Below are 138,267 nucleotides of genomic sequence, written 5' to 3'. Positions count from 1 at the left end.
AAGACTTTTCACTATTTTGCAAAAGTTTACCGGCAATTCTCATACTTAAAGACTTAGTCATTACTTTCTCCATAAAATAGCCCACAAAAACCACAAATCTCCTTTAAACTAGAGCATAAGAAGAAACCACAGGGAATAGATGGAGCAGATGAAGAATCGTTCAGCGCAGGTGAAAAAATTCGAAGAAATACACTTTACGATTGAAATCAAAATTTGCACAACCACAAATACCAAAACAAAAGACAAAGAGGTAAACAAAAACGCAAATTAAGTAGCCAATACATAGATCTGTTGAAATCCATTAGTAGAAACCTGAGTATTAAACCTCGAACTTTTTTACAATTCGATCTGAAATCCGAACACAAAACAATAAAACAATGAGGATTGAGAAAATCAGATCTACAAAAACACTCAATTCGTACATAATAAACACAAACAAATCCACGCGAACACAGATGGGAACAAAAGAAAAGGCATTCAAAATCCACCTTTTTCGAGCTTGTTTCTTTCTTCGGAACAAATTGACGTGAAGAAACCCTTGAACTTGAAGTAGTAATAAGTTTGAGCAATTTTCGGTAGTAGTAGTTGAAATCAAACGACAACGTATTGGACCTGGGCTTGTAATTGGGCCCATTGTTTAGGCGATTGAGATATATGGGCCTAATATTTCATCCGTCCCATAAAAATAAAAATATTTGAGACTATATGAATTTAAGTGTATATAATTGATAAAGTAAGAAAGAGATAGAAAGAAAAATTAATTAAAGCATTGTTAATATAAAATGGGATGCTATCTATGTTATTAGAGAAAAAGAAGTTACCAAAAACATAAATTGTGTTATTTTTATGGGATGGACTAAAATAAGAATAGTCTCTGCTTTTATTAAAGGAGGATGATGTATAGTAGTATTTGACAGTTTTTAAATTAAAGTTGAATAAATCTCTTTTGATAACATTAAGGGTATTTAAAAAACATTGCATAAGTTCTAACTAACTGTTCTATATAAGTATTTACTTTTTCGTCTTCACTGATAAATATTCCATTAAAAATTTCAGTTATATTTTGTATGTACTTGTTGGTTGGAACTAGAACAGCATATTTCATCAGATGACAAAGGGAGAAATACAATCACCACAAAATGGAACCTTTCGAAATTTAACTCAGGCGTTTGTTATAAGAAAAGGACCCGTCAATTTCATTACATATAAACATTTGATTTAATGAAGAATTCAAATTTTTGTGTGGTTATATGCATGTTTAGATATAATATTAATAACGTTGTTGTACACTTGCAACTAATTTCATGGCCTGCTCTTGATTTTCTTTATTATTGACACAAATCCAAACACCACATTCTTGCAATTATGAGATCACTAAATACTTCTATTTATGTATTCATGTTGTGAAATTAACTAAATTTGAGAATTTAGAACTTAAACTCGTGGCTTATTCCTCTTTTTTTGTTATTTCTCTTTGAGACTTCGTTAGATTAGTTTTAATATCAAGATGTTATAATAGAAATAGGACACTTTGGCATTGTTTTTAAAAATTTATGATAAATTTTAGATGAATTTGTGTTTTTATATTAAGAAAACCTTATCTTGAAAAGTCTGAAATGTTCTTAACGTGAAATGTCTGGCTTCGTCACTAGATTCAGTATAATTAGTACAACTTACTTTTTATGTTCAACGATGTAAACACAAGTATTAATTCCCTCTCCTTGCCACTCCTTATAAATTATTAACCCAATGTGTAATAGCAACAAAACTACCAAGTTGATGATAAAGATTAAAGAATGATTATGAACTAGTAAAGCAAGTGGATTGTGTTCTTGCATTAGCACTACTGTTTTGACTGGTTTAACCCTTGACCCATGTGAAGGCCAAAACTACATCTTCTTTCCATTATTCTTAATGTACATGTTTTTTTTCTTCTTTTGATTCAATCTTCACCACCATTCATTGGTTGCCGGAGATTCCGTAAACGTCGACGGCACTAAAACAGAGGACGAAACCTTGAATCTTTTGCTTCTAGAACCTTCTCCGGCGCCACTCATGATTTCGGAGCCAAATCCATCCGAGTCGAGCTGGGCACTTGGCACGATGACGCTCGGCTGCACGGCCTTCTCGATCTTCTTGATGTCGACGTGGCTGTATTGGTGGTGGTGGTGGAAGATGCTGGCGAAGGTGAAGTGGTCGCTCACTCTGCTCTTTGATGATGAGGAGGATTTGTTGTCTGTGTTTCGGGCCATGATGTTTTGGAGATTCTTGCTCAGCTTCGCCTTTAATGAGGAGAAGCTGAGGCCGTTGGATTGATCTGATGAGATGGGCGTGGGGCCCGTTGGGGCGAAGTTGGTGCGGGCATTCTCCCCGCGGAGGGCGCGTGCGGCCTCGTCGTAGGCGCGTGCGGCCTCCTCGGGGGTGTCGTAGGTGCCGAGCCAGAGGCGGACGCGTTGGGACGAGTCCTTGATCTCGGCCACCCATCTCCCGGACGGCCGCTGCCTCACGCCCACGAATCTCCGCGCCGGTGCTGGCTTTGACGTGGCTTGAGCTTTGGTGGGTTGTGTTGTGTTGAATCCAGCCATGAGTTGGTTAGTTTTGTTTGAATTGGAGAACTTAATTTTTTTTGGTTTTGGAATAATGTTTGGTGGTCTATTTATATTGGGGCTCAGGCCTAAGTGTAATTCTTGAGGAATTCTACTCAATTATTTGGGATTTTGTCCGCATCTAATTGAGTAATCATGCATATTTATTTTATGATTTATATTCAAATTGTGAGCTTGATTAGTTTGGCTTGATATGTAGCAAGCGTAGCTACGGAGAACTCTTGGATTAAAAAAATGGGGATGGCATCATTTCATGTACAAAAGTAACTAGTAAGTTGGCTGAATAAATAAATACTATAATAGGTTACATGGCTAAACTAAGAGATATATATGATCTAGCTGTTTAATCTCAATCTTTGACATCGAAATACTGTTGGATTACAAATCCATCCCACGTCGAATGAATAAGGGAAGTTGGAAGGTGTATATAATACTTGTTCAATCCCAATTAATTTGAAGTCTTTTGGGAGTGACCCAAAAACAAATTCGTGTTGGCTTGGCCCAAAGCGAACAATATCAAACTAATGTGCAGTCGACGTTCCTAACAAGTGGTATCAGAGCCCAGGTGGCTATGGGTCGGTGCCTGGATGAGCCCCGATAAAGGTTGGGCCCTGGATGACCTAGGGGCCAGGGCTGGAATGACCCATATAATTACTGTCCAACCCCAATTTTGAGCCCTTTTGGGAATGACCCAAAAACCCATATAATTACTGTCCAACCCCAATTTTGAGTCCTTTTGGGAATGACCCAAAAACAGATTCGTGCAGGCATAATCCAAAGCGGACAATATCAAACTAATGTGCAGTCAACGGTCCTAACAAATACCACGTTTGAAAGTTGTGAAAACTTGGATGGATGCTAAGAGTTGATGGCTAAAAAGCAAAGCTCGGCATTTGTGACGACCGAGCATAATTTATAACATGATCACAATATCGATTTTTCAGAAAACGAACTACTCCATGACACGGGCAAGAGCCACGATTTGCCTTCTTCACCTACAACCACAACTCAAACAACTAAATTTGTACTACTATTCACGTGTCTCAACATTTTTTTCATTATTTTTTATTTCATATAATTAATAGTAATTGTGTACATTTGTATGTCATCATATGCAAACGATAAAATAAAATATAAATTTAATTTAAATTTTTAAAGAATTACTCGTAAAACTGTCGTTAACAAACGTTAAAAAAACAGAAACATGTATACAAAAAATCAAAACTCGATTTTCTAAACTAATTTTTTGAGCTTCATTACATTAAATCTAAACTATTATAATTTTTTTGGCAGTTAATATTGATCGATTCCAAGAAAGAGGCGACCCCATGAAACCAGTCAAACTACACTAGGTGATCAAAATCGTGCTTACGAGCTAACAGCAAACAGTGTTCAACGCATTAAATTAAGGATTAGAGTGAAGACAAACATAAAACGGGCCTTATTAATTATGTGACTAAACCCGTTTTGGAACGTTAATTTTTGGATTAGTTTGAAACTCAAGATTAATAGTAGTATTAAATTTTTTGGTATTGTATTGTAGATGGAATGATTTGGGGGTTTTCAATAGCAACGTGCCGTGTCCTTTGTGACGTTGGTTTCCCTTTGATTTAATCATTGTTAATTTAATCATAATTAATTATTTGAAAGAGGGATTTTGTCTGTTTCCTACAACTAGATTATGATCATGCATGCAACTTTGGATTCCTTTATTAGCGCTAAACTGTACTTACAAATCACTTTTAAATGCGTTATTTTTGTCTGATATTTAGCACTAATTAAGTTTGCTGTTAAAAGTAGAAAAATATACTCCGTATTAACTATTGAATTTATTTCACCATTGTTTTATGCAGCACAGTTTTTTTAATGCAAAAAGAGAATTTAATTTAATATAATTTGTCCCTTTTCATTTGCATGGCGATGAACCCACTAATTTAAATACTCTTTTGTTGTAAATTGGTGTGTTTTTGCATGCGTGACCTTTCTCAATGTCGATGATTTCATTGTTTGTTCGAATGACCAAGTCTATGTGAGCACTCCCAATGCTCTCCCTAAAAACTCCCTTATTTCTCCCTAACTCCTGCTACATCAGCGCCACATCAGCACCAAAATTTATCCCCAGTTTTTAGCCAACTTTTAGCCAACTGCTCCAATGGTTTCTCCCTTATTTCTCGCTAACTCAACATTTCATTTTTACATCATTACTAATTTAATTGTTTTATTTTTGTATATAATAAAGCTAGCTAATTTATAAGACAAGACAAATAATAGTAATAAAGTTCGTTGTATTAAACACGAGTAAAAAATTACAACGACGAAAATTAAAAAAAAAATAGGGGGGAAATTATTTTAAATTAATTATTAAATTTTAAATTTATAGGGGGGGAAATTAAAAAAAAAAAAAACTATTTGTATCGCCGGATTATCGCCCACAGTGGTCGGCGATAATCCGGCGAATTTCGGGATTCGGCGTTAGAATTAACGCCGGATTATCGCCGATTCCTCCCCATTGCCGGCGAATTTTCGGCGATAATCGGCGATAAAACGCCGGATTTAACGCCGAGTGCATTGGGAGTGCTCTAAAGGGTTATAATTTTTATCAAAAAATTTATGAATTCCGTTCTATATAAATCTAAAGTGTAGTCGACTGAATTTAATAACTTCTAGATTTTTAGTTTAAAAATCAATTCATTACGACGCATAATGTTTCCAAGCACCGTGCGAACGTTTTCGGCGTTGTCGACATCTACTGCTGGAACTACATCAACTCGTGTGTCGGAAAAATGAATTTTTAAACCGTGGACGAATAGAGTATTTAGAAACAAATAAATTTATCCTGACACAGAATGTTTTCATCACGTTTTCAGTCGACAACGTCTTCTTTTGGAACAACATCAACTCGTGTCTACTGTCTAGTCTAAATAAATTTGTGAAAACGTTTCAAGTCGACAATGTCTTCTTCTGGAACAACATCAACTCGTGTATGCTGTCTAGTCTAAATAAATTTGTTCGCATGGTAGACGTGGGGACGAACCCAAGTTTTCGTCATATATAAGATAATTTCTTTGTATTAGTATGTATCATAATTTTCAAAATACTATAGAGTTAGTACAAAATCCTAGTGTGATAAGTTGAAGCTGCTTATTGGTACTGTGCAGCCTGCATTGATGACATGTGATTGGATTTTCTACCATACATAATAAACAAGATTTAATAATGGATTACAATAACCATAGTAAAATTTATGTGAGTGTAACAAAAAAGGACAAAGCTTATATTTTAAAATGAAGACCATAGTAAAATTGGCAAAAGAAAAAGGTTGTTATTTAAATACGAGGAGATCTCTGTAATATCTATAGACGGTAAACATGAGTAGTGTATTAGAGTTGAGATACCTTAGTCAAGTTGTTTGCTGTACTTATCTGATTAAAGGGTACATAAATCTGTAGATTAATTAGTAAGTTAATATGATATGATATTGATGGGCACTGCTCTAAATAATTAGGTGCATTTGGAATAGTTTCTTGTCATTGAGGAAAATAACAAAATTCTCAAATTCTCTTCTTTTTAACACCATTTCTTGTATTTATTGATATGTTGAGATTAGACCACCACAAAAAAGTTAAGGAGTATTTTGCCTTTCATAATATAAATATTTATTTAGACTAATTCCAGCATTTGTAAAATAGAAATTTGAATAGTTTGGAGGCAAAACTGAAAAATGAGGAATTCAATATTTGATACAACCTTAAAAATAATGATATTCCATTGTTTGAATTAATAACCCAAGTCATGGGCCTCTTATTTCGGTGCGGATCTCCTACTCTAACTTTCCTAATCCATTCCTACTCCACACTCACAACTTAATAAAATAATCTCACCTCACTTAACCATCACTTACCAGTAGGGATCACTTGCATGTTTTACTCTTATTTTATTAAGTTGTGAAAGGTGGAGTATGAATGGATTAAGAAAGTTGGAGTAGGAGATCCACTCCGCTCTTATTGAGCCAGTAAAAGTATAAAGAAAAATGAAGCCTCCTCCTCAACTGACGGATGAAAATAGATCTGTGATTCTGTTATGAATCTTTAAATCTCAATTTTTTTATGATTAATCCAGCCAAAAATCCAAACAAAACATAAAATTCAAAATAAAAAATTATCATTAGATTAGGTATAATTGAATAAAATATATTTTGTAAATCTAATTATTGATAAAAATTTAGGTTTAAAAATTTAAACCTAATGAAACCGAACAGATTGAAGCAAAGAAATTATATCCGATGTGGAAAATCTAGAAAATCGGTTAATATATCAATCTAGAAATTTCAATTTTTGGATTGCTAGCCTTACTAAATTACTATTCCTAAAATATGATAAATATTAAAATCCATCTTCACCTTTGTTTATTTTTTAACGCACAGTTTATGACAGAAAAATGATTACTTACTAGTACTAAAATTATGATTAGAAATTTAGAAACAGAATTTTGAGATCAGTCTTTTTATTTTATCTTCTCCTTGTTATATCGATACAAATTGTGAAGCTGTAACACACCTACAAAGAGATGGCGGCAGCAGCAGCGGGGCTTCTGTCTCTCTCCACCGCCATTCCCTCTCTCTCTCCGCCTCTTCCTCGTCTCCGCTTCCCCGGTAAGTACCACTGTTGCTCTTCACCACAAAACAAAGGCTTTCTTCAATTGAATTTCACTGATTCCTTTCAATCATTGATTGCCCTCTTTCAAAATTGTGGTTGCTGATGAATTGGAGAATTGAGATTGGGGGTTTGTGCTAATTGCTCTACGATCGAATGCTTAGTAGTAACAAAAATGGAAAATGAACAGTGGCAACAATGACAATGAGTGAGGATCCAATTCGTGAATGGATTTTATCCGAAGGGAAAGCAACCGCTATAACCGGCACTCGTTCCGTTGGTGGCGGCTGCATCAACCGTGCTTACCGTTATGACACAGATGCCGGCCCCTTCTTTATCAAAACAAACAGGTAGTCTGTATAAGTATAACACAACACAAATGCTCTTTTCTCTGCTCAAGTGATTGACTGTGTTATCTGATATAGGAGCATTGGGCCAGAGATGTTCGAGGGGGAGGTATTGGGCCTCAGTGCCATGTACGAGACGGGGACTATACGCGTGCCTCAGCCGTTTAAGGTAGAAATGAGGGGATGTAATGTTATCTGATGTCTTCTTGCTTTTGCTGATACAGATATGTTGTTCTTTAACCTGCATTTAGTATGGAGCTCTACCTTCTGGCGGCTCGTACATCATCATGGAATTCATCGAATTTGGTGCATCGAGGAGAGATCAAGTGAGGGCTTCATCATCTTTCTTGGTTTCTACTTGTTTCTACATTTGCTTCTATTTGACATTTTCCCAGTCATTAGGCTGCACTAGGAAGGAAGCTTGCTGAGATGCATAGAGCAGGAAAGTCTACAAAAGGCTTTGGTTTCGACGTTGAGAACACAATCGGAAGGTCTCCTTCACATATTCACATCAACTCCCTTTCCATATGCAACATATCTCAATAGTGTGTATGATCTGTGCAGCACACCACAGATAAACACGTGGACGTCAGACTGGATTGAGTTCTATGGAGTTCATCGGCTGGGCTACCAATTGAAGCTCGCACGACAGCAGTTTGGGGACTCCTTAATCTACGAGAAAGGTTCTTCCTTTTTTGCCAAAGTTAAGTATACAGACAAGAAATGTTTTACTGATTCATTTTTCATGCTTTGTGAAGGGCAAAGACTCATCAAGAACATGGCACCTCTTTTCAATGGCGCCGTGCTTGAGCCTTGCCTTCTACATGGAGATTTGTGGAGTGGGAATATAAGCTACGACAAAAATGGCGAGCCGCTCATACTCGACCCTGCCTGCTACTGTAAGTCTACATGAACCGAACAACATTAAAAATTCATAGGAATCTTACTTTCGGAACGTCAAACATTCTCAAGTTAGGTTGTACTACCCTAATCTTTGCTGTTGCTGCTGCCTTTGTGTGTTCTTATAGATGGACACAATGAGGCGGAGTTTGGGATGTCGTGGTGTGCTGGTTTCGTTGGATCGTTCTATGATGCCTACTTTGAGGTAGCCATCACTCATGTTTTCTTGCAAGATGTGTTGTTGCCATGTTAGATAGGCTTGATTTCGTGTGTGTCTGTGTCGTCTCAGGTGATGCCAAAACAGACGGGATGGGAGGAGAGGAGGGATCTGTACATGCTCTATCACTACCTGAACCACTATAACTTGTTTGGCTCTGGCTACCGGCCATCTGCTATGGGCATCATCGATGACTATCTCAGGATGTTGGGAGCTTAGCTTGGTCAGTCTGACATTGTGCTTTCGATGTTGTATCTTCTGTAAATGCAGTAAGAGATGTTGCACAGTCTTGTAATAGAGGATTTGGTTTGATATTTCTGTTTTTGCATTTTACTATGTAAATCGTGTTGTGAAAGCAAAAAAACTCACTGTAAATATTTGGAGGTGAAATTATGGTTTTATTTACATTGAAGTATGGACACACTTGTGTTTCTAAATATATGCAGACCACTCCCTAAGGCCTAAACAATATTAGTAGTCTTGTAATTTCGTCTGGTATTTCATCTTCTATTATCATATCATCTATGATTCCACGATCAAGTTGTGCAGTTTCACAAAATCGTCTAATGTGAGCTCTTCGGGTCTCGACTGCAAATGCGAATAGCAGTAATTAGGTTTATAAAAAGGAAAATGAGAGCTTTTAGTGATGGATGAAAATGGGGGGAGCTTACAGTGGGAGGAAGATTAAGGGCAGAGAGAGCAGCTTCAATATCAGGTGAAGGGCAAATGTGGTGAAGAGATTTTCTCAGCATTTTACGCTTTCCATTGAATGCAGAGTTCACCTAACAATAACCATTAATGCAAGCAAATGAACTCTTGCATCATCTGAAAATGCAGGTAAAAGAGTCCTTACCATTGAGAAGAAGCTCTTGAGGGAGGAAACGTGGGGATAATCTGCGGGCTGTTTCAGTTTAAATGCAACGACAGCAGCATCGACCTAACAGCAGTATATTGCAGCATCAGAGCGACGTTCGTTTTTGAAGCATCGATTCACAGTGGGAACATACCTTAGGCTGGGGAAAGAAATTTGACCTTGGCACCTTGAGCTTGTATTCAGGATCTGGCAAGTAAATTTCCAATGAGAGAGGAGTTATAAATTTCAAGACAAATATGGAACTGTGTCAGTGTGTATTACCCGAATAGAAGTTCACAAAAACATTAATGGGCCGATGTTCGGATGACTTCAGCGAAGGATCAACAAAGCGCTGTGCTGCTTCGTCCTGAAAAAGATTACGGGGATGATAGAACGCAGAATGATAACCAGTTGAAATATTCTGTTTGATTACTAGATACGGACAGGGAAACCTCACTGTCTCGTGTTCAAAGAGGGGCAATTTAGTAATTTGTGGTGCATACCTGAAGTAAAAGAACAACCTCAGAGAAGATGTCTCCCATTGGAAGAAGTTGTTTCACCACATCAGTGCTTATGTTGAAAGGTATGTTCGCCACCACCTAGACACGAGAGGTGAAACATTATGAATCAAGGATGCTAATGCCAATGCTAGAATCTTCTTAGAAAGAGCTTTCAAAGATGTAGAAGATGATAAACTATGCTTGCTAGAGTGTGAAATGCAGAGGGGGGAAACGATCAAATGATGTCCCTTGAAACTGGTCTCCGAACAATTTCAGGTGAAAAAGCTTCACAGTACACTTACAAGTAAAGCTATATAGAACCTAAAGTATACAACGAAGTTAGAAAAGAACCTCCAAACCTTTGCAGTAGATGAATTTCCTTCTGGTGGACCTTTAGCTGACAAAAACGAGGACATATGAGATCGAATATGAGACCGTGTAAAATCCTCTTCGATAACCTACATGATGAAATAGAGAAAACAAGCCCTTTTTAGCAGTGTCTCAAGACCAGTATATATGTGAACAGATTCCAGAAAAAGAAAACAAGTTGCTTCAATCAGATTTGTGGTTTTCTGTCATTAACAATGAGATGCTGGTACCAATGCACGGTAAATCCCCTCGTAGCTTCTCATAACACGAGATGGATCAATATACAAGTATGCTCTCACGAGTGATAACTAGATTTTGCAATGAAATAGGCTTGCGAGAATCTAACAGAGGGCGTAGTACCTTCACACGTTGTAGTCCATTGAAGCGTTCCCTCACCAGTGATGCCATATAAGGATCCTGAGAAATGAAACCATAATATCAAGAATCCTAAACCGAGAATAGAGGACATTGCAGTTGAACATCATAGTCTTAGTTAGATACTAGTTGTGCATTTCAATTTCCAATTCAAGATCCAGAAGCAGGTCTAACAATATCAATCTCACATGATTTTGAGATGACAGCAGCAATCTGCATATAAGGAAAGTGGTCTTTAACACACCTTAGGCTTTTCATCTTAGCTCTGTTTCTTATTTCCAATTTAGACATCAGTAACACAGTACTATCATAGGACTCCAGCACTAGCTCAGAATCTTATAATTTACAAATAAATTCAAAAGTTATTTTCTAATAGTACTCCATGAAGTAGGCCTAACATAAAAATACTACGTAGTGTTAAGATTTGAGTCATCTTCTTCAACTACATCCTACAGAGTGTAGGGATCCCAAACTACATCAGGTAATCCAAATCTCTCCAATTTAAGCACTAGTCATTTTTGTACAACAACAGTCTCATCTCCTCTCTTAAGTCAGTATGACCACCTAAAGCATACATCAGAGTAATGGCTTTTGGATGAAAAATTAACAGAACCCAATCCAAGAAACACATAAAGTTTAAATCTTGGCAAGAAAAAAGTCCTTCACCGAGCTCAGGTTGTAGCCTTGGATAATAACCCAGTGACAAAATGAAAACCTAACAACAAAACAACCCAAATAATACAAAAAAAATCAACCTTTTCGATAGCAAGAACAGTTGCACCAGCTTCGAGTAGCGCATTAGTCAAGGAACCAGTTCCTGGCCCAATTTCTAACACAAAGTCACCTTCTTTCACATTGGCAGCCGCCACAAGCTCCTCATTGACCGACCCATTTACCATATAATGCTGAAATGAAAGACAAAAGAGATAAACCAATGATTTATAAAGTAAAAAAGTGATCTTTATTGTTTTCAATTTTGAGGATAATTTACCTGGCCGAGAGATTTTCTTGGAAAACGGCCTTTGGAGTTGAGGGCTTTAAGGGTGGAGTGGTAGTCGTCTTGTTGCCTTTTCCTTTGGGAGGTTGTGCTGTTGGCTTTTAGACGTGGCGGTGTTTCGTCGAGGTTGCCGGCGGCTAAGCTATCGTGTGCCGGTGGCAGAGCTGAAGTTCTGGTTTGGTGGAAGGAAAGGATTGGTCGGAGCGGCTGCAGGAGAATAGTCATTGCTACAAGGAAGAAGGAACAAACAAACCTTTATTTCAGATTTTGTTTCAAACGTTTGCTATCAAGTTTGTAGTTGAAATTTATCTAATTTTTTTTATGTTATAATTTAAATTTGTTTTATTTTAAAATTAAAGTATTAATTATAAAATTTAAATTTTCTCAATTATCTCATTTATAAATAAAATATCATCTTTTAATAATGTTGAAATGAAGTACTGTATATATTTTTTCTTTTAATATTTTATTGAAATATTATCATTTTTAAAATCAACTAAAAATATCAATATGTGTATGAGTGATATAATTGAAAATTTAAAAATTTCTGATCTATTATTCCAATTTTGAAGTTTATAGGATAAATCAAAATTTGATTAAAATTTATAATTTAAATAACTATAATGGAGTATACCCTCTTTATCCCATAAAAAAAAAATTATCTTAGGAAGATTCTGATTTTGGTACGCAATTGAATAAAATGATAGAGAGAGATGAAAAAAAAAGTTATTAGAGTATAATTGTTGAAAAATTAGTCTATTTCATTTTTAAAAAGTTATCAAAAATAAAAAAATACTAATTTTTATTATATAATTCAAATGACAAAAGTAGTAGTACTAGTGGAGTACATTTTTATAAAATCAAGACTAGAATATATTATTCAACGGTTCGAATAAAATAATGGAGTAGTAATTTCAGTAGTATAATCGAATATGAAGACCGGAAGAAAAATGGTAATATTACGCACTATAATAATGTACTAAAATAACAAATTTATCAATTTAGTAGTATCTTTGTCTATCAATAAAAATTTTATTTTGTCATTTTCATCCTTTCACTAATAAATTTCTCATTTTAATTTTTTTTCTATTTCTTTTGGTAAGAGCATCTCCAAGGGGGAAAGGTATATTGAGAAGATATATTTCTCATTTACCTTCTCAAAAAGGTTATTATACCTTCTTAAAAAAATGGACTCCAAGGAAAGAAGATAAATTCAAAAAGCAAATACAATAACTAACTTTATACCTTTTCTATCAAGAAGAGGTAAAGATACCTCCTCAAAATAAAAGAAGGTATAATACCTCCTCAAATACCCTTTCCCTTGGAGCATGAAATTTTATGAAGAAGAGGTTAAAATGGTAGTTATTTCTCTTTACCTCTCCATTTACCATCTCCCTTGGAGTTGCTCTAATAGACACATCTTCCATTAACCTTTTGCAATCCACTTTCCACTGCATTTCTTAAAACATGCGCCGATCAAATGCGCCCTTGTATTGGTGGATGAAGGGAGTGTCATACTTACGTAGATCACTTTATAAACATACTCCCTCCGTCCCTGAAAGTTTGTCTCATTTGTCTATTTTCGTTCGTTCCACAAAATTTGTCTCATTTAACTTTTTACCATTTTTTTTGTCGACCCCATATTTCACAGTTCACTAACTCATTCTTACATACATTTTATTATAAAACTAATATATAAAAACAGGACCCACATGCCATATTCACTAACTTTTTCAACTCATTTTTTATTAGATTTCTTAAAACTCATATCGGGTCAAAAAGAGATAATATTTGGGGGATGGAGGGAGTATATAAAAGTCCATACAATCTTGATAAAGTTTAATCCAATGACAAAATAAAAGAGACCGCACAATTAAAGCATTAAAAGTAATTCAAGGGATTGAATCGTTCTGAAATTTGCAACTCTTTTGCTATATGCAACACAATAACGAAGCTTTTACAATATGTAAGCCATTTAATTCCGCAAACTTAAGAAATTGCAAACGTGTTTGCTTAGAAATGAATTGAACTAGAAAAGTGGACCTAATCTTATCATCGAACAAACAGTTGTATGAGTGCCTTGCCTAAAGTCGCAAATCAACATCTCTGGTTAATAAGATCTCCTCGCAATCTTCATCCACATATTTTAAGATCTCCTCGCAATCTTCATCCACATATTTCAACTTGAAACTGCCCTTCTCTAGATTTAGACTCAAAGCCACTTCTTCAGTAATCTTTGTCAATCCTACTAATGACAGAGGCAATTCAAATCTTATTTTATCCTCATTATACTGAAAGGTAATGGGCTAGAATTAGATTAATATAGATTAAGTAATTATAGTTGGGCTATAATTATAATAGTCCATAAGCCCAACAATCATGAAACCCTAGTGACTCTTCATCTATATAATGGTTATTTATTCTCCATTGTGGGGAGGAGAGATAACGTAACATTAGAGAGAAAATACGCAAAATTACTCTTAGAGAGGACCTTAGATTCAGTCTCTCAGGTGGACGACGAGTCCTTCTAGGCCTATTGAGTTGGTTTTGCTCTGGTTCAAGCTGTTCATTCTGTATGTGAGAAGGTTCAGGAACATCCCCATGATCTTCTTGAGGTGGAGGTGATGCAACTATTGCATCATCTTGTCTTTGATGCATCTCATTGTCTTGAGGTGGTCCTTCGAGAGTCTCTCTAAGGTCCTCTCTAAGAGTAATTTCCCCTCCCAATAGATCATCAAAAACTCCCACTGAGTTATTGATGGGGCTTGAATTCCCTAACAGTGGTATCAGAGCCCGGGGCTTGATTCATAATTGATTTTGTCCTCTAATTAGTTCGTGGAATAATTTTGGAAATTAAAATCATATATAATTGGGTATACTTTGGAATCTGATTCCAAATCTTTACGAGAAAGGTTAATGCCTTCGAAAATTGATTTTGAACAGCTCTCTCTGCCTCTCTGGAATTTGTGGAAATTGGATTACACATATGTTTTGATAAATTCTCAATTACATCACTTGATTTGATCAATAAATTATTAATCACACAAATTCTTTCAATAAATGGGACGTGTTTTAGCAATTGTTGTGTTATTGGATGCATTGGTCCATACTGATCACTATGTCATTATTTCGGAACTAATAATAGTGATAAATCCCAATATAATGATTAGATTCATTATTTATTGAAATAATAATAGCATATCTTTCTATTAATTCGAGAATAGATATGTTACTATATTAACAATGTCTGATATATATTTTTGAAAATAATATATAATATTGATTTGGAATTAATATTGCATATTGAATATTTAATATATTAATTTAGAATTAATATGAATTGTTAGTCCACGTCTAATTTGTAATGAAATATTAATTGGATTAATAAATTTATTTGTTGAGCATTATTTGATATCCTATGTGATAAGCATGCTATTTGATTTATGCTTATTTATTTTAACTATAGTAGTTAGTGACCGTTTTATTGTCTGGGTAGGCGGCGCCCAGTATGTGTAGTCCGTGTTATACTATGTCTGGGTAGGCGGCGCCCAGTATTTGTAGTCCGTGTTATACTATGTCTGGGTAGGCGGCGCCCAGTAATTGTTTGAAATTTAATATTGGATATTATACTCACATAACTAGTATCACACTTTTTCCCCATAAAATATAAGTCTTGTTTTTGAAACAAACGCATCGTCCATCATAATTGTTTGATGTTCCTAGCCTTTTCGACCACGAGTTTTACGCCAAAGCGTTTACTCTAAATCCACAAGGCCTAGGCTCATTCATAGATGCATGGTTGGCATCGTGTGATGGGGTTGACTTGCTTAAATTGTTTAGTAAAGCCAAAGCGACCTAAATAGTTTATGGATGCATATTAATTGGATTAATAAACCAAGAATTGCAAAATAGTTGTTGCAATTGGCTTAGAGGCCTACCTTGTAATATTATTGTAGTGATCAGCCAAAGCAGGGGCTGCGATGATATGGACTTGGATCTTGGACCACTAAAATTTATATTTGATATAAATTCGTATTTTATGTTTGGGGGACATAATATATGTTAAAATTAGTGGGAGCTAATCAATACAATAAACTCTTGTTTGATTAGAGATACGAATGTGATCTTTGTATGCTTTTCTAATTTACTTTTCATTGTATTTTTCTGTTCAGATAAAATGTCAAACTTGACTTACAAGTGTTTGATGGAAACACATAAGTTGACTGGGTCAAATTTCACGGATTGGCTCCGTTGTTTGCGCTTGGTGCTAAGGCATGACAAAATTGATTATGTCTTGGACAAACCAATTGGTGTCGTTCCCAGTAAGGAATCTTCTGAGTTTGCTACGTTTGACGCAGCTGCTCATGAGAAACATGTTGAAAATGCAAATGATGCTCAGTGCATCATGTTGTCATCCATGAGTTTGGAACTTCAAAGACAACATGAGCACATGCTTCCATATGAGATGGTTAAACACTTGGAGAGTTTGTATGCTTCACAAGCTCAAACTATGGAGTATGAGATACTTCGCGATCTCTTCAAGTGCAAGCTTCAAGATGGAGGCAAGGTTTCTGAGCATGTGCTGAAAATGATTGGTTTGATTGAGAGGTTAGCATCGATTGGAACGGTGCTTCCCGCAAATGTCTCAACAAATCTAATTCTTCAGTCTCTTCCTAGTAGTTTTGAGAATTTCATTGTGAATTTCAACATGAACAACACGAAGGTTGGGCTGCCAGAGTTGCACAACATGCTTAAGACTTATGAGTCTTCCACTGCTAAGGTCAAATCTGTGCTCATGGTGAGCTCTTCTGCAAAGTCTTCCAAATGGAAGAATAAGCAGCAACAGAAGAAGAAAGCATCTAAGGATGTTGTTCTAAAGCCTAAGAGTGGAGGGGCTAAGAAGAAGTCGAAGTTATCAAATGATGAGTGTCTTTTCTGTCATGAGAAGGGACACTGGAAGAGAGACTGCCCAAAATTCAAGGCACAAGGTGCAGAAAGTGGGAGCTCAGGTATGTTTGTCATTGAGATAAATATGTCTATGAATAATTCACAATCTTGGGTATTAGATACAGCTTGTGGCTCACACATTTGTAATAATGTGCAGGGTCTAAGTGACTGCAGGAAAGTGAGGCCTGGGGAAGTTGATTTGCGTGTTGGAAATGGAGCAAGAGTTGCTGCCGAATGCGTGGGCACTTACAGATTGGATCTTCCCTCAGGACATAGACTAGAATTGTTCAATTGTTATTTCGTTCCAGTTATTTCTAAGAATATTATTTCCATTCCGATGTTAGACATTGAAGGTTTTTCCTTCCATTTTGCAAACAGCAGATGCTCGTTTTCTTTTAATGGATTGTTTTATGGAAATGCCACTCTTGAAAATGGATTATATATGCTTGAATACAAACGGAATATTCTCAATGTGCAAAACAAAAGACCTAAGCTATGTAATACGAATAATGCAACTTATCTATGGCATTGCAGACTTGGTCATATTAATGAGAAAAGAATAGCAAGATTGAGAAAGTTAGACTATCTCACTTCATTTGATTTAGAATCATACGGAGCTTGTGAATTCTGTCTCAAAGGAAAAATGACAAGTAAACCATTTTCTGGGAAAGGGGTGCGTGCTAAGGATTTGCTAGAGTTAATTCACACAGATGTGTGTGGACCGTTTCCAACTCAAGCAAGAGGTGGTTATTCGTACTTCATAACTTTTACTGATGATTTGTCAAGGTATGGATATGTGTATCTTATGAAACATAAATCTGAGGCCTTCGAGAAATTTAAAGAGTTTAAGTGTGAAGTTGAGAAACAACTTGGGAAAAGTATCAAGACTCTTCGATCAGATCGAGGAGGGGAATACTTAAGCCGAGAATTTCTTGATTACTTGAAGTCACATGGAATCCAGTCAGACTGGACACCTCCTGGTACACCTCAAATGAATGGAGTATCTGAAAGGAGAAATCGAACATTATTAGATATGGTTCGATCCATGATGAGCTTCGCCAGTCTCCCTTTATTCCTATGGGGTCATGCCTTACTAACGGCTATTTACATTCTGAATAGGGTTCCCTCTAAATCAGTCGAGAAAACACCATATGAGTTATGGTGTGGCAAGAAAGCAAGTCTTAACCATATCCGGACCTGGGGTTGTCCAGCTTTTGTTAAGAAAATGATGACTGATAAATTGGAAACTAAAAGTGAGAAATGTTATTTTGTGGGATATCCTAAAGAAACTAAAGGATATGAATTCTACTACCCTGGAGATCACAAGGTGATAATCTCTAGGAATGTGACGTTTCTTGAAGACAATTATGTCTTAAAGGAACAAGGTCACAACATTGTAGATCTTGAAGAAATTCAAGAACCACAAGATAACACTGAGGATGAGGTATTGTCAAATGGTTTGAACAATAACTCAGTGGGAGTTTTTGATGATCTATTGGGAGGGGAAATTACTCTTAGAGAGGACCTTAGAGAGACTCTCGAAGGACCACCTCAAGACAATGAGATGCATCAAAGACAAGATGATGCAATAGTTGCATCACCTCCACCTCAAGAAGATCATGGGGATGTTCCTGAACCTTCTCACATACAGAATGAACAGCTTGAACCAGAGCAAAACCAACTCAATAGGCCTAGAAGGACTCGTCGTGCACCTGAGAGACTGAATCTAATGGTTGAGAACCAAGATGATGAAGTTGATTTAGATGACGATGAGCCTAAGACCTATACCGAGGCGGTGTCAGACACCGATCGAGAGAAGTGGCTTGAAGCCTTGATATCTGAAATGGACTCGATGTACTTCAACTTAGTCTGGGAACTAATTGACTTGCCAGATGGGGTTTACCCTATAGGCTGCAAATGGATCTTCAAAAAGAAGAGAGATGCAGATGGCAAAGTACAAACCTACAAGGCTAGGTTAGTGGCAAAGGGTTATAGTCAGCGCGAAGGCATTGACTATGATGAAACCTTTTCGCCAGTTGCTAAGATCAAGTCCATTAGGATATTACTTGCAATTGCTGCATACTACAATTTTGATATTTGGCAAATGGATGTCAAAACCGCATTTCTCAATGGAGAATTAGAAGGCGATGTCTATATGACACAACCTGAAGGTTTTGTATCGAAAGAAAGGCCGAATGCAGTGTGCAAGCTAAAGAAGTCCATTTATGGACTTAAGCAAGCTTCTAGGAGTTGGAATATTTGTTTTGACAGAACAATCAAATCGTTTGGTTTTGTCAGAAGCAAAGAGGATCCATGTGTTTATAGTAAACGCGAAAATGGAAACGTCGTATACCTTATCATATATGTTGATGACATCTTGATTATGGGAAGCGATCGTTCCATGATGCAATCCGTGAAAGAGTGGTTGTCTAGATCCTTTATGATGAAGGATCTGGGTGATGCTTCCTATATCCTTGGAATTAAGATCTATCGAGATAGACCAAATAGGATGTTAGGATTATCACAATCCACTTACATAGACAAGTTGCTAAGGCGCTTCTCAATGGAGAATTCTAAGAAAGGTTTTCTTCCTATGGGATATGGCATTGTGTTGTCAAAGAAGGAATGTCCTCTAATGACAAAGAAAGGGACAACATGAAAAGGATCTCATATGCTTCGGCTATAGGATCTATTATGTATGCCATGATATCTACTAGGCCAGATGTGGCCTATGCGCTTAGCATGACAGGCAGATTTCAGCAAAATCCCGGTGAGGAACATTGGAAAACTGTTAAGACTATTCTTAAGTACCTTAGAAGGACTAAAGAATATTTCTTAGTCTATGGTGGACAACCAGAGTTATCAGTTACTGGGTATACTGATGCTAGTTTTCAAACAGACCATGACGATTATAAGTCTCAGTCTGGATATGTTTTTATCCTCAATGGTGGAGCAGTGAGTTGGAATAGTTCCAAACAAGGTACAACTGCCGATTCCACCACCGAAGCCGAGTATATTGCTGCATCTGAAGCTGCCAAAGAAGCTGTTGCTTTGTTAGAGTTCGTTAAGGAACTGGGTGTCGTCCCGAGTGCCAGTAGTGCAATACCTTTGTACTGTGACAACACTGGTGCTGTTGCGCAAGCAAAAGAACCCAGAGCTACGAACAGGAACAAGCATGTTCCTAGAAGATATCATCTGATCAGAGAAATAATTGAAAGAGGAGACATAAAATTAGAAAGAGTACCTACTGATGATAATTTAGCTGATCCTTTCACTAAACCGTTATGTATAGCAAAACACAACAAGCACTTTGAGAGCTTAGGTGTTAAGCATGTTGGTAGATGGCTTTGAATCAGTGGGAGTTAAAGTTTTATATGTCTTAGAAACATTTGTGTTGAGACAATAATACTTGATCACATTCTATGAAAATATAATTTTCTATGGGTTTTGTGCACTTATTGGAATAATTGTTTCAAATGTTTATCTTTATTCTAAATATTTGTTCCCTTGAATTATGACTGTCGTTAATGGTGTGAGACATTAATGATATAGTATAATTCTAAAATAGCCCTAACCAATGATCATCAAGAATGAGATATTGATGATATGTTACAGGTTAGCATGGGGTTTGCATCACATTCTTTGAGAATGTAGTTGTTCTCACAACTATGAGATATCAGATACTCGTGATGGACACATGGTATACTTTGGAGAGTATTGGTATACCCTACTATTAAACTGTTTTGTTAAGTGTCTACAGTTTATTAGTGCATGAAGTATGTAATAGTCCTTGGATCTGAGGTCATTACACATTTTGTTTGTTGAGTGGTGTGCTTTGATCTTGTCCAATGTTTTGCCTCCCAAAGGAGGATTGAGACACGGACCTGTGTTGGGTATATCATAAGATAAATGAAAATGGTAGTTGAGCCAAGAATGAGATTCATTCCTCGATTAGAATTTCGAGAGAACACTCAAATTCTCTATATTACTTGACCATTAAGTCATTGGCCAATGCAGAGATATATTCAATTAAAGTAATTGAATATGATCGAACGGGTCATTTAATAAAGATGAGATAAAGCGATTGAGCTATTTGGATGACACATGACAAATCTTAGGCTCAGTCGGGTGGTTCGTGAATGAAAGGATATTACTATAAACTTTATGTAAAGGCTTGTTTACAGAATTCACGTAAACGTCCTTCATATATCGAGCTACGCTGCCAACGCAGTCTAGGAGTTTTGTGCAGACTTCGTTTAGATCGTCGTCGATAATGAGGGCCTAAAGGGTCACACTACAAGTGTATTTTGATCCGCTCAAGGGTACAAAGTTGGAACTGCGTATTATATCTAATGCTAGTCCAAGTGGGAGATTGAAAGGTAATGGGCTAGAATTAGATTAATATGGATTAAGTAATTATAGTTGGGCTATAATTATAATAGTCCATAAGCCCAACAATCATGAAACCCTAGTGACTCTTCATCTATATAATGGTTATTTATTCTCCATTGTGGGGAGGAGAGATAACGTAACATTAGAGAGAAAATACGCAAAGCTTTGTAGAGAATTCCTAGCATTCTTCTACGGAGCAATTGTACCGGGATAGTTCCTGCATCGGATTGGATTGCACGTGGACCTCGATAGTAGTGGATTCAACTTGCAGGATTCAATTGAAGAAGAAAACAACACAACAAGTAAGATTTAATTCCGTTGTGTTTTACATGCTCAACTTGCAATATGATTATGAATCTAGATCTGTATTCTTGTATGCAAATTCCGCTGCGCTCATTAGATGAATACAAGAATTCCTAACATATACTTCACTTTTACAATCACCTTATCTGCACTTCCTGTGTTTATCTGTGTCACATTCTCCAATGGATAAACATTGCTGGTTGATGTCAACATGTTTTGCACTAATTCTGCATCACATTTTTCTTCAAATAAGGGATAGATTTTTCTTGTGTTCTTTTCTGTTTGGCCACCTACAAATGCCATGTTCCCTGCATGCACGCTTTACTGTTGATCTTCCAACTGTGTAAGAACAAGTTAACTCCCATTCATGTCAGAACAGAATATACATATAGTTTCAGAGATAACTGGACTCACCGCCGAGCTCTTTTGCAGCATCGTTGAGATTCTTCCCAAAAAGTGATTTGAGAACCTCAACACTAAGATCGAGGGAGTTTTTTCTCTTCTCTCTTTCTCGTGTATTGGAATGTGAAGCAGGAACGGTGCAGTCTTCTGCATGTTCTTCTTCAATGTGATAGTACTCATTTTGTTGACGTTCTTCAGTGTGATGGTACTCCTTTTGATTGTACTGCACACTTTTAAATATGACTGGATACACAGATGCAGCCTTTAATTCAGAGGAATCAAGTTTGTTTGCATCAGAAAACTCAATAACCTCAACCACCAATTCCTCTCCTAGTTCCTTGCCACATGCCATCTTAAATGAACTTAATTTATGCTTTAGTATTGGCAATAAAAGGCTCAAGAAGGACCCAACATACTTATATGTTCCAGGTATTTGGTAGAGAAAGAACTCCACAATATAAAGGAGGTTACCAGTGTGTGAACTTTGTAAACAAATTGCAAAACAAGCATCATGTCGATCACTCATGTCATAGTGTGACAGTGGCTGGTCGACTATGCTAAGTTCACATACATTTGAACAAAAACATGATTTGTTTTCAGATGCCAATACCATCCCAACAATCCCTTTCCTGGGTTGGACATGAATCCAGTGAACGTTTGTAGGCATAAATTCCAAGAAATCATTAGTAGAGATTGCCAGCTCCATGCAGATCCTATTACTATTGGTAGTACTAACACATTTTGTAATGGGGACCCAAACATTTATCATGTGGAGTTGGGAAAGCTCTTCATTGATTATGAAATAGACATCGCGGATTTCTTCCAAAGCTTCTTCCATGCAATCGACAATCTGATACAAATAGCACAAATTAATTTGAATAAAGACATACAAACATGTTGGTGACAGAATTAATTACCAATCTAAAATTATATTAAAACCTACATCTACAGGTTCATTTCCAAACAATCTTGAGTTGAAGTCTATGTGAGTCAAACACATGTATTCTTCCTGCATGAAAGTGGACATTATTTTCACAACAATTTCATATGATAAAAAAAACTAAAACTGGCAAAAGATAGTACCTCCATTAGATTTTTGATGATTTGAAGGTCTGAATAATCAAATCCTAGGAACTCTAGAACACCCAGAAGCTTGTGATTGCCTTTGTCTTCATCATCAAATACGGGTAAAGCCAAATATCCACGATTACAACAAAACATTGCAAAGTTTCTTAGTGGAAATTCTTCTCTAGTGTAGTAGATGAGGTCAGGGCTGATTTCAGGGTGTTCAAATCTAAAGACACGTCCAGGGGGTCCAAGTTCATCTTGTTTGGCTTGGTCGTCCACATAATAGCAATGTTTCGAACATTGTTTCCTAAATGAAGCTATACCCTTTGCAAGATAACCAACAGCATATGGCTGATCTGAAGTTTTAAGACAACACCTATTCTTCTCCATTTTGGGTGCCCAAAACTGAACTATCCATTTATTGCGTTCCCAAGATTTCATTGCTATTTTCTTCATTAAACAATCCATCTTATCCTTGATTTTGCTTTTAACAAGTTCTTCCCATACGCTTTGTTCTAGCAAGCGAAAAACCCATCCTTTGTTCGCACCCACAGATATAGGTTTTAGGCAACATGAGTCGACCGTCTTCAAGTATGTTGGCATGTCCAACTTCAAAAAATTTTGCTTGTAAGGCTTCGTCAAACTGAAACTATCAATTGACTCACATTCTATTGCATCATGCCTTGCATATTCCTCTACAAGTTGTTTCCCATATACAAACCTTACACTTACACTCTTGAGATTGATCTCCAGTATCTTTAAGAGCAAGTCATGTACAGAATGATTATCTTGTATATACTTTGGTCGAAGAAAAAATTGAATAACGTACAAATGGTTGTTATTGCTTTGATGAGAAACTGCAATGCAATGGGACATCCTAGCCCTCTGGGCATAATGGGCCAATGGATTTTTAGATATAGTGAGACCACATAAATTTAAATGGCAATTGTGAAGATCCACTTTAAGCTTGTGAAATTCACAAGCTTTAAGATAGGCTTTCGTATTATTATCAATATCACGCCACGAATTGAATATCTTACTTTGAGAATGTATGAAAGATACCATCTCCATGCAGCATAAGTTGGTGGCGATGTTAAGACATTGGTTGTTACAAGGGATCCAAACTTGTGTCAGATATAGTTGCGGGATTGTCGCCATAGCCAATTCAAGTACTTCTATTATTTCACTTCCAGGTTGTTGCTGTTTATATTGAGGGAATGAAATAAGAAACTGAAAAGAGATAAATTTTACCATGAGTAAGAATGCTAAGGTTACCATTTCTTTTGTGGCGCCGGTAATTGCAATGGAATTGTGATTGGATCTCAACCCTACTACAATCTGCAATGATATAGTATCATTATTAATACATGATTGATAACAAAATCTAACCTAGTAAAGTACCCCCTCCGTTCCAAAGAAATAGGTCATTTAGTTTTGGTACGAGTTTTAATGCATAATTGGTAAATTAAGAGAGGAGAAAAAATAGTTGAAAATGTGTAGTGGATAGTGGGGTCCAAAAATAAAAAAGTAAAATGCAAGGAGAAAAAAATTACCATAAATGGATATGGACTATTTGTATGGGACGGACGAGAAAGGAAATACAGCATATTTCTATGGGACGAAGGGGGTATTTGATTTACATTATTCGATTCATTGTGATGAGTATAAAAAAAGGATCCTATTTACATTATCCTTCAGTTTATATTATAAACCACAACAATTTAATTCAAACAAAAAATTAAAGAATTTGAAAGGTTCGATTATACTATTTCATGCACCAAACCAAATGTGATGAGTATGAATTAAAATGTTGTTGTAGCATGAGACGAATAACCTGTAGTGCTCGATCTAGCAGAGATAGGAACTCATCGCTTGCATAATGAACATAATCTCTTCCAACGATCTCCAACACACCGTAGCATTGATAGGTATGGGAATCAAATAGAGGCAGTGCGGTGTAAGCTCTGAAACCACAGCGAGCAGCTTCATCCCGCATCGGAAATTCATGGGTTTCGTAGAGCCTCAGATCAGGTGTGGATTCTGGTAGCATGTTCTGGTACACCCGGCCCACGCCTCCAAGTTGCTGCTTGTCTTCTCCGACATCAACAACATACTCATGATCTCTGCATAGCTTTCTGTACCAACATAACCCCTTGCCGAGACGGTTAAATAAAAAGGGTGGTGTGAGGAAGAGAGGTAGTGATGGCTCCCCTCCACTTTCACCACTCCCCAAAATTGTATCATAGAATGAAAGTGCATCCAACTGTGCGATGCAATGTGTCTTAGAAGATCTGTGATATTGTGTTGGCCTAATAATTCCTCATACAAAACCCATCCACCTTTAAGATTCTCATGTGCCAAAGCTTCTTCACCCAAATCCTGCTTCAAATCTGTTATTGAAGAATACGATTCCATCGATTCATCTCCTCCACTTTCCTCATCCTCCCGATCCATCACACAATGAATGATTGAGAAAGTGTTTTGCTGTGCCTCCCGATCGATTTCCGACCAAAGAAGATGACTCTAAGGATTGTGCAATATCAATAATGCAGACTATAAAATTATAGAATGAATACTTAGTCGTCTGCATGTTCCATGCCATTATCGCAACACTTAGTATAAAATATAATACTCCCCCGTTTCTGATGTAGTCGAGGCGTTTTTTTGGGCACACGAGTTAAGAAAAATTGTGTTAAGTGAGTTAAGTAAGGAAGAATAAATTAGGAAATGAAATAGGCCGAGAGATGAAAGAAAAAATAAAGTAAGAGAAAATAAAAAAAGTAAGAAGAAATACTATGTTTACTTTAAAAAAAAAATGACTCCACTATTATGGAACATATGGTATAGTTTCTCTGGGTGTTTTTAAAAGACTCATGCCAACCTATCTAGCTAATGACAACTTGCTTGTACGTCCCAATATTAGCATTACTCCATGTTCCACAATAAAAATCACATTTTGTCATTTTGATTTGTCTTACAATAAGAGTTACATTTCACTTTTATCATAAATAGTAAGTAGGTCTTATATTCCACTAGCTCACTTAATTTACATTCCGTTATAAAATTAATATAAAAAAGTTGATCTCATATTCCACCAATTTTTTCAACCCGTTATTCATTATATTTCTTAAAATTCGTATCGAAACTAAATGTGACTCATATTGTGGAATGAAGAGAGTAATATACTATTAAATCATCACAAGCCAAGAGATTTGACAATTCATCAATACTTTGTAAATAAAGAGGTTTGAAAAAAGTCTAAACAGCTGCTCCCTCCCATTTATTTGATTCGTTCCAAAAAAAAAGTCCATTAATACTATTTTAATTTAATCCACATACCTCAAAACTAGTCTATTTTCATTTTTGTTCTAACAAGGGAAGCTTCATTCTCAGTTAAGTAGTAGGATGAACCTGGTCCGTGGCCTCATGTGGGTCCTCTATCCTTCTTTTTAAAGTCTTACTTGTATATCCTTGTTAGTATTCCCTCCAAATCTCCAACTATTCAGTAATTTATTCTCTTTGTTCTCCTCTTTCAATTTCTCTACCTTCTCTAATTGATAACTTTTCTATATTCTTTCTCTATCAATTTCTCTAATTGACATTTTTTTGGCACCACGCTGCTCATCAGTTTCAGAGAAATTAGCAAGCACTAATGAAATTCAGATCTTAAGTGATGGTGAGCAATGGTGGTGGATATACAGAATATCATAACTTTAGATTGACAAAAAAGTGTAACAAAATAAGATTAAAACAGATGACTACAAATAAGCTTGGCGAGCATTCATATAAAAAATAAAGATATATGAGTGAATTACATATTTAGGACCTATACTTATCACGACGCACGTTTGCGGTCCCTATACTTGCAAAATATCATTTGCGGTTCCTATACTTGTATTTATGCACGTTTTAAGGTTCTTTTCTTTTTTTGACATTTTTTTGGACAAAAATACCCCCAAATAAATGAATGAAAAATTTATATACTACTATTTTCTCTCCTTTTTCTTTCTTCTTCATTTTTTTCTCTTTCTTTTTCTGTAAATGACTTGTATAATTACAAGAAAATTTGAAATGAGACATATTTGAAGAAGGAAATAAGACAAATCAAATGTTCAGCTAAGAAGTTTATTTTACATTATTTTGTTAGAATTGCGAAGAGAAATTTCTGATGTGAGAACCCACATAAAGTCGCGGGCGCCGCCACTTGCTAAATACATACAACCAAAATTACCATAATTTCATCCATTCCATTTATCTCTTATTATTCCTCATTTTACGAATGATTAGATTCAGATATTCACTTGTTGAAATTCGTCATTTAAATTTTTAATCTTTTATTTACGGGATCATTAATATAATACTCCACATTTGAAGCATAATCACAAATACTCTAGTGTGATGTAGGAAAATGACGTGAAAATGTAAAATTTATCAGTATATGATTAAATTTCTCAAAAAATTTAACAGAACACAAGGAAATAAGATTAACAAACCCATAATTTTAGTTCGAATTTTATTATAGACAAAGGAAAAAGAAAGGAGGAGGAAAGAGAGAACATAGTGTACAAATTTTCCCTTTAGCCCTTTGGGGGTATTTTCGTCTAAAAAAAGATCAAAAGGTGAAAAAAATCTTAAAATGTGCATAAGTACAAGTATAGAGACCGCAAATGATATTTTGCAAGTATAGAGACCGCAAACGTTTGTCGTGATAAGTATACGTCCTAAATATGTAATTCACTCGAGATATATAAATAACATGACCTGGCCATGTTTTCTATCGTCTTAATCTTCTGTCTTCAGATCAAATCTTATTAATCTGACCAAGAGAGAAGACAGGAATATAGAGAGATTTAGAAAAAGGGGAAAAAATGATGTCTGTGAAGAATAAAGGACACGACTAGAGCAATACAAGAACGTGAGAAAATAATGAAATGGAATTACACGGCAGATCAAATCTTATTAGTATAATTTAACTAAAAAAAGTACTGTAGTAAACAGTTTTATATACCGTATAGAGGTAAGAAGATAGGGTCTCATTAGAATGACAAGCTCCCTCTATTTTAATTAAATTGAGTCATATTTCATTTTGAGATATTATAATAAAGTTGAATCATTTTCTTTTTTTAAAAAAAAATAAATACCTAATCACTATTACTTTATTATCACCGGCTTTACTCTCTTATCTCGTATACTTTTTTAGGGACGGACGAAAAAGGAAATAAATGACAAATTTTCAGGGATGAAGGGAGTAGAATATTTTGTTCGCGTGATATTTTTTATTTGCCAAATGCATACATAATTTTTTCCAAATCATAGACTATGAGTTAGTTGAGAAAAAATATCAAAGTTATGATATAATTAGTCATTTTTTAATGTTATGGGATAGATTAGAATTTGACTAAACTTGTTTTTTTTTTTCATTTACCCCTTAAAAGAATTATGTCTAAAGAGAGTAAATTATGAACTACTCCGTATTACATAAAATAAGATTAAATATTTTATTATTTTGTCATAAGAAAATTACTCAAGTAATAGGATGAGTCAGTTAAAAATGGAATATATGATTTTAAGTAATCTCACATAGAATGGAGAAAGTATAAATTATACATGCATACAATTTAATGTTTGATTACATGGTGTATATAAAGGAAAAGTTCCTAATAATTTACAACTTTGATGTATATGTGTGTGTATATAGATGATGGCTAATCATCTTGACTAAAAAGGGTGTCATCAAATTCTTGTATATCAAATCCTATTCCGTTAAACAGATAATCATAATTTCCACCTTGCTCAAAAATATCTTCTACCACTAGTGGTGGTGATGCTGGTGGAGCAGGAGTAGGAGCAGCAGCAGGAGCAGGATCAGGATCAGGAGAACAATGCTGCTGCAGTATATCATCAAGGTATCCCCCCGAAGTTTGTTCGGAGAAACCATCTCCCGGTGCCTCCACTGGCAGCAACGCAATATCTTGATTGGAAGGAAGCACTGTCGAGGGATCGTGGAAGGGAGCAGCGTTCGCAGAGGTATCCCACGGCTGCTGCTGGTCCAGCAAAGAGTTGCTGCATTCTCCTGTTTGTTGAGTTGGAGGGCCTTGGAGCTGGCTCTTGATTTTTGGGGCGTACGAGGAGAGCAATTCCGCTTCTTGGCCATGAATTCTTGATGAACAACTCCCTAACATAGAAGATTGCTGCAGAATGTAGCTAGCTGATTGAACAGTGTTCGGATCCATAAAGCGGTGTTGTTGAACATAGCTCGTGGATTGATCTTGTGATCTCCCTGCAGCAGAAAAATCTGGAAATTTGTTGATCTTGTTGGTGGAGCCATAATCTATGTTGTCACCAATGAATCTGTATCCCACAAAATTGCTGTTGTTGGAGTTGCCATAAGATGAGCCACGTTTTGCTCTGAGTTGCATCATGTTTCTCAGATCACTGAGATGTGAGCGTCTGATTCTGGTGTCAAAGACGAGATCATTACTCTGAGACGATGTTAGAACACCTAACTCTCTGAGGTCTGCCCTTGCACTTGTGCAAGGAAGTGAGCCCGAGGTACTTTCCTGTTTCGTGTTGTACCGATATTTCTGCAACCGGTGAAGAATCAAATGATGAGAGTATGAATTTCATGAGTCACATGCTCATTATTTTGATGAGATGATTCTTCATTAATGGTTTCAAAACACACATTTCCAGCATTAAATACGAAGATCTCGTTGCATGTGAATAGAGTGATTCGATTTCTTTGCAAACGCATGCTGATTTCAGTTGTGAAACCGAACCTGTAAATGGCTGGCAACGTTCTCCCTGGTAAGCGAGGGAACGCCCATAACTTCGACTATTTTCTTGGGAACAGCCTCTGCGAAAACAAGACGAAAGTGTTGCTAAAACAACATTATCAGATTGTCAAGAAATGAGTTGTGATCTTACTGTCATGTCCCAATCTAGCAATGGCATCCACAAACTTCTGATGCATTTCCTTTGTCCAAGTAACCCTTGGCTTCTTCCCTCTATTGCGATCGTCGTTGCTGTTTTCACTTCTCTCTTCGTATAACTCCACAGCCTTCCGTTTCTGGTTCAAGCGCGTTGCATCCTTACTCGAGGAAGAAGCCTTGTTTGTTTCAACATTTTCTTGCTGATTAGCTGCTGCCCCAATTTTTTCTTCCTCGACTCCTTTCGGATTCACCAAAAGATTACTCAAATCATTGAAGCTCAAGCCAGTCAAACAATAAGCAGAGAAACTAAGCGGCTCGTCTTTGGGCTCGACCCTCTCATCCTTACATATCATCACTGCAAGTAACAACGAGCCGATGCTGATCAAGTTCACATAGAATAGTACTAGTAACACACAAGCATACCATGAGAAGCTTTTACTTACAAAAAGCCTTCAATTTCAGCCTTTTCTCGATATTTAGGATGATTGCTTTGCCTTCTGATTCCAACTTCTGCACATTTGTAATAACAAGATCAAGCCTGTCCTTGTTCTCCCATATCGAATGTAAAGCATCGTAAACAGTTCCAGTATGCAAAACTGAGGAGAAAAACAAGAGACGTCGACTCAATAAATAACTCTGCAACAAAACTCAATCCAACGAAGCTAAATAAAAAGTCGAAGCTCATTCCATTCGTACGTTCACTAGTGCAGTGTCGAAGCACCTCAGCCACTTTTCCTCCGCATTCTATGCCATCATTGACCACAAGAATCCCCATACAGATAGCTTGGTTGGCATTCATCTCAGGAAGCTGTAAAAACAACACCATCATCTCCAAGACTAGCAGGGCGAAAGACGACGTCTAGGTTGGTAAAAAAGGAAAGGAAGTAAGAGGGATTGTTAGATGACTTACCAGGCTTCTGTCTTGTATGAATTCATGTAGATACATTGAAGATAACTATCTAACAGAAAAACTTCATAGTAATGATAAAAAACAAAAACACTTGAATGTCTTAAATGTGAGAAACTAATCAACTAACAAAACGGTAATGACAATGCTTTATTTGCATATAAAAAGCAAGCAAATGAAAGAAGAAATAGGAAATGGAGAAAATGGGCATGAAATTTAGATACATAGTAAAAAAAAAAGGTGTAAGATATGAGAGGCATTTAAATACAAGGATTCTGCATTAAATGTAGAATTACCACATTGCATATGAAGAGTAATTACATGAATTCACGCCATTTTGATTGCTTTGTGTAGTATTAATTAAAATCACACCACGACATAGATACACCAATTATATTCCTTCCTTCCAAAGGAAATAGTGAGCGTGAGAGAGATGAAGAGCTATTTACAGTTGAAAGGAGTAGTGTTTTAATTAATAAAAATGAACAAGACCAAAACAGATGCAGCTTAATTTACAGAAGCAAAGTGAGTAGATCTCTCACGATAATACTCTTTAATGCTTAGCTGCTGATGATTCTGTTTTTGAGGTGTTACTTCAGTGCCCGATCGAGTTGCAAGTTCATTTCTTTCAATTCCTGTCACATATACAACATGGTCATTGTCAGTAAAATTTATTCAAAAAATAGACTCCATTATTTTCAGAGAGTCCTTCAAAAATTAGGTGGCTTCCTTTGGAAAAGTCTTTAGCACAAGCTGCATATCTTCATTAGTCACATTTAATTTGGTTTTCTCCTTTGGCTTTCAAAATAGGAATTCACAGTTCATTCTAATCTGAGGCGTCAAATTTCGTAAACAGAACAAAATGTAATGTGAATGTGGATTCTCTATACATTCAAAGATTAACTACTTCCAAATTTACAAACTACGAACTACTAACTAAGTACTTCAGTATGAAGAGAAAACGAAAACTCTATTCTCTTGAGATAAAACTCACTTGAAGCAAACATATCTCCAGAGAAGATCAACAAAAGAGCATGCATAAGATTGTTGTAGCTACGAACAAGAACGAGCTTAATAAATTATAATCCCTACTAATCTCTCCTTACATTCCTTCACCTTTATAATCTCACTCGATCAAACATTAAATAATCGAAAATTACACATCAATTATGTAACTTCACTATCACGTCCATATTCCAATTTTTTTTAAAAAAATTGCAATACATTTTATTCAAAAAAAATAAACGTTGACAATCAAATGTGCTAATTATTTAAAGGGTGTGATATTTTTTAATAAACACCTCAAATGATGTCACAAAAAAATCATTATATTGTATAAATTGATTAGTTGTATGTTTTAAAGAGGTAACTACAGTTTCTGGCTTGGATTTTGAAAAAACCGCAAATCTTAGTCTTGTTTTGCATTTGATCTGTTTGCCAAGCTTCATCAATTTTTCACTGAAACATATGTTTTCCACTGCAAGATATTTTTTCTGTGGATGGATATAGTAATATATCAACTTAATATAGTAAAATATAAATTGAATAAGTTGGTGGAATGTGTGGAGTTTGTTTATTATTCATATTAATTAAAATGAAATGCCACTTCTACAACGGACAAACCGAAATAGCAAAAAAGACTTATATTGCCGAAAGGAGGAAGTATTAATTTGTACCAACCAAATTATATAATATCATTATTTAAAGCTCAATCACATTTAAATTTATAATTTTGAAATTCTGATCATTCAAAAGTTTGAAATACAACATCTAACTTTATAATTGCTCATTACGAATGTCTTCAACTATAAAAATTATTTATTTAAACATCAACTTTTTATTTTTGTATCATAAATGTCTGTTGTCCATTTTTTAGTCCTTTATTTTTTTTTTATTACTACTCTTGACTAAATGTAAAAAAATAAGCATACAATTTATTCACTTTTTATGTTAGATCTGAAACTGAAAGTAGTTGTATTCGTGTGTATTAAGCAGAGTAACAACATAAAAAAATGGAGTAACAAGTTGATATATATGTATACTATATATGGCTAGTCATCTTTACTAAAACGATGTCATAAAATTCTTGTAATATATTAAACTGGTGGTATGTCTTTTGTATTCCATTAATCATGATTTCCACCTTCGCTGGTGTTGGAGTTGTCAGAAGATGAACAATATTGTTTCGCTCTCAGTTGCATCATGTTTATCGCTCTGAGTTGCATCATGTTTCTCGCATTATCACTGGCACGTGAGCGCGGGAAATATTCCGCTTGTTTCATGAAACGATATTTCTGCAACGAGATCAACTAGCTTTCTTGAATGAAGAATCAAATGAAGAGTGAATTTCATGAGACATGCTCTTTATTTTGATGATATGATTCTTCATTAATGATTTCAAAACGCATAAGATTTCATCGCATGTGAATACTAGGATTCGATTTCTTTGCAAACGCATGCTGATTTCAGTTGTGTCTCAAATGTGGTCTAAAAACGAACCTGCAAATGGCTAGCAACGTTCTCCCTGCTAAGCCTGGGAACGCCCATAACTTCAACTATTTTCTTGGGAACCGCATCTGCCAAAACAAGACGAAACTGTTGCTAAAACAATGGGAAAAAGAACTACATAATCAAATTGTCAAGAACTGCAAAAAATGACTTTTAATCTTACTGCCATTTCCCAATATTTCAATGGCATCCAAGAACTTCTGATGCATTTCTTTTGTCCAAGTAAGCCTTGGCTTCAACCCTTTCCGGTGATTGTCGTTGCTATCTTCACTTCTCTCCTGCCGTAACTCCTCAGTCTTCTGTTTCTGGTTCAAGCACTCTGCATCCTCAATCGAGGAAGAAGCCTTGTTCGTTTCAACAATGGCAGCATCAGAAACAGGTGATATCTGCATGTCAGATAGTACTAATTAACTAACAAAACAGTAATGGCAAACAATTTATTCACACAAAACCAACTAAATGCAAGAAGAGATAGCAACTGGAGAAAATGGGCATGAAATTTATATACATAGCCAAACAAGGCCTCAGGTATCAGAGGCATGTAAAATACAAATATTCTGCATTAAAATCAAATCGCGCCATTTTGATTGCTTTCTGTAGCATTAAAATCAAATCACATCAATTATATTCCTTCCAGAGAGAGAGAGACATTGCCACCATGAAGAGCTATTTACACTTGAAAAGAGTAATATCAACAAGGCCAAAACAGGAAAACCAAAACCTTATGTTAGACTAATGCAGGTTAATTTACAGAAGCAAAGTGTCACGAGAGGGTGGCGGAATCAATCAAATAGAAGGCGCCGTCTGGCGGACTTGGAAAATCTTGGACTTGGATCTCTCCTTTTGTCGTTGGAGGAACCAGATCCCTTCTCGGAATCCTCCTCAGGCTTGCTTGAGTTACGCAGTTTGGAGGAACGATAAAACTCTTTAATGCTTAGCTGCACTCCGCTGGATGTGGATGATTCTGTTTTTTCAGGTGTTGCTTCAGTGCCCGAGTTTGATTTCTTTCTTTTCAACACCATTTCTTTCAACTCCTGTCACGTACAACATGGTTATTGTCAGCATGCAGGAAAGTTTATTCAAAAAAAGAAACTATTACTTTCAAATAGAGAGTCAAATATCTCACCTTTTCCTTCAAAAATTGGTTGGCTTCCTCTGGAAAAGCCTTCTGTACAAGCTCCATATCTTCATCAGTCGACAAAAAACAACCTCCATTTTCAATATGAATATAAGGAGCATCCGTATCTTCAGTCAAATCAAAAGGTTCATCGAGGTCTACTACCAACGGTAAATCAGATTCTTGAGGAATTGGGTTGGCAGCATCCCTCAAACTGGCAGCAGCCTTCTTCCATTTAACAACATAGGATTGATGTCCGTATCTTGTCTTAACACGCTGAATGCTATGAAACTTGTACGATCCATATAGTAAGTCACTGGTTGGGGCTGAGGCCATATCTCGTAAATATAATGTTGATAACATTGGTAGTATTCTTTGCCTAATATAAGATGGTTCCCAGTGTTGCTGATAAGCAAGGTAATCAACCAGCATTTCCGTGTTGGGACTTGCCCATCGTAAATGTGGCCTATCGTCTGTCACAAAGCCAAACAAAAAATATTAAAGAATCGTTAACATGAAACTGCCAGAGAACAGAAAGTTAGAAACAGTAGCAACAGATGAGCTCTTCATCTAATTCCTAAAACATCAACATCCATCCTTCTACCATTTCCTCGATAAGCATGTTTTTGTGTATTCATGCAAAAAGTATTGACATATGATAAGTTCTAGCCAATGTACCAATTCCATTATGGTTGCTCAGGTACATCTGTACAATTTCATCATTTGGAAAATTTTCCTGTGATGCAATCTTTCGGCAAACTGTAAGTTTCCAGGAGGCGTCTTTCTGCTTAGCTTTTTCTTCTCTGTCCTGAAATCAGATAGCACACTAAGATTAAGACGCTGCAAACAGGAAACTACTATTCAAATTCAGAAGAAGAAATACGAATGAGTGAAGGACTAATTCTGTACCAAGTCACATGAAGTGCACAAACATTTGAATCCGGCTGGTTTGTGAGAACAACTCTGGCCAGCAGTTGAGTTGCAATGTTCACAAGAAAACTTGAGATGGGCTTTTTTATTTCCTGGATGGCCACAGTGAGAACAGTGAGGTATTCTTAGCTTCAAGGATTTATCATTCGAACAGCTTGCAGATTCATCTTCAGCAGTATTGTGTCCCTGGATCACCAGTGGTTCTCCTTTGGCTACGTCATGCAGCCTGAGTAACATGCAATAATAATCAATTAAAGAGTGATGTTTTGAATGATTTGTAGATAAATAAGAAAGGACAAGCATGAGAAACACACACCTGTTCAATATTTCATCTTCACTAAAAATTTTGACAAAGCGAACTGCAGTTTCAAGCCCAATTCCATTTATACCATTTAAATCATGATCGCTTCCAACCATCAAAGAAATAGCTATCAAGTGATTTCTCCTTAGACCAAGACCTGTCTCAATATCAGATATATGGTAGCACTCAAACGGCTCCTGTCCAAGATATGAAAGCTACATTAACTGTAGATCATATAAAGACTGAAATACCAATAATGACAGCAAGATAAAATATTAGTTTAACAGAACAGTGTCAAGAAAACCTCGGCCATAAAATGAATAAGTAGTGCTTAATGGGAGTCATTTTGGAGGACCATTCAAACATTATAAATTATTATCTTAGTCAGCTGAAATATATATTATAACATCGCAGCTGGCAGGGGATTTCATTCCAAGAACATCATAAGGTTGAGGGATATTTGGAGCTTAGGCTGGCTAGAACTGAAAAGAACATTTTATTCGCGAAAGAAAGATACTAACGATAGGACATATACAAGACCATCTTGTGGTTCTTTAAGCACCATATGCGGTGGCTCTCAAATTTAGTAGTAGAAAAGAAAGTTCAGTACAAATGATCAACACTCTCCACTAGATGTACATAATATATTTCATGTAATCATGTGTAAATCACTTTATCAACAAAAAGAGTAGGTAATAATAGTTCATCTTAGATATAAACCACAAATAACTGAGTAAGAGGAACTTACTTTCGAGTTTGGCTGGATTCGCTTTACCACACACTGGGCACCATATAGAAATGCATCACTGTCAGCAGTGATACAAGCATCGACATGTCCTTCCCTATTTAACTGAGCACAGAGAGCTTCAGCTTCTCCTTTGGCTTTCAATATAGGCATTCCAAGGAGTTCGAGCAATTCCTACCAAAACACAAAGGAACTATCAGATAGCTCCAGAATTACCCTAAGGACATCAAAGTTATGAGCTATTAAGCACGTCTAAATTCATTTCAAGTGTCAAGTCTCCCAAACAGAAAGAAACTGTTCCAAAAAAACACGTACAAGGCTCTGAGCAATGCCAAAAATGTAATGTGCATGTAGATTATCTAACCAGACACATTTAGTAAGCCAAAACATGATTGTTCAATTTCAATGAAGACAGTGACATAGTATCATATAAAATATTTCTGTTATTGTATCATTTTGACCACATTGAGTGCATTCAGACAGCTGGGAAATGATACTAAATAAATCTGAACATATTGAGTTAGAATCAATTATCAATGACATGCATCTATTCGAGAAAACCATAACCAGCAAAGACGGTCACAAAAAAGATCCATGTGAATTCATCACAACAGTTTGAGTACCCAACTCACCACACATTCTTCAATACATTTCTTAAAGGCTCGATTCCTTTCAACTGATACACCTTTCTCTGCTTCTGGCAAACTTGACATGTCCATACCAGATGATCGGAAGTACCGCATTATCCTTGCCTGAGATTTTAACGGGGACGGAGTCCCATCGAGTACAAAGACCGGGTAGGCTCCAAACTGTAACAATCAACCAATGTTATGACATTACAACCATTTCAATATCAGAAATACACATACAAAAATCATATCCAGTTAAATATTAATAAAGCAAAATCCCCATCACCTAGATTAAGAACTTCCAAATTTACAAACTACAATCTACTTTAATAAAGGAGATTAAAAAATGAGCAAGAACAAGACTTGTACCTTGGAGAAAAGATTGACCGTTCGGAAAAAGGTTGTGCGAATATGGGAGTTTCTAATGTACCCTTTAATGGCGGTCTCCTGCTGCACAATCCAATACGACAAATCCACTGCAACGCGTTTGTTTCTGAGGAAATCAAAGCCTTGGAATCGGGCGTAGGGTTTGAGCAAATCCCAGAAGTGGCCTCCAACCCCCATTGCAATTCGAGTGAAGAAATTGGTGAATCAGTGAAAATTCATAGCTTGGGGTTTTTGCAATTGGGGCGGCTGAAAAAGAAAAAGGGTAACGCTTTTAATTCAATTTCTTGGTTGATTTAGGGGTTCAATCAATTCCTTTAGCGAATGCCATACCAATATGGAAACTGAAAATTGAAAATTAACCGTTGTGGGTGTCGTTCCAAATATTTGGTGCAGAGCTCAGAATTTTATTCGAATCTTTAAGGTCAATCTTTTAGAATTTTATTCGAATTTCGTGTGACTAGATTCGATGGGATATCTAAAATAGTTTTTATTATAAATTAATTAACTGCTTGTTTAATAGCCCAAGATATATAAGTTATATGAATTATTTGGCTGTTTGGTAGATAGAATAAGGTCATGATAGGCCATCAAAGCCCATCTAGACTCGCTGAGGCTCAGAGTGAATTAGTTCAAAATGGTGAATTATTTAATACACCCTTCGTCCCTAAAGAATATGCACTTTGAAAAAGTAAATAAAGTAGTTAGTAAAAAATGAGTCTCACCTCATTAGAGATAAGAGTTTCCAAAATTAGAAAGTTCATATTCTTGTAAGACGGACTAAAAGTGAAAGAGTACATATTCTTGTGGAAAAGCGTGAAATAGCATATTCTTATCTTAAAACTTATCTTAATTAATTATCTTGTGCTCATTTAACATGTCTACCAAACATGCACTAAGGGTATAGTTTAGAGCATCTCCAATGGTCGGCTAGCGACCAGCTAGCCGATTTTTCGCGCTGGCCGATCGGCTAGCCGAACCATTGGAGGCGGCCAGCGCGAAATCGGCGAGGGGACCGGCGTGGGCTGGCCGATCACTCGGCGCTCCGATCGGCTAGCCGCCATTGTGGCGGCCCGATCGCCAGCGGCGATTTTTGTTTTTTAAAAAAAAAAAAAGAACCTATATAAACGCGATTTTCGTTTCATTTTCATTTGCACCACTTGTTTTAACGAGTTTTCTCTCTCTCTAACTTTCTGTACAAGAGCATCATCGAGCGATGAGTAACGCGGGTGGTAGCGGTGGTGGTAGTGGTGGGGATGCTGAGGAGTACGAACGGAGGATGAACGAGGCTATGAATGCCTACATGAACCGCGAGATGGAGCGGTACATGCGTATGGTGGAACAGCAGGCGATACCTCGCCCTCCACGGGTTATCCACCGCCGAGCAGTGATTGATCGGGATCACGCCGTTGCACATCAGCGGCTGTACAACGACTACTTTTCAGAGAACCCGCGATTTCCCGCCAACATGTTCCGGCGGCGTTTTAGAATGCGCAGGGAGTTGTTTATGAGCATCGTTGGCGCATTAGAGCGTCGATATCTGTGTTTCCGCTTTAGGCACGATGCGGCTGGCAGACCCGGCCACACCCCTATTCAAAAGTGCACGGCGGCAATCAGGCAGTTGGCCTACGGAGGCGCGGCAGACATGTGGGATGAGTACCTCCACATCGGTGAGTCGACGGCCCTGGAATGTCTGAAGGATTTCTGTGGGGGCGTGATAAACGTTTTCGGTGAGCAGTACCTTCGAAGCCCTACTCCCGAAGATTGTCAGAATTTGATGCAGATGCATGGGGAGAAGCATGGGTTCCCTGGGATGTTAGGCAGCATAGATTGTATGCATTGGGAATGGAAGAACTGTCCGACTGGCTGGAAGGGGGCCTACATGACCGGCTACAAGTCAAAGAATCCCACGATAATCCTCGAGGCCGTAGCTGATTACCAGCTGTGGATCTTGTTGGGACTACCGTAGCGGAAGACACGGAAACCAAACAGGTCCTAGAACGGATCTATTTAGGTGATTATGCATTCGACTCAAATTTCATGCAATATTCATAAATCTATAGATATAACATCAAATAAACACATAATCATGCAATTTGATGTAGATTCGATTGTTACCTCTTCTTGATCCATCATAGGATCGAAGTTGCTAGCTGCACCACCCGGAGATCCTTGGTTTATCGACCGTGAATCTTCCAACCTATTCCCTAGTCCTTGATTCTCCATCCGTGTGGGCGGATCTTAGATAATCAAAATAGTCTTGATGAGATCTAGGAGGAACACTACACCAAACTATCTATCTCGATTCAATTCTATGGATTAGAATGAACAAAACAAGATCAAACCAAAACCCTAACTCCCTATTACTTGGAGGCTCAAAAATCAAGACAAAATGAGGGAGAGAGAAGCCACGCTAGTGGCGGCTAGGGTTAGGGTTGAGAGAGGTGACTTGTGGTGTGCTAGGGTTTCCACATCTCATCACTATTTATAATGGACTTGTTGGGCTAGGTTGGGGATCCATGGAATGACTTAAGTGTTGGGCTCACCCATTAGATAAATTACTAATTAAATCAAATGACCCATGATTTAATATATTATCAATGGAATATTATTTTATTCCACTAAAGAATAATATTGCACTCCCACTTAAATCACCAAATTACAAATAACTTGGGTCCATTTTATTTTATAATATTTCCCGCGTTTAAGATTATCTTGATCCATCAATTTAATTCTTTTGTCTGCTATGTGACTAGAATTAAATTAATTCTCCAAAGAGTTTTTTCTAGTTTGAAACTTTATTTATTATTCGTGGAATAAATTCCAACTGCGCAGTTTTCTGAATAATAAATTCCTCTTTCAAACACCTCTTGGGGATCACCCCTTAGGGATTTAATCATACCACACTGGGCACGCGAATTCTATGAAATAATATTCCAATACCTTCATGTTATTCAATTACTACCACCCAAGATATCATGAACTTGAGTTACGTACAAACTCTCACATATTGATAAGTCAAAGTGGCGTTTGATTGAATAAACAATATTGATATTAATATCATAGACTAGAAAATACTAAACTTTCTTGAAATATATTCTTTCAGTAGATAGCAATAAAGAATACATTTCGGATTAGATCCTTTCAGTGCTTTACCACACCGGTGTTACTAATCTCATCTTAGGTAAGAGAGAATTATCACAAACACCGCAACCGTTCCAATAGGTAGCCAAAGCCTATCTAGGTTGTGAATACGTTTTTCTTCTTACTAGATCTGGCCAAGTCCCCTACTGGAAAACTCATGAGGAGATTCATCGAATTTCCCTACTTGACCTTCTTAGTAAAAAGCCTTAGACTTGTTTATCATATTTCAATAATAAACCATTTATATTATATTATTTATTCTCATAAATAGGTAAACAAGTGGACGTGGCGTTTCTCGTATACATGCACAAGCTGACTGTACAAAGGCATGTACGCTCGAAGCATCTTTTAGTATACAAACCCCAACAGATCTGGCATGCGTATTTTGGGGTAGCCGGGTCGAACAACGACCTCAACGTCCTGAACTCGTCTCCCCTCTTCAACGAGAAGTGTCAGGGCGTCAGTCCAGCCGTCTCATTTGTGGCCAACGGCAACCGGCATGATATGGGCTACTACTTGGCGGATGAGATATACCCTCGGTGGCCGGTCTTTGTGAAGACGATCAGGCAAACAAGTGATGAAAGGAAGGCCTACTTTGCGGAACGACAGGAGTCGGCGCGCAAGGACGTGGAGCGCGCATTTGGTGTGCTCCAGTCTCGATGGGCGGCAATTAAGGGTCCAACGCGTTTGTGGGATGTCGGATGCGTTTCCCAGATAATGTACACCTGCATTATCCTGCACAACATGATCGTCGAAGACGAAGGCGTACAACTGACTAGTTGGGCCAATGATGATGAAGCCGGTCCAAGCCACGGAACGGCCACCCCTAGTGTACGACGTGGGGTACCTCTCGATGAAGCCGGCCGCCTCAAGGAATTTGCCAACATGCGCCAAGTGGATGCTCAGATTCAACTCCAAAAGGATATAATTGAAGAGTTGTGGGCACGGAGGATTGCACGACAATAGTTTTTTTTCTTTATTATGTACCTTTTTAAATGTAATTTTTTTTTCTATGTACCTTTTTTAAATGCAATTAATGAATTTTCCCGTATATGTCTCGTAAATTTAATTCCGTAATTTAATCGTAATTTTAATTCCGTAAATGTAGTATTTTTTGAATTATTTTTATTGCGGCTGGCCTATGGCTGGCCTAAATCTGATGTGGCAGGTGGATTTTTAGTGCTGCTGATGTGGCAAGGGGAGAAACTGCTGGCCGATTTCTGGCCGAAGTACCATTGGAGATGCTCTTATACTAATGGTATAACATAGTAGAGTAGTAATCTTGATTTTGGAGTATTAATCAATTTCACCAATTAAGTATTTTCTGAATCCGACCCGATCAAATATACACAATAAGAAAAAAATGTTTACTAGATCTGACGGTACAAATTGCGTTTTCTAGATCCGTATATACACACAAGCACATAAAATGGTATTAGTGTTATAATAGGAGTAAGATATATAATTAATTTGGTAATACAAATATGACTATAGATAGAAACCACAAATAGCTAATATGAAAATGAAATTTATACTATAATGTTACACGTATGAATGTAATATGTGATGTAGTCATTGATTATGGAAATATAAGACATCAAATAATACACATTATTAATTGTTTCAAACAAACAATTTCTACACTATTTTAATTATGAGTACGTATTATACTCCTACTACATAGGCATATTAGGAGTATAATTGATGGTTCTGTTTTTCATTAAATTCAAACAAGTGTAGTAAACTAGAATAGCCTCTAAGAAATACAGGTATATATAATTAAACATCTAATCAGTGCGATAAATATGTCAGCCTAAATAAGTGATAAATAAAACTAACCAAGTCAAACTTGTTTACATAAATGATAAATCAAATAAAAATCGAACATAACAAAGAACAAAATGTTGATTATGAAATTACCATGGAATGACGCAACATGTTAAAATTTTAATATCTTGTCCCACATCGGCTTGGTGATGATCCTAGCTTCTCTATATAAGTGTGGATAACCCTCCCCCTTATGAGGCCTTTTAAGGGGTGAGTGGCCCATTTCTAATATGGTATCAGAGAAGGGCCCAAGTCGATGATGGTTTATCTCTTTATCTCTTCTCTTGCCTACCCACGTGATGGAAGTCCGATGTGTCATTCCGGCCCACACGTGTGGAGGCGTGTTAAAATTCTAATATCTTGTCTCACATCGGCTTGGTGATGATCCTATCTCTTCTATATAAGGATGGATAACCCTCCCCCTTATGAGACCTTTTAAGGGGTGAATGGCCCATTTCTAATACAACAATTTAGTGATTCGGACATTTATATGACGTTATAAGGATGGATAACCCTCCCCTTATGAGGCCTTTTAAGGGGTGAGTGACCCATTTCTAATACAACAATTTAGTGATTCGGACATTCATATGACGTTTGACGTATGTCTAATATACGGATAAGTATTAGGAGTACATAATTTATGTTCTCACATTAATTTCCATTTACAATTTTGTATTATTAGAGTGACTGATCAATTATTCTTCCGTCTCATAAAATGAGGTTCATCACATTAGGGAAAAATAAGTTGTTAAAAGTAGAAGTGGATATTTTTAGTAACGGACGAAAATGAAAGTAGTCTCTACTTTTATGACGTATGAGAACAAAAGAATATAAAAAATTAATGATAAAACATAGTAATATATTACAAGAAGAAAAAAAGAAGAAAAAAAAATGTATGTAAATGCTAGGGCCGACAGTGGAATATATACTTACAAAAATTGGATCGCCTAATTAATAGATTTATGGATTGAGTTGATATTTCGTGGGTGAGGGTGAAGCCCAAAGCCCAAATCTCTCTGAATTGCAGCTTGATTTATTAGTTAATGCACTTTTAAATTAATAAATCTCATTTTTTAAGCTTGACTAGTATCACACCCCGTGCTATGCACGGAATAAGGTATTTTCAGACATTGATTCGAGATTATAAATTAATTAACATGGTAAAATTAATTTAAGATATTGTTTATCAAAAGCTATAATTTAAGATTGCACCGGTGAGACACTTTCTAGTCGACCTTCATTTCATTGCAATATAGTGATCCTATACACTAAAAACCCAAACCCTGAAACCTAAATTCTAAACCCTTAACTTTAAAATATACTCATCATGACCAACAAATGAGGCTAATATCAATAAAATTCTCCCTCCGTCCCAGTGTAATTTTACTTTGTTGATCACTTATTCTATTTTGGGGGGCTTTAGATTTGTATTCAATATCTTATACTGGCTACTTGATAATCCTTACTGATAATATAGGCTTTTTTACCACAAGCTTAGCTGTAAATCTGAAGCTAAACAATTGTCTTAATAAGAGTAAAATATATACATTCGAATTCATTTTTTTGAAATTTTTAATAAGTAGAGCATTCATCCATATATAATGCTAGTACATGTGCCAATAAACCAATAATATATGTTGAGTGTCTATACAAATAAATTAAGAACAACTAAAATCCATAATAAAAAAACAAAAAAAGAAATAAAAAAAATAATAGCACCCACCACCACAACAAATGCATGAATGCAATCCCCATCTTCTCCATCATCTCACTCCCTTCCTTTCTATTGAAAAGAAAAGATATAACACAAATAAACAACTACAAATATAGTTTCGGCGTGGCCACTTTTGCTAGTCTCCAAAGGCTCCATCTTCTCGGATCACATATCCATCCTCCCCAATCTCAAGTTCTCCATCATCGATCACCGCATGCTCTCCTGTTTGTACATTACAAAAGGTTGTCTATTGACTCGTCTGTCGTGTTAAAATAAAGCACAACCCAATATATTTATAAGGCAAAAAAAGTAATTAGGATCATTTTTCAAAACATTTCACTGCTCATTTAAAAATAGAGAAGCCTTTACGACCTGGCTATGCACATTTACACTACACACAAATGAAAGAAAACAAATCGATCTTAATCATCTTTGGAGTGATGCCGACGGTCGAGTGATGGGCGAACATGGTTGTTTCCAGTTGCCGCTGCTCAGTTTAGAATTCGCCATTAATGTTTTTTCTTTATCTACCTGCGCTTGTCTCTTCATTTTAATGGTGCCAGTCATATTCACAATGGATTTCCAATTTCTTTCTTCAGGCCCTGCAATATGGAAATTTAAACCACTACAAATAAAAAGGCTACACTGTTCTAACTCTAGCTTTCTACCAAGATCTAAAAACATACGGTGTTTGTGTGTGTAGTGTGCATTTTATAGGGTGAAACTTAATGGCTTGAACGTGCTGGAATATGAAAGGATGTTACAACATTTATATTATAATCATAAATTTCTCTATTTAATATACAATATGTTGACGTCCATTGAAGTTTTTTGCTCTCTGATTTCAAAAAGTCACTTTTATAAGACCATGTTATAGTATGTGACTTTCAAATTGCACCGACGTAAATATTTGGAATTTGTTATATATGCATATAAATGAACAGTAATCATTTGAATTTAATATGCAACCATATAGTAGAAAAATTGTCGACCAATTGTTTTTGTATTTAAAACACATTATTGGGACTTGTCAATGCAAAGAGTTGTAACAGTTGATTTAATTACTAAAATGCCGGATGAATTTTTAAAATTGGATCTATAATCATTTTTTAAATGAAAAAAATTTGTAATGACATTTCCGAAAATACCTCCACAACTCTCCCTTTATATAAGTATAGATATAGATTTGAACCACTAATCTCTAACATAAATACTTAACTTAACACGTGTAATCTATTCTTCTCATATAAGTGGCGGAGTCAGGAAAAAAAATTAATAAGAACTTCAGTACTACTATATTTATTTATTTTTGTAGACATACCTATACTTAAAAAAAAAAATTGACAACGTTTTTTGGTAGCCATTTTTTCTGAAATTCCATTTCCTCGTCCTCCAACTTTCATTTTCTATACTTCACATTACTACATACGCAATTAGATAAGGGAAGAAAATAATTTTCAAAATCTTTTTGCAAGTTCGGCCTTAGCACTTATAGCAAATTAAGAAACAATTTTGTTAAGGTTTAAGCTCCTCTCCATTCTCTCCCCTAATTTATTGCATCCACTCGTGCACATATGCAGTGGTGGATCCATGATTCGGAAATGGAATGGACAGACATGACTTTTTGTCTTCGGAGGCATTTAGAGGGGGCGGAAATGAAAATTTTAGGTCTGGACAAGATAAAATTAGTCGTACGGGTGACGATTGCCCTCTCCCGCCCCGTAGATCCTGCACTGTGCACATGACATGATTATAATAGCATATTAATCACTGGAAATGATTCAAAGAAAAATTATTTGTTTAATCTGTAAAAACTATATAATAGTCTTTTCGTATCTTAAAAATATACTTTAAAATTTAGTGAAATTTAATGTGTAGTTGATAAATTACAATAGAAAAAATAAAAAATAAAAAGTTGAAATTGTGTTAGCGATATGTCATAAGTATATCTTTACTCTTATTATTATTAGTATAATGTATGATGAAAAAACTTCTCAAAAATAAGAGACTAATTTTGGAAGATGGAGTATTTCAACAATCTTCATAGATCTTAAAGTGAGTAGAAGCAATAGAAAAACAGCTACAGGACAATGGAGAAAGCATGGGAAGGGTGGTTATGAAAAAAATTATGATGGTATGCAAATTAGGACAAAAACATTGGATTCCATTCTAATCACAACAAATAAACCTAGGCAACTGCACATGTAGATGTCCAATAGGCCTCTGCCACGTAAGCCATCGCAGACACTTGTAGGATATCAACTAGACAAGAAAATAAAGATTTGATATTCTTCCACGTTTCGAATCAAAACTTTGAAATTGCATCACTTCCTCCCCATCCCTTCTACGTTTTCCTATACTTCAATTGACCACTTGATCTATTTAAATTAAAAGATATACACGGGATTGGATAAATAAACTTTGTTATTATGAAATACTAGTATAACTAGATGCATGTTGAAATAAATTATACTACTACATAAAATAAAATTGTTGTTTCATCTACGATTTGAATTTGTGTGTGCATAGTGCATACATCTACCAAATACCAAAAGAGATATAATTGCTGTAAATATTCATATTTTACAGGAAGAATTATTTTTATTTAAAATAGTTATTTTAATGTAATGCATGCGTGTAATTTGTCGTATTGGATTGATAATGTTGAAATGATGGGTACACCAACACAACATGAATTGATGACACAGTTGACTACTCTCTTGTATTTTGTCGGCCCCTCCTTTCATAACAAACAATAAATAATCCATTAATTATGCTCTAACTTAAGCTTTGATTGTAACTTCGTGGGAGATTGAGGCGCCGCAATTTCATCATCTCCCCTTAAATTTATATTTAGGAGATAAAAAACTGAAAGCATGATTAAAGGCCGCAAGTTTCACTTTCCCTTAATTGGTATCTGTGTGGCTTCCAGGAAATGTTACTCTAGCTATTTTTAATTGGTAGCAAATCAATTTAAAAAATGAAAGTTCTAATCTCATGCCAAAAATGTGAAATATAGCCATAACAATATACTATTATTATCATTATTATTATAAAAAAGTTCAAACTATTATAGTTTCACATCATATAGATATCATATGTGATATGTCTAATGTTATTATGCACTTTTCATTTTAGATTATAAATTTAGAACTAACTTTTTAATATAAAAAAACTAATATTTGAAGTGTAATAGTAAATTAAGTATTTAATAAGAAAGTACTTAATTAACTATAATATAGTAGTATTAATTAAACACTTTAATTTTTTTTTAAATAAAAAATAGTGCAAGTAGTTTGAGACACAATGACAGAAATAGTGCGAGTAACATGCGAAAGAGAGAGTATAAAAATAGTTATATGAAACTTTAGGGGTAAATAATGAAATAATTTTGTATTGGATTTTTCATAAATTAGAATGTACATAATAAATTGTTAAATTTGTATCAAATAAATATATGTAGCATTATTTATTAGTCATTATATTTCATCTTACACGCATATAAGTTATAACTAAATCAATGTGTGGTGGAATGTAACAAATACAGAAATACTGATAAACTCTAAAACACTTTTCTATACTTTGGCATCGGTATGGTATATGATTTCAAGCTTTATAATTACGTCAAAACATAGTACTATCAATTAGTACAATTTCAATAAGAAAGTAAATATAATAAGCTAGATTTTATATATGTAATGCTACACAATAGTAATAAACTAACACTGCTCGATTTGATTTCAGAGTCAATTATTCTGCCTTCTATTACTAGTAAGTTCAATAAATCCAATAGTTAACGAAACACAGTAATTAACTAATTAATTACCTGTTAAACAACAGTAGCAACACGACAAGAAACAGTCTGATGTGTACCTCCATCAATAATGCAGCAATTACATCACCAAAACCATGACTTTCATACTTTAACAATAATAATTAATTTAAGTAACTACTTATCCATCATCTAATTCGAGCTCCCCTATTATTTTTATATTTTATTCAAGCAAACCATAATTGCACTCAAGATTTTAAATCGACAATTTTGTGACCGAATACATCTCCCAAATATAAATTCTACTATAATGCAGGTAAATATATATGAATAGGACGCCCACCGACAGTTTTCACCAACTGCAAATTATTCAATTTATTCATAATTCACCACTCTCCGACATCCTTCAACAAAAACAAACTATACCATATAATAAAATAATATCGCTCCATGCATATTTATTTTTACATATTTTCCACCATTTTAAAATCACCGGTTAGAAGCATCCTTGCTTCTACGTGTTGTTTGTCATTTTCTCCAAATACATTGCTCCTTCATCTCTTTAAATCTACCTTCTCACCATATCCAACTTATTAGATCCCACAAAATTTAATCACATCAATTTCATTTCTCTTCCAATCACCAAAATTTAATCACATCAATTTCGTTTCAAGAGAATGTCTATCCAGCAAAGTTTTGCTCCATTAGAGCATCGCCCCATGTTGCTCAAAGATTTCCTCAAAGACGACACGACATCATCGTCGGTGTCGAAAAGGTCAACGGCGGTTTCATCAAGGTCAAACAAGCCCCACATCGTACTGCTCCGGAGCTGGTCGAGGAGGGCCGCCGCCACGAAGATCTCGGCCGTCCATAAAGTGATCAAGCTGCTCCAGTTTGCCTCCTCGAAATCGCCGGCGTCGGTTCTGCCGAGGACCATTTCGAGGAAGTTGACCGGAAAGAGGGTCAAAGCTGATGATAGCGACATCGTAGTAAGCGTGCCGGAAGTCAAAGTCAAAGTCAAAGACATCCTGCGGTGGAAATCGTTCAGGGACCTGGCGGAGGATGAACCTAGGCCGTTGGATTTCATGCCATCACCTCACCGGCGCGCCACCTCCTCCGCCGCTACAACCACCACCACCACCACGACTTCATGCAGCAAGAGATCGAGCTGGTGCGACAGTGATTTTACCGCGGAGGAGTTACCGCCATGGGGCGGTGAAAATGAAGACTTCTCCACCTTCAAGAATCCCAAGGTATTAATCAAACTAATTAAAACAATGTTATTTTATTAAAAACATTATCAATATATTACACGTAGGGTATCATACATATATTTGCATTAGGATAATTGAGAACAAATCCAAACAGTATACACTCTTTCCTGCTGATTTTTTTAAATTGCGAGACAAATCAGAATTTAACAAAAAAAAATCATGGTTTTTTCCGAAAATCTATCCATAATTTGATGCCCTTAGACTTATATTTAAAACCTTAGTACAATTTGTTCAAGTCACTTAAAGATAATCATACAAATTTAATTTGACACACCATGCATTATAAAATATGTTACATATCCTAATCTTGTTATTAATTGCAGGGAGATTGGTCATCATTTGAAGAATATGAGCAGCAAAGCCCTGTTTCAGTTCTTGATTCACCATTTCTACAAGTTCATCAGAAGTTCACTCATTTTCATCCAATTCTCGAAAATGTTCAAAGCGTAGACTCAAAATGCTCTCTCACACAAAGAGCTCAAGAGAGAACTACTCTCAAGGGAGAAATCGCTATTTACGAAGAGAAAGCAAGGCAGCTGTTGAGCCAAGTCGAAGAAGACGAAGATCTCCATGCCGACGAGGTTGAAGTGTTGTTGGATTTCTTTGTCGACGAACTTTCTAGAAATGGGAGGTTGAATTATGATGAGTTTGATTCTGAGCTTTTGAGGATTGCAAAGTCATGGATGTGTGGGGAGTTGGAGGAGTCCTATGAATGGGAGGTGGAGGAGGCAAGAGGTTCATTTGTAAAGGAGATGGAGAGAGGATATTGTTGGAAGAAATTTGAGGAAGAGAGGGAAGAGTTGTGTGAGGAATTGGAAGTTGGGGTGCTGAATTGTTTGTTAGATGATCTTGTTGCTGATTTTCTTTGCTAGATGAAATGAAAGAAGACATACTTAGATAATATAATAGATAAAAATGTGATATGGTATCTATTGATTGAGTCATAGAATTATCTGAGGTGTATCCAGAATCATAATTGAATTCGGACCCTATAATACCGTAATCTTATCGATGCACAACTAATTATTAGAAATAAACCTCAACATATGTTATTAATGTTTTTTTAGTACAATTGTATCTTTGTTCCTATGTGGTTATGTATATAATTTAAATATTAGTAAGAATTTTTGGTTCATGATTATTATAAGTAATTAATTTTTGTCATGTAAATACAAACAAAAATCCGGATTGACAATACACATGTAAAAATACGTCAAATAAGGAAACTATATGGGCTCCGATAAAATAAGTTGATTGTATGGGCTCACGTTTGGATCATTCAGCCATGTAAAGACTGAAAAATAAATGGGTTAATGTATGTACTGTGTACATACTACTAATTTTTAGAGCATCCGCAATGGTGCTTAGGCCAGCCATAGGCCAGCCATTCTCTCCTCTGCCACGTCGGCAACACTAAAAAAACCACCTGCCACGTCAGATTTAGTCCAGCCATAGGCCAGCCGCAATAAAAATAATTCAAAATATACTACATTTACGGAATTAAAATTGTGATATACAGAATTAAATTTACGACACATATACGGGAAAAATAATCCATTCCATTAAAAAAAAAGTACAAAGATTTTTAAAAAAAAACTACATGATTTTTTTTTTAAAAAAAAGGGCTTCAACACCTGAGCCCCGCCACTCTCTACTCCTCATCGCCGTCGCCGTCGTCCTCCTCGTCGCCGCCGCCGTCTCCGCCGCCGCTGAGCCCACCCGTGCGGGCAGTGGTTCTTATAGCCAGCCCTGATCTTCGCCCACATGTTGACGACCCGCTGGTTGTTCGCAACCAGTGGATCGTCGCACACCTCCAACCACCCCTTGGCCACCGCGGCGTACTCATCCTCCGTCCACTTCCTCCGGCCAGTGGCAGTGGGCTGCGATGACTCGCCGACCGCCTTGCCCTTCCCCTTCCCCTTCCCCCTCGTCTTCTTCCTCGGCGCGGCCGGCGTCGCTTGACTCAACTTTATTTTACCCAATTAATACCCGCAAGTGTACGGGGCTATCGTAGCAAACAGCAAGCAAGAGTATATCGTATCCCACAGAGACAATTAAGTGTAAACCTAAGTACCACGAACCAATTTCAACTACTATCCAGACGATCGAGAAGTTTGGTTTTAAACTAACAACTACTAAAAACATATAAAAACAGAGATTAAAATAAAACACTTAAACAAGAGAACAAAGAAACAAGTTGCAGATAAAGTTGAAGAAATATGCAGAATTCAAGGATCCGATGCACAACTCATAGCCTAACCCAATTGAAATCGATTTACCATTTAAAGTCTCCAGAATTGTTGAATCAATCACAAATATAGATTAAACCCCCTCCCGAGGTGAGAAATCCGTAGATTAGGTGTAATAATTGAAGTCCCCTTCTAATTCTTAGACCTAACTCCTAATAGTTCGATTAGATTAAAGATCCCACTCAAAACCTCAACTCTCCCGAGTTTTATTGAATTAAGGTGTGAATAATTCTTCTTTCAAGGTTAAATATTTCATCTCCCGATTAGTCTAAGAAACCCTACACTCCCAATTGGTGATCAAGCAATTGTTAGGAAAAAGCACAAGAATAATTCAAACAATTGCAAGAGCAAGATAAAAACGAAGTCAATTGGATTAAAACTATAAATCAATGCATCTTCACCAAGAATTCTACATAAAAGATGTTTAGCTACTCATGTTCATGGTAGAAAACAAATAGAAACAAGGAAAAACAGTGGAAATCATGATCCGAATTGCAATTGGTGGAAGAATTGAAGCTTGAATCTTCAATCTTCTTCCAAGAGTTCTTCACAAAGAGAGAGAGATGTGTTTTGTCGCTTGTCGAGAATGAATAGAATTGACCTAATTCTTCCTTCTTATTCCCCTCTTCAAAAATAGCGTTTCTGCTTTGAAAAACGTCAGATTGACGGACCCGGCCGGGTGGAATTAATCCACTGGAAATTCACCCGGCCGGGTGGGACTTCTTTGGTACTCTCTGGAATCTCGCAGGCATAATTACGCCACCCGGCCGGGTGGAATTATAGGGTAATAATTCACCCGGCCGGGTGAGATTTTCTGGACAGCGCAGTGTTCGTATAACGGCCATAACTTCTTCTACCGAACTCCGATTGAGGCGTGCGAGATACCCACGCGAAGCTCTTTCGAAGACGAAGAGATTGGTATGCATTAGGGGCTGATTGGACTTCAAAATCTCCCGTAAATATTGTCTCAAACCAAGGCTGCTGCACATCCGCATATTTTGTACCTTTTTCTACACATTCTTAACAAAATGGTCAACATACCAACATAATAGAGAAGTAGATATATACACGCCTAATAATAGACGAAATATGCTCAAATTCATACAAAACTACCCTCTAAAACCATGTAAAATCCAAGTATGTCAACTCCCCCAAACTTAAATAATTGCTAGTCCTCGAGCAATGCAGAAAAAGAACTAAAAGAAGACTTGGATTTAAAGGGGTTTAGACATCATCATTGTTTCAAAGAGTATGGAATACAAGAGCATATCAAAATACAAATTCTATCAAGTCAAGCCGTCGAGTGCACTTTTACTACTAACTCGTATATCACCTTGGATTCATGCTTCTCTCAAGATATGTGTATATGTATCTCACTCTCAAAAGTGTACGTATAGAAATAATACTCTCAAATCAAAATACAAGTAGTGTTTACCATAGGCTTGTTCCAAATCAAACATCTCCTCTACTATAATATGAAAGTGAATCTAAAATCAGAAAGGACTTTATTAAGGTTGTAATGTGGCTTTTTAGACGGTAGGGAACATTTTGGCTAAAGTGGCTGAGAAGTAAGAGAAGCCCAAGTACTCTCATATTACAAATCCCAACAAAAGACCATTTCTCATAACAAATCTTAGATAAGTAAGACTTTGTCGAACTTCTTCCTCCCATCCGGTCCCCACTTATTTAGAAACCCAACCAATAACTCTTCTAGACTTCGTCTAGCTTATACCTCCACAAATTTATTATTTTTTTTCCCTTATTCCTCTAGACTTCGTCTAGCTTATACCTCCGTTACATTTTTTTTTTTTTTTTTACAACGCCCCATATGTGCTTCCAAGTTTGTAGGCTTATCACTCTTGACGGTGACTTAACAAATATTTGACATTGTGACACTTTTTAGGCTAGGAGGGCTAACTAGGGATTAAGACAAAAATATATACACTTGTGAAGGGGAGAACAAAGAATGCCTAACGTCATCTCCTAAATTCACATTCACTATGTAGATTTAATATGATTAGGAGCAAGTTCTAGAAACAACAACAAGCATATGATAAAAAATCACACAAAAAAAAGTTTTGGCTCAAATCTCACTCAGGTAATAGCATGAATCAAGGCAAACAAGCAATTCGTTACTTATGCACCTATTACTCAAACTCTTAAGTCAAAGACCATGATAGCTTAAAAGATGGATGATGTTTTTATCATTAACAACTAGTCTTTACCCCAAGAAACCAAATTTTTTTTCACTTCAAGCCTCTAAATTTTCAATCAATCACAACCAAGCAAAACAATTCTATCCTAAAACAAAATAAAAAGCAACAAAAGACAACTAATCAATCTAAAGCAATAAGATAAGTACCTCGTTAGTATCCCTATCCACCATATCATCCCCCCAAACTTATTCAAAGCTATGCAAAGAATAAGTTTGAAAAATTGGTGGAGAAGGGAGACTTACATGGTATGAAAGCAACACAAAACACACCAAAAATAAACTAAAACGATAAAATTAAAAGTTACCTACTAGGGGTTACCTCCCCTACAGTGCCTTTGGTTATCGTCGTTGGCTCGACGTCCTCCATGAGCTGCATCATGTCACGCCATAAATGGTGGTGTTGGATTTTCTGCTAATCTTGGAAGCATAGGATCTCGCCAATCTCTTCTTCCACCAAGTATTCTTCAGAGCTCCATCAGAAATTTTGGTTTCCACTTCGGGTGAATTTTCAGCTTTTGTTTTCTTCTCTTTCACTTTGGCATTTGATGCAGTCTTTTCTTTAGAAATTGATCCACCACATGAACCAAACATCCACTGCGGCAAAGAGAAATCCCCAAATGTGGACTCAATTTCTTGTGCCTTTTGGACTTCTACAACATGCACAGCTTTGCACTCCTTCTTCGTAACCAGTTCCTCTTCCTCACGACTCTTCATAGCATTGTAGATAGATAAGATGTGGCGTTTGTTGCCCATATGAAGAGTGAGCTCTCCCCTCGCTATATCTATCAATGCTTTTCCCGTTGCAAGGAATGGACGCCCCAGGATAAGTGGTACATTCACGTCTTCTTCCATATCCAACACTACAAAATCGACGGGAAATATGAAGTCGTGTACCTTCACAAGAACGTCCTCAACAATTCCTTTAGGATAGGTGACGGTTCTATCTGCCATCTGCAGTGTGATTGTAGTCGGCTTGAGAGTGCCGATCTTCATCTTTCTGAAAAATGATAATGGCATCAAATTTATGCTCGCCCCCAGATCACAAAGTGCCTTTGTCTGTCTGTCATTTCCAATGAAGCATGAGATGTTGAAACTCCCAGGATCTTTAAGCTTGGCCGGTAGCTTTTTCTGAATTATGGCACTACAGTTTTCAGATATGTTCACCGTCTCATAGTCAGTCCACTTCTTCTTCTTGGAGAGCACATCTTTTAGGAACTTTGCATATGTAGGCATTTCTTGAAGTGCCTCCACCAATGGGATATTCAAGTTCACCTTCCTGAAGATGTCTAAGAACCTCGAGAACTGAGCATCTATCTTCTTCTTCTGAACACGTTGAGGATAAGGGATCCTCACTTCAGCTGGAGTATGAGCTGTATGTGGTGTGGGTGAAGGTATAGTCGTGTTCTCCTTAGGTGGAGTAGAAATTTGCACTGTCTCACCTTCTTCGACCAATTCATCCTCTTCAGCTCTCTTTTCTGCTACTCTACCCTCATTCTCGGATGGCATTGAAGGTCCCTCATAGTTTGTTCCACTCCTCAGATGTATAGCTTTGCAGTCCTTGGGATTGACACTGGTGGTAGCAGGGAATTTTCCCGATTGAGTAAGAGTACTCACAGTCTGGGAAATCTGGCTGATCTGAATATCAATGTTCTTCAAATGAGTGGCCATTCCTTGTACATCTGTCTCGACCTTCTCCATCCTCTGATTATTCTGCTCCATGACCTTATTAGATTGTAGCATGAAGGACTTGAGTATGTCCTCCGTGGTCATCTTCTTGGGGTCGTTCACCATCCCATCAGAGACTGTGAATCCCGGAGGAGGCTGCAGAGCATTATTTGGATTCCCGTAAGAGAGATTTGGATGCCCCTTGTTCCCATACTGGTTGTATCCTCCACCATTAAAGTTCGGGCATGAGTTATTGTAATACATGTTGCCCCCCTGCTGCACGTAATTCACATCCTCCATACTTCCTTGGGGCTCTTGTGACGGTTGCCTCATCGCCATGCAGTCAAATTTCATGGTTAAGGCATCCAGCTTGTCGGATAAGGTGCTCATTGTATCATGATCCGTGGTAGAAGCCACCCTATGCACCTTACTCCTTTCGTTGCTCCATCCTTCATCACTGGATGCAAGCTCTTCAATCACCTCCATCGCCTCTTCCTCTCCTTTCTTGAGAAGATTACCTCCCGCGCTGAGATTTAACTCCCGTTGTGCTTCAGGTATACATCCCTTGAAGAGTGTAATGACTTGCACTGTTGGGGATAAGCCATGATTGGGACACCTCTTCAGCAGGGCCTTGAATCTCCCCCATGCATCTTTAATAGTCTCCGCAGGAATCATCTGGAAGGAAATGATCTCGTGTTGCCTCTTAATAGCCTCACTAGGGGGATAGAACTTCTCCAGGAATTTGTGGACCATCTGGTCCCATGTTCTAATGGACCCCGGTGTCAAACTCTCGAGCCAATCCTTTGCCGCGTCTTCCAAAGAAAAAGGAAACAGTCTCAATCGGATCTGATCATCTGTCACTCCATTCATTTTCGTCGTGTTGCAGATCTGAATGAACTTGGTAATATGCTTGTTAGGGTCATCTGAGGATTTGCCCCTAAAAGCATTATTTTCCGCCATCTGGATCAGTCCTGGTTTCAGCTCAAAGTTGTTGGCGTCAATATTGTTAAATACAGTTGGGTTTGCCACTCCGTGGTATACATATTGATTCTGCACCGGCACAGCTGGTTCACGATTAACCTGTCGACGCAATTCCTCCAGCTGTCGTAGGAGCTCAGCATTAGTGGGAGGAGGGGGTGGTGGGCCATTGTTGCCTCCGTTGTTGTTCCCTTCTTCGTTCTCCATCAGAAAAGGAGAATCGGGATCAAGCTGAAGATGATCCTGAACTGGTGATCGAATAGGTGAGAGGTCCCTCCGATCTGAAGATGCTCCTACGCGGTTTGGCGAAGAAGCTTGAATCTTCTTTGTGAGTCTCCTATATGCGTTCCTCTTCCGGTTCGATGCTTCGATCTCAGAGTCGAAAGGTTCTAGAGGCAAGCCTTTAGAACGTGTGTGCATACACCTGAATAAGAAACACAATTGTGAGAACTCGAAAAATTAAAAGAAACGAAAAAAAATAAAAATAAAGCAGTAATGTCTGAAGTAGTAGTCTTGATTATTATCACGATATCAAGCTATATAACACAAAAATCATCCCCGGCAACGGCGCCAAAAACTTGACTCAACTTTATTTTACCCAATTAATACCCGCAAGTGTACGGGGCTATCGTAGCAAACAGCAAGCAAGAGTATATCGTATCCCACAGAGACAATTAAGTGTAAACCTAAGTACCACGAACCAATTTCAACTACTATCCAGACGATCGAGAAGTTTGGTTTTAAACTAACAACTACTAAAAACATATAAAAACAGAGATTAAAATAAAACACTTAAACAAGAGAACAAAGAAACAAGTTGCAGATAAAGTTGAAGAAATATGCAGAATTCAAGGATCCGATGCACAACTCATAGCCTAACCCAATTGAAATCGATTTACCATTTAAAGTCTCCAGAATTGTTGAATCAATCACAAATATAGATTAAACCCCCTCCCGAGGTGAGAAATCCGTAGATTAGGTGTAATAATTGAAGTCCCCTTCTAATTCTTAGACCTAACTCCTAATAGTTCGATTAGATTAAAGATCCCACTCAAAACCTCAACTCTCCCGAGTTTTATTGAATTAAGGTGTGAATAATTCTTCTTTCAAGGTTAAATATTTCATCTCCCGATTAGTCTAAGAAACCCTACACTCCCAATTGGTGATCAAGCAATTGTTAGGAAAAAGCACAAGAATAATTCAAACAATTGCAAGAGCAAGATAAAAACGAAGTCAATTGGATTAAAACTATAAATCAATGCATCTTCACCAAGAATTCTACATAAAAGATGTTTAGCTACTCATGTTCATGGTAGAAAACAAATAGAAACAAGGAAAAACAGTGGAAATCATGATCCGAATTGCAATTGGTGGAAGAATTGAAGCTTGAATCTTCAATCTTCTTCCAAGAGTTCTTCACAAAGAGAGAGAGATGTGTTTTGTCGCTTGTCGAGAATGAATAGAATTGACCTAATTCTTCCTTCTTATTCCCCTCTTCAAAAATAGCGTTTCTGCTTTGAAAAACGTCAGATTGACGGACCCGGCCGGGTGGAATTAATCCACTGGAAATTCACCCGGCCGGGTGGGACTTCTTTGGTACTCTCTGGAATCTCGCAGGCATAATTACGCCACCCGGCCGGGTGGAATTATAGGGTAATAATTCACCCGGCCGGGTGAGATTTTCTGGACAGCGCAGTGTTCGTATAACGGCCATAACTTCTTCTACCGAACTCCGATTGAGGCGTGCGAGATACCCACGCGAAGCTCTTTCGAAGACGAAGAGATTGGTATGCATTAGGGGCTGATTGGACTTCAAAATCTCCCGTAAATATTGTCTCAAACCAAGGCTGCTGCACATCCGCATATTTTGTACCTTTTTCTACACATTCTTAACAAAATGGTCAACATACCAACATAATAGAGAAGTAGATATATACACGCCTAATAATAGACGAAATATGCTCAAATTCATACAAAACTACCCTCTAAAACCATGTAAAATCCAAGTATGTCAACTCCCCCAAACTTAAATAATTGCTAGTCCTCGAGCAATGCAGAAAAAGAACTAAAAGAAGACTTGGATTTAAAGGGGTTTAGACATCATCATTGTTTCAAAGAGTATGGAATACAAGAGCATATCAAAATACAAATTCTATCAAGTCAAGCCGTCGAGTGCACTTTTACTACTAACTCGTATATCACCTTGGATTCATGCTTCTCTCAAGATATGTGTATATGTATCTCACTCTCAAAAGTGTACGTATAGAAATAATACTCTCAAATCAAAATACAAGTAGTGTTTACCATAGGCTTGTTCCAAATCAAACATCTCCTCTACTATAATATGAAAGTGAATCTAAAATCAGAAAGGACTTTATTAAGGTTGTAATGTGGCTTTTTAGACGGTAGGGAACATTTTGGCTAAAGTGGCTGAGAAGTAAGAGAAGCCCAAGTACTCTCATATTACAAATCCCAACAAAAGACCATTTCTCATAACAAATCTTAGATAAGTAAGACTTTGTCGAACTTCTTCCTCCCATCCGGTCCCCACTTATTTAGAAACCCAACCAATAACTCTTCTAGACTTCGTCTAGCTTATACCTCCACAAATTTATTATTTTTTTTCCCTTATTCCTCTAGACTTCGTCTAGCTTATACCTCCGTTACATTTTTTTTTTTTTTTTTACAACGCCCCATATGTGCTTCCAAGTTTGTAGGCTTATCACTCTTGACGGTGACTTAACAAATATTTGACATTGTGACACTTTTTAGGCTAGGAGGGCTAACTAGGGATTAAGACAAAAATATATACACTTGTGAAGGGGAGAACAAAGAATGCCTAACGTCATCTCCTAAATTCACATTCACTATGTAGATTTAATATGATTAGGAGCAAGTTCTAGAAACAACAACAAGCATATGATAAAAAATCACACAAAAAAAAGTTTTGGCTCAAATCTCACTCAGGTAATAGCATGAATCAAGGCAAACAAGCAATTCGTTACTTATGCACCTATTACTCAAACTCTTAAGTCAAAGACCATGATAGCTTAAAAGATGGATGATGTTTTTATCATTAACAACTAGTCTTTACCCCAAGAAACCAAATTTTTTTTCACTTCAAGCCTCTAAATTTTCAATCAATCACAACCAAGCAAAACAATTCTATCCTAAAACAAAATAAAAAGCAACAAAAGACAACTAATCAATCTAAAGCAATAAGATAAGTACCTCGTTAGTATCCCTATCCACCATATCATCCCCCCAAACTTATTCAAAGCTATGCAAAGAATAAGTTTGAAAAATTGGTGGAGAAGGGAGACTTACATGGTATGAAAGCAACACAAAACACACCAAAAATAAACTAAAACGATAAAATTAAAAGTTACCTACTAGGGGTTACCTCCCCTACAGTGCCTTTGGTTATCGTCGTTGGCTCGACGTCCTCCATGAGCTGCATCATGTCACGCCATAAATGGTGGTGTTGGATTTTCTGCTAATCTTGGAAGCATAGGATCTCGCCAATCTCTTCTTCCACCAAGTATTCTTCAGAGCTCCATCAGAAATTTTGGTTTCCACTTCGGGTGAATTTTCAGCTTTTGTTTTCTTCTCTTTCACTTTGGCATTTGATGCAGTCTTTTCTTTAGAAATTGATCCACCACATGAACCAAACATCCACTGCGGCAAAGAGAAATCCCCAAATGTGGACTCAATTTCTTGTGCCTTTTGGACTTCTACAACATGCACAGCTTTGCACTCCTTCTTCGTAACCAGTTCCTCTTCCTCACGACTCTTCATAGCATTGTAGATAGATAAGATGTGGCGTTTGTTGCCCATATGAAGAGTGAGCTCTCCCCTCGCTATATCTATCAATGCTTTTCCCGTTGCAAGGAATGGACGCCCCAGGATAAGTGGTACATTCACGTCTTCTTCCATATCCAACACTACAAAATCGACGGGAAATATGAAGTCGTGTACCTTCACAAGAACGTCCTCAACAATTCCTTTAGGATAGGTGACGGTTCTATCTGCCATCTGCAGTGTGATTGTAGTCGGCTTGAGAGTGCCGATCTTCATCTTTCTGAAAAATGATAATGGCATCAAATTTATGCTCGCCCCCAGATCACAAAGTGCCTTTGTCTGTCTGTCATTTCCAATGAAGCATGAGATGTTGAAACTCCCAGGATCTTTAAGCTTGGCCGGTAGCTTTTTCTGAATTATGGCACTACAGTTTTCAGATATGTTCACCGTCTCATAGTCAGTCCACTTCTTCTTCTTGGAGAGCACATCTTTTAGGAACTTTGCATATGTAGGCATTTCTTGAAGTGCCTCCACCAATGGGATATTCAAGTTCACCTTCCTGAAGATGTCTAAGAACCTCGAGAACTGAGCATCTATCTTCTTCTTCTGAACACGTTGAGGATAAGGGATCCTCACTTCAGCTGGAGTATGAGCTGTATGTGGTGTGGGTGAAGGTATAGTCGTGTTCTCCTTAGGTGGAGTAGAAATTTGCACTGTCTCACCTTCTTCGACCAATTCATCCTCTTCAGCTCTCTTTTCTGCTACTCTACCCTCATTCTCGGATGGCATTGAAGGTCCCTCATAGTTTGTTCCACTCCTCAGATGTATAGCTTTGCAGTCCTTGGGATTGACACTGGTGGTAGCAGGGAATTTTCCCGATTGAGTAAGAGTACTCACAGTCTGGGAAATCTGGCTGATCTGAATATCAATGTTCTTCAAATGAGTGGCCATTCCTTGTACATCTGTCTCGACCTTCTCCATCCTCTGATTATTCTGCTCCATGACCTTATTAGATTGTAGCATGAAGGACTTGAGTATGTCCTCCGTGGTCATCTTCTTGGGGTCGTTCACCATCCCATCAGAGACTGTGAATCCCGGAGGAGGCTGCAGAGCATTATTTGGATTCCCGTAAGAGAGATTTGGATGCCCCTTGTTCCCATACTGGTTGTATCCTCCACCATTAAAGTTCGGGCATGAGTTATTGTAATACATGTTGCCCCCCTGCTGCACGTAATTCACATCCTCCATACTTCCTTGGGGCTCTTGTGACGGTTGCCTCATCGCCATGCAGTCAAATTTCATGGTTAAGGCATCCAGCTTGTCGGATAAGGTGCTCATTGTATCATGATCCGTGGTAGAAGCCACCCTATGCACCTTACTCCTTTCGTTGCTCCATCCTTCATCACTGGATGCAAGCTCTTCAATCACCTCCATCGCCTCTTCCTCTCCTTTCTTGAGAAGATTACCTCCCGCGCTGAGATTTAACTCCCGTTGTGCTTCAGGTATACATCCCTTGAAGAGTGTAATGACTTGCACTGTTGGGGATAAGCCATGATTGGGACACCTCTTCAGCAGGGCCTTGAATCTCCCCCATGCATCTTTAATAGTCTCCGCAGGAATCATCTGGAAGGAAATGATCTCGTGTTGCCTCTTAATAGCCTCACTAGGGGGATAGAACTTCTCCAGGAATTTGTGGACCATCTGGTCCCATGTTCTAATGGACCCCGGTGTCAAACTCTCGAGCCAATCCTTTGCCGCGTCTTCCAAAGAAAAAGGAAACAGTCTCAATCGGATCTGATCATCTGTCACTCCATTCATTTTCGTCGTGTTGCAGATCTGAATGAACTTGGTAATATGCTTGTTAGGGTCATCTGAGGATTTGCCCCTAAAAGCATTATTTTCCGCCATCTGGATCAGTCCTGGTTTCAGCTCAAAGTTGTTGGCGTCAATATTGTTAAATACAGTTGGGTTTGCCACTCCGTGGTATACATATTGATTCTGCACCGGCACAGCTGGTTCACGATTAACCTGTCGACGCAATTCCTCCAGCTGTCGTAGGAGCTCAGCATTAGTGGGAGGAGGGGGTGGTGGGCCATTGTTGCCTCCGTTGTTGTTCCCTTCTTCGTTCTCCATCAGAAAAGGAGAATCGGGATCAAGCTGAAGATGATCCTGAACTGGTGATCGAATAGGTGAGAGGTCCCTCCGATCTGAAGATGCTCCTACGCGGTTTGGCGAAGAAGCTTGAATCTTCTTTGTGAGTCTCCTATATGCGTTCCTCTTCCGGTTCGATGCTTCGATCTCAGAGTCGAAAGGTTCTAGAGGCAAGCCTTTAGAACGTGTGTGCATACACCTGAATAAGAAACACAATTGTGAGAACTCGAAAAATTAAAAGAAACGAAAAAAAATAAAAATAAAGCAGTAATGTCTGAAGTAGTAGTCTTGATTATTATCACGATATCAAGCTATATAACACAAAAATCATCCCCGGCAACGGCGCCAAAAACTTGACTCAACTTTATTTTACCCAATTAATACCCGCAAGTGTACGGGGCTATCGTAGCAAACAGCAAGCAAGAGTATATCGTATCCCACAGAGACAATTAAGTGTAAACCTAAGTACCACGAACCAATTTCAACTACTATCCAGACGATCGAGAAGTTTGGTTTTAAACTAACAACTACTAAAAACATATAAAAACAGAGATTAAAATAAAACACTTAAACAAGAGAACAAAGAAACAAGTTGCAGATAAAGTTGAAGAAATATGCAGAATTCAAGGATCCGATGCACAACTCATAGCCTAACCCAATTGAAATCGATTTACCATTTAAAGTCTCCAGAATTGTTGAATCAATCACAAATATAGATTAAACCCCCTCCCGAGGTGAGAAATCCGTAGATTAGGTGTAATAATTGAAGTCCCCTTCTAATTCTTAGACCTAACTCCTAATAGTTCGATTAGATTAAAGATCCCACTCAAAACCTCAACTCTCCCGAGTTTTATTGAATTAAGGTGTGAATAATTCTTCTTTCAAGGTTAAATATTTCATCTCCCGATTAGTCTAAGAAACCCTACACTCCCAATTGGTGATCAAGCAATTGTTAGGAAAAAGCACAAGAATAATTCAAACAATTGCAAGAGCAAGATAAAAACGAAGTCAATTGGATTAAAACTATAAATCAATGCATCTTCACCAAGAATTCTACATAAAAGATGTTTAGCTACTCATGTTCATGGTAGAAAACAAATAGAAACAAGGAAAAACAGTGGAAATCATGATCCGAATTGCAATTGGTGGAAGAATTGAAGCTTGAATCTTCAATCTTCTTCCAAGAGTTCTTCACAAAGAGAGAGAGATGTGTTTTGTCGCTTGTCGAGAATGAATAGAATTGACCTAATTCTTCCTTCTTATTCCCCTCTTCAAAAATAGCGTTTCTGCTTTGAAAAACGTCAGATTGACGGACCCGGCCGGGTGGAATTAATCCACTGGAAATTCACCCGGCCGGGTGGGACTTCTTTGGTACTCTCTGGAATCTCGCAGGCATAATTACGCCACCCGGCCGGGTGGAATTATAGGGTAATAATTCACCCGGCCGGGTGAGATTTTCTGGACAGCGCAGTGTTCGTATAACGGCCATAACTTCTTCTACCGAACTCCGATTGAGGCGTGCGAGATACCCACGCGAAGCTCTTTCGAAGACGAAGAGATTGGTATGCATTAGGGGCTGATTGGACTTCAAAATCTCCCGTAAATATTGTCCCAAACCAAGGCTGCTGCACATCCGCATATTTTGTACCTTTTTCTACACATTCTTAACAAAATGGTCAACATACCAACATAATAGAGAAGTAGATATATACACGCCTAATAATAGACGAAATATGCTCAAATTCATACAAAACTACCCTCTAAAACCATGTAAAATCCAAGTATGTCATCGCTCGAACGGGAGTATCATCGTCCCTGAGATCGATCCCCATATCATGCAATGACAGAAGGTCATCGCCAGAGAACTGCGTCTCCACCGGGGTCGACGTGTGAGACGAAGCCGTCAAAAAATCAAGCGAGGGCCGATATACCGCGTCCCCTCCCGGTGACCCCTGCACCACCACCCCCCCCCCCCGGCATCCCGGGATGCATACCGTGCGGCATCCCCCCCGGCATCCCCCCCGCCACATCATCCCCATCATCTGCTGCTGCATCTGGGGCATACCCCCCCCCCCCGGGGGGGGCTGACTGCCCGCCGCCCGGCATCCCCCACGGCATACCCCCTGGCATACCCCCCTGGTTCCCCCCCATCAACCCCCCCCCCCCCCGGCGCACCAGCCATCATCCCCATCATCTGATTCCAAGGGATGTTAAATCCCGGGCCCATCTGCCCCCATCCAGATCCCACGGGTACTGTGGGAGTCTGAGAGCCGCTCGTCGCCGGACTGGACTCGTTGTTGTGATCCATCACTCGATGATGCTCTTGAACAGAAAGTTAGAGAGAGAGAAAACTCGTTAAAACAAGTGGTGCAAATGAAAATGAAACGAAAATCGCGTTTATATATGATTTTAAAAAAAAAAAAAAAAAAAATCGAAAATCGGCGCTGGCCGATCGGGCCTCCACAATGGCGGCTAGCCGATCGGCTAGCGTTTCGGCCAGCGACGATCGATCGGCGAGCCCACGCCGATCCGCTCGCCGATTTTACACTGGCCGACTGCAATGGTTCGGCTAACCGATCGGCCAGCGCGACGAATCGGCTAGCCGGTCGCTAGCCGACCATTGCGGATGCTCTTAGGAAATTTTAGAAAATATCACAAACATTTATAAATTCATTTATCCCATTTTAGGGTTTTTTGGGAAACTGTCCCAACTTTAAGTGTTTCCTATATATTTTTCTGCAAAATAACATTTTATATTTTCAGTAAATTAGCCATTTTTCGTCATTGAATTTTTCAGTTATAACATTTTATGAAAAACGTGGAAATTCATGGGTTTTTGATGCAAGATAAAACTGAGAATTTTTTGGGAATAAAATTGAGAGTGAACATATAAGAGTACTATTTTTTTTTTTACTAAAAGTATTCCACTACAGATTATGGTAAGAAGAATAATCCTTTCTTCATCGAGTTTTTATATAATGTAGCATTTTATCAAAACCCCTTCAAAGTTAAATTTGAGATATTTTCTTGTATAATAGACTAAAACTTATAGACATACAAAAAATTATTATATTAATCTTACGAATAAAGGAACCATTAATACAAAGATCAAACTCAACTAACTATTTTCCCTCAATTAAAAAAGAAAACTTTCCGAGGGATTTGGGAATAATCAAAAAGTAATAAGATATGATATCTGTCTCCTAATAATAAACACGATTTACACCATTACTTATAAAATCAATATTCATTAGGGATCCAAAAACAAATCGGGTTGATCTCGAGTAGCCTATTAAAATATTGTGAATTCTTTATTCAATTTAATTGTCCAAATTGCTACTGTAACAGAATTGCAGAAACACACAGTTTTCTTCACTTTCTTGTATGTGTCACCAATAGAGAGATTATTAACTTATTGATTAATACTCAACGTTAGAACTTTTTTTTTTCGTCTATAGTTATTAGATGTGGATAGTTATTTAAGATTTATTCTAATTGCCGTAGAGGATACGTTGAATTAATATCTTCCCATTAAGTACTACTAATTGAGCCAAAAAGTCAATTAGCAGGGAAAATGCAATCGTGGTTCACAAAATACAATCTTACTACTACTTTTGGTGCACTAAGTATTGATTTAACAAAAAGTCCTATAAAAGTACTACTACTTTTATTTTTCATTCAAAGTTTATTTCAAGCTAGGATAAATTAATATTAAATCAACTCGCCAGAGCTAATTTGTTACTATAACAAGAACGTTTTTAAAATAAAAACTAGGGAAATAGTCAAAATCTTAAATTTCGAAAATTTTATTCCATCTAATTTTATGTGCCTAATGTTAAACCGGAAAAAGTTCAACGCTGGACTGCCAACTAATCCGAGTCATTCAACATATCATAAATAACGGATTAAATCAAATCTTTTGACTCAAATTTATATTGGATCGGATATTTGGAGTAAAATTGTGTAAATGTGTAATTGATGTTAAGATGACGTGTACAATTAATAATTCTACTACTACTATTACTACTATTTTTGAATTTCAAAAGGAAAAAGCAATCTATATTGAATTTGGAATATATTCCCTTGTATAATTTGGCTCCAAACGACTCGATATGACAAAATGACAAAATTATATAGCTATCCGTTAATATATGATTAGAGAGGAGTGAGAGAATTGTTTCTAATAAAAACAACACATGCTATGTATAGGATTAATAGTTAGGTGCTTCACAAAAGAATAAGATTCGAAAAAATAAGTATTTACGAATTATAGTTTCACACTTGGACTCTTCTATACCTTTTCAAATTTGAATAACTTAAGAAATTTAATAATTCTGAATTACTAGAAATCATATAACCAAATTTTTAAAAAATATATTTTTAATTTCTCTTGCTTAAAACAACGTCATTAGTCATCAACGTCGATACAATCTACGTTATCAATGAACCAGAATTTGATTTAAAAAAAGTTATTGTAAGACAATCATAAAAATTTAAAATTTCATAATGTCTTATTTAAATTTGATATGAACGAACCAGTATTTGATTGAAGTTTATAATTTGATAGTAGAAAATTAATCCATATTCTATGCGTGGAAAAAATAGGGAATTTTGAATTTAGTATTGTATCCGAAAATGGAAAATAACGGCACGTGCACGTCACGATGTATGAATTAATGAAGAGGAAGATCCGCGGTGGGGCTACGCAAGAGAACACTGTTGATGCGGTGGTGACGCGTACACCTAATTGAATTCCCCTGCATAAAATACTCAACCCTTTGCGCTTTTCTCTCTCTTGATTGAAACGCTCATGACATTTCCCCGTCGATGAACTGATACGTTAGCCTTAAATTCTGTGTTTCCGATCCTCACTCACATAGTCAACATGCTAATACGTTGAATTCACTCAATCCCACTTCAAATTCTCAAGCACATGCGCCCACCCATTTCCAGGGCTTTTAGTTTTGAGTAGTAAAAAACCTTTCTTGAGAGAGAGAAGATGAAGAATGAAGAGCAGGCGCGCTCCCTCTTTGGAATTTCGCTGACGGAGAGGCCCAGATGGCATCAGTTCCTCATTTGCTCAACTGGGTTTTTCTTTGGTTACCTTGTTAATGGGATCTGTGAGGTAAATTCCCAATTTTTGTGACGTGTTTGTTTCTCTGTTTTTTATTAGTACTCCATTTGTTGTTAAAAGGGTTTTGTAGTGAATGATTGCTGCGATTTTGATCCTTTTTCGGAGGAAGGTGGTTTTGATTTGCGTAATTGTGATGATTACTCATATGATTTCTTTTGATAAAGCTCTCTGCTTTTGGGTTGTTTGTTTCCTCCACCGCTTACGCTTTTCTGGTGTTCATATTGTCTTGTTCGCCAACTGTTGTTACTGTTTGTTCTTATTCAAATGAATTTACCATTTACTACACATGGATTCAATTTTTGACTCATTAGTCCCTCTGTGTGTGTGTGTGTTGTTAAGCACTGACAAATTTATGATGAAAATTTCAGGAATATGTGTATAACAGACTTCAGTTCAGGTAACACTTGACTTAATCCACCCCTTAATTATACAAGAAATTTGGAATAATGTTGGTGTGATTTCCTTACAGTTATGGATGGTACTTCACCTTTGTGCAAGGATGGGTGTACATTTTGCTGATATATCTCCAAGGATTCACCACCAAGCAAATGGTGAATCCATGGAAGAGTTATGTCAAGCTCTCTGCTGTGCTCATGGGTTCTAATGGCCTCACCAAGGGCTCCTTGGCCTTCCTCAACTATCCCGCGCAGATCATGTTCAAATCCACCAAGGTCTCCCGCGTTTTCTCATCCATATCTTGCTTTTTGCCTTATGGTTTGAACTAGCTATCTTGATACTGTGTTGTTTGGATATCATCAGGTTCTCCCGGTGATGGTGATGGGGGCGTTTATTCCTGGCCTGAGACGGAAATACCCTCCTCACGAGTATATATCTGCTGTGCTCTTGGTTGTCGGGTTGATTCTGTTCACCCTGGCAGATGCCCAAACGTCTCCCAATTTCAGCGTGATAGGCGTGATGATGGTGTCCGGGGCGCTGATTATGGATGCTTTCTTGGGGAATCTGCAGGAAGCTATCTTCACCATGAATCCTGAGACGACACAGGTGTGAAATGAGAAAGAGTTAGTACATGTGATTATATAGTTGTGTGTTTATATGAAAATGGCTGTGTGTTTCCACAGACGGAGATGCTCTTCTGCTCCACGCTCGTGGGGATGCCCTTCTTGATCCCACCAATGTTGCTCACAGGAGAACTTTTCACGGCTTGGGATTCTTGCTCAAAGGTATGTATACATATATGAAGAAAACTCTGCTAATTTGTTGATTTATGACATGACTGATCATCATTGTTTCTGTGCAGCATCCCTATGTTTACGGAGTTCTGATCTTTGAAGCCATGGCCACCTTCATCGGGCAGGTCTCGGTCCTCTCCCTCATTGCCCTGTTCGGGGCAGCCACCACAGCGATGGTATGTAATGTGATAAAAAAATGTGTTAAGAGAGATAAAACATCCCTGATAAATCTTGAATCTGTCTGGCCTTCGTCGACAGGTGACGACTGCGAGGAAAGCGGTGACGTTGTTGCTGTCGTACATGATATTCACAAAGCCTTTGACAGAGCAACATGGGAGTGGACTGCTGCTGATAACAATGGGGATTGTGTTGAAGATGCTGCCGGAGAACAAGCCGCCTTTGAAGAGGGCCTCGAATCCAAAGGCGAAGAAGGTTGAAATGGAGTCCCGACACGGGGAAGAAGAAGACAAGAGCAGCAGCAGGGTTCAGATAGGAATCGAGGAAGATGAGGAAAAGAGACCTTTGGTTTAAAATGAAGTTTAGTGATATATAGTTTTCGATGGCTTTTACCATGTAATGTAGTCTTAAAACTTTTCATTTCATTGAATGTGCAATGAGTTGTGATATTTTGACATATGGAGCCATCGATTGTCACGTTGAGATATCGATCAAAGAACAATGATGTATTTAAGAGATAGTATATAGTACTCCCTTAGGAGGCCCGGGTTGACCATTTTCATCCGTCCGGTATTAGGAGTCCCGGTTAGACATTTTCATAAAAAGTGAGATAAAAATATTATAAAATAAAACACTAAAAGGCACAAGTAAAAATATATCCAAAGAATAGAGCAAATAATAATGCAAATGGATCCCACATTTCATTATCACACACTTTATAATATTATTACACACTCAAACATTTTTTAAAATCCACACCCAACTCAACCGGGACTCCTAATGTCGGACTGAGTGAGTATTAGATATAAAGTAATCAAGATCTATGTTTTAAAACATAAATCTTGATGGGGGTGCTGAAGCCCCCTCTAGTGTATATGAGACAAAGATTAGGTGCATAGTTTTCATAAAGGGACTTAAATACGAGGCTGATATAGGGCTGGGTAAATATACCGAAAAAACAGTATATCGATCGTATCGTATTGAAAAATATCGAATTTTCGGTATACCAAAACTTTCGGTACGATACAATACCGTATCGAAAGTTTTTGGTATGATAACGATATGAATTTTCTTATACCGCGATATACCGTTTTATATCGAATATACGATATATTCGATATTATCGGTATACCGAAATATATCGAAAATAAATACGTATCGAATTATCGATACAAATCGTTTATACCGTTTATACCGATAATAATAATAATAATAATAATAATAATAATAATAATAATAATAATAATAATAATAATAATAATAATAATAATAATAATAATAATAATATAATTTATTTTTTTAAGATTAAAGTTTAAATCATAAATCTATCCATATAACTTAATTATATACGTAGTATAGTTTGATTATGAAGATGTGGACAATGTTTATTTTATTATGTTGAAATTATATTAATTTTGATTTTATTTTTTAGTTTTGAAATTATATTTTTTGGTATACAAGTATTCGAAATGGTATAGAATTTCGGTATATCGTACGAAATATCGATATACCGTTCAAAACAGTATACCGAAGTTCGGTACGATATACCAAAATTTTGAAACGGTAACGATATAGTTTTTTTCCATACCGAAACTTTCGAAACAATAACGATATGAAATTCTTTTATATCGATATTTCCGATATGATAACGAAACAAAATTTTTGATACGGTATATCGTATCAACCCAGCCCTAGGCTGACATAGCCCATGGCCAGGCCCCAAGTCCTCTCTACCGTATCACATTCTCCTTTATTTTTTGCGTCAGGCCACAACTCCACAATTATGTACCCCAGGTCAAGCCTTCCCAGGCCATAGACATTAAATTTCATTGTTAACAAGTAGTACTAGTATTAAAACTATTTTTTATCGTAAAATTGACACATTGAACAATTATAACACGGAAATTTTATTATTCATTTGGGAAATTAAAAATTACAAACTTACAAATTAAAATTTTTTAAAAAATTACGATTTCTGAAAAATTAAAAAAACACAAAAAAAATACACATGTTCCTCCTTAAAATGTTGTGGAATGATATTTATAGAGCAAAAATCAAATTAAAAATATGTATACATAGAGAGAGTTTCTGCTCGGCTCATGCCCACAAGGAAAATTACCATAATTAAAAGAGTTCAATTTAATTGTCGGTGTTACCTTGTCTATATATTCATCTCGGTACGACTCTAAAATCATTCAACGAAATCAGGTTTTGCAATATCAAAAAGAAAGAAAACAGGTTTGCTTTTTACCCGATCTCTCTGCATATCGTTCTGAGTAATTTTCCGGCGCTTTTCCGTTGGCGACTGATTCGTTTCGATCATGGCTTTTCAAGACTCTTCAATCGTTGGATCGGCTTTGCCTGATTTATTGTTTGAGCGATTTAGGGTTTCGGAATTTAGGGGTTTCTTATTGCGCGCTCTGTTTGTTCGGATTAGTTAGTATTATGGATTCTTGTTTTCTTGTTTCAATTGATTCTTCGATGCCGGTTAATTCTGTCTGGATTTATCGGACATTGGATATCGATTCAAGGGACGCGAATCGCGGAATTTAGGCTTCTTTAGGGGCGTATTTTATTTTTCTCTTGAAGAAGAACGAGCGATCTACGGAATTCTAGGGTTTTAGATTGTTATTATGCTGATGGTGCTGAAGATGAGTTTTTGGATTGGTATTTATTATTGTCTACGGATAAGTTAGTTTTAGTTCCGTTCCTTTTAATTCTGGATTTAAGTAAATTATCTTCAAGGAGGTGGATGGAATCAAGAACAACGATCATGGGATTCGGTCTCAGCCACTGAACGCCGATTTCTGTGATTTTGTTCAAGACTAGAACTTCTCGAGTGCTCAATTAATCAATTCTGTGCACGAGTTCTCAGTATGAAATCTGCTCATCTCCCATGTGTTGAAGATTGTATCTCGGATTAGTGGACTTGATCTTCTGTTAGAGGGTTCCTGTTTATAATCTTTGTTTTTTTGCATATGGATTATGGGTAACTTCAGTCTTTATAGTGGAAGCAGCAGGCAGTTTGGTTAGACTGCACCAAGTTGGCTCAGTTTCTGATTGTTATGCGATTCTTTGTTCGTTTAGTATTCTGCAATGGCGATCGCAACTGCAAGGAAAGAATCTGTCTTTGTCCGAGTCGGTGGAAAGCCTTTGAAGAACCAAGTTTGCATCTACTGGCTTGAAGGGAGATGCAACAGAGACCCATGTAGGTACCTGCACAAAGAATCTCCGCCTTCAAAAACTCAGAGACAGCCACAGTTGGCACCACCTAACGCCGTTCCTTCCAAGCAACCCAAAAGTCGGACTTGGAAAAATCCTAACTTTGATGGCCCCCGGAGTAATAAAGCATGTGTATCTAACACTACAAGGAATTCTGGAAAGATTGATCACGGAGATCAGGGATTGACCACTGCTATGGTTGGGAGTGATCGTGTTGCACAGTACCAACAGAAGGTTGTGACTGTTGTAAGAGACATACCAGAGAAAAGCATTGTTCAAAAAGCCCAGCCAAAGCAATGCAAGTACTGGGTTACTGGAAATTGTGTCCATGGGGAAAAGTGCAAGGATTTGCACTCATGGTTCTGCGGTTCTGGATTTACAAAGTTGGCAGTGTTAGAAGGGCATAAAAAGGTACGTCTTAGATACATATTGATATATATTGTTCCGAATTGTTGTTGATTGTAAGTTAAGTTACTGTTCTTTTTCATCCAAATACCAGTTGGACCTCTGTCTAGTGTCAAGTGTAGGTTTACTATGTACAATTAACCTTTATAATTTTTCTCAGGCCATAACTGGAATTTCACTCCCCTCTGTTGGTGACAAGCTCTATTCGAGCAGTAAGGATGGGTCTGTTCGTGCATGGGACTGCAACAATGGTCAGGTTGTTGGTTCTGTGATGATCGGTGGTGATGTTGGGTGTTTAGTTGCTGAAGGCCCATGGCTGTTTGCTGGGTCGCAGAATGTTGTGAAGGTATGATTTGTTGGCATGGCCAGACTCACCATAGCCTGATAAACTGTGTCATTTTAAACAGTTGTCTCTTCTTGTTTACATAACTAAGGTGGGTTATTTCTGACTCTTTTGTTTACATTTTAGGCATGGAACCTCCAAAATCAGACTGAGCTTTCTCTCAGTGAGGCAGTTGGATCAGTTTGCAGTATGATCATAGATGAGGATAAGTTGTTTGCTGGAATGGAGGTAATGCTCCCAATGTCCTTCACATGGTGTTATCTCCATTCTCCGAAACATGCACCCATTTTCGCCCGTTAAATTAAGATTTTGACATCTTGTTAACCTGTCAAGTTTTAAAGAGGATTTTCATTTTATTTACAATACACGAATGCAGGATGGTACCATTTTGGTGTGGAAGTGGAATCCAGCTACCAATATTCCAGAACCAGCTGCCATGTTGAAGGGGCACGAAGGCGCTGTATGTTCTCTTGTTGTTGGGGCTGGTAGGCTGTATTCGGGTTCGAGAGACTGTACTATCAAGGTAACATATTTCCTTTCTGGGACATTTTGGAACATACTGTCGTTATTTTAGGCTCAACGCGACATCCCAAATTCTATGAATGTTTAAATGTTACAACTTCTTAATGTTGAAATTATTTCTAGGCATGGGACCTGCAAAACTTGCAGTGCTTGCAGACTCTGTGTGGGCATACAAGAGACGTAACATCCGTCATCTGCTGGGATAACTATTTGTTATCGGCTTCTCTTGACAAAACATTAAAAGTTTGGGCTGCTACTGAAAGTGGGACGATAGAGGTTGTTCATGAGACTCAAGAAGATCATGTAAGTGCCCTTGTGTCGTCAATTATGTTAAATATTCTCCAACTGCACTTGGTTGATCCTTGTATGTACTTTGTAGACCAATTTCTTTAACACATCATATAAACTGTTTCAGGAGCTCATGACTCTCTGTGGCATACACGATGCAGAAGTAAAACCTATTCTTCTCTGCTCATTTAGTGACAGCACAGTCCGCCTCTACGACCTGCCTTCGTGAGTATCAGAAACCAAAGTTCATAAAAGAAAAAGCTCTTATCTCATCCTTTTGCAGCCATCTAATTTTTTCTGTGTTTTGTGCTTCAAGATTCACGGAGAGGGGAAGGATATTTTCAAAACGGCCAGTTGAAGTGATTCGGATTGGCGTTGATGGACTATTTTTCACTGGTGATGGGACTGGAGAGGTGTCCATCTGGAGATTGCTTGGGACGCCCTCTGAAACAGCATCATGAGCCGACTCTCCTTCAGATCGGAGCGAGTCAGAGGCTGTGATTTTCTCTTCATAAATCTGCAGTCGTTGGATGCTTGTTATTGTATTAGTCCAGCTATTGTTTGGAAGTTTAGTTGAGCAAAGGCCGTTACTTTGTATCAACAATTATTTTGAATGAATGTCAATATAATATTATTCATTTCTGCTCTTTTTTATCATTGCTTTGAATCGTTTAGATCGTTTTTCCAGCATTGGAGTTGCATGAACTTTTGTTTCTGAAATACTAGTCCTCTAAATTTCATTTCCTTCTCCATGACCTTAAATTTATTTAATTAAATTAATAAAATTACATTTTTACAATTTGATTTAACTGAAAACTCTTGTGAACTTTTAACTTAGTAGTCTAATCAAACGTCCATAAACTCAAATAATATTTCTATTTACAACTAATTAATACAAATAAAATATTTTATTTCCTTTTTTATGTCTAAATGAGATTTCGTTTTAACAAAACTTAATATCTTTTTATAAAATCAAATAAGATTTTCTTACAATTAATAATAATAAGACTTTTAATTGCATAAAAACAAATAAGCTTTTTCTAAAGTACTAAAACAAGACATTTTAATACAACCAACTAAGACTTTATTCAGCGAGAATTATTATGCGTAATTAGAAGTCTTATTTTTGTAAAGAATAAAGGGAAATTGGTCTCTAAAACCATGAACTTTGCTTAAAATTTGGTATTTCCCATGAACTTTGAAATTGGTATATAATATCACGAACTTTGCATTTTGTTTGGTATTTCCCACGGCATGTTTATTACTATATTTCACTAACTTACGAGGCTTTTTTTTTATCATACTTGGCACAATTAAATCAACGTAGTTTTCAACATGACTTTTTATGCTACATGTTATGAACTTAAAAAGTGGTTTCAAATATTATAAAACATATCAAGGTTGTCTATATTAAATAAGATTTTGATGAAAATATCTTATTTGAGTGAGTTTGGGAAATACCAAACAAAATGCAAAGTTCGTGATATTATATACCAATTTTAAAGTTCATGGTAAATACCAAATTTTAGGCAAAGTTCATGATTTTAGAGACCAATTTCCCAAGAATAAAATCTATCCTTTAATGTCTTATTTGACTACTCCGTACTTATTAGGAAATTTATGAAACGAGAAAGTCTTATTTTTACTAAACAATGGTAGTACTCCATTATTTATATTAAGCAAACTCTCTACTAATAGAAAATCTTGAACTCTTGTTATAAAAGAAGATTAGTTTTTTGTCAATTTTCATCACAAGGTTGTATCGATTTACTGGCAACAGACTACTGACCAAGACCAATGCCCATTAATTAATTTAAAGCATAGTACCAAATGTTAGAAATAATTTATTTATTGGAAGGAATACCAAATGTTATTGGTCACATAATAAATAAGAGACAAATACAGTAAAACAAAACTAAAGTATATAGTATTAAATAATTAAACAACATTTAAAGAGCTACCACTTAAACGTTCCAAAACTAACCACTAACCCTCGTAAACTCCACACTCGCGGTCGTGGACCCTTTAATTAATTCCCTTAATTACAATTAATTAACACTTCACATATATATTAACATAGAGAGAGGGAGAGGGAGAGGGAGATATTGGGGTGATGGGATTTTGCTATACTATTTTTCTCTTGTTTGTGTTGATGGCTGTGGATGAAAGGGCGGCGCGTGGAAGAGAATGCAGCGAAATATATGTAGTGAGAGAGGGAGAGACGCTTCACAGCATCAGCGACAAGTGCGACGATCCATTTATACTCGAAAACAACTCCCACATTCAGCAACACGACGACGTTTCGCCTGGCTTCGTCATCAAGATCACCTCTAGATCAAGAAAGTTGCTTACTTTGCATGGACGCTAATTAATCACATCATGTTTCTGTGTTTTTACTTCTAATTGTAATTTTTTTTCCTATTTTTTCTACTAGGGTAGTTTAAGATGTGATGTTTATGTTGACTTAGTTTGATGTTTATCAATGGCTGTTTCAACTTTTTTTTACACTACAATTGATATTTGAGCATCATTAGACATATATAATCAATAGGGGATCGATCCACTGTCCAAAAATCCATTAAATCATCCCTCCGATGACCTTTTTCACTTTGTCCGTCCTAGTCTAACTTCACTAGTTTTGTTTATGTCGACGAAATTAATTAATTCAATGCTATTAGATAAAAATGTTATAAAAATGACTAGATGTAGATTCCTTGTTCATTGGATATGTAAGCATGTAAAAAGGGTTTTCATCGAAGTTCAAATTTTTGGGTAAATTTTTTAAGCCCAATTAGAGAAATGGTGTTAAAGCCCATTGGACAAGCATATAGTCTTATTTTTGTAAATTTGTGATGATATAGTAGTATCATATTAGGCCGAGATTCTATGACAATATTACCTTTTTAAAATTAAAAACTACTACTATATGGTAAATAACATTCTATATAAGAAAAAAATAAGATTGTGTTTTTATCCTTATAAAACATTGAGATACTTTATGATATATTTTAATAAAGATCATAAAATAAATAGTCCTTATAGTTAAAACTTATGAACCAGAATGCAAATATGTTTGGATCTATAAAAAAAATCTAGGCTTATTATTAATTATTTTGTTTTATATATTTAGTTTAGTTATAATACCTTTGTTACTGATATTATCAATTTCACAAGTAACATAAAAATTAAAACTTCAATTTACTACTCATTTTATTCATTCTTTTAAAGTTATACACATCAACATGGAGTGAACAAGAATGATGCTCACAAATGATGCAACTCAAAATGAAATATGCACCATAACACATAATATTAAAATAAATGAAAATAAATAAGTAGGAGTACTTCAGTTTGACAGCAACAACTAACAATTAAAACAATATGTTAAATATAGAAAGAAGCTGCACCAATAAAAAACGTGAGTATTTGGGAGGTAGCGAGGGTTCACATCGATGGTAAGTGGTAACTACTCCACCATAAAAAAAGATGTTATTTTTGGTGCTTGAAATATATTTGCGACTGTGACAATTAGATTATGAAATCATGTCATCATCAGAACTATCACCATTATATTGGTGCCCTAAAATTACATCTCAAGATGGGATTGCTTTTCTTGTTGATGGCTACATGGATAAGAATGCAACACTGCATTCCATCCACTCCACTAGAATTTCACTAAAAACTCAAATTAAAAATAATAATAATCCACTATTCACTACTATCTTTTTATTTGTATCATATTCATTTATGAAAAGTTCATTTTATTACTATGTTGAGTATCATAAAGATTTTTGAAGTGTTAGAACAACAATAATAAATTGGAAAATATTGGTTTAACTTTTGTTGGGTTGTTGAGTTGTTTCCTAGTATATATTTTACATAATGTTTACCTAGCCATGTAGGTTTTACGGCCACTTCAAAGAAAAAGAAAGAAACAAACAAGAAGTTAGGCACACAAGCCACATATGTATGTATTTTTTAAATTATAAATGGCTTTTCATGTCGTGGAAAGACGATCTAGTATATTGACATAAAATGAAGCTCGTGTTTATATTAAGTTATTTAAAATATATGAGATATTTTAAGACTAATTAAATTAAACGTTAAAATTGTTACATGTGTATCCTATGAAGATGTAGAAGATTAGTATATATTATATATGAGATATTTTAAGACTAATTAAATTAAACGTTAAAATTGTTACATGTGTATCCTATGAAGATGTAGAAGATTAGTATATATTAGAAATGAGCCACTCACCCTTTAAAAGGCCTCATAAGGGGGAGAGTTATCCACACTTATATAGAGAAGCTAGGATCATCACCAAGCCGATGTGTGACAAGATATTAGAATTTTAACACGCCCCCTCACGTGTGGGCCGGAATGACACATCGGACTTCCATCACGTGGGTAGGCAAGAGAAGAGATAAAGAGATAAACCATCATCGACTTGGGCCCTACTCTGATACCATATTAGAAATGGGCCACTCACCCCTTAAAAGGTCTCATAATGGGGAGGGTTATCCACACTTATATAGAGAAGTTAGGATCATCACCAAGCCGATGTGGGACAAGATATTAGAATTTTAACAGTATAGCTCAAAAATGAGGCAAACATCAAGCTAATTCGCCTTGTCACATTAATTTTTCTGATTTATTGCAATAATTTATTTAACTAATGTACTTGAGCTGAGCGGAAATTATAAGCTTTGTTTTGGATTTTCTTTAACTATTATTTTCTATAATACAAAAAATACTGTCAAACCGTAGATTGATCTAGATATCTAATTATGAATAGGACTGTTTTATTAGTTAATTTTTAAATAATAGGATTACCATAATAAGTTAATAATTTTTTGTAATGTCTTCCCGTCACCGCTAACATTCATGCCGCCGCCTGCCGGCTCGGTCAGCTCTCTCATCCTCACCAATTCTCCAAATATTACGTCTGGATAAAAGTTATTGCAATGTGAAATCGACAACGATTCCAAAAGTCGGATTTAATGAAGTTTTTTAACGCTCATAAGCAAATGGTATCGGTCCCACGTGAATCCCGCCGTTGGACAAAAGAGAATCTTGATAAATCCATTGATATTGGTAACATAATTGTGTCTCCTCTTTAAAAGCAATCAACACTGTATTAATACAACACGTGTCATAGTTTCATATATCAATTTGTTAAAGCTAAACCAATTATTTATTTATAAGGCCCTCGGCCACGACTAAAATTCGCACTCAATAGCTAGTTTGTTCTTGAAGAACTTCGACTACCACAGAAAGTGAGTTCCTTTTAATGTAAGTCATTATTCTTAATCAATTATCTGCCTTAATCAGTTAATGAATCCAGTTTTATTTCTTCTGTGATTCTTTTATTTTGCATTAAGTAAAGTTGGAGACATTGGCTTCCCCTTGATTTTGATAGATTTGAACTTATTTTTTTGAAATGGAATTAGAAAATTATAAATAAGTTATGAAGTAATAAAATAAATTTCCTAATTCTAATTTCACCAATAAGTTTATTTTGATATAATTGGCTGTATTTGCATCCAATAAGATAGTGTTTGTGTCGGTGTTAAGGCATGTTTGTTTTTTAACGAAATTAGTGGTTGAATTAAAAGAAATGTGATCGGACAAGTGATAAGTAGTTAAGATTTTTGGGTAACTCTAATCTTTAATTATTAATTAATTAAATGGGGATAATTTTGTTAGATCCAAACAAAATTCTTGGAATTCGGAAATACTAGAACACATATGCAATTTGGTAATGCCACGTTGATATCATATGCTAACCAAGGCTGTCTTTATCAATGCCAAAATAAGAATATAATAGTATTAAAGAAAAAGAAGAGGTAGTGAGTGAAAGATAACATATTTATAGGAATCTCAAAATTTATATACTACTACTATTATTTATTTATTTTTACTACTGGCCTCAGAAGAATCCAAATATTCCAATTTGAGATATTGAGTAATTTTTTTCAGTACGTGTATAGGAAATTTGTCCAAAAAAAAACCCACCTAATTATAAGTGGTTGAAACAAATGTAGCCATAAATTGATGAAAAGGTGCATAATGTAAGTGGGAAGAGCTTTCTTGATGCATCTTTCAACTATGTCAATTCTGTCTTTTTGCCCTTTTCCCTCTCCCATTTAAAATTGTGGATTGATGTATGTGTATAACAATATTTTGTTAGTATTTTCATAAACTAAATGCAAATATGAGGTCCTTATATATTTTTGCTTATTTTAATTGACTCACTTTTCAATTTCATTAGCTTGTATGAAAAATAATTAATATACAACTTATTTTTATAGAGTACTAGTATTATATTAATTTTTGTAGTTAATGGTGGATACAGATCAAAGCCACAAATAGGCTTAAACTCTTATAAAAAAAATATTATTATTAATACTATTTAATATCTTTGTGTAGATCTTAGTATATAAAAGTCATAAAAACAAATTAAAGGAAAATTCTTCTTTCAACATATCAAATACGAAATATATTATACAGTTTTATCATAAACAAATTTTGTGTCTACCTTATTTTCTTTGTTATGAATATATAAATTAATAGAATATGAAATATATTTATTAAAAGTACGTTAAAATGTAGTAACTGATCATCACACAATTCCCGGCTCTCATTTTGAAAAAAGTAAAAATAATATAGAATGTAGTATAGTAACATTTAGGTAAAATAGACCAAAATTCTAAGTTGGAGAAGACTAATAAAAAATTTATAATACAATGATACATCTATCAAATGCAACTGCTGTAGTACGCTAAAATGTTAATTTTTTTTAAATTGTTAATTTGTTAGCTCATCAACGTATGTATATTAAAAATATTAATATAATATATTAAAATATTAATTTAAATTTATACTGACATTTTAATATTATTGTGTTTATAATTTAAATATATTATATTAATAAATTAGCAATTTAAATAAAATTAGCAACGCATCACATTATTGCTGACAACTGTTTATCTATAAAAAATATGACCGCTTATTTACTCGACACCACTCAATAATAAATAATCCGTAAAGTAACCAGATTAATTGAACTGAAAGCTTCGAGGAACTCGAATTAATAAAACAATTATATACTAACTTTTATCTATTTATGATAAATAGTCCTTCTCTTAATTAAGTGAGTATATTTATTTAGTACTCCAAATCACTAGATAGATGGAATCGTGAATTTGATAAATAGTGATCCAAGTATTTAGTAGGGTATAACACACGTGGCGACGCCATTGATCATTTGCAGTTGCATATTTTGTGCTAACCGAGTTGCATACCTCTCTTCATGTCTTGACTCACAGTCACACACTACACCCTGAGTATTTTTCGTTAGTGTGTGTTTTTTCTTTGGGAGTAGAAATTAATTTTCTGGGACCCAACGCCATTGAAGTTTAATTCTGCTGCACTCTGTCCCTGTCATCAGATTTTTTGGAGGTGAGAATGATAAAATTGATAAAAATTGGATCTTGCTTATGGGTTTTCTTGATTTCATGCAAATGTAGAATCTTCAGTTTTGGGAAGAATTTATTCATATTTAATGTACGTACCCCCATAAAGATTAATATAGTACTCGTAATTTTATTGAGCTCTGAGGAAATACTTATAATCCAATTTAGGGCCATGAAAAAAAAAATCAAGATTGCATTTTTATTTTTCATTCTTGTGGTATGTGTTGTTGGCTTGAGATGTGATGGTCTGGTTTTCCCAGATTGCAGATTCTAAGATTAGAAATTTGATTTAGCTGCAGGTGTTTTGATAACTGGATGAAGGATGGTTGCATTCGGCAAAAAATTGAAGCAATTACAAATTCAGGAGTGGGAAAGGTATTTTTTCCATTCTTGATCAAATGGAATATATCTTCTTTGGAATTTAGTTTCAATGTCTGGTTTTCTGTTGTTGAATGTTGATATCAAACGCATATGTGTCATTGTTGTGTTTAGTGGAAATTTGATCTTGATTTTTAGGTGAAAAATGAGTTGGTTGGTGAAAATTTGTCATGAGTTATGATTTTTCTTTGAAGAGATGCAACATGTGGTTTAGGTGTATGATCTTATTAGCTTTAAGCAGAGAATATATGTATCAACTTATGTTCGATGTGTTCGTAAACACGATTGTGCTATGTCTCAGCTTCTACATTAACTACAAGTTAATGAAGAAGAAGGTGAATCAATATACTCGGCAAATTGAGGTTTCAGAACACAATCGCGAGTATGTCCTCAAGGATTTCTCGAGAGTTCTTGATAGCCAGGTAAAGAAGTCGTATCATGTTCGATTTTTATTGACAAGAAAAAGGTCGATTATCAAATCTTAAGCGTGTATTTTCTTGCCTTGGATGAATGCAGATTGAAAAGACTGTCCTGTTTTTACTCGAACAAGAGGGGCGTCTGGCAAGCAGGCTATCCGTTCTAGGAGAGCAGCACGACGCCCTCGTTCAGCACAATGATGCTGCAATGATACCTGAACTGCAGGAATCGTATAGAGTTGTGGGGGAGGAGCTTCTAAAACTCTTGCATTTTGTAGAACTGAACGCCACTGGACTTCGCAAGATATTGAAGAAGTTTGATAAGAGGTTCGGTTATAAGTTCACTAATCACTATGTCAAGACTCGCGCGAGTCATCCGTATTCTCAGCTTAAACAGGTGTTTAAGCACGTGGTAAGACGAACGGAATAAGGGCTTTTTAAGGTGGTGAATGCATCACTTCATTTTTATTTGATATATATATCCGAACTACACGTGCAGGGAATCTCAGCTGTCGTTGGTACCTTATCTCGCCACCTTGCAGATCTCAAGGACCACCAGGGGACCTATGTCTCGATCTACGATCAACCTGCTCTGTCCCTCCCGGTTTTTACCTTTGATATCTATAACGACTTCTGTCATATTGATAATGTGCTTATTAAAGATTTGAAGCTGTTTCCTTACTTGTTTGTCTTGTGCAGGATCCTACGATCGAGTCTATCAAAGCTGCAGTCGATCGTTTATCAAATACGACAGGTTTCCTTCAGTATATAGGGAAACACGCACTTATTCCAGAGGAGGAACTGACATCGACTGCAGACAATGATGTTGATGAACGATATCATTTCATGTCACTTCTTCTCAATTTGGTGAACACATTTTTGTACATGGTAAATACATACATAATAGTTCCGACAGCAGACAACTACTCGTTGAGCCTTGGAGCTGCAGCGACGACTTGTGGAGCTGTCATAGGTTCGATGGCCGTTGCTCAGGTTTTCTCATCAGTATATTTCAGTGCTTGGTCGAATAAGTCGTATTTGAAACCTCTCATCTTCAGCAGCATTGTCCTGTTCATCGGGAACACCTTATACGCTCTTGCTTATGACCTCAACTCGATATATGTGCTTATTATCGGCCGTGTGTTTTGCGGGTGAGAACTGAAAATCAAATCAAAAAATGTGAATGATGATTTGGAATATAGTAGTATCATTTAAATGTTTGCAACATTACTGGTTTCAGATTGGGGTCAGCGAGGGCTGTTAATCGTCGTTACATCAGTGACTGCGTTCCTATAAAGATGCGTATGAAGGCTTCTGCTGGTTTTGTTAGCGCCAGCGCTCTTGGAATGGCGTGCGGCCCTGCTCTCGCCGCCTTGTTCCCGACAGACGACAGTACAATTTTCTGGATTACACTGAATGAAAATACTCTGCCTGGTTGGGTAATGGCTCTGGCATGGCTAGTCTATCTACTCTGGCTGTGTATTTCGTTTCGAGAGCCTTACAACGATGAGAAGCTAAATCCTCCTACGCGGAGGGAGACAAGCAATGGTATGTAAATTGGACAACTTCCCTTTTAAACTTCCTATTCAAAGTTGATCCGTTGAATCTTGTGTTGTAGGGCTGGAAAATGGTGCTTTAGAAAACTCTGTATCCGAGCCATTGATAGAGAAGCAGAACAACAGCCACAACGACGAAGACGATGACTTTGATGATGAAGAATTCAACAACAATGAGGAAGAAGAGGAAAGCCATCAACCTGTGACATCCATTGTGTCTGCATATAAACTGCTTACACCTTCTGTTAAGGTCCGTTCACCTCTTCGTGTTGGCATCTCCGCATAGATCGTGTATCTAAAACACGCTCTTCGTGTCTGATCAGGTACAGTTGCTAATATACTTCATGCTCAAGTATGCAATGGAGGTTTTGCTAGCTGAATCGAGCGTGATCACCTCGTACTACTTCATATGGTCATCGGGCAAAGTAGCTATCTTCCTCGCCAGCCTCGGACTAACCGTCCTCCCGGTGAACGTTCTCGTTGGTAGCTACCTCAGTAACATGTTTGAGGAAAGGTAAATAACTCGACATTCTTTCGCTACGTAAATACACCTAAAATGTTATCGTCGAATACAGGCAAGTTTTACTAGCAGCGGAGATCATGGTGTGCATCGGCATTGTCTCCAGCTTCCAAGTAATAATCCCGTATTCCGTTCCACAGTACGTGGGCTCGGCTCTACTCACGTTCGTAGCTGCTGAAGTTCTCGAAGGTAAGCACCGAACCTCGTGAAATCATTTGGCGGGGGTGCTGAAGCCCCCTCAAGCCAAGGGATGTTCAATTGTTGAATTTGCTAATTTCTTATTTCCCTTGTTCTGCTAGGTGTTAACCTGTCACTGCTATCACGGGTGATGTCGTCGCGGCTTAAGAGAGGGACATACAACGGGGGACTGCTGTCAACGGAAGCGGGAACTCTGGCTCGGGTGGTGGCGGATGGGGCGATTACGCTGGCCGGGTACGGAGGCATGAATATGCTATTGAATGCAACTCTGCTGCCTTCATTGTTGATCTGTATATGCTCCATTGTAGCTACCTGTTACACTTATAACTCCCTCTACTGAGTGGGAAGATTTGATGCAAATATGTATACATAAATGTAAATTTTCCTTGCTAATCTAATAATCGTTTTCTTATGTTATTTTATACTCCTATCACCCAAATTTTGTGGACTGAATTCTATTAAATGTAGTCTGAACCACCAATTTAATTGAATTGCAAATTAATTCTACCATGATGAAAGTAATGATTAAACTACTTGTTCGGTAATTGGAAGAAATCGATACAATATAGGTAGTACTCCTAAATTTTTCATAACATTTTAGTATACAAATTTTATTTTATGGTAATATTTTTTATGGTAATATTACATTATTAACATAAATATTACACACATATATACAGTATATATAAATAGATAATAAGTATCCCGTTTATTGAAATAATCAAAATAAAATTCATTATCTTTTTTCCATTCCTCCGTTGTTATGTAATTAGGGCTTAATCGCAAATAAATAAAAGTAGAAATAATTTGAACAGAAGTTGTTAAGAAGACGAAACGAATCCGACCTTGAATTGGACTCCAACTGTTCGTATAAAATCCCCAAACAACGCGGAAAAAAATAAAAATTCAAGAACTAGCATACCAAGCAGCCAAATTGCAACTGAATTGGCAGATATCGATCGATGGGGTCCAACGCAGAGTTGCTGGAGGGGACGGTGAAGAACGTACTGGAGCAGGATTCATTGAAGTGGATTTTCGTCGGCGGGAAAGGCGGCGTCGGCAAAACCACGTGCAGCTCTATCATCTCGATTTTGCTCGCGACCGTGCGGGAGTCTGTGCTCATCATCTCCACCGACCCCGCTCATAACCTCAGCGATGCCTTCCAGCAGAAGTTCACCAAGTCTCCCTCGCTTGTTAATGGCTTCTCCAACTTGTACGCTATGGTAATTTTATTACCTTACTGCTCCAACGAAATTTTCTCTGTTAATTGAGTTGTTGAAGTTTACCCAATTGTTTCCTTTCTCCCGAATTAAGGTGTTCATAGATTATTACAGTATGTTTTTCTATTTTCGATTTATTAACATTGATTTGATTGTTTCTGTGGAGATTGATTCGATAATGTGAATTTAATCTAGTTCGTGTTGAAGTTCCAGTTTTATCATCAAATTGATGTTGATCAATGTTTATAGTTTCATTGTTTTCCCCAATTTACGGTGTTGTATGATTGTAGCTCATTGCTTGTGGGTTTTTTATGGATCCTCTCGATCATTCAAGGTGTTGATTGTGCTCGTCAGCTAATAATTCTTAAGAAGGCGACAATTAATAGAAGCATCAAAATGATCCGTTTCTTTCTCAAATTGTTTGCACATATTGTTGTTATGCATTGCGAATTTGATTTCATTGAATGAGATTCCTATTGCAGGAAATTGATCCTACTGTGGAACATGAAGACTCTCTTGTATCAGATGCAACTGATGGATTCGTATCAGAACTAGCAAATTCTATCCCAGGAATCGATGAGGCAATGAGTTTTGCGGAAATGCTAAAGTAAGTCTGAAGTCTCACTTTCTCATTGGCATTGGCAAAATATCTTTTGCTCATTGAACTTCACTTATTATGTGTTTTACAACCTATCTATTTGGGGGCGTTTACTTTTGAGAATTTTCCTAGATAGAAAAAAAGTTGTGTGGGTTAATCCTTAGTCAAACATTTGGATCCGTGTTATATTGATCTTCCTGGAAAATATATCACTAATTATCTCAATATTCTTCAGGCTTGTGCAGACCATGGATTATTCTGTCATAGTATTTGATACAGCTCCAACCGGACACACTCTACGCTTGCTACAGTTTCCTTCGACATTAGAGAAAGGGCTTAGCAAGATCATGACCATAAAGAATAGATTTGGTGGCTTATTGAGCCAAGTATGATTTCTCTCTTACATTCAGTATTCAATTCATCTAGAAAAATAAATTCAATTACAGGCTTCAGACTGAGGTGATACTTTGTGTAAGAAGAAGGATTGCTAGTACTTATACTACTTTAGTAAATTAGTATGAACTGCTTGCTTCTACTTGTTCATACTAATTATTAATACTTATGGTTCAGTTTTCTGTTATTTTAGACCCCAAACTATGAACTTTACTCTTCTTTCTGGTGTATCTTGTAGTTAATGTTAGTTTTGTTTTGATATTCTCATGTATAATTCTCATTACAAAGACAACTTTTGCCACTCCTTTCTCTCTCAACTGCTGTGGTGCTTATTAATTTAGTTTTTAATTGATAGTCTCCTATGTGTCTTGTTGATTCATTCAGGATAATAAGCTGCTTTCGGTTTTTCTTGGCAGATGACTCGCCTCTTTGGTGTCGGTGAGGAATTCAATGAAGATGCCATACTTGGTAAACTTGAGGGCTTGAAAGAAGTGGTTGAACAAGTGAACACACAGTTTAAGGATCCAGTAAGATTTTAAGTGGCTCTTGATAGACATTTCTTGTATATAGTTGCCTCAGACAGCTAATTTACATTTACTGCCCTAAATATCCTGATGTTGTGCCCTTCTCTTTTGGCAGGATTTTACGACTTTCATCTGTGTCTGCATTCCAGAATTCCTCTCTCTTTATGAAACTGAGCGGCTTGTGCAGGAGCTTACTAAATTTGAGATTGATACACATAATATCATCATTAACCAAGTAATTTATGACGAAGAAGGTAAATTCTGTCCCAATATTTTCTTCCTACCAAATCCATTTCATTGCTAAATAGTTGTTGAACTCTCCTTCTCAGTTGTTGAGTCGAAGTTGCTCAAAGCTAGAATGCGCATGCAGCAGAAATACCTGAATCAGTTTTACATGCTATACGATGACTTCAACATAACTAAGCTGCCGTTGTTGCCTCAAGAGGTATGTATGTAATGTTATATACTTTGCGAAGGAGTGAGTTCTGGGATTGCAAGGATTCTTCTTGATGTTTGATCACCGCGATTAATAAAGTTTTCCATAACAGGTTTGTGGGGTTGAAGCATTGAAAGAATTTTCGCACAATTTTATATGCCCGTATAAACCTTCCATCACTCGAGGCACGTTGGAAGAGGTGGAGCAGAGAGTATCTACACTGAGAGAGCAGCTCAAGAATGCAGAAGCAGAGCTGGATAGACTCAACAAGGGGAAACTGAAGGCTTAGAGAGAAGAGAGAGAGGAGCTTTGAGGTGTCATTATCATGTTTTATTAAATTTAAATTTTAAATTTTAAAGTGTTTTCCTCATTTTTGTTGTCCGATACCTGACATTATAGTAGAGTTGAATAGTCTTTGAATATATTCAATGTTGTAACATTTGTAAACGTGTTGCATTAATCAACACGTTTTACTGTAGTCTCAATAAGTATTGCTTTTTAGTTTTTATTTTGTAATATGATTGTATTTGTATTTTAGGATTTATAATAGTACTAATATTCTTGTGAAATATACATTGGATATACAGAACTCATACATTGATATCCAATACAATTAATGTTAATTTACTCTTTTTCATAAATAGAAATGCTACCTATTCCATTTGTCAATAGAATTAGGGCTGGGGAAAAATACCGAAATACCAAAATACCGGCCTTATCGTACCGAAAAAATACCGAAAGTACTGAATTTTTGGTATACCGTGACTTTCGGTACGGTATGAATTTTCAAATACCGAGGTATACCGCTGCATACCGAAATTAGGTATATACCGTAAATCAAGGTATATACCGTAAACTAAGGTATATACCATAAAATATAAACACAATTATATACTCCCTCCGTCCCACTTTAGGAGTCCCAGTTTACCATATTTGGGTGTTCCAGTTTAGGAGTGCCGGTTGGAATATTTCATAAATGGTATTAGGCCTTACATTTTATTATAAAACTAATATAAAAAAGTAGGACCCACATTCTACTATCTTTTTTCACCAACTTTCCTTTACATTTCTTAAAACTCGTGCCGAGCTCAACCGGGACTCCTAAAGTGGGACGGAGGGAGTATAAAATATATTTTATTTATTTTTAAATTATAAAATCTATTATGAAATATAAATATAATTATGAATAAATTATATTTAATTTATTTTTAAAATTATAAAATATAAATAATATTCTAAAAACCCTAATTTTCTATTTTAATTGATGTTGAATGTCAGGTATACCGCAAAAGTAAGGTATACCGAACTTCGGTAGGGTATACTGAAAATGAGGTACGGTATCAGTATGGAAATTCGTCATACCGAAAATAAGGTATACCGAAGTTCGGTATACCGAAAACTTTGGTAAGGTAAAGGTATGACTTTTTCACATACCGTATTTACGGTAAGGTATACGGTATGATGGTTTCGGTAAGGTATACCGTACCTACCCACCCCTAAATAGCATAATGACTAGTTTTACTTTTTTTCATAGTGAATTAAATTACGTAACTTATAAAAGGTTCTGCTAATGTTTTGCGCTCATTTTTCTTAATTAAGTTAAACAATTTTTTAAAACTCTTAATGAATCAAATGAGTTTTTAAATCGTAGACGGAGGGAGTACTATTTTGCGAAATACCATAACCGAGTAACTGGCAACACTTTTGAAATATTTTTATTAGTACAATGATTAAACAATTTTCTAATACTAATAAAAATGAGATAAATAAATGAATTATGTGTGAATTTCCCTGTTCTGATAAAGAGAAATCGGATGATTTCCCAAGTTAATTTAAAAGAAGCCTTTGATTTCCATTCCAAAAAGGAAATGAAATAGTAGCCGGTTAAATATCTGTTCCCTTCCCTCCATCCATGGTATATGTGCACCGATAATCTCACACTCTTACACACATATACACTCTCACGCACCCCTAAAAAACGATATCCCCAAAAGGGCTGCCTCCTTTCCCCGTTTCCCCACTTGGGATTCATTCAGAATTGCGGGCAACTATAATTAAGCGGTGGATTTTGGAGTTAGGGTTCCTGAATTTCTGCAGTTAGCTCGCATAATCCTCAAATCACTTGGGGTTTTTCTGGCAAAGATTCGGATTTTTGAATCACATGGAAGCTTACAAGAGATGGGTTCGGATGAACAAAGACTACGTGCATTCTCTTGAATCTCTAACTAGTGTAAGCCTCCAAAACTTACTTCTCCTTTTTCTCTTTCTATTTTGTGATTGATGATTACTCCTACTCGTGTTTCTATTTTGTTTCCCTTTTTGGATTTTCTTTCGGCAGTGTTCTGTCATTTTCAGCTGGTGCTTTTTGTTTGATTTGGATTTTAGAGACTAGAAGGAACAGAGATAGAATTTGAAAGAGCTCAAAATGTGTTTTGAAGCATTTGGAGTTTCCGGATTTGTATATATTTATTTTACCCCCTTATTGTGCTTTTTAGAGATGCACACTGCTGAAACTAGTTTCATGGATGTTTTCTAGTTGTAACGGTACTTGAATTTGGGTGGCTGTAGAATAGAAGTAATTTGTTGTTGAATTCTATGCAGAATCTTGTGCCCTCGAAATTCGTGTTTGTTAAGCAACTTTTAATGCACCACTCGTGTGTCCCGTCTTTATAGTTTGCTATAAGTAATTGATATCCAGTAAATTTTGATATCTAGCTCACCCCATTCTTGCATCTTCTGCATCTCATACTGCCACATTTTTGGATTGAATCATTTATTGTGGTGATTGGTGAATCTATTGAAGTTGAATGACATGTGTCAGTGTGATCATTCATCAGTTATAACTTATGCTTACCACTACGGACTAAAGTTGCATTAACACATCAGAAATGTAGGTATGGGCTCAAAGAATCTTATATTGCCGCGTTTTCCTTGATATGATGTGCATGTTAGTACTTGAAACTTCATTTCGTTTGTGGGTTGTGGCATGTGTCGCTTATCTGCAGTTAAAACTCAAATTCTTATTGCTTCTAAGAGGGTGCTTGATTGATGGGTTTGAAGATGGGGATATGGCCGTCTGTGGCTGAAAAATGTTGGTTAGTAACAAAAATGGTTACATGAACAGGTTTGATTTTCCATTCTCTTTATCAATGGGATATACCCCTGATTTTTTTTGGAGGGGGTGGGGTGGGGGATGAAAGCTATTAGTATTCTTTCCTATTTAACCAAGACGCGCAACCCAACTTTTTGTTCAGATGATTGGAATATCTTTCTCTGCCTTTTTCTTCACCCCTTTTCATATTTGTGAGTGGGAGTTCAATGATGTTGAGTTATATCAAGATACTCCTGCTGTCCCCTTATCAGATTGTTTAACTGCTATTTTCAGGGATTAACATGGCTTCTACCAGAGCGATTCTCCGATTCAGAAATTGGACCTGAAGCAGGTTTTGTAGAATTTTGGTAACTATGACTTCTTATTAGCTATTACTAACAAGACATTTCTTGATTAAATATCCCACCTAGAATGTATTTCTTGATTAAATATCATATCTATAATTATATTTCTTGATTGAATTCATATCCATACAACTGCTCTCTGTTGGACCCATGATTTTCAGATTGAAAGTGGAGAGTTGAAGTAGAAGTACTTTAGGACCAAATTTGATAATATTATCCATTTTGATAGATTAAGTATCAAATCGTTGTGGTTTAGTATTTTGTTAAATTTAAAACAGAATAAAGATTAATTGCTACTCTTGTACTGTCAGTATTTCATTTCATGATAAGGTCTCTTACTATTGTTTCCTTTCCCACAATATCTGTGAATTTATTGCAAAGTTCTCTTAATAGAAGCTGTGTGACAACTGACATGAATTAAAATATTGTTAAAAGGCAATACAGCAAATAAACTAGAGCTCTTTATTGTTTTTGTAAATAATAATCTGAAAATTCCAGGAAAATGTATGACTATATAAATAACTATGGCACCTCCTTATTATGCAGTACCTAATATTGTTGAGAGTTTAACTGAACATCACTATTTCTATATAACTGATGTCATATTCAAACACTTCTTTTCTTGATGTTATCATTTTTTTGTTAGTAATTGGATATGTCCCCTTATATATTTAAGATTTTGCTGCAGTTACATCAATATTGGGCATTATAACCACCATCAATGAGCACATAGTTGAGACAGCTCCAAGCCATACACAGTCAAGGCATGTAGAGCCTTCGTCCTTCCCATTCTCACTCTGCATAACTATACTTAAGGACTTGGAAACTCTAGTTGAAGTTGCTGCACAGCAATTTTATGGTGAAGAGCAGAAATGGAGCTTCATGGCCATTACAGAAGCAATCAAGTAATTGTCCTAATCAGAGAAATTTTAACTTTTGAAGTGCTTAACTTTCAGCAGAATTATTTAAACTGTGTGACTGAGATAAAGTTTGTGGATAAATATACTACAGGGTGTTACTTAGATTGGCAATTCTGCAAAAGAGCGGGTATAAAATGCTTTTGCGTGGTGGGGAGACTATAAACGACCAGAGCGAGTCTGATGATCTTGACTCGCAGAGAAATGCGCTATCATCAAAGCCTGGACCACAAGGGGTTCCTTCCATTCTGAAAAATCATCAAGGACAGACTCCATGGAATCTTGAGGGAAGGGCTTTGTCTGCCTTAAATAGGTTCGGTGAAAATGCCAGGACAGTTTCTGAACCCACGTGGTTACGCAGGGTTCAGCACCAGCAGGAAGTCATGGAGCCTTCAAGTAATTTTCCTCTTTTCTACTTTATTGTGGCTAAGTTTCTACTTTGTATATGTGTAACATGTCACCTAAACACACCCTTGCATCTTCACAGCGCCAGTGACTGAAACGCCTAGTCTATTTACTTTCTTGTCTGAGAAGGGTATGCCAGGGGGCTTATTTCTGACGGGTGAGGTGATGTATATCTTAAGGCCACTCATATACGTATTGCTTGTTAGAAAATACGGGGCACGATCATGGTTTCCTTGGCTTACTTCTTTGGGCGTGGACCTCGTTGGAAGTGGAGTTATTTCATTCGTCACAACATTGTGGCAAAATAGCAAGGATTTCCGTCTCTCCAACAATGAGAAGAATGAGGTTAGACTGTTTATCGTTTGACGATGTGTTTTTTATCTTTCCTTCTAATTTCTTGAAAATTTAACATTCTGTTTTACTTTTGCAAAATATTATATGTTCAGTGCCTCTTTCTGCTTGCTTGAGTGAGATTCTGTGACCGAATGTAACCTAAAAAGCTTTTCTCACTTGCACAAGTTGCAGTTAAAAAGGCGGAAATTGTTGTGGGCACTATACCTCATGAGAGATCCATTTTTCACCAAGCATACTCGGTAACACTACGTTTTTCATCTTGCAAGATTTATGTTGTTTCGGCCTCTTACTCTCTGTCTTCTCCCCCACCCGCTCCACACTGCACGAGAAAAGGACGAATTTTATGCTAATGTTTGTTCCCTGCTTCAGGCAAAGACTCGATGGTGCTCAAAAGCTACTAGAACCCATCCCCATTGTCGGGCTTCTAACTGGTAAGTTTTGTAGTTATGTTAGAATTTGATAAGCACCCTTTTTTGGTTGAACTCCCTCAAATCTTCCCTTTTACACGCAGAGAAAGTTATTGAACTCCTCGTTGGAGCCCAGACGCGGTACACCTACATGTCTGGTTCGTGATGGAAATCCTCGACGAGATCCTCTTTAATGGTGAAGCTTCTGCAAGAGTAATACCTCAAAATCATGTTGTAACACAAGTATTTCATCATGATAATAAATTAGAGAAAACATAGTGATTTCATGTGTGTTAGATATATACATCCATTTTCTCTGCTCCTTTTTTGTCACCAAACTCAGAAATGCATTTGTAGTTTATGCTTCCATTTCTATGAGATAGCTATTTGGGATCTCTCTCACAACAACTAGAACATTTTTCTTATAAATAAATTTAAAGTTGAGTTATGGTAAAGGTTGGAGAAAGTTGTGAGAAAAGGCCTATAGAAAGTGGTGGTGTAATTAGGAGCTAAAAAAGTGGTAAAAATGGGTGAAATTGAATGGGTCCAACCCAACCCTACTCCAATAGAATTGGCACCCTTAAGCTATTATTATGGCCCCTACTATATTATAAACACCAATGTATGCCCACTAATTATTGCTACCATATTAGACAATCATCTCCCACCTCCACACTAGTGCCCGTTGTGGCCCGGAGCCGTCCGCCTTCGCCCGTAACACACGGGCCAGGCCAGGCCAGGCCAGACCTCTCTCTTCGTGGTCTGGTCCCTCCCTCCACCACTCGTTGCCAATGCTCTTAAGAAAAAATTGAGATTTATGCACTACATTGAAAACAAACTAAGAAATTACTTTAGATAATGAAAACTAACTAATTGATGTGATATTGTTCCTCTAATAAAGGAATCTGAAATCTCAAATCTATACGTGGAATGTGTAAATTATATAACTAAAAAATTAAATAACTAAATAAGAGAGTTCTAAGTCCTAACCTACAGTTAAAAGGACGCCGCCTAACAAAAACTAGTGTTGTGTTTCATTTACTAAAAAAGATTTTGAAAATTTTTCTTTTGCAAATATTCAAATAAATAGTGTTGTGTTTTTACTCAACTCAGATCTTTAAAATGACTAATAATCAAATAAATCCCGATACAATCATTTTAAAAAAATATTATCTTGAGTTTCCAATTAATCATTTAGTGGAGTAACATCTAAATCACCCGAAATTGTGTAAATTTATCAATTTTAAAAAATGGATATGAAGAAATCTAGCAACGGAGCAATGGAAAAGACTATTTAGAAATCAATCAATCAACCAAAATGAAAATGACGACCATCCTTAGCTTTGAAGCACCAAAAGTTATATTCAAAATAATTGCTGAAATTGATTACTAATTTAGAGGGTATAAATGTATAAAATAAATTATCTCGTACGGTAATATCAATGCGTTGGTAGTCCAAACATTTCAAAAAAATAAAATAAAATAAAAAAAGGAAAAAAAGTCCCACAGTAATAAATTAAGAAACCATAGGCCCCCCAAGAGGGTGGGGTCCACCCGAAATACGTAGAGTCCCTATCCAAACCAAACCAAGTGGGGACCACAGGAGGGAGAGAAAAGTTGCCAAGGGCCCATCCTATGTGGGCCCAAGTTACTACTCCAGTCTCTACAACATCTATGGACCTATGGTAAAAATACACACACACATACATATAGATAGGGCCACCACCACCACCACCACCATGGTCCACCACCTAGAGCTGGCGTCCACCACCACCACCACAGCGGCGCCCCAAACCCACACTCTTCTTTTGGGGGGCCCCCAACCCCCACCCCTGAATTCAATACTTGTACTCTTCTTTATAATTTTGTTTCTTCTTACTCTTTTGAGTTGTGGTGCCACTCTTATGATTATTGTATTTGTTAATCTTTCATTATTTACAAGTATTCAATATGTGAATATACGGAAATTTTATTATCGAACCAATTAAGATAACATAAATGGATGAAATATAGTACGGAGTATTCATTTTGTGATTTATACAATTAAGTGTTAATAGGTCAAAGTGACCCAATCTGTTAACGTATTTATGAATGCAGTAAAGAGTCTATTATAAGAATGTGAGATTATTGGAGTGAATCACATAAATTCTGCATATAAGTTATAAACAACTCAAGTCCATTACAAACTAAATACCCAACTTTTAAATAGTAAAAAAATAAATGGTACCCATCGATTATTCCTGAACTTAGTAGCGTGAATTGTAAAGAGCAACTCCATCAATTTTAAAAATAAATTGAAGTAAAAAAATGAAGTTAATGGAGTAGTAGTAGTAGCTATCCAGTGTTTTTTTGGTTGCGTACATTCTCAAAGTAATTATTTAGATTAGTAATTCAATTCCCATAAACAGGGAATTAGAAAGAGTAATGATAAAAGTAACGAATACTGTAAGATATAAGTACAAAAATGTAAGACTGTAAAAGTTTGTACGACGAAGTACAATTAGGATAATGATACTAGTAGTAATTTAGAAATTTAGATAAAAATATATACTTTTATGAAATTATACGTCTGTAATATTGAAGTTATGAAATGTACTACTATGTCGTTTTAAATTTCCCCTTGGTAAAATAGCATGAGTACTCGCACTAAACCCCAAATATGAAATATGGATTCATTGGTATTACTATTAGACATGCACAAGTTGGTTAACTTTAGGGTTGATAGACTAATTCAGAAAAATCACCAATTTTGGCCATTTTTCATTTTTCTTGTAAACATTATAGGTCACATTTGGAGAGTTGTGTAATTTTTCTACAACAAGTCATCCGTTCAAATATTTATTTTTACATGTCAAACTATTCTTACGTGGCTCATGATGACGCACATGTACTCCTTCCGTCCCAAGATAAATGACTTGTATTTCTTTTTGGGGTGTCCCATTATAAGTGACCTATTTCCATTTTTAGCAAAAAGTCATCTCTCTTACTTTATTCTCCACCTACTTTAGAGCATCTCCAATGGTCGGCTAGCCGAACCATTGGAGGCGGCCAGCGCGAAATCGGCGAGCGGACCGGCGTGGGCTGGCCAATCGCTCGGTGCTGGCCGATCGGCCAGCGGCGATTTTTTTTTTTTTTTTTTTTTAAAAAAAAAACCTATATAAACGCGATTTTCGTTTCATTTTCATTTGCACCACTTGTTTTAACGAGGTTTCTCTCTCTCTAACTTTCTGTACAAGAGCATCATCGAGCGATGAGTAGCGCGGGTGGTAGCGGTGGTGGTAGTGGTGGTGGTGGTGGGGATGCTGAGGAGTACGAACGGAGGATGAACGAGGCTATGAATGCCTACATGAACCGCGAGATGGAGCGGTACATGCGTATGGTGGAACAGCAGGCGATACCTCGCCCTCCACGGGTTATCCACCGCCGAGCAGTGATTGATCGGGATCACGCCGCTGCACATCAGCGGCTGTACGACGACTACTTTTCAGAGAACCCGCGGTTTCCCGCCAACATGTTCCGGCGGCGTTTTAGAATGCGCAGGGAGTTGTTTATGTGCATCGTTGGCGCATTAGAGCGTCGATATCTGTGTTTCCGCTTTAGGCACGATGCGGCTGGCAGACCCGGCCACACCCCTATTCAAAAGTGCACGGCGGCAATCAGGCAGTTGGCCTACGGAGGCGCGGCAAACATGTGGGATGAGTACCTCCACATCGGTGAGTCGACGGCCCTGGAATGTCTGAAGGATTTCTGTGGGGGCGTGATAAACGTTTTCGGTGAGCAGTACCTTCGAAGCCCTACTCCCGAAGATTGTCAGAATTTGATGCAGATGCACGGGGAGAAGCATGGGTTCCCCGGGATGTTAGGCAGCATAGATTGTATGCATTGGGAGTGGAAGAACTGTCCGACTGGCTGGAAGGGGGGCCTACACGACCGGCTACAAGTCAAAGAATCCCACGATAATCCTCGAGGCCGTAGCTGATTACCAGTTGTGGATCTGGCATGCGTATTTTGGGGTAGCCGGGTCGAACAACGACCTCAACGTCCTGAACTTGTCTCCCCTCTTCAACGAGAAGTGCCAGGGCGTCGGTCCAGCCGTCTCATTTGTGGCCAACGGCAACCGGCATGATATGGGCTACTACTTGGCGGATGGGATATACCCTAGGTGGCCGGTCTTTGTGAAGACGATCAGGCACGCAAGTGATGAAAGGAAGGCCTACTTTGCGGAACGGCAGGAGTCGGCGCGCAAGGACGTGGAGCGCGCATTTGGTGTGCTCCAGTCTCGATGGGCGGCAATTAAGGGTCCAACGCGTTTGTGGGATGTCGGATGCGTTTCCCAGATAATGTACGCCTGCATTATCCTGCACAACATGATCGTCGAAGACGAAGGCGTATAACTGACTAGTTGGGCCAATGACGATGAAGCCGGTCCAAGCCACGGAACGGCCACCCCTAGCGTACGACGTGGGGTACCTCTCGATGAAGCAGGCCGCCTCAAGGAATTTGCCGACATACGCCAAGTGGATGCTCATATTCAACTCCAAAAGGATATAATTGAAGAGTTGTGGGCACGGAGGATTGCACGGCGATAGTTTTTTTTCTTTATTATGTACCTTTTTAAATGTAATTTTTTTTTACCTATGTACCTTTTTTAAATGCAATTAATGAATTTTCCCGTATATGTCTCGTAAATTTAATTCCGTAATTTAATCGTAATTTTAATTCCGTAAATGTAGCATTTTTTGAATTATTTTTATTGCGGCTGGCCTATGGCTGGCCTAAATCTGATGTGGCAGGTGGATTTTTAGTGCTGCTGACGTGGCAGGGGGAGAAACTGCTGGCCGATTTCTGGCCGAAGTACCATTGGAGATGCTCTTATTCTCTCTTCCCTCCTCTACTTTTCCCTCTCTCATATTTTACTCTCTCCACTTTAACTTATTTAAATACCATTCCTTAAATCCCGTGCCCAAAAGAAGTAGGTCACTTATCTTGGGACGGAGGGAGTAATATTTACTATTCAAGTTCACGGAAAAGAATCGTCATTTTATCTTTTCTTACCACGAATTGCTTAGTTGGTAGAAACACGTTTCTAATAAATTATAGGGTTTGAGTCATGGGATAAATGTGAGTTAAATATATACTAAAATAAAAGCTTTATTCTATTTTTCTTCTTGTTTTTGGAGGGGAAACTCTATTGTCATTGATGAGAAATGCAGTACTATATCACTAATTACCTACTACTCCTACAATTTAGGATAAAAAACTAGTAGTACTCCTTAACTACTATAGAGGTTTTTTCTTTTTTTTTGTTAGTGGGATAATATAGTACTCCTATATGATTATTGAATTAAATCAAATATTTATATATTAAAGTGAGAAATGGTGTATCACTAACTAGATGTGTTTAGTAACTTAAAAAAGTTTAACAACATATTTATTTACATAACTTTCCTAGATGATTCATATCGTGATAGTGTAATTGAAAAAAATATCTTATAAATGTAGTCAGTACAACACATTACAACAATTACAAAAACCTTTTAGTACTATACTTAAATTTGGAAATTTGCACATATTTTATTTATAACTTTACAAACTCTTCATAATGCACTTTAAAGTGACGATTTGGTCAAACAAATAGACGAAGCCAAATACATAGAGGAAAAATTTGTTGATTCAATGAAATTAAAATATCATGATGTATGTATCTGGCTAACAGCCGTTAGATTTCTACATCAAAATGAAATTATGCAATAGAAATAAAAATGAAATTTTATTTATGAAAAACGGCTTTTACTGAATCAAGTACGACTATATATAGGTTGCTTGCGCTAGTTTTTCACATGTTTATGAAAACCACAGTTTCAATTCTACACACATTTCTCTCAGATTTGATTTAATTTTTCCCCTAATCTTTTAACCTAATTCTGATTAAATCCTATGGCTTCAACCCAAACCCCAGATTTTCGAGGCGATTTCAAGGAAAATCAACCCGATTCCGGCCGCGATTACCGTAATCTGAACTCCTTTCCGCGGCCGCAGGTGACGGAGGCGCAGCCGCTCCGCATGGCGCTCATGAAGGAAGAGGCGCCGGATACGGCGGAGGAGAAGCCGCTGGTGTTTTTGCAGCCGCCGGCGAAGAGATCGTCGACGAAAGACCGCCACACGAAAGTCGAGGGGCGCGGCCGCAGAATCCGTATTCCGGCGACGTGCGCCGCTAGGGTGTTCCAGCTCACGCGAGAGCTCGGCCACAAGTCCGACGGCGAGACCATCCGCTGGCTGCTCGAGCAGGCGGAGCCGGCGATAATCGCCGCCACCGGTACCGGAACCGTCCCCGCCATTGCCACGTCAGTCAACGGCACGCTGAAAATCCCCACCGCCGCCGCATCCGTATCCGAATCCGTTTCCGCCTCCGCCGCGGACGATCGGAAACGCAAGCGCCTGCCTACCGCCGAATTAATCGACGTGAACAGCTTCAGCTGCTCGCCGCGGAATTCCTCCGCCGCGACCACCGCCTCCGCCTCCGCAGCTACCAATAATTTCGCAATTACGAATGCTAATAATTTCGCAATTATTTCGAGCAACAACGCGTCGGTCTCAGCCCCACTCATGCCAGTGATACCGATTCCCGCAGTCTGGGCGATCCCCATGGTTACATCGACGTCGAACTCGCAGTCTCCGACGTTTCTCATCATTCCGCCGAATCAATCTACGCAGGTCGTCGCCATCCAGCCCGGCGCCGCCGCGATGAACATGACGCCGGTGGTCAACATTTCCGCGCCGATCTCCGCATTCGTCTCCGCCATGCAAACCTCAACCTCGGCGGCGCAAATCATGCAATCCGCCGCCGCGGATTTCACCCCCAAACTTAATAATACGCCGAGCTCGAGCAATAGCTCCGCCGCGGCAAAGAAGTCTCAGATGCTGAGAGATATTTCATGGGAGATTCACGATAAAAATTCACGAAATTAGGTCATATTTCGGAATCAATTTCTACTCCTCCGTGAAATTGAGCTGCAGATCTCACCGAAAATCTCTTCGCGGAGGGCAGCGGCGGTGGTGGAGGAGCGCACGTGTGAGGGCGGCAACGCTCGCAGCTAGGATTGGGAGAAATTTTGTTGGGGAGTGGGCCCACGTGGTGGACCCCGGTGGCGGCCGCCGTGGTGGTCCCGGATCTTGGGCTAGGTTTAAACAGAGGAAAAGTAAGGGTGGTGGGCTCCGTTAGACGTGGCCGTGTTAATGGGCTTCTGAATTTGGTGGGCCTTTTGTTATTATTTTGACGTGTTGTGTTTGGTGGTCCATTTTCCTTTTTATTTTTAAATTTCAGATGCTTAGTTTTGGGGTCATAAATCCTGTATTTTAATATTTTCATAGTTAGGTTTATGTTAATTTATTTTACTTGTTACTAATTTTACTAAGAATGTTCTTGTATGATTTCGATCCACCATGGGTCGAAAATGTTGCCAAACAATTTTGGACTTGGTAGCATTTCAGTTAAATACAGACATGCATATCTAAATAAAATTGAAATATATTTTCATAAAGCACTTTATATTGAACGAAATAAATGCGAAACATGAAAGTTAAATAGCTTTACGAAAGCACTAATTAGATATAGAAAGAGAGGTTCGAAAATGAATTTGGTCCCAACTCCCAACACTAACTTTTTACAAATAAGCTCAAAAAGGTTCACCAAACGATTTTCTGTGTAAAATAATCTGAAGAGTAAAATTTTGAATTCAAATACAACAATAAAATGGTGGAATAGCAATAACATAATGAAAAGAATGAGTTCGACATTTAAATTTCGGACAACGTCATATTTTGAGTGTTGATTTATTTCTTAGGGAGAGAAAAATTCATAAAGCAAAACTAATTGTATGTGGCTTTCTCGAAATTAAATACAGCCATCAAGGTGAAGAACATATCAAGAAACTAAATAAAAATGCTTTTATTTATTTAATACTTTGTCTATTTTTATATAGAGCCTTAAGTATGAGGGACAATTGTAAACTTGAGATGGGTATTAAAAGTGTGCGCCCATAGTCAAGGGACCATGGCACCATAATTTGGTGGAAAAGTGAGGGCACCACCTCTTAGGTAGGTGGTCCACATTAAAAGTGGGTTCGTCCTAATCACTATCATTATTTTATCATATTTTCATTACGAATATTCGAGATTTATTTGACTTATTCCTAGAAGTGGGGTTATTTTCCTCTTATTTACTATTGAGGTAAATTTTTTATGTGATTCTCTATTGTGTTTGTGTGCATTCAAGGTGGACACTTGGCCTTGACTATAAATATGGACAATTTATCCTTGTCGTACAATTTTATTTTTATTTTTTTTAATAAAATAAATGATAAATTGTTAAAAAAAATTATGAAACATAGTTTGATTCTAGCATGTCATAATAAATATGGATTTATTTTTGTTTTTTCATAGTGAATATTATAGTTATATACTTGTTCTAATCAAACATTGTCGTTTTCTTTATGAGAAAAGAAAACAACATTGTTTAACTTATCGGCAGTGATTTTCAAATAGTACATAATTTTTCAGCTGCCATATTAGAATTTTTTTACTATAAGATGATTGAGAATAAATCTAATTTTATAGTTTTTTCTGATAGGTTTTCAAAGTTGCAGCATCAAAACTTAACTCAATTTCATAATTTTTCAAACAATTTGCTCAAAAATAAACATTAGGGTCATGTATGAAAGATCTTGATTTTTATTCATGAATCAAAAAGTGTTAGGGGAAGTGGGTAGGTTTTGTGCTTTTATTCGAAGATACAACCTTTAATTAACATTTAACCCATTAGATAATGACAAAACATGGATTAACACTGAGATGGGTTAACTGGCATTGTGAAAATTTCGAAGAAGTAGTAATAAATTAATTTGGTCAAAATTTTATTTGTCAGATTAAAATATCACACACATGCTGGCGCTATTGTGCTTTGCAGAATGTATAACAACTAGTAATTCCAAGTGGAGCTATTTCCAAATGAATAAATAAATAAATACTAGTAGTAGTATAAATAAAAGAACAACGAAAATGAGGGCTGGGCCCATATATCTGTACTAGGGTGTGCTTCTAGAGAAAGCCCGTGAAACGTGGTCCACTTCAAGTAGGGCCCGTTTTAGGGTATTTCCAAAGGATTAACTAATCTATTTACATTGACTGAAACATAACTTAAATATCCAATAAATCGAAGATTTCAGTCACCATGTATATACCTGAGGAATCTTTATTGATCCACTTTTTTTAAAAAAAAAAAACTAGGAGTACAAAATTTAAACAATTGATAACTTCATTGCTCATCACCCATTTCCACCTCCTATATATATATGTGTGTGTGTGTATCATAACTCCAAATCTACAATGTACATGAAGCAAAATGCTTTACAAAAAAAAATGGTAGTCTCATAACTTATTTCACTCCCAAAACATATGTACAATGATTGAGCTTGCAGAAACCAAACCAAGCAATTGAACCCTTAACAAAATTTTTGTGTATGTTACAAAATAAAATAAGTGGATTATATGGTTAGATTTTCCTGTATGGCAATGAATGATCCCACAGTGTTACCTCCAACGTCTGGGAACGTTTCGAAACCACGGATAGGCTTCACTTTGCCCTGTCGGTCGACATCCACAGGATACTTTATAAGGTGCCCCCTCATCTCTGATACCTGTGGGGATGAAAACTGTTCCCAGTTGGCTTCACCTAACGACCTTACACGTCGAACGCACTCCAAGGACTCCGGCCGTGTGAAGCATTCTTCCAAAAACCCAACATGCTCCGCCCATAGAGACATCCTGTATCCATATATCTGCCCAAAATGCAAGTCCAAACATCAAGAATGTAGATTAGTATCTTGATGTTCACACGGTTAATTGCAACGATATGGAAAATATGTGAAAAACAGACCATGTTTTCTGAGATTTGGTTCAACGGTTTTACCTGTCCTTGAGGACTAGATAGTCTTTTTGACCAGGTGTGCTGCGGTTGATACGCTCCCATTGCGATCTCCGTGTCTCGAGTGCCCTCCATCGATCGCTGATTGATGTTTGCAGAACCCAGGATTACATACTCATCATCAACTATCATACCTTTTGAGTGAACATAGATCATGAATCTGCGGCTTTTCCGGCTGAGCCCCTGAAAACGAAAGAAGTTACACAAAAGCCTTGCACAGAATCGAGGTCTAAGCTATCTTTGTTTGAAGCACTTTTAATTGGTGAACAATGATAGAGTACCTGAGGATTGTTGGTTATGGGCTGACTATCGGGCGCCTCGCCTGCATCAAGAGCCTCACGGTTGCCAAGGCAGTAAAAGTTCAAGTAATCTTGAGGTGTGTAAGCATCCTCGAGCCCCACCTCAACTAACGCTTTGTATATAGTTTCGTACATCATTTGCATTGTTTTGTGCTGGAAAAGGAAAGCCAAAGGAGTTATAACACTCTCAAAAAACTCAAGGCTGAATCAGCAAGATCGTCAGATAGCACGTAGCCAAAATTATACAAAAGTACAGATAAATGCCAATATCTCTACCTGCCAAAATAAAATCCTTTGTGTAGCAGCCCCTGTCGGATTGCCCTCCGGCCACATCGGAATGACAATATAAGCTGCAAATCTCTCGTGTGCTCGGATTTTCTCCGCGATTTTTAAGGCAATTTCCATCGGAATCAGATTGTTGGCACCTACACAGAATTACATATTGCTTTTAATGAGAGGCTGCTGAATTTGTTGGGATTTCTTTCAAGACATAGTAGTGCATACCAACATCCTTGTACTGGCTCCAGTTGTAAGACGACCCGATAAAGTACTGGTTCTCGATGTATATGAAATGTTGGGCGGAGCGAATAGCCTTTACATATGCAGTGTGTATGCTCATATCTATAAGAAGGTTCTTTCCGCAGACCAAGTTCTGTTTTCATGAAAGGCATTATTCCTTTTAGTGAAAAAAATAAACACTTGAGAGAACAGGTTGCAAACAAATCTATCTTTCAACTCACCCGGTGCATAGCATCTTTAGGATCCTTCGGGAATCCTTTGACAGAGTTTGAATCAATAGACCGGAACACCTGAAAATCGCACCAAAGAAGAATAATAATCAAATGCAATCCCCACAAAGCTAGGTTGCATTTTTCAATCTATCCTGTTAAACTTGAAAATTAAAACAATATTGAAGAGAGAATATTTTAATTAGTCCTCTCCTTGTTATATATCCAAGATCGAAATTTGACCTATAGCTCGACGAGATTAGTATACCTGCACATGCCAACCCTCAGGGTCATTATCATTGATACAAGGAGCATCAGTCAACCCCAATATCTCAGGCATCCTTTCTATTCGAAGCAAAGCATCGTCGTACGAAATCTTCAGCTTTTTGATGCCGTGAGGCTTTGAAGCCTTCAGCCATCGCTCCTCGAAATTACTCAGGACATCGTACGCTGCAGGCCCATCAATTTTACAGTGCAAGTCATGCCATGGTTCTCTTGGACATCCGGTTGTACTACCCTATTCACGTAGCGACTTGAATCAACAAATAGATAGAAGCCATGCAGTTTGCTAATTCTTGACATATTAGAGAGGAATATATCCTTGAAAACAAAGCATGCCCATAAAAACATTAAATGGATATAGGATGAATGAATTACCGTATATGTCGGATTGTGATAATCATCTGAATGGGAAGTTTGCAGTGTTCTGAATAAAGCATGGCGTGGAGTATCATAACGCCCGTCACATAGGTCTAGTCCTCCTAGAAAAGCGATTATTCTTCTTCTGTTATCTCCAGCATCGGCATCCACTAGCACAGTTTTCTGATGGTGTGTATAAATGACTCCAACTTCCTGATCATGGAAAAAAAAGAAAAAATAAACTAAACACCATGATTTACAATAACTATACCAATATAAAGTAGATGGCTCCAAAACAAAAGACTGAGTTTAGAGGTATATTTGAAACTCAACCTCCTAGCTTCAACTTAAACATCAGACATGAATATCTCAATTAAAAAGATAAAACCAAAAAACGTGCATTTGAAACATACCCTCTGCATCATCCAGCTATGGCGCTTTCCAGCCACTCGGGGACAAAGAAGCACTTGAACAGAAGAATGTTTAAAGAACCGGCGAGTTTCTTCATCATGAGTTTGCATGACCCCATCCTGTTATGAAAGGAAACTCTAAGACGATAATGTTTTTCAAACAGACACTACCAAACCAAACTGTAACATGAATTTCTCAATGACTCAAATGATAATTGCGTTTTATGCTAAAAATGACAAAGAGAAGCAGAAGGTGATCACTTTTGTAGATGATGTTGACATGTAACTGCTAAGTGCCTCAATTTAAATGTTTAGAATGAATTGAGCACTTACCGTTTTGTATCCCAATATGCTTCTTGATGTAGGGTCATCCCACACTAGAAGCAGCACTCTAACTCCTTCCTGCGATTTCGATCTCAGAAGTTCGCCCAACGTGTAATCAGATAGAGAATTATCATCCCTAATAAGTCTGACTTTGTGCCAGATTGACCATCCAGTTATATATATCAGGCGTCGAGCTCGGCGTATCGCATCAAAGATGTCTCGCCAACATTGCCCATGAACATACTGCATGCCATTTCCGAGAGTCAGATTCGGGAGGCATCCATCAGGTACATGAGCATCTTGATAAAGAGTCACTCTACCACCTCTCCTGAGAGGAAAATAAGTCTGAGGGACTCCAATATAATCGGGGCCGGCTCCAACTCCGTTGTAGTATATGCTCAATTGCTGAATTGGAGTATACTTCATCGAAAGGCTCAAGACAGCTCCAGCCTTGCTAGGCTTTCCACTAGCACTAAGGATTGGGAAAAATCCCTTTATTTGCTCTCCTCCATATATATGCTCAACTGGAATCGATACCGTTCCTATATACTGAGACCCGACAATATCGTTATCCTTCACAACAAAGTTCACTTCGGCAGCATAATGAGCTACCGGAACTGTAAAGTTCTGCATCCACACTGGATTTTCATCATTGCTTATAACATAAGTCCTTGCAAAAGTGGCACCTGCTATTGTTACGGAGACGTACGGATCACTTGTAATCTTACTTTTCATGTGCCCTTCGAGCTTGCTCGTCAAGTTACCAGGCAATTTGTCAAACATATCCCCTATGGTTCTGTGGAACATATCCATGTTTGGGAGGTTCTTTGCTTCATATATACAAATATCTAAGTTCCCATGCAAGAGCAAAACCTTTAGAGATGTTTTAGAAGGTGAAACTGGCACAAGCTGCATGCTATGATCATTACTTGATGACGGCGGATGAGACACCATATTGATTGAAGGTCCCTCCCACAATGAAAATCTGTGATGATGCCCGGGTTTACCCCCTGTCCCAGTAGTAGTCACTGGCAGAGGTCCCGAGTGAAACTTATGAGGACCAACAGTGGCAGCTGCAGGGGCCGGAGGGGAAGCTGGTGCAGAAGGTGGCCTCGTCTGAATCTCAGACAACTGCATGCTTGCCAAATGGTCGTCAATAGGTGGATAAAGTGGAGGGTGGCTTGAAAAACTTTCTTCCGAGTGAGCTGAATCACAAAGAGGAGACAAATTACCCTGGTGATGGTGATCAATGCCGTCTCTAGGAGGAGTTACGGGGTGAGCATCCGGAGGCTGCAACCGCCCGGATGCTTGATGGTGGAGATAATGAAACGAGCCATATCTGAAGCTACCATATGCCTCAAAATTAGGCTGAGGAGGAGGAGGCGATGATGATGGCGGAGGGTGAGGATGGGGAGGAGGAGAAGACGATGGCGAAGCAGCTGGATATCCATGGTATGTGTAAGGGTGTGAAGTATAATCTGAAGGGGGAGGCAGTGGCGACGTTGGAGCACTTGAATAGTGATAATTCAGGGGCGGAGAGGCATAGGGGGTTTGATAGTAAGGATAGGGTGGATAGGCCGCGTATGGGGCGGCAGGCGGAGGATGATACGCAGGCTGTCCACTGAGATTAGGAGGCGGATACGCACCAGGCGGAGGGTAATGATTAGGAGGCGCTGGCCCACTGGGATAGCCATAGGCAGGATTGTAAGGGTATGAATGTGCAGGGTAATTGTTCTGGTTCTCCATTTCCGATTTCTATGAAAATTCAAACCCTAGAAATCAAACAAACACAAAGCACATTGATCAAAACGGGCCTCTCCTACATGAATTCAGTGATGATCGGCCTATCAATCATCAATCAGCAGCTACAGCTAATGATTGGTGCAGATAAAGATCGTGTTTTTATAGATTAGAGGATTGATTGAGGACGGATTATCAAAAGAGGTGTCTCTTAAATTCTCCAACAAATTTCACGAATATAAGAAAAAGCTTCGATCGTATTCAAGTCGGAATTCTGAATGAGACTAAGATGAAGAAGATTTACCTTTTAATTCGTGAATATCTTGTGTGATCGTCTGAACAAACAATGCGAAATGAGCGCGTTACGCAAAGGAATCCCTAATTCTATCTGTTTAGATTAGATTCAAGCAGAATTCGACCTTTCTACCGGCTTTTTCATAGGATTTCCAGGATTCGGAGTTACACAGGAATGGGTTTCAGAAACACGTGGAATTATCTGATTGGCTTATTATGCGGAAGGGGAAACACGTTTGCTTCCATTAGAATGTTTCCCGATCTTTGGTGTTGTCGGTTTTCCGGTTATGAATGAAGTTTCGTTGTATGAAATGCGATATACACTTCAAAACCAAGTCAAATCTTTTATGTTTATGCGCTAGTTCTAGAAGCTTACGAAATTTGGCCACCTACATTTTAGTTTTTAAATACTAACTATATTCCATACATTTACAGCACGAATTCATAGATGTGAAAATCAGGGAGTATTTAATTCGGGTTCCATTAGTAGGATTTACAATGTTAATCACTCTTATTTTATCTATCATTCTATTGTTGTGATGTTTTAAAATTTTAACATAATTAGTAATGTTTCAAAAGATTGCTTCGTGGAGTACTATGGGGTGGAAAATTAATAACAAATGTGTCAAATATACTTATCCGATCCAATAATAATCAGGTATTGAGTATGAGATACCCATTACATATTCATGTGTGGGATCCATTACAAAATTTGGAATATTTCGTGTATCGGGTATTATCCACTCAACTATTTACCTTTTCAAATATTTTTAAATATTTTTATTCGTATGATTATTTTAGGTAGATTATATGTCTTGTGTTTCTTTTTCTACGTGAAGAATCCTACTAATACTTTTTTCAATAGTTTTTGGCTATTTCTCTCATAAGACTCAAATCAGATCTACTTTGTTTAAAAAAGTTTATGTAGTTTAACCACTTTTATTTTTGTCAAATCATACTAATACATTAATGAGAAATTAATGTATAAAAATCATATTAACGGGGTCAAAACAAAAATTAGTATAAAATCATAAAATGTTAAAACATTTGGATTTTTAGATATCTTGAATGATCATGTATAGATATCCGCGTGGAGTAATCTAGTGCCTCAATGATTGAACCAATAATCGGGTCAGGAATCAGATGTGATGAGACATTTTTGAGTGTGAACATTCAATTTTTTTGGATAGAATATCTACTTTTAACTTATAAATAGTGATTTGTGAGCTAACATCATGGGCATAGTATTTCAAACCACGACGAGATAAAATGATTTTTCATCTATGAGTTACGAAACATTAAAAAATACTAAAATATGATAAATTAGACAAATAAATAAATAAATAAATATCTTAAACCCTCGCTTGAGAATTGAGTATTCCTAATTCCTAAAAGGCTAAAACCCTTGGCAGTTGATCGAATGGTGTAATGCAACGAGAAAATGGCAACCCACCTCAGCCGTCTCCTTCGCCGCAAAACACCGCCGGAAATAGCGATTTTCTCCACGCGCCGCTCTCTCTCGACAAACGCTGCCTCGCCCTCTTCGAAGCTCCACTCGGTGTACAACTTCATCCCCCCTCCCTCTCTCCACCCGCACCCGCCCGATAATAGCCCCAATTCTAAACCCGTACCCGAATCCCGGACCCGGAAACGATCCAAACCCCCTCACCGCCCGCCGTCGTCGCTAGATCAACCCGATCGCCCGATCAAATCCGAGCTGCCGTTCGATTTCCAGTTCAGTTACACCGAAAGCAACACGAAAGTCCGGCCAATCGGGCTGAGGGAACCCAAATATTCGCCTTTCGGGCCGGGCCGAGTGGACCGGGTATGGACCGGTGTTTGTGCCCCCGCTGTGGACCCGAAAGTGGGGTCTGCAGGAGTTGATGGTGAATTGGAGGAGAAGAGGAGAGAGATGAGGGAGATGGTTCAGGGTGATCCTTTGACTAATGCTGAGAGGAAGGCCATTGTTGAGAGGTTTCAGAGGCCTAAAGCCAAGATGCAGATTAATTTGGGTTTGTGGCTATGCCCTAATTATAAAGTTTTGAACTTTTGCAGGAACTGCTGGATTTGAATTTGATGAACTTGTTTGAAGTAGAGTATGAATTTGATGATTTTGAGATGTTGCTAGTAATTAAAATCGGTGTGATCCATTCTGCTGCAAATAAAATTTAACCTCTATGAAGCCGGTGATACCTGATTGATGGAATCATAGTTCTTAAATAGCTAGGTGTCATGGTATGTTGATACATTGCATAACATGGAGTTCTATTTTATGTAATTCGACAAATCAGAAGGAATAATTATATGCCAGGTTGAGTAACGTGGTATTTGATGAACTGGGTGCTCGAGGTTATGCTTTGTAGTGAGAAAAGTTTCTCCTTTTGTTTTCTGCTCTGAAAAGGGTTTAGTCATGTTTATGAGGTTATCTTTGCATAATTTGGGAAATAAGCACCTCCATATTGTTTTTACCATGCTTGTAAATTCATGACATGGCTTCGAAAACTTAGGCTGAAGAATGGAGCTGATTTGCAATATTATGAATTACTGAATTAGTTCTGGTTCGTTTTAGGACAAGTAGCACAACCTTTTGATGGTGCTTTCATGTTTTCTTTAATAGGGAGGGATGGATTAACACACAACATGCTGGATGTTATTCATAATCACTGGAAACATGCTGAAGCCGTTAGGATTAAGTGTATGGGAGTACCTACTGTCGATATGAAAAATGTGTGCGCTCAGTTGGAGGTATTTTCCTTTTCCATTTGACGGTTTTAGTGATAGCATAGTGCTTGATGGAGTTTGTTTTTATTCACCATTGCAAGGATTTAAATCTTTGATGTTTTAATTGCTACTATTATTTTATTTTATTTAGAGCTTTTTTATGAATTTTGTTCAGGACAAAACATTCGGGAAGATTATCCATAGACATGGTGGCCAGCTTATACTTTACAGAGGTAGACATTATAAGCCAAGCAAAAGGCCTGTGGTTCCACTTATGCTGTGGAAGCCTCAAGAGCCTGTGTATCCAAGGCTTATAAAAACTACCATTGAAGGCTTAAGCATCGAGGAAACAAAAGAGATGAGGAAAAGAGGGCTATCTGTCCCTGCCTTGACTAGACTTGGTAAAATCTCGCTCCAATGTTTGTTAATTTACAAATTCTTGTACGAGATCTTCTGACACATGAATCCATCTGTGTCAGCTAAAAACGGCTATTATGGAAGTCTTGTACCCATGGTTCGCGATGCCTTTCTTTCTGATGAGCTGCTCCGGATAGACTGTAAAGGCCTCCCGAGAAGTGATTACAAGAAAATTGGCTGCAAACTGAAGGTAAATGCTTTCCTGTTGTCTGAAGTTGGAAGTGATTTCATATCATAGTTGTGGTAATTGGAAGATTATATGCAAATTAAGCTGGCAAGTTTCGAAAATTTATGCCAATTGGCTCGTGCAGTCATTTCCAAAGAATTGTGATTTACTATCAAAAAGAGGATATAATGGAGCATCTAACTTCTTGACTAATGATGTACTATTTCGTAGCTGTTTAAGGCTAATATGTTCAATATTTCAAAATCAAAGCTTTAGTCTTTTTGGGAAGCTTTGTTCTTTTCCTTCTTTATAGCTTCTAACTACGTGACTGCCTAGTGAATGTTTCTATCAATTTCTTGATTTTATCTAGCATCGACTGCTGCTGTAACTGGGGCTTGTTAATTTTATCGATACAGGACTTAGTTCCTTGCATCCTCGTTACGTTTGAGAAGGAGCAGATTGTCATATGGAGGGGTAGAAACTATAAGCCAGCAGAGGGAGGTTACTTCCTGACAGAAAGGGAATCATTCGACAATCCAAACGACAGTGCATCAGATGAGGCTGGTTTTGATTCCGGTGATTCTGACAATGAGTCATCAACACAAACATGGATCTGTTCTACAAGAACCACGATTCCCCAAACGCAGGATGAAAGATGAGCTCAAAATGGGCAGATGGAAATGAAAATTTGACACCTTGGCTTTGAAGAAACCTCGTATGTATTCGACCCGAACCTTCAACCATGAACCATGATTCTCCAACCACAGAGAAAGATGCACACAAGTTAAAGAAACACAAATGCAGAAAAGATGCAGTTGAACTTTTATTTAGATTGGTGTGATTTTTCATGAGCTATATGTTGTGCATCATGTATAGACTATAGTTATCTATTGATCGTGTTTATTTTTACACGTACAAATAGTTTTAAAACTTACTGTAAATATAATTTTAAGTATGTATAATTGTATATTGTATTTATAGCTTTAATTTCCAGCTTTTTTTATATAGTGATGATTGAATAAGGGCATCAATGATGACTGCTGTGTGGATCACTCAAGCTAATAATTAAACAATTTTTTCAACTTGAATAAGTTTTAACCCGATGATAGTACTGTATATTTTTACACCGAGATAATAGATATTTAAATTAAATTTTGGTAAAAATTTGGCGAGCCTCCTAAATTGAAGTAACATACTAAAAAATTTAAAAAAATTCAATTATCTTATTCGTATAAGTTCAGGTAAAATAAAATCGATAATGTCATCATGATAATCAAAATTATCTAACCATGTGGCCAATTTTTTCCTCCTCATTCCAAGGGTCAACCTCTACAGTAGACAATTTTGGCAAGATGAAATTTCATAAATTAATACTCCCATTTAATTTTTAAATTTTATAGCAATGATCATATTTTGACTAAATTTTGTAATCTAAATAAATATATAATTCAATTTGTGCGTGGTCAACATTTTGCTGAATATTGTCTTCTTAAAAAAATCTTGAATACTGATTAGTTTTAGGATAAGCGTAATTAATCGTTTAGTGGGTTTCCTTTTCTCGTGGGTCTGACTTTACTTTGGTAAGTTCGTTTTTGAGATAATACAAATATGAATAGGATTGAAATAATTGAAAATCCAAATAAAAAAATCTAAAATCTATAGCATTAAATACAAATCAAACTAAAATTGAAAAATCCAAACTGAATGTAGTATTTTGACTGTCCAATTATTCAGATTATAATATGTATTCATGATGTGCAGTGATTTATGAAATTTATAATAATTTAGTTACCTTAAAAACTGATTTTATTCAATATTGGCGAACGCGGTCCATGCCAAATTTAAGGCCTAAAGTGGGAGGGCATTAACGTACTTTCGAATCCATCACGTGCGACTCACGTGGAGAAAACCATAGAATATACATATTCCATGATGGCTGTCTGTTTCTCTCTCTTCCCTCCTTTCTCATCATTGTTTAATTTCCCAAATTTCACAGAATCAATCTCTGGATTGGATCCTCTCCCTCTCTCTCTCTCATCAATGGCGGTAGAGGACCATTCTCTCTCCGCTCCCCTCCTCTCCTCGGAGCAGCCGCCGCCGCACCACATCGTCACCGTCCACGATCAGCCCCAACCCCCAATTCAATCGGGAGACGACAATCGCCACAATCCGTACGCCTTCGTCGGGGCGCACGATGGATTCGAGGTGCCCGCGCCCATCACCATCGATCCGTACCGCAACCACACGGCGAACATCGAGGGGTTATACGAGTGGCTGAAGATCCTCCTCTGCTTGCCCATCGCGGCGGTTCGCCTCGTGCTATTCGGCCTGTGTTTGATGGTCGGCTACTTGACGACGCGTCTCGCGCTGTATGGGTGGAAGGACAGGCAGAATCCCATGCCTAGGTGGCGCTGCCGGCTCATGCGGCTCACCCGCTTTTGTGGCCGGGCTATCCTTTTCTCCTTTGGGTAAAACCTCTTTAACTTTATTACCTTCTTTCTAATGATTAGTTCGGTTAGCGAAAAATCAGACTGATTGCTTTTCAGCTACCTCTTAATTTGTCCTATTTTAGAATTCCATGTTTAAAGCTTCCTTTTTGTGATTGTCATCAATGCAAATTCCATGTCCTACTTTTTAAGTTTTCAGTTTGATAATTGGGATTAGTACGAGTGAAGTTTCCCTCTTTCTTGGAATATTTAAATGATTTGAGTTTTTGTTGATTCAGAAACTGACTGTTGTTTCTTTTGTTCTGCAGATACCATTGGATAAAAAGAAAAGGAAAGCCTGCTCCAAGGGAAATTGCTCCTATTGTTGTGTCTAATCATGTATCATACATTGATCCAATTTTCTTTTTCTATGAATTATTTCCCACCATAGTGTCCGCAGATTCACATGATTCCATGCCTTTTGTTGGGACCATCATTAGAGCAATGCAGGTATAATTGGATAAATCTGTTACTATATCTTAACAATTTATTATTTCAGTATGATTTGGTTGCTTTTTATTTTGGTGTTCAGTTAGGAAAGCACACATGTTCCTACAATGCATTTTGTTTAGTTCTCATATATTATCTGATCATGATGCCGTTTCTTGCATTAGGTTATTTATGTTGATAGATTTTCAAAGTCATCCAGGAAGCATGCTGTAAATGAAATAAAGGTAGGAAAATCTGGTATGCTCTGTCATTTTTTCTGTCTTGAACTGAAACAAACATATGAGTATTTCTGGTATAATTGTCTATTGATTAAAAATGCAATTATTTTCAATTTATCTATATATAAGCTATTTGATACAGAAATGTTCTTTTAAGGATCTGAAAACAGAGAAAAGCTTCTTGCAACCAGTTTCCTCGTGTGCTTTTATTTCCTGAGGGAACAACAAGCAATGGAAAAGTTCTTTTATCGTTTCAAATCGGTGCATTCATTCCTGGTTATCCTGTTCAGCCAGTTGTTGTTCGTTACCCCTATGTTCACTTTGACCAGTCCTGGTAATACCTTATTTGATTTTTCCATTGGATATGCGTCCCCATTTCTTTTTCACTCACTCATAGTTGGGCCATCTTTTTCAGGGGAAATATCACACTTACAGCGTTAATGTTCAGAATGTTTACGCAGTTCCACAATTTCATGGAGGTAAGTTGTAGTATGTGATTTCATTCAGTATGCATTGATTGGTAAGATTGAACTACTAAACTTGACTACATGTATATATCCTATCATGGTCGAGCTGCTGTCACATTTATCATTAATAGGAAACTCAAATTATCATGTGAAATATAAAGGGAGTGTATATGGCATTTTGTTCATGTAACATTTTTTTCGTAATATAAGGAGCTTCCCTATCAACTGTGGAGTGATTTATACAGCATGTTTAAAGTTACTACAACATACTGATACTGTCATACCATTCTCTTGTCACTATTCACAGGTGGAATATCTTCCGCTTGCTTATCCTAATGAGTGTCGGAAGGAAAATGCAGTTCATTTTGCTCAGAGGGTGAGCTACGTCTTAATTTTTCTATATGGATATGCTACTTCTCATTTATGTTAAGAAGAAGTAACATTGAATCCTTTCTATTGCTCTAATTTCAATCATAACACACTCCAATGGCCTGCAATAAACTATCAATTTTGTTTTTCCAATCCTCTGAAACTTTGTGGATGTTTAATGTATGTCTATATACTAGAACACTCAGCATGACCCCCAATGTGCTTTTGACACAACAAAGGGTAGAAGTAGTAGTATTTAGTATGTAGCTAATTGATTACAATTATTTTAGATTTTAGGCAAATTTATTTGTAGCTCCTTTATCTTTACTTTTTCTTATTCTTAAGTTTGCTTGACCTAATGCAGACTGGTCGTGCCATTGCAAGTGCCCTCAATGTGGTACAGACAGCTTACTCATATGGAGACTTTATGCTTTTTGCCAAGGCAGCTGAATTAAAGCAGGTTGCATATTATTTTCAGTCGCCACTAAAATAGTTACAATCGTTTTTGTCTATGGCTTTTTCTATCACTATATTTTCCTTCATTTCTTCCTTATTATCATCTTATTTGTTAGATATGACTGAAGAAACAGTGTTAACCTGCTCATTGATCTAGTATATAAAACAAAGAACTTGTACCCATACCATATATAAAAGTTAGAAGCTCTTTGCTGGATCTTTTAATGTTCCTAAACTATGTTTGCCTTCAATTTAAAAGAGAATATGTTAGAACTTCAATAAGATTGTGTCACGTGTGCCCTTTGTTTCTTTGAATTCAGGATTGCTTGTAGAACTTGTGGTGCCTTAAATAATAAACATGTTTTAAGGGAAGTTGACCTGTAGCAATAATATGTTGTTCTGTGGTTTTGTTATATCTGGTTCAGGAGTCCAGGTTTCTGAATTTGTGTTTTGACCATTGATTTTTGGGCATTTGTGTTAATCAAATTTATTCTTCTGCCTTTACATGTATCATGTGTATTTATTATTCAATACATTTGTTCTTTTTGTTCTCCATCTAGTCTAATCATGATTGATCAAATGGAATGTATCCCCATATGGATGTTTGCTCACTTTATTCTATTTTCTTTTATCAGGAAAACCCGTCTCTGTACATGGTAGAACTGGGCTGGGTACAATCGGTAGGTTAAATTCTCTTTTACTAAAGTTTTAAAGAAATTTGAATATCCTTTGATGTCTCTTTTTGCTTGCTATAATTGTTTGACATATTGGGTCCACTCTCAGTGTCATCCCATTTAACAAAACACTTCTCACAATTAGTCAAATAGGTAATGATATATAGAGCTTGTTTGATTACTTAGAATCAAAGTTTTCATCATTGAATTTCTCTTGCTGTAATGCTGTTGTGTTTAAAGAAGGAATCTGGCATTTCACAATAATGGAGGCAATGTACGATTCCAATTATGCGTTTGATGAATGACTACTACATATTCATTTCAATGATTTTTCATAGAAGTTGGTTGCAGCATTTCCAAAACAGATGGAAACATTATCCTAAGTAATTAGAAAAGAACAAGAACTGAAAGAGGAATATAATTTATATGCCATTTTAGTAGATTGTTTTGAACTTTGATCAGCAAAGAATTGTCTCCAAATTGCAGAAGTCTCGTGACAATGTGTACTTGCTGTAGTGGTGGTTCTACACATGACCTTTTGTTTTGCTAAATGGCTTTGGTAAAGCTTAGTAACCATAAAACAGATATATCTGAGTTACAAAGTGAATTCTATTTACCTCAATATCTGGATCATGCAGAAATTTTGTTAAGTAAATGCAATTCTTTTGATTTATCGCATCACTTAACTGCAGTCATTGCGTCTGAGTGCTCTGGAAGCAGTTGAGTTTTTGGAGATATTTCTGTCAATGAATCCAGATCCAAGGTATTTTGAAATTTTGTTCTGTTGCATTAAATATACAATGTTAGAATTGCTTCAGTAAGACAAGTGATTTCTGGGTATACCCTCTAACAAACCTTGTAATGCACTAATCATGACTAAGAAACGATAAATCATTTTATTATTGTACCTAGCTTTCAAATCTGGCATTTGATATTGGGCTTAGTAACTAAGTCTTATCTATGCTGTACTTAAAATTCAAAACATAGGTCACTGTCTGGATAACCATTGATTTTTTCTGTACTCACTTACTAAAGAAGAGGGAATGATTTCTCATAAAGCTCAACCATTTGCATGTTCTAGTAAAATTAAGATGACCATGCAACATTTTAAAACTTGCTTCAGTTCTAATACAATTTCATTTATCTCAGTGGGCTTGTTGAATTCCATTATTTTCTCAGAGCTCTGAGACTGAAACCTTGTGGCCTTTCTGAGAAGGTTAGTTCTAATTGTTTCTGTGTTTCAATCTCCTTAATGAACTGTTTACCTCTTTCAATGGTGACTTGGTGTCTCTGAATGCATCCAAAATGATTATGACGGATGTCACAATTGTGTATGCAATTGCAATTACAGCTTGGGTGATACCTCCCGGAATTTCAGTTTTACCCAGATTCTCATGGATTTTACTGAACATTTTTCTTCTTATTCCGCAGATGTTTGAATTTATTGATGTGCAGAAGATGGGTAAAATATCATTTAAGCAGGTAAGTTTGTTATTCTGTATTAATATAATTCTATATAGATATTTGCAACACAACCAATACTAGAGGTTTTATCCAACCACATGTATCTCAAGACCTACTGGGGATTCATTCTGGATTCTAATATCATATGGTTAAATAATTCAAATATACTCATTTTGTAAAATCTTGTAGTATTATATTTTCAATCTCCTGATTTTCTTTTCCTTCCACTCTTATCTTTTGTGAGCCAATGCCTCCTTACTGACTCGGGCTTTCTAGTTGTACTGCTCAACAAGATGAAGTTAGGCCTTTTAACATTAGAAAGAAATAAGCATAATTCTGCTCTGTAGAATCTCAACCAGATGTGTGCTTTAGGGATGTTAATATGATATATCATGTTCAAGATGTTCCTCACAGTTGAAATGTTACGTCATTTCAGTTCTTGCTTGGTTCAGCCCACATTTTGAAGCAGCCTCTATTTCGACGCACATGTGATGCAGCATTTGGTGAATGCGATATTAATGGGAAAGGTCACATTTCGAAGCAAGAGGTTTATAACTATATCTGGCTCTTGATGCTGATTCTGAATATTGGCCGTGACTGTTAGTCTAAGATTCACCCCGCCCCCCCTTTTTTCTTTGACAGTTACAAGATGCAGTTTCGCTATCAATTCCAAGTTTAAATTCTGACGAGGTTAGTTCGCTAGTATCAACAAAATCTTCCACTTAATTTCTTACCTTATCTCCTAATCTGCCACTTAATTAACTCATCTTATCTGAGAGTTGAGAGTATTTTTAATATGGACAATATGCTGCTTAACTAGACACATTTCTTATAGTTTGTGGCATATGTTGATGCTCGATTATAATTTGCTCTCGTGGATTAAATAATTAGCTTGTACGAATTCATGTACACATGTACTGATGTACATATGATAAATTTTACATTAGATTTTAAAATTTATGTATGTGTACGTAGTATGTTTTCTGACTCGTGCAGTCTGTATAGCTGGATACCTGAAATGTTGTCATTAATGATCGTAGATGCTAATATCTGCTTCGAACACTTAGTTTCGTTTCGCTGTAATCTGTTAGGACCAAAGAATGCAGATGTATATCACATGTTTTACTTGCTTATTATCTTATTTTCTCAGACTTGTTTCTTGTGGTGTATACAGATTCACGGGCTCTTTAGTTTGTTTGATGTGGATAATGACAGTATGATCAGCTGCGACGATTTCATCTCCTGCTTGAGACGGCACCCTTTGCTCATAGCACTTTTTGCACCCATATTGTTCCACAGAGGTTTGTCCTTATTAGATGATCGAAATTTAGTAGAGGAAATCTTGTAACGATTCACCCCGACAGTAATGCTATTGTTTTATTAGATGTTACGATCTACATAGAAGGTTACTCCTCTTATAGTGCATTTTCCTAAAATTTTGTAACATTTACTTGTGAAAGCTATTTTGTTAGTATTTATTAGTGGGGGCATCATTGAGAGTGTTTGTATGTGAATTTGAATTTTGACATGTGCGCTATGGAATTTTAAGTTTATTTTGGTAAATTTGTAGAAAAAGATGGTAGTACAATTTAGGCCTTGGATCATTCATTGCAACGAAATGCCATCAATTATGTTTTGTCCAAAATGGACCTACTACCTATTTATATACCAAACCTATTTAATTTTATAGTACTATTATTGGCTGGGCCTATCGTCGTTTTTTGGGGTCAATATCAACAATGCTGTTTATTCAACGGAAAATTAATCCCGAATTATAGAGATGTGGCACAATTATACCCGGATGAACAAAGTTGACGCAAATTACATTAAATTTTACCAAGTGCTAAAATATCTTTTAGCTGACTCAATAATGTTAAAGGGATTATCGAGTTATGTTTTTCAAAAAATTTAAATGAGGATTGGTTCAATTATTATGAATCTATACTGTAGTATATGACTTAAATAACTGATTGTACTAAACGATGGGACTAAGTACAAGCGAAGCATTATCATTTCATAGTAAAAAAGTTACTTTTGTCATCAATTCTAATTTCATAAATAATACAATTAAGTGACTTGTGAATTCAGTATAAATTATTTGTAGATACAAAGCAACAATTGTTATATTTTTACATAACACTATTATTTGAACCTTATCATTTACATATTCTACTGTATTATCATAATTATAATCCCACTGAAATTGATTCCACTTAATTTTATCCAATGTGAAACTCATGATTATATTTATGACAAAAAAAAAATTCTTAGTGCACAATCCAATTTAAAAAAGAAAAAGAAAAAGAAAAAATGGATTGGGCAGATTTCACTTATTGGAATCACACACACTCACAACGTCCACGTAAGTATGCAATAATTGCGGCACTTCTAAACAAGGAAATATAACTAGGTAAGTTTGGTATGTACAAATCAAGGTTTCTACATTTGTTAATTCATCTTCATAAACTTTACCAAAACGGTATGAAAATGATCTCCAATCAAAATCTCCACGTAGAAAATTCACAAAATGTTGAATAATGATAGGTCAAGAGACGATCCTAAAGATCAAATTAATATCGAAATATTAAATTCTAGGAGTATTCAAGAAAATATAATAATTTGTTTAAGTGATTTGCTAGATCGACAAAATCCCAGATCTTGTGATGTAGCACAACAAACCCCATATTTAATAAGCATACAAAAAAACTTTTCAATATATTTGTACAGAATAGAGAAAAGAATTTAAATTGTTTATACGATAAAATTACAAGAAGTGTCAGAAAATTAACTAATATATCATGTTGTTAGTTTTTATATTTTGATATTTTGCTTGCACTCCTCTATCTACCAAATTGCCTAAGTTTTTTTTTTTTTTTTTTTTTTTTTTTTTTTTTTTTTTTCTCTGTCCACCAGATTACTCTCATTTCTATTTATAAAACTTACTTATTTACTAGTAGTACTTTTTTTTTTATTTGATCCATATTTACTCCTTTTCCTCAGCTAATAGTTTACCATTGAAATTTATGACATTCACAAATGAAGCTATTATTTTTATAAAAATGTTGTACTCCACATATGATGTTGCAGTTATCTATAGTTGATGTTATTTTTATTAGTATTATTAATGATTTAAACTGCAATTTCCGACAAACCTAGATTTGGAAAGTAAATAAGAGACGCATTTGCCACACCCTAAGAAGAGTGGTCCCCTCCCACGTAGAATGGCATACATTTTCTTAATATTTGTACCCAAAATTCTTAAAAATACCAAAAAGAGTTCGAAGAAACCTATAAACATCACACCCAACCCACTTGCCGACATGTGTCGGCACCACAACTTTTGGGTTTAGGGCATTTTAATATCACCTACTTTGATTATTATAACACTTTCTCAGAGTTTGAACTTAATTCTAGACTAGTTTTGAAGAATTGATTGAATGTGCATTAGTGGAATAATTAAGAGACTAAAAACAAGTTATTTGAATTTCATTTTTATATATTAGCTTTATAAAGAGCTTTATAAAGAGTTGTAAATAAAACGAATTAATAAATTGTGAGGTCTATTTTTCAATAATAGTAGTAAATATGGATTGGGACTTTTAAGTTAAATGAACTAAAATAACAAATTAAAACTTTTTATTTGAGATGAGAGAATAGTACCTTTTTTGGGGATTCCCATGTAAAATATTGTAATTACAATACTTATTGCAAATATCTCCACGAGAATCAACTCATCCACTTGTTCATGTCTTTGCCTCCACATTTCTTTCTCTCACCGGGACCATTCCCATTTTGTGAACCCTAAATCAAAAGTTCAATCTTTTTAGGTGGTGAGAAATATTATTTCCCATTAGTTAAGGTCTCTAAATCAAAATTATAAAGGTTTTAGTGGGATACAGATATCGATTAGTGTTTGATTTTGACTATTAATTAATCATATCGTCCGCGATTGGTGTGAAATGACACGCATAACGCTGTCGATATATGCATATTTTAATGTAAAAGGGTGACCACCATCATGTGCGATCATCATAGCTATCTGCATACATCTCACAGTTGTAGTGTTAAAATCGGGTATGACTTAGCATTATTAGTATGCATAAGGTACACATGAAGCATGGAATCCATCCTATCTTTAGTTTGCTACGATTATAGATGGAATATCAAATAAAATGTATTAAAAGGTAATCATTGATCTTAATTTATTTTAAAGTTAGATGACATTCTAGATTATTCATGTACTAATTATATATGGGATCTTTATTTACTATAAGTGGGAATAAATTACAAAGTCCACTTTTAGGAGGATGGATATATAGACACATCAAGTTAATTTATTTTATTTTATCACTATAGTGTATGTCAAATCATAGGGAGAAACTATTAAAGGGCTTAGGCGAGCTTTAGTTGGACTTAAATAGAAAATGGAATGTCTAATATTAGAAAGTGGGAACATAAAGAGGTAACAACAAAGTTAAGTTGCTTCTTTCATTTATCTTTAAAATAAAACGAGTGCCAATGGGAGCATTAGCATAAAAGGGGTAACAAAAAAAAAGTTAAGTTGTTTCTTATACTCCATTTATCTTCAAAATAAAACGAGTGCGATCATATCCGTTTGGTTTCTACCGTTACATGATGCAAAAGTAATTGTTTTTTTTTTGAATGTTGACTATTTACCTCATTTTTGTAATATGAAATTTTTTCCGAAAAAAATAAAGATTATAACCATCTAGCTAAACAAAACCTTGGACTTTGCGCAAATAGAGTTATATATATAGGTCCGTCATCTAATGGCGAATATTAATTAACAGAGTACGATATACAACTATAGATATTAATTGGACGTAGACTTGCCAACATTTTTGGTTAATTAGTTCGATATTTTTTTGTAGTGTAGTGATAGTATATATATACCATTGGTAACTTTATATTATGATGGAGTATTATATGCTAACGGTATCATTAATTTTTCATCTAATTATATTCTATTGTCAATATTAATTAACATAAATATTTGGATAATACCCAAATAGATAGCATAAATTATTTATTATGTTGAACAAATTAGAGTGATAAGGAATTACTAATAAAATAGTTTAATTTACTTTAAACAAATATTTGATTTATATGATTCCAACCGTATGAATGATTCGACCCACACTCTAATGATTCAATTGGACCCCAAAGTTAACTAGTATTATATATAGACTGTCTGATTTTATTGCTTAATAATACGAAATGCATTAATTTTATTTAAGGGTAACTCTAAGGTTTAGGTTGTTTTACAAACCTAACAAAAAAGTCTTCTTAAAATGTAAACACATGTTACATGTAATTTAAGAAAAATGTTGCCTAATTGATAGATGTGGTTTGAGTAAATAAAAAATATTATCAAGAATCCCTCTATATTTGACGAAATATGAATCTATGATAGGACTAGCTAGGCCATCGTCTAAATGGAAATTTACCATATTGTGGAATACGTACTTGTTTGAAAGATATACGAAACATACGTGGGGAACTCGCATATTGACTTATTGTCCAAGATACCATTACCATTTTGAAAGTAATTTTGTCGATTTATCAAACGAATATCACATTCCTTTTTATGGGTCATTCACTTAAAACTTATATTCTTGATTCATTGTTAACGGGGTATAGAAACACTTGAAGACGCAATACAATCTATAATATAAAAGAATTAGAAATTTATAAGAATCAAGCCAAGTTGAGGATGATCTCTTCTTGCAAATTGAGGTACAACTTGGTAATGCTCTCGATTTGCGTGTCATCTCAAAAGATGAAACAATTTTTTATCTATGGTGTAGGAGAACCACAGACAGATGAGCTCTGATGAACTGAAGGAGGCATGAAATGAGTTATGCGGTATGTAAAATAGCTTTCGACAATAGAAAACGATGCAAAGCTTTGTTGTATAATGAGTTATGTGGTATGTAAAATAGCTTTCGACAATAGAAAACGATGCAAAGCTTTGTTGTATAATGAGTTATGTGGTATGTAAAATTAATGGAATGACTACCTTAGTTATAGGCGTAGCCCATTGTAGAAAGAGACTATATGAATCAATGTTGCATGATACATATTCAAATGTTTCAGTTTGAATGGGCAGCTCCTTCGTATCACCTCATCATGGCTGTTGTAACAACCGTAGTTATAGACATGTGTTGACCAGGAGACGCACCTGGAAGACCTTATGTGCATACATGAGTCCAATGCATAAATTCACATGTGTCTAAATTGGTTTGTTACTGTCACAATGGGCACGATGCCCGACACCCGGCAAGACGTGTGGGTCAATCATTATATCCAACTAACTTTGGCTAAATTGGTATTTCCACAAATCTAAAATTAGTCTAAAATATCATAAACTTTATGTTTTGTTTATTATTTCTCACGGCGGGTCAATCACCACATCTGACCAACATACATGACCTTTTTAATTCTATTTAGTACTAATAAATCAACTTGACTTCTCATCCTACTTGCCACGAACTTAAAAACTTATCTAGAATATCATGAATGTTTCATGGTTGCCCACGAAGAATAAGTTTTTACCAAAAATATCTTATTAGGTCAGGTTGGAAAGTAAAAGTACTCCAATGTAAAGTTTGTGATACTTTAAAATAATTTTAAAATTCATAAGTGCCATAATTTGGCCAAATTCATATATCAACATCCCTGTTTTATAAGTCAAACTATACAAATAGAAATGGAAACGCTCTAAAGAAAAGTGTAGATGTGGGTTAAGTAAGTTACTATTATAGTAAAAGACACGTCCAAGAAATACATAGTACTAATATTAGTGGATAGTATTTGAAAATAATTTAGTGACAAATTAAGAAAGATTAGGCTAGAATAGAAAGGGCCCATTTTGTAGTGAGAGGGTCTCACACTGTCAGTTAATTCCATAATAAAAGTTTTTTGCGTTTTCGGCCTGTGATTGGCTGCTTTGTCTATCCTCACACACTACACATGTTGACGTTTTTCTTATTGTGTACGGACGCCTCCAATTTCCTCACCAAATAGAGAGATGACTCATTTTGCAATCTCTCTCTATTCTCTCTCTTCATTATTGGCTGTGTTTACTTTTGGTGTGGGGTATCCCCAAACTAGCAAGGATGAGGTTTTTGGTGATAAATTAGGATTCCCAGTTTCCTTTTCTTGCCTTGGTTTGAAGTGGAAAAAAAGAAGGGACTATTTTCTTTACCGTGTGAAACTATTTTTTGCCATTTTAATTTCCCCAATTTTGATGGATACATTTCCCATTCCCATAAAAGGGTTACTGTGAATATTACTCCTAGTACTACTACTACTATCCTCTCTGTAAAACCATTATTATTATTTTTCTCTCTCTCTCTCTCTCTCTCTCTCTCTCTCTCTCTCTCTCTCATAAACATAAACACACCATATTTGTTTCTTCCCTTTTTTAGAACCTCAAACCAAAAGTCTCTCTGGGTGTTTGCCATATTTGTAAGCATCCCTTCTTGTTTCCTCAAAAAACCCACTTATTTTTGGAAATTCTTTGCAAGACCTTTCTTTTTTGCAGAAGAGAGTAATCCAAATACTTTCTACATATTCACTCTCACACAGCAACATTCCTCTCAAAGATTTGATTTTTTTCCACTTGCTCTTCATAAAAATTTATTTCTTTGACAAGGGCTTGAAGATGGTGAGAGGGAAGACTCAGATGCGGCGTATTGAGAACGCCACAAGCAGGCAAGTGACCTTCTCCAAGAGGAGAAATGGGCTGCTCAAGAAGGCCTTTGAGCTCTCAGTTCTCTGCGATGCTGAGGTGGCCCTCATCATCTTCTCCCCTAGGGGCAAGCTCCATGAATTTGCAAGCTCAAGGTAATTCTTGATTTCACACGTGTGGGGGTGGTGGGTTTTGTGGGATCATGGATTCTTCTTGAGCAAGTTTAGGTTTTTACCTAGGCTTGCCCAGATCTTTCCATTTCTGGGAGGAATTGAAGGAGGGGTGATTTTGTCCGTACAGTCTGTTTCATGGCCAAAAAAAAATTCTCTTTCATTAATTGCTACTGATTTGATTGCCCTTTAAGAGCTGAATCCGTTCTTCAATTCTTTTGTTTATTGTGCATCAAATCTAGTGATTTATTCATTCTGTGGTTTTGCCTCTTGAATTTGAAGCGAATTGGGGTTTCAAAGATTGGATTTTTATCATAGTATGTGTGAGTTTCTATGTGTATACATGTATCTATCATTTCATTTAATGCTGCTTGTTTTTGGTTGAGGAAGAAATGAACTATGTTATCATATGTACGGAAAATTTTGGGAAAATTATGTGAAATTTTCAATTAAAATTTGGGGTTAATTTGTGTTACCACTATATGTAAACGGATTCAATGATTACAATCATAACATTCTTCTTTTTTCCTCTACGGAAAAGGTGTTTGATTTTTCGGTTGATTTCTGTTGGATAATTTCCTTAGCTTTTCATCAAATTATAGTAGTACTACATCATTTCTTGATTCAAAACAAACTAATACTAGTATCTTGTTTTTAGTTTCTTGATCGCATCAAATTTATTTAAAAGAAGTCGACTTTTTAGTTTTCTTGAATAAATACAAAGCCAAGTGTTATCATCTCATACAATTCTGAGCTTTAAATCTAGAGTAGCTAGCTAGAGACTAGAGTAGAGGGCTATATAATGAGATGCAAATCTTGATATAAAAATGTGATACATCTGCAAGTAAAGCTTAGAGATTGATTCCCACTAAGCATCATAGAAAAATGTGATGATGGCAAAGATAGAAAAGATAATAGAGTAGTACTAGCTAAATTGGTGTTTAGTGGAGCAGGAGTGATGGAGAGTGGTTATATGTACATTTAGTTTTTTGAAGGATAAATATGGAAAAGGCCAGTTGTCAAGATTGTAGTACACTCATATTGTTGCAAGAGCATCTATCTTGTCTTTGATGAAGAGGCCATGGTCTTGATATGTTCCCTTTACATCACACTCATGGAATCCTTTATTGTGCACCAAATGCTTGTACGGATTTCCATATACAATGTTGCAGATACCAATAACACTTGACACACATTTCTTTATTTAGCTATGCCACATCTCTTACCTCCTTTTTTAGTACTTAAATCACATAATGTGCTTAAAGATTCTCTCTTTACTAGCTCAGAGACATGCATATATACATATATGTGTGTATGTAATTGTGTTTGTGTAGTTTTATGCAGTCAGTCACACTCAAGTATCATCACATGCGTGTGTTGTGTGTGTATGCTTACAAGATTTACAATTGATATGATAAGATTAATTTTTGTAATGTTCAAAAAGAAGAAGAGAAAACCCTCTTTGGAGGTGAGTGAAATTGTTGAAATTGGTGATGAAAGGACATCAATTTATAAGAAATAGAGTCGAGAGTAAAAAAATGATTCCCTATTCACCTTGGTCATTGTTATGTCAATTAAAATAAGAGTAATGGCACTTGAAGAAAATTGTTACCACAATCAATGCAGCCTTGCATTCTACTAGAAACTACTTAAGTGTATTGGTGAGTACTTGATTTTTAGGGGATAATTTATTGGCTATGAAATTAGATGTATATGATATTCAAATATAAGTTTGCCATTGCTATATGTATCAATTTTCATATCACTATATTTAGTGGTGTCATACTTAAAGATTCTGACTAATGCTTAACAGAAGTAAATGCATGGGACCTCATTTCAAATGTGACTGTTTTTCACTAATATCTAGCCTTAACAAACTTGAAGATTTTGACATTGAAAATGCTTATGATTGATGATTTGTCATTGACTTGAATATAGTAGTTATCCAAAAGTTAGATATTGCTCTAGTTAATCTTCAAAATATCATGTAACTAAAAATCGAAGCATTTTGTTGCACTCATGTTATGTATGCACAATATCAATTTATATTTATTGAAAATTGATTAATTTTTTTCCAACACCACTTTATTAGAAATAACTTAGTTAAGTCAATTGCTAGCAGGGAATATCTCTAATCTCAAATTTTATGCTACCTATATGAATCAACCTGATTTATTTGATTTGATGTGTAAACTTGTTAGCATGCACGAGACGATCGAGCGTTACCAGAAGTATACTAAAGATAGCCAAGCCAACAATCCACCTTCGGAGCATAATATGCAGGTTTTTCATCAAATGTTTCTTGATTGTCAAAAATATTGCAAATTTCATTAGCCTTGTATTTATTGACAAGTTTCTCATCAAACTGCAGCAATTGAAGCACGAAGCTGCAAGCATGATCAAAAAAATCGAGCAGCTGGAATCATCAAAGCGGTTTGAGTTTCTTGATTCCAATATATATATATGTGTGTTGTCTACAAATTCTTAGAATAAATTTTGATTTATAGTTCACTTTTCCCTATCCAGGAGGCTACTTGGTGAAGGGTTAGGGCCGTGCACCATCGAGGAGCTGCAGCAGCTCGAGCAGCAGCTTGAGCGCAGTGTCACCACCATTCGTGCACGAAAGGTACTTATGATTTATACGTATATAGGGTTGCTTGCACAAGACCGGATATCTTATTTTTTTATTTTATTTTTATGTAAATAGATGCAAGTGTACAAGCAGCAGATCGAGCATTTAAAGGAAAAGGTACATCAATTAATCCTTACAAAAAAAATCATTTGATGTGCTTTTGTTAGTAAATTACTTGGTTTGAAAATTAAATAAAGAATTAATATATTTGCATGCATATTTTAAATATAGGAGAAAGCCCTAGCTGCTGAAAATGCAATGCTGTGTGAGAAGGTAATTTCAATTACTACTTTTATTATTATTATTATTATTATTATTATTATTATTATTAGTATTATTATTATTATTATTATTATTATTATTATTATTATTATTATGTGACACCCTCCAAAATCATAAGTATAATATGATCATGGATATAGTCTTATATCAATCAATGCCAATTTTGAGATGTTTTTGGAATTCTAAGACAAAATTGCAACTAATTATAAGGGGTTGCAGTTTGGACTTCAAACACAAGGTGGAGGGGGAGGAGGAGGATCGAACGAGGAGAGAGCAGTGGTGCCATCTGCGGAGATCAGTGAGGTGTCGGATGTGGAGACGGAGTTGTTCATAGGGCTGCCTGAGACGAGGCATAAGCGCCCCTACCAGAAATAGTATGTGAATAAAGTTAATTAAAGCTAGCCAACTTCCTAGCTTTAGTAACTTATGTCTGTTTATATACATATTATTGCTTATTTTATTTTTTATGTTTGCACCTAGAAACTGCAAATAATTCGTGCCTACTGCATCTGTTAAACCACATTTGTTTCGTTTTGGCTGTTGATGGAATGTGGTATTTTTCAGATCATGGTTCTGATGAATTATTTATTAACTAATGACAACTTTTTTATGCATTACTCATTTTATGTATATATAGGGATCGTTCGATTGTCGTGTCTATTTGTAACTAAAGGTCATATCTAATTTTGTCTCTTGTTCGGTTGTTTTTTTCTCACAAGCTCGGCCCATAACAACGTATCTTTTTCAGTTACTACAATGCCAAGTTCAAAGGCAAAGTTAAGTGGGAGAGTGGGGGGCCATGGTTCTCCCAACATTTTTAAATACACATATAAGGAGTAGTATAGTATTGTACTAAGACTATGTTTGCTGCATTACAAAGGCTAAATAATATGGCTTAGTTGATGCCTTATGAAGCCTTGCATGCTCTAGGTCATGAGTTTAAGACCTCATTTTCCAACAGTCCTATTTTTATTGCATTTTACTTAGTATTATATTGTTTTATTACCTCCATTTAGAGTGCTAACGTATATCCAATCTCGTGCTACCACGTGACACGAAAATGCAATATTGGAGTAAACACTAAATTGCAATATATATTTGTAAAGCGTGTAAAGCTGTATATGCATTTATGCAAATTGCATTTTAGTTATAGGCAAATTGCATTTTTATATTGTTGAGTTTTGTATTTTAACATAAATTGTGTAAATGCAAAATAAACTATATAAACGCAATCCGTCTATATATAAAATGCAAATTAAATAGTCTATATCTAAAATGCAAAACTCAACAATAAAAAATGAAATCTGTCGAAATTCATCTATCACTTTTACAAATATATAATGCATTTTAGTGTTTACAATATTGCATGTTTCGTGCTACGTGGCAACACGAGAACGAGATTGGATGTATGTTAGTACTTTAAAATTAGTTAGCATATTAGTATATCTCTAAATATATATTAGTACTTTTCATTTTCTCTCATTACTTTTCTATCTAATGCAAACCCTACAGAAAATGCTACAATTATTTTTGGCTACAACGAAAAATATCTCATAATTTTTAGTTATAGTTTGGGCCCTCCAATTTTAAATTTCCGGCTTCACCTCCAGTCAAAATTACATTGTATCTCATGATTATTCATCCCATCCTTACTCTTATGACTAATTTAGTCCTAGATAATCCTTGTTTTGGCTTGTCTCATATTGTCTCTTATAATAATATTCTCTAACGAATCGAACGGTACCATAAAAAATTATTTTGAGGCGTTGAATCTAAGTGGATCTAGCAGACAAGTAGTATAAGGAATAACTGAAGTTGCACAGTGTATAAACGAGATTGATGACAAATGAAAGATGATGGTAGTTTGTAGTAGCCAGTAGGCATGAGATCATTGGTAGTGATGTGCGTATAGCAAGGCATGACAGTGCTCAATATCTTGAGCACGTCGTTGCAGATGAAATAGCTCGCCCATGCGCATGCATAATTGTAGCATGCCATCGATGTTGTCAATTTTGATTTTCTTATTTGGTAATAATATTAAATTTTTATCTATAATACTCACTTATAATTTTATTCATCTTCCAAGTTTCTCTCTATATTTATTTCTATACATTATTGGATATATTACATATAAAAATTCATTAATGTAGTAATTTGAATTTTAGTAATCACATGCACGAATACAAACAAATAAAATCGAGTAGTTTTAATTAGGTAAGATTGTCAAGTGAGCCGGATCGGCCCATTTCAACTCGAGCCGTGTGAGGCCCATACAATAGCTAGGTCCAGACTCATGATTAAAGTGGGTAAGGTTGGGCTTTTTTTTATATCTGAGCCCAACCTACATTCATTTGGTAATGCTGAATTGTGCATAAAATAATTTGTTTCATATATTTTTAAAATTTCTTATGTATATTTTGAAAAATAGTGACAATCTGAGGATTTTTATATAAGATTTTTATGAGCATTAGTTGGTTAGTTCTTACATGAAATTGTTGGATGGTTTTATAAGCATAGTATAATTATATTAGTTATTAAATAAATATGATTATTCAAGTTCATCGTATTGCAATTATTTGTTAGGAAATTCGTTTGAACAAGAGGAAATTTAAAGAATATAATGGATAGAACTAAATAGAGTAGAAACAATAAAAATTATATTTAGGATACAAATAATTACTAGTATGAGTCTTAATGGGTCAGTCTAAGGTGTGGCTGGGTTGGGCCCAAATTGGGCCTTTATTGAGAAAAAACTCAATTGGTGTCTGTTTTTTTTTTTAAAAAAAAAAGAAAAAGAAAAAGAAAAAGATATATGTAGATATTGAGATAGGTCTGTGTTAAAATGACAACACCTCTTAAAGTAACACCATACTATAATTCCTAGCCAATCATTTGTACACGTGGATGAATAATCAGCTGCCATGTGGCAATCATAAAAAATTCGCAAGGGTAAATTTACGCGGACTGCAACATCCAATACTGTAGACTGCAATATCCAATACTTTAGACTGCAAGGTGACGCGGCCTGCAATATCCAATACGCTAGACTGCAATCTATAGATTGTTGTAGATTGTTGTCTAGCGCTTATACTATTGCAGTCTATCATATATAATATTGCAGTCTAGCGTGATAGTGTCACAGTGTCATTTTAAGAGTGTTATCATTTTAACACACCCCAATTGAGATATCTTCTTAATATGGCAGGATCCATACTAGATCCAAGGCACATGCCAAATTATTTTAAATAGAATTTTTCCATGAAGAATTCTTTGGGTTACCTAGAAGTTATTTTTTTTTTTATAAATAAAATGCTTGAACCGTAATGACGAGCAAAAGTTCGTGATACGGAGCAACATGAATGACTACACAAGAGTAAAGTTTTAGCCTATGATAGTACTAGACTATAGTTTTAGCCTCTGATAGTATCTAAATTCTATTTAAAACAAATAATAAAACGTTACACAAATTTTATGCTGGTTATCTATCAAATAAGTCCCGTTGAGCCAAATATTTAATCCTTAGCAAAAATTACTCCTACTAGCCTAAGTGGGCCGAGGTTGCCTCAACTTATCATATTGGGCATAAATATAATTTACAACAGGCCCATGAATCTAATGTAGGCCCATAAATTTTACGATTCGGGGGAGTGATCAATTGCTAACTCATCATTTAATTGCTAACTACAGCTAATTTAAGGTCATAGGATTTTAGAAAACGTGTGGTCTACAATTTGCCACGTGTAATTTTCGTTTTTATTAATTAAATCGAAAAAGATAAAAAAAAACTCCAAATTAGGGTTTTGGATGAAAATGTCAATATAGTGTTCCGAAAATATCAACTCAATGCTTTGAGAATGTCAACACAATGTTTTAAGAATGTTAACCCATTGCTTATATTGACATTCTACATGTATTATATTGACAATTTTATTTAGTATGTTGACATTTCTGCTTGTACGAAAAAATTAAAAATTTCGATTTTTTTTTCAAATTTTGACGTTGGAACATATGCATTGTGATATCGTTGGAATCCTTATGAAATTATCTTTAATTTGATATATGTTATATGAATTTTAAAGTTTTGGGATTTCTTTTAAAAGTTAGTTATAACTAAACATGTAGTTAATTGACATTAATACCCCTATTGATATTTTCTGGATTAATCCTATGGTCTTATTGACGTTTTTCGTTGATCGTATTGACATTTAGGGATTAATGATCTAAACCCTTAATTTGAATATCTAATGGCTATTATTTAGTTGTAGTTACCAATTATGTTATGAGTTAGCAATATAACACTCCCCTAGTAAAAGGTCCATCAAATAGGATTTTAAATTCCCAATTCAATTAAACTTAGGTGGCGTTCCGTTGCCATGACTTAGTATCATGAGACTATCCATCTAAGATTAAGTTGTGGAATTATTTTAGTTGGAGAGGGGAGACTATGACTAATTATCATGAGACTATCTATCTAGAATTAAGTTGTAGGGCTTAATCTTATAAACCAAACATGATACATATTTAATCATAAGATTTAGTCTTGACAACCGAACACCCCCTTAGTATAGATATCAGTCCGGACACAATGCAGACGTTGTTTAACAAATCAAAATTGGAGATTTCACTCCGGACTACATGGACAGGAAGCACTGATTACCATAAAAAAGATAATCAATTAGCAATAATTACTCACATAACGAAAAGGTTATTGAAACAAGTACAAACCCGAACTTAATCACATTATATCTCCCAATCTCACTTAGATTCATAAACATCTATCTTTCTCTCGCTATATATATATAATATTAATTGCATGACAAAAACACAAGCACATAAAAGTAATGTAACAACTAAACATTATATGGAAATGGAGATAGGAGTAGTTTGGAAGAAATTCAAAGAGTCCATCCTTGGATGAAATTAGTGTCCACAGCAGCAGATGAACCTTCTCCAACATTGTAGTGATTATACCTGCAATTTTACCAATTTAATTATCTACTCCATATATAATACATAGCTAGTGTGTGTGTAGTATATATATACCCTATCTGTAAAATAGGTTCTGGTTCAACTTCCGGAGGTGTTGCAAGGAGGGGAAAGCCACTGGTTCCAGCTGATGTGGCGGCGGCGGCGCCACCTTCGTTCCATGGCAGCGAAAGGGCTCCCGTACGTTGTTGGTCTTCTGCCTCTACCTGCATTATAGCAAAAATGCCATCTCTATTAAAATTAAGCAATTTAAGCATTATAGTAACAATATTTATTATTATCATTATTTAAAGTTTTAAGAAATAGTACTATCTTATTTTTAATTGTTTGGTTATGCATTTTTGTTTAAATAAAAATAGCTTATTAGTTATTAGTTACTACTAACATAGTTTCACAGTTAGACTAAAACAAAACCTTGTACTATTTCAAATAAAGAGTATATTACATTTAATAGTCTATGATTAGATACACAGTTTAATTTTAAAAGTTCATGAAAATTTTGGGACAAAATAAATAAATAAACCTACCGAGGACATTTCAAGTGACACTCTAATCTTGAGCTGCTTGTTCATGTCTCCTAGTTGCCTTTCCTGCCACCATATATTTAACCATCAAATTTCATCAACAAAATTAATCAATTTGACCTTTTTTTTCATATCGATCTCATAATATTTTAGTCTTTTCCACCCCAGGGCATTAATAATATGTATGAGATTGGTGTAATTAATTAATCTCCAAATGAATTTTAATGATTTACCTTTCTGCCTAACTCCAACATTTCTTCCATCAAAATATGTTTCTGAAATAACACGAGGGGGAAAAAAAAGGTTATCATTTGGAATTTTGTTATAATTTGAAATAACCGATTGAAGCATGTATGCAATGTATAATATCCAGTATATATTTTGCAAAGATTAAGATTAAACTAAAAAAGTCAAGGAATAAACACTTCATAATATATTCCAACGAAACAAGTAAAATATGTTGGGAAAATTAATTTCTTAAGAGTAAATTTGAAAACCAATACCTTCCTTTGCCTGGCTTGGACAAGAGCTCCTTCAAGTTGTTTTTCAAGATTTTGCAACTCCTTGGGGCTCAATGTTCCCAGATTTTCACCGAGCAGATGCCTTTAATATCCAAATATACTAAGATCTCTCCCAACCATTTATATATTATATATAATGTATTAAAACATAATTGAGATTGAATTGTGTGAATGACCTTTGAGTTCTTTGAAGAGATTCATACTTGGCCTTCAATTTTGAAAATTCCTGGTACCAACTCTATTTTGATACCACAAAAAAAACATATATTGTACTCCACTAAATATAACAAAATTATTTGTCACCCAAAATGAAAATATTACTCCATAAGAACTAATTAAACCTGTGTTTCTCCTTCCCCACTATTTTCTTGATGATTTAAAGAGCAACGATGGTAACGTTCAAGGGTCTCGGTCGTGCTGCAAAAATAGATACTCCTATTTTAAACTAATTGAATATACTACAATTTTAGTAGTAGTAATAAGTGAAGGGAGGCTAAACCATGTCATCATTAAATAAAAAGGTGTCACGCAGAAGAAGAAGAAATACTATGGCCTCCCCAATCAAATCCAAAAAGGTAAGATCTTAAGGGGGGAAAAGGGAAATTTCAATAAATAATTATTAAATTAATTCACAGTTAGTGCAAGGTACTACATAATTTCTAGCAGTAAACAGATCAATGAGAGCTAAAGTAATGGAAATTAATTTTATTTCAAATAAAAATCAACTATCCTTAATTAATTTCTCAGCTACCTAAAAATACTAATTATTCACTACTACTACAATATTTTGAAAACGAAATTGTTGACTGAAAGTGTGAGTGTTTGATTACTCAAGAACAAAAAAGTTTTCCCTAGAATATCCCACTGCCAAATAGGCCTACAAAAATTTGGAGAGGCTGCTACTTGTGTAGACTGCAAAAAATCAAGAGAGGGGGGGTAAAAAATGGGGGTAAAAACCAGTGAAAAACAGAGACCAGAAGATCTAAGAATGTGATGATGATTAAAACAGACAAAAGTTGAAGCTTTTTATCCTCACGGTCTGTGCTGTGCAGTTGCATCAAATTTTTTTGGTACCCCACTCAATATTAGTATCAAGCAAGCAAGAATATATGTGTGCATGTACACTCACAAATATATACATAGAGAGAGAGGGTTGAAGTAAAAAAAAAAAAAAAGGAGAGAAAACCCTAGATCTTGCACAGAGGTCCAAGAAGGGTCAACAAACCTAGTCAGTAATTCTTTCTTCTTTCATGACTCTCTTACAAATTATGAAACGTGTCGGCCCCTCTGTCCGAGTCATCAATTCTTAATCCAAATACAAAAGCATCATTCTTGAACCAATACAAATTTGATGGAAAAATTTATTAATTCCAGATTTCCAGTTTAGTATATAGCTGAGCTAAAGACCAAAAAATAAACTAATTGCAACTCAAATTATAGAAAAAGATATCTGTGTATCCTTTCCTAAAGCATGCCTGTAATAATTGTCTGAATTTTGTAAGATTTTTCAGGATAAGAATACAAGAAACAACAAATTCATACAGTATATAAAGATAGGGTTTCATTTGTGAAAATAAAAATTATACATGGATAATTAATTAAATAGTAGTAGTACCTAGTAGTAGCAAACTCATAGAGCTTGCCTCTGCTGGAGAAGATAATGAGGGCAACCTCAGCTTCACAAAGCACAGAAAGCTCATAAGCTTTCTTGAGAAGCCCATTTCTTCTCTTTGAAAATGTCACCTGTCTGTTTATCTTGTTCTCAATTCTCTTCAATTCCACTCTCCCTCTCCCCATTCTCTTCTTTTCTATTCTCTTCTTTTCAAGGTGTGTGTATATATCTATGAGAAAGAGAGGGAGAGAGAAGAGAGGCGTGGTGCAAATGAATAATTTTGTTGGGGGGGCCGCTCATACTGCAATGATCCTTGCCTTTATGAATGCGTACAAAACTAATTAGTTAAAATTCAATGAAAACGGTGGTTTGATCATTTGAATAATTCCCTCCTCTTTGCCTTTATTATTGCTATCTGTCATGTTTAATTTCTTACCATTTTCTGCTTTATTCGGCAACGTCTATGTGCCCTAATGTGGCTCTCCTCTTTGCACAACTCAATTCACTTTTCTCCTCATATCACTTCCAAATTTGGTTAGATGTTTCATCTAGGGTATAAGGAAATGTAAAGTATAAATAGATCAACTTAAATAAATCACTAATTAATGAAACCTTACTAGGTTTGGTCAGAAAGAAGTGATATAAAAATTCAAAAATTCGAATAGCTTTGTGAAGGCCCCTTATTCAGTCGGTTTGGTTATAAGCGAATCTGATTTGACATATGGACCATCGGTCCATTTATACTCCCTCCGTTCCATAGTAATGGAGACGTTTCTTTTCGGCACGAAGATTAAGAAAAAATGTGTTAGGTGAGTTAAGTAAATAGAGAATAAAGTGAAAAATGGAAAAGGTAGAATGATGAAGAGAGAGAAAAAGTAAGAGAGAGTAAAGTATGTGTGGAGAAATGTGTTGACTTTTACTAAAAAGGAAAAATGACTATATTATTATGGAACGTACCAAAATGGCAAAATGACTCTATTACTATGGAATAAATGGAGTATATAATTTTCTCTCTCCTCCTTTAAACAAATTGGTTAATAATTTTTTTTGGTTTAACTAGATCGCATCCGAAACTAATAACCAAAACCAAAAGAATAATATTTACAACTCAATTATCTAATCCATTTTGTTGCTAAATAATTGACGCATATTATTGTTCAGTTGTTTGAAATAAAACAAGGTTATTAATTTCCAATAATTATGTAGAAACAGTTGTAGATCCATCAAATTAATGGATCGATGTCCCAACTCCAATATCTTGCAAGTAAATGCAATAACCGGATAAAACATTTTTTTTCAAATAGAAGAACTTCTGTTTGCTACTGATAGTAACACCCTAACACAGGAGAGTAAACGTTTACTATTCAACTGACATATACTTTATTTACTGAAAAATAGTTATAATACTATTATAAAGTCTGCATTTGAATACATCTCAAGAACGTAATTACATAGAAAACCCTAGTGCGAATGAACACAAAATAAGTCTGACTCCACGTCCTTGTAATTATACATTATTGCCCTTAATCTTTTTATCCTTGAAATTGGGATCAATAATAATGGAAATAGCAGTGAAGCCCAATTTTCATTAGATGATGTAGTATGTAACAACTAACCGTCACATTTATAGAAGGCAAATATTACCCGAAAAAAATATAAAGTTTGATCAAATTCTGATCAATTTTGCAGATGAAAAAGTTCACTTTGTAACTTTCATATTTTTTCATTCGTCCCATTTATTTGTATTTGAAAGAAATTGTGTGTACCGTGGAAGCCGAAATCCATGAATTTTTTGCAATACTCACAAAAACCATTAGTTTTAGTAAGAAAATTATAAAATACTTCTATAAGATTAGGCTTGAGTATTTTGGCTTTCAAATCATACGTATATTATTTCCCCTCAAATCTAAATCAATGGTAAAATTGAGAAACTGTCAAATTTATGATATACTCCTATTTGGCTATTTTTGAAAATTGCATGATTGACCACAATTTGACAAAAAAATCATGATTTTTGTGGCAATTTTCTTCACAACAATACAACTATATATGTGCAATTATTTCTTCACAATAATACAACTAAGAATAAAAACAACCGCCTTATCATGAGAGAAATAAATACACTTAATTGCAATTTATATAATTGAGGGTCAGACTGGAGTAATTATGTTAAATCGCGATTCTTGATGTGAAATTGACTAATTGACGGAGTACTAGAATTAATGGTGTTTCCACATAAGGATATTCACGTGCATTTTTATAAATGTGCGTATTATAAATTTGTTTATATTTAATAAGGGGCATGTTAGGGTGTCACCACCCCTTAAAATAACACCATACCACCATTCCTAGCCAATCATTTGTACACGTGGATGAATAATAAGCTGACACGTGGCAAAAAAAACCCCAAAAAAGACGGGCAGCAATATGCTGGCCTTTAAACAGCAATTTTTCTTGAACAGCAATATCCAACACGTTAGACAGCAATCTATAAGATTGCTGTCTAACGTGAGATTGCTGTCTAACGTGTTGGATATTGCTGTGTAACGTTTATAATATTGTTGTATAAGCGTTGTCACGTTGTCATGTTAAGAGGGGTTGTCATTTTAACACAAACCTATATAATAATGCATATATATATATATTATCTTGTGTACTATTACATCTTAAATTGTGCAAGTAATTAACTATAGACAACCAATTCGTATGTTTGCATGGCTAATTGCCTAATTATATTATCCAACTTTGTATAAGGTAAAAAAAATTAGTTTATTTATTCATTTCTTGTTTATTTTTGTGATAAGGACATGAGAG

The 138,267-nt window shown here is 36.3% G+C and overlaps 21 protein-coding genes and 2 pseudogenes across 31 annotated transcripts in view; 12 read left to right on the top strand and 11 right to left on the bottom strand.

Moving 5' to 3' along the window:
* The window catches only part of LOC125185278 (serine/arginine-rich splicing factor RS40-like), a 3,177-nt gene extending 2,614 nt beyond the window's left edge, over window positions 1-563 (bottom strand). The window contains exons 1-2 of one of the 2 annotated variants that reach the window (XM_048081788.2): window positions 489-563; window positions 313-348 (exon numbers count right to left, since the gene is read on the bottom strand). The gene's annotated coding sequence lies outside the window, so the exon portion shown is untranslated. The remainder of the gene's footprint in view (window positions 1-312; window positions 349-488) is intronic. The other variant, XM_048081787.2, reaches the window with a different exon arrangement.
* A 1,191-nt stretch (window positions 564-1,754) lies between these two features.
* LOC125221384 (ethylene-responsive transcription factor ERF086-like) lies at window positions 1,755-2,608 on the bottom strand. Its single transcript, XM_048123502.2, has one exon. It carries the CDS (start codon window positions 2,583-2,585, stop codon window positions 1,950-1,952), a length of 636 nt encoding a protein of 211 aa, XP_047979459.1. The 5' UTR covers window positions 2,586-2,608; the 3' UTR covers window positions 1,755-1,949.
* A 4,493-nt stretch (window positions 2,609-7,101) lies between these two features.
* LOC125223080 (Protein kinase superfamily protein) lies at window positions 7,102-9,134 on the top strand. The gene is made up of 9 exons (XM_048126047.2): window positions 7,102-7,257; window positions 7,449-7,608; window positions 7,684-7,774; window positions 7,857-7,931; window positions 8,008-8,096; window positions 8,170-8,288; window positions 8,364-8,504; window positions 8,634-8,710; window positions 8,795-9,134. The coding sequence occupies exons 1-9, from the start codon at window positions 7,173-7,175 to the stop codon at window positions 8,939-8,941; spliced, it is 984 nt and encodes a 327-aa protein (XP_047982004.1). The 5' UTR covers window positions 7,102-7,172; the 3' UTR covers window positions 8,942-9,134.
* On the bottom strand, window positions 9,070-12,102 carry PFC1 (Ribosomal RNA adenine dimethylase family protein). The gene is made up of 10 exons (XM_048126046.2): window positions 11,811-12,102; window positions 11,575-11,724; window positions 10,805-10,861; window positions 10,435-10,533; window positions 10,079-10,174; window positions 9,858-9,942; window positions 9,730-9,782; window positions 9,576-9,659; window positions 9,394-9,504; window positions 9,070-9,310 (listed from the first exon to the last, which is right to left on the bottom strand). Exons 1-10 carry the CDS (start codon window positions 12,039-12,041, stop codon window positions 9,245-9,247), a joined length of 1,032 nt encoding a protein of 343 aa, XP_047982003.1. The 5' UTR covers window positions 12,042-12,102; the 3' UTR covers window positions 9,070-9,244.
* A 1,798-nt stretch (window positions 12,103-13,900) lies between these two features.
* LOC148933168 (uncharacterized) lies at window positions 13,901-25,382 on the bottom strand (annotated as a pseudogene).
* On the top strand, window positions 19,419-20,114 carry LOC148933169 (secreted RxLR effector protein 161 pseudogene; annotated as a pseudogene).
* Window positions 25,383-28,633: 3,251 nt separating the features above from the next.
* Window positions 28,634-30,806, bottom strand: LOC148933167 (uncharacterized). Its single transcript, XM_089065547.1, has 6 exons — window positions 30,771-30,806; window positions 30,557-30,668; window positions 30,304-30,456; window positions 29,856-30,215; window positions 29,708-29,784; window positions 28,634-29,512 (listed from the first exon to the last, which is right to left on the bottom strand). The coding sequence occupies exons 1-6, from the start codon at window positions 30,804-30,806 to the stop codon at window positions 28,634-28,636; spliced, it is 1,617 nt and encodes a 538-aa protein (XP_088921673.1).
* A 1,974-nt stretch (window positions 30,807-32,780) lies between these two features.
* Window positions 32,781-33,667, bottom strand: LOC125221385 (uncharacterized). The gene is made up of 3 exons (XM_048123503.2): window positions 33,439-33,667; window positions 33,267-33,343; window positions 32,781-33,061 (listed from the first exon to the last, which is right to left on the bottom strand). The coding sequence occupies exons 1-3, from the start codon at window positions 33,665-33,667 to the stop codon at window positions 32,894-32,896; spliced, it is 474 nt and encodes a 157-aa protein (XP_047979460.1). The 3' UTR covers window positions 32,781-32,893.
* A 170-nt stretch (window positions 33,668-33,837) lies between these two features.
* LOC125218400 (5'-3' exonuclease family protein) lies at window positions 33,838-37,804 on the bottom strand. Its single transcript, XM_089063328.1, has 9 exons — window positions 37,715-37,804; window positions 37,367-37,630; window positions 37,001-37,177; window positions 36,372-36,542; window positions 35,639-35,820; window positions 35,302-35,548; window positions 35,071-35,200; window positions 34,402-34,865; window positions 33,838-34,309 (listed from the first exon to the last, which is right to left on the bottom strand). The coding sequence occupies exons 2-9, from the start codon at window positions 37,559-37,561 to the stop codon at window positions 34,058-34,060; spliced, it is 1,818 nt and encodes a 605-aa protein (XP_088919454.1). The 5' UTR covers window positions 37,562-37,630; window positions 37,715-37,804; the 3' UTR covers window positions 33,838-34,057.
* A 10,550-nt stretch (window positions 37,805-48,354) lies between these two features.
* LOC148933166 (uncharacterized) lies at window positions 48,355-50,106 on the top strand. Its single transcript, XM_089058278.1, has 2 exons — window positions 48,355-49,091; window positions 49,436-50,106. Exons 1-2 carry the CDS (start codon window positions 48,516-48,518, stop codon window positions 49,982-49,984), a joined length of 1,125 nt encoding a protein of 374 aa, XP_088914404.1. The 5' UTR covers window positions 48,355-48,515; the 3' UTR covers window positions 49,985-50,106.
* A 3,845-nt stretch (window positions 50,107-53,951) lies between these two features.
* Window positions 53,952-56,639, bottom strand: LOC148933165 (uncharacterized). Its single transcript, XM_089059336.1, has one exon. It carries the CDS (start codon window positions 56,637-56,639, stop codon window positions 53,952-53,954), a length of 2,688 nt encoding a protein of 895 aa, XP_088915462.1.
* A 3,039-nt stretch (window positions 56,640-59,678) lies between these two features.
* On the bottom strand, window positions 59,679-62,366 carry LOC148933164 (uncharacterized). The gene has a single exon (XM_089059331.1). It carries the CDS (start codon window positions 62,364-62,366, stop codon window positions 59,679-59,681), a length of 2,688 nt encoding a protein of 895 aa, XP_088915457.1.
* Window positions 62,367-66,937: 4,571 nt separating this feature from the next.
* LOC125218241 (UDP-galactose/UDP-glucose transporter 2-like) lies at window positions 66,938-69,129 on the top strand. The gene is made up of 7 exons (XM_048119878.2): window positions 66,938-67,296; window positions 67,674-67,702; window positions 67,775-67,976; window positions 68,065-68,307; window positions 68,385-68,486; window positions 68,564-68,671; window positions 68,754-69,129. The coding sequence occupies exons 1-7, from the start codon at window positions 67,171-67,173 to the stop codon at window positions 69,024-69,026; spliced, it is 1,083 nt and encodes a 360-aa protein (XP_047975835.1). The 5' UTR covers window positions 66,938-67,170; the 3' UTR covers window positions 69,027-69,129.
* A 1,651-nt stretch (window positions 69,130-70,780) lies between these two features.
* LOC125223481 (zinc finger CCCH domain-containing protein 48-like) lies at window positions 70,781-74,090 on the top strand. The gene is made up of 8 exons (XM_048126651.2): window positions 70,781-70,910; window positions 71,760-72,305; window positions 72,460-72,645; window positions 72,769-72,870; window positions 73,019-73,165; window positions 73,288-73,467; window positions 73,580-73,677; window positions 73,769-74,090. The coding sequence occupies exons 2-8, from the start codon at window positions 71,769-71,771 to the stop codon at window positions 73,911-73,913; spliced, it is 1,395 nt and encodes a 464-aa protein (XP_047982608.1). The 5' UTR covers window positions 70,781-70,910; window positions 71,760-71,768; the 3' UTR covers window positions 73,914-74,090.
* A 4,612-nt stretch (window positions 74,091-78,702) lies between these two features.
* LOC125185498 (SPX domain-containing membrane protein At4g22990-like) lies at window positions 78,703-84,415 on the top strand. 6 transcript variants are annotated; one of them, XM_048082032.2, is made up of 11 exons: window positions 78,703-78,747; window positions 81,230-81,305; window positions 81,610-81,730; window positions 81,825-82,136; window positions 82,224-82,328; window positions 82,424-82,875; window positions 82,965-83,272; window positions 83,343-83,530; window positions 83,604-83,794; window positions 83,856-83,989; window positions 84,100-84,415. In XM_048082032.2, the coding sequence occupies exons 2-11, from the start codon at window positions 81,253-81,255 to the stop codon at window positions 84,336-84,338; spliced, it is 2,103 nt and encodes a 700-aa protein (XP_047937989.1). In that variant the 5' UTR covers window positions 78,703-78,747; window positions 81,230-81,252; the 3' UTR covers window positions 84,339-84,415. The 6 variants fall into 6 exon arrangements, with proteins under 6 accessions (XP_047937989.1, XP_047937988.1, XP_047937987.1 ...); XM_048082031.2 differs by having other exon boundaries at window positions 78,731-78,747; window positions 81,224-81,305; XM_048082030.2 differs by lacking the exon at window positions 78,703-78,747 and adding an exon at window positions 80,651-80,916 and having other exon boundaries at window positions 81,224-81,305.
* A 387-nt stretch (window positions 84,416-84,802) lies between these two features.
* LOC125218411 (ATPase GET3A-like) lies at window positions 84,803-87,738 on the top strand. The gene is made up of 7 exons (XM_048120068.2): window positions 84,803-85,221; window positions 85,701-85,825; window positions 86,052-86,202; window positions 86,626-86,736; window positions 86,849-86,987; window positions 87,063-87,178; window positions 87,282-87,738. The coding sequence occupies exons 1-7, from the start codon at window positions 84,961-84,963 to the stop codon at window positions 87,456-87,458; spliced, it is 1,080 nt and encodes a 359-aa protein (XP_047976025.1). The 5' UTR covers window positions 84,803-84,960; the 3' UTR covers window positions 87,459-87,738.
* A 1,278-nt stretch (window positions 87,739-89,016) lies between these two features.
* Window positions 89,017-93,103, top strand: SSE1 (shrunken seed protein (SSE1)). Of its 2 annotated transcripts, none has more exons than XM_048127831.2 (8): window positions 89,017-89,399; window positions 90,555-90,612; window positions 91,314-91,530; window positions 91,637-91,938; window positions 92,030-92,292; window positions 92,467-92,540; window positions 92,671-92,732; window positions 92,813-93,103. In XM_048127831.2, the coding sequence occupies exons 1-8, from the start codon at window positions 89,331-89,333 to the stop codon at window positions 92,872-92,874; spliced, it is 1,107 nt and encodes a 368-aa protein (XP_047983788.1). In that variant the 5' UTR covers window positions 89,017-89,330; the 3' UTR covers window positions 92,875-93,103. The 2 variants fall into 2 exon arrangements, with proteins under 2 accessions (XP_047983788.1, XP_047983789.1); XM_048127832.2 differs by having other exon boundaries at window positions 89,021-89,399; window positions 92,473-92,540.
* A 5,444-nt stretch (window positions 93,104-98,547) lies between these two features.
* TCP9 (TCP family transcription factor) lies at window positions 98,548-100,136 on the top strand. The gene has a single exon (XM_048120479.2). It carries the CDS (start codon window positions 98,646-98,648, stop codon window positions 99,675-99,677), a length of 1,032 nt encoding a protein of 343 aa, XP_047976436.1. The 5' UTR covers window positions 98,548-98,645; the 3' UTR covers window positions 99,678-100,136.
* A 1,976-nt stretch (window positions 100,137-102,112) lies between these two features.
* Window positions 102,113-107,438, bottom strand: LOC125223088 (phospholipase D gamma 1-like). Its single transcript, XM_048126059.2, has 11 exons — window positions 107,135-107,438; window positions 105,100-106,862; window positions 104,770-104,886; window positions 104,375-104,569; window positions 103,986-104,234; window positions 103,730-103,798; window positions 103,494-103,641; window positions 103,266-103,414; window positions 102,972-103,142; window positions 102,676-102,873; window positions 102,113-102,544 (listed from the first exon to the last, which is right to left on the bottom strand). Exons 2-11 carry the CDS (start codon window positions 106,834-106,836, stop codon window positions 102,251-102,253), a joined length of 3,327 nt encoding a protein of 1,108 aa, XP_047982016.1. The 5' UTR covers window positions 106,837-106,862; window positions 107,135-107,438; the 3' UTR covers window positions 102,113-102,250.
* Window positions 107,439-108,514: 1,076 nt separating this feature from the next.
* On the top strand, window positions 108,515-111,455 carry LOC125218633 (RNA-binding CRS1 / YhbY (CRM) domain-containing protein). Its single transcript, XM_048120347.2, has 5 exons — window positions 108,515-109,136; window positions 109,742-109,869; window positions 110,021-110,246; window positions 110,325-110,452; window positions 110,845-111,455. Exons 1-5 carry the CDS (start codon window positions 108,566-108,568, stop codon window positions 111,085-111,087), a joined length of 1,296 nt encoding a protein of 431 aa, XP_047976304.1. The 5' UTR covers window positions 108,515-108,565; the 3' UTR covers window positions 111,088-111,455.
* A 925-nt stretch (window positions 111,456-112,380) lies between these two features.
* On the top strand, window positions 112,381-118,505 carry LOC125223919 (calcineurin B subunit-like protein). The gene is made up of 14 exons (XM_048127229.2): window positions 112,381-112,896; window positions 113,184-113,364; window positions 113,529-113,588; window positions 113,753-113,916; window positions 113,998-114,061; window positions 114,357-114,425; window positions 114,783-114,878; window positions 115,510-115,554; window positions 116,241-116,311; window positions 116,698-116,764; window positions 116,980-117,030; window positions 117,449-117,559; window positions 117,655-117,702; window positions 118,187-118,505. The coding sequence occupies exons 1-14, from the start codon at window positions 112,469-112,471 to the stop codon at window positions 118,358-118,360; spliced, it is 1,629 nt and encodes a 542-aa protein (XP_047983186.1). The 5' UTR covers window positions 112,381-112,468; the 3' UTR covers window positions 118,361-118,505.
* A 5,615-nt stretch (window positions 118,506-124,120) lies between these two features.
* Window positions 124,121-128,373, top strand: AGL20 (AGAMOUS-like 20). Of its 3 annotated transcripts, none has more exons than XM_048127808.2 (8): window positions 124,121-124,585; window positions 124,691-124,881; window positions 127,098-127,179; window positions 127,268-127,329; window positions 127,423-127,522; window positions 127,604-127,645; window positions 127,760-127,801; window positions 128,021-128,373. In XM_048127808.2, the coding sequence occupies exons 2-8, from the start codon at window positions 124,700-124,702 to the stop codon at window positions 128,183-128,185; spliced, it is 675 nt and encodes a 224-aa protein (XP_047983765.1). In that variant the 5' UTR covers window positions 124,121-124,585; window positions 124,691-124,699; the 3' UTR covers window positions 128,186-128,373. The 3 variants fall into 3 exon arrangements, with proteins under 3 accessions (XP_047983765.1, XP_047983764.1, XP_047983766.1); XM_048127807.2 differs by having other exon boundaries at window positions 124,124-124,503; XM_048127809.2 differs by having other exon boundaries at window positions 124,128-124,503; window positions 128,030-128,373.
* A 4,112-nt stretch (window positions 128,374-132,485) lies between these two features.
* Window positions 132,486-135,731, bottom strand: AGL6 (AGAMOUS-like 6). 2 transcript variants are annotated; one of them, XM_048127020.2, is made up of 8 exons: window positions 135,457-135,731; window positions 134,183-134,258; window positions 134,018-134,067; window positions 133,824-133,923; window positions 133,554-133,595; window positions 133,324-133,386; window positions 132,854-133,002; window positions 132,486-132,781 (listed from the first exon to the last, which is right to left on the bottom strand). In XM_048127020.2, the coding sequence occupies exons 1-8, from the start codon at window positions 135,636-135,638 to the stop codon at window positions 132,706-132,708; spliced, it is 738 nt and encodes a 245-aa protein (XP_047982977.1). In that variant the 5' UTR covers window positions 135,639-135,731; the 3' UTR covers window positions 132,486-132,705. The 2 variants fall into 2 exon arrangements, with proteins under 2 accessions (XP_047982977.1, XP_047982976.1); XM_048127019.2 differs by having other exon boundaries at window positions 134,018-134,079; window positions 135,457-135,730.
* Window positions 135,732-138,267: the final 2,536 nt, after the last annotated feature.

This window comes from Salvia hispanica, chromosome 1, assembly GCF_029641045.1.
Source record: "Salvia hispanica isolate PSC_SH4W2 chromosome 1, Shi_PSC_v1, whole genome shotgun sequence".
NCBI lineage: Eukaryota > Viridiplantae > Streptophyta > Magnoliopsida > Lamiales > Lamiaceae > Salvia > Salvia hispanica.
The sequence above is the reverse complement of the archived record's forward strand: the minus strand, read 5'-3'. Positions and strand labels throughout refer to the sequence as shown.

Bases quoted from the DNA above. Each gene is read 5' to 3' on its own strand.
- AGL20 (XM_048127808.2), top strand. From the start codon at position 124,700: ATGGTGAGAGGGAAGACTCAGATGCGGCGTATTGAGAACGCCACAAGC. The intron at 124,882-127,097 runs GTAATTCTTGAT...TAAACTTGTTAG, and splicing joins CATGAATTTGCAAGCTCAAG to CATGCACGAGACGATCGAGC. The intron at 127,802-128,020 runs GTAATTTCAATT...ACTAATTATAAG, and splicing joins ATGCAATGCTGTGTGAGAAG to GGGTTGCAGTTTGGACTTCA.
- LOC125218633 (XM_048120347.2), top strand. From the start codon at position 108,566: ATGGCAACCCACCTCAGCCGTCTCCTTCGCCGCAAAACACCGCCGGAA. The intron at 110,247-110,324 runs GTAAAATCTCGC...CATCTGTGTCAG, and splicing joins CCCTGCCTTGACTAGACTTG to CTAAAAACGGCTATTATGGA. The intron at 110,453-110,844 runs GTAAATGCTTTC...TTATCGATACAG, and splicing joins AAATTGGCTGCAAACTGAAG to GACTTAGTTCCTTGCATCCT.
- LOC148933166 (XM_089058278.1), top strand. From the start codon at position 48,516: ATGTCTATCCAGCAAAGTTTTGCTCCATTAGAGCATCGCCCCATGTTG. The intron at 49,092-49,435 runs GTATTAATCAAA...TATTAATTGCAG, and splicing joins CCACCTTCAAGAATCCCAAG to GGAGATTGGTCATCATTTGA.
- LOC125218411 (XM_048120068.2), top strand. From the start codon at position 84,961: ATGGGGTCCAACGCAGAGTTGCTGGAGGGGACGGTGAAGAACGTACTG. The intron at 86,737-86,848 runs GTAAGATTTTAA...CTCTTTTGGCAG, and splicing joins ACACACAGTTTAAGGATCCA to GATTTTACGACTTTCATCTG. The intron at 87,179-87,281 runs GTATGTATGTAA...TTTCCATAACAG, and splicing joins TGCCGTTGTTGCCTCAAGAG to GTTTGTGGGGTTGAAGCATT.
- TCP9 (XM_048120479.2), top strand. From the start codon at position 98,646: ATGGCTTCAACCCAAACCCCAGATTTTCGAGGCGATTTCAAGGAAAAT.
- LOC125223080 (XM_048126047.2), top strand. From the start codon at position 7,173: ATGGCGGCAGCAGCAGCGGGGCTTCTGTCTCTCTCCACCGCCATTCCC. The intron at 7,609-7,683 runs GTAGTCTGTATA...TATCTGATATAG, and splicing joins TTCTTTATCAAAACAAACAG to GAGCATTGGGCCAGAGATGT. The intron at 8,097-8,169 runs GTCTCCTTCACA...TGATCTGTGCAG, and splicing joins GTTGAGAACACAATCGGAAG to CACACCACAGATAAACACGT.
- SSE1 (XM_048127831.2), top strand. From the start codon at position 89,331: ATGGAAGCTTACAAGAGATGGGTTCGGATGAACAAAGACTACGTGCAT. The intron at 90,613-91,313 runs GTTTTGTAGAAT...ATTTTGCTGCAG, and splicing joins AGAAATTGGACCTGAAGCAG to TTACATCAATATTGGGCATT. The intron at 92,733-92,812 runs GTAAGTTTTGTA...TTTTACACGCAG, and splicing joins CATTGTCGGGCTTCTAACTG to AGAAAGTTATTGAACTCCTC.
- LOC125218400 (XM_089063328.1), bottom strand. From the start codon at position 37,561: ATGGGGGTTGGAGGCCACTTCTGGGATTTGCTCAAACCCTACGCCCGA. The intron at 36,543-37,000 runs GTGAGTTGGGTA...GTGTTTTGGTAG, and splicing joins AATGTATTGAAGAATGTGTG to GAATTGCTCGAACTCCTTGG. The intron at 35,201-35,301 runs GTACAGAATTAG...ATCTGATTTCAG, and splicing joins TGTGCACTTCATGTGACTTG to GACAGAGAAGAAAAAGCTAA.
- LOC125218241 (XM_048119878.2), top strand. From the start codon at position 67,171: ATGAAGAATGAAGAGCAGGCGCGCTCCCTCTTTGGAATTTCGCTGACG. The intron at 68,308-68,384 runs GTGTGAAATGAG...GTGTTTCCACAG, and splicing joins TGAATCCTGAGACGACACAG to ACGGAGATGCTCTTCTGCTC. The intron at 68,487-68,563 runs GTATGTATACAT...GTTTCTGTGCAG, and splicing joins CTTGGGATTCTTGCTCAAAG to CATCCCTATGTTTACGGAGT.
- LOC148933165 (XM_089059336.1), bottom strand. From the start codon at position 56,639: ATGCACACACGTTCTAAAGGCTTGCCTCTAGAACCTTTCGACTCTGAG.
- LOC125185498 (XM_048082032.2), top strand. From the start codon at position 81,253: ATGGTTGCATTCGGCAAAAAATTGAAGCAATTACAAATTCAGGAGTGG. The intron at 83,795-83,855 runs GTAAATAACTCG...CGTCGAATACAG, and splicing joins AGTAACATGTTTGAGGAAAG to GCAAGTTTTACTAGCAGCGG. The intron at 83,990-84,099 runs GTAAGCACCGAA...TTGTTCTGCTAG, and splicing joins AGCTGCTGAAGTTCTCGAAG to GTGTTAACCTGTCACTGCTA.
- LOC125221385 (XM_048123503.2), bottom strand. From the start codon at position 33,667: ATGCAGATATCACCTGTTTCTGATGCTGCCATTGTTGAAACGAACAAG. The intron at 33,344-33,438 runs GTAAGATTAAAA...TTGTTTTGGCAG, and splicing joins TGAAATATTGGGAAATGGCA to ATGCGGTTCCCAAGAAAATA. The intron at 33,062-33,266 runs GTTCGTTTTTAG...ATCTCGTTGCAG, and splicing joins ACGTTGCTAGCCATTTGCAG to AAATATCGTTTCATGAAACA.
- LOC148933164 (XM_089059331.1), bottom strand. From the start codon at position 62,366: ATGCACACACGTTCTAAAGGCTTGCCTCTAGAACCTTTCGACTCTGAG.
- LOC125223481 (XM_048126651.2), top strand. From the start codon at position 71,769: ATGGCGATCGCAACTGCAAGGAAAGAATCTGTCTTTGTCCGAGTCGGT. The intron at 72,871-73,018 runs GTAATGCTCCCA...ACACGAATGCAG, and splicing joins AGTTGTTTGCTGGAATGGAG to GATGGTACCATTTTGGTGTG. The intron at 73,166-73,287 runs GTAACATATTTC...AATTATTTCTAG, and splicing joins CGAGAGACTGTACTATCAAG to GCATGGGACCTGCAAAACTT.
- AGL6 (XM_048127019.2), bottom strand. From the start codon at position 135,638: ATGGGGAGAGGGAGAGTGGAATTGAAGAGAATTGAGAACAAGATAAAC. The intron at 133,924-134,017 runs GTCATTCACACA...TGGATATTAAAG, and splicing joins TCTCTTCAAAGAACTCAAAG to GCATCTGCTCGGTGAAAATC. The intron at 133,596-133,823 runs GTATTGGTTTTC...GTGTTATTTCAG, and splicing joins TCCAAGCCAGGCAAAGGAAG to AAACATATTTTGATGGAAGA.
- LOC125223088 (XM_048126059.2), bottom strand. From the start codon at position 106,836: ATGGAGAACCAGAACAATTACCCTGCACATTCATACCCTTACAATCCT. The intron at 104,887-105,099 runs GTAAGTGCTCAA...CTTTCATAACAG, and splicing joins GCATATTGGGATACAAAACG to GATGGGGTCATGCAAACTCA. The intron at 104,570-104,769 runs GTATGTTTCAAA...TTCCATGATCAG, and splicing joins ATAGCTGGATGATGCAGAGG to GAAGTTGGAGTCATTTATAC.
- PFC1 (XM_048126046.2), bottom strand. From the start codon at position 12,041: ATGACTATTCTCCTGCAGCCGCTCCGACCAATCCTTTCCTTCCACCAA. The intron at 11,725-11,810 runs GTAAATTATCCT...CTTTCATTTCAG, and splicing joins CAAGAAAATCTCTCGGCCAG to CATTATATGGTAAATGGGTC. The intron at 9,505-9,575 runs GTAAGGACTCTT...GGTTATTGTTAG, and splicing joins TCAAGAGCTTCTTCTCAATG to GTGAACTCTGCATTCAATGG.
- LOC125221384 (XM_048123502.2), bottom strand. From the start codon at position 2,585: ATGGCTGGATTCAACACAACACAACCCACCAAAGCTCAAGCCACGTCA.
- LOC148933167 (XM_089065547.1), bottom strand. From the start codon at position 30,806: ATGTATCTACATGAATTCATACAAGACAGAAGCCTG. The intron at 30,457-30,556 runs GTACGAATGGAA...TTTTCTCCTCAG, and splicing joins TCGACACTGCACTAGTGAAC to TTTTGCATACTGGAACTGTT. The intron at 30,216-30,303 runs GTAAGTAAAAGC...TGTTACTTGCAG, and splicing joins GCTGAAATTGAAGGCTTTTT to TGATGATATGTAAGGATGAG.
- LOC125223919 (XM_048127229.2), top strand. From the start codon at position 112,469: ATGGCGGTAGAGGACCATTCTCTCTCCGCTCCCCTCCTCTCCTCGGAG. The intron at 117,031-117,448 runs GTAAGTTTGTTA...ACGTCATTTCAG, and splicing joins GTAAAATATCATTTAAGCAG to TTCTTGCTTGGTTCAGCCCA. The intron at 117,560-117,654 runs GTTTATAACTAT...TTTCTTTGACAG, and splicing joins GTCACATTTCGAAGCAAGAG to TTACAAGATGCAGTTTCGCT.